This window comes from Bufo bufo, chromosome 11 (genome assembly GCF_905171765.1).
Source record: "Bufo bufo chromosome 11, aBufBuf1.1, whole genome shotgun sequence".
Classification (NCBI taxonomy): Eukaryota; Metazoa; Chordata; class Amphibia; order Anura; family Bufonidae; genus Bufo; species Bufo bufo.
The window spans coordinates 18238047-18359942 of record NC_053399.1 but is presented as its reverse complement, the minus strand read 5'-3'; the positions used below and the strand labels follow the sequence as shown (position 1 = coordinate 18359942).

General features: G+C 44.8%; 2 protein-coding genes and 1 non-coding gene across 11 annotated transcripts; 1 reads left to right on the top strand and 2 right to left on the bottom strand.

Annotated features, from left to right (window-relative positions):
- Window positions 1–2252: 2252 nt before the first annotated feature.
- On the bottom strand, window positions 2253–76161 carry SYNE3 (spectrin repeat containing nuclear envelope family member 3). Of its 8 annotated transcripts, XM_040412872.1 has the most exons (32): window positions 76059–76161; window positions 54328–54484; window positions 47629–47801; window positions 47128–47437; window positions 45621–45779; window positions 43476–43820; window positions 42477–42613; window positions 33339–33516; window positions 32965–33147; window positions 32076–32219; window positions 31805–31939; window positions 31560–31709; window positions 29033–29205; window positions 28523–28603; window positions 27830–27904; window positions 27374–27478; window positions 27037–27150; window positions 25100–25195; window positions 24933–25001; window positions 22954–23049; window positions 22787–22855; window positions 21490–21558; window positions 17506–17589; window positions 17089–17193; window positions 16847–16921; window positions 16614–16697; window positions 12602–12682; window positions 10690–10834; window positions 9133–9267; window positions 5033–5188; window positions 4697–4735; window positions 2253–2723 (listed from the first exon to the last, which is right to left on the bottom strand). In XM_040412872.1, the coding sequence occupies exons 2-32, from the start codon at window positions 54469–54471 to the stop codon at window positions 2529–2531; spliced, it is 4104 nt and encodes a 1367-aa protein (XP_040268806.1). In that variant the 5' UTR covers window positions 54472–54484; window positions 76059–76161; the 3' UTR covers window positions 2253–2528. The 8 variants fall into 8 exon arrangements, with proteins under 8 accessions (XP_040268806.1, XP_040268808.1, XP_040268807.1 ...); XM_040412874.1 differs by lacking the exon at window positions 17506–17589; XM_040412873.1 differs by lacking the exon at window positions 22787–22855.
- Window positions 76162–99329: 23168 nt separating this feature from the next.
- On the bottom strand, window positions 99330–99594 carry LOC120982626. The gene has a single exon (XR_005774957.1).
- A 375-nt stretch (window positions 99595–99969) lies between these two features.
- GLRX5 (glutaredoxin 5) lies at window positions 99970–105546 on the top strand. 2 transcript variants are annotated; one of them, XM_040411633.1, is made up of 3 exons: window positions 99970–100286; window positions 105138–105356; window positions 105391–105546. In XM_040411633.1, exons 1-2 carry the CDS (start codon window positions 100034–100036, stop codon window positions 105314–105316), a joined length of 432 nt encoding a protein of 143 aa, XP_040267567.1. In that variant the 5' UTR covers window positions 99970–100033; the 3' UTR covers window positions 105317–105356; window positions 105391–105546. The 2 variants fall into 2 exon arrangements, with proteins under 2 accessions (XP_040267567.1, XP_040267566.1); XM_040411632.1 differs by having other exon boundaries at window positions 105138–105546.
- The last annotated feature ends 16350 nt before the right edge of the window (window positions 105547–121896 follow it).

The window sequence follows — 121896 nt, the reverse complement described above, 5'->3', positions numbered from 1 at the left end:
AATAAAGTGAAGTTCGGGTCCCCATTGACTTTAATGTGGTCCGGGTTCGGGGTCAAGTTCGAATTCCGAACTTTGACCTGAAGTTCCCCGGGTTTGTTCAACCCTAGAAGTAACCCTACAAGCGGATGGGGGTGCACCGTGCTGGAATTTGTAGAGCATATAAAAAAAATATAAATCTAAACGACGAGAGGAGCCAAAGCCCCAGAATCCGTTGAGATTACAGTCCCCATCATTTCTATCACCTGAACGACCAGCAGGTGGCGATCTAAGGGCTCATGCACACACACTTATTTTTTGTCCGTGTCCGTGTACGGCCCTTAGGGCTCATGCAGACGACTGTATGTATTTTGCGGTTCGCAAAACACGGATCCACAAAAATAAAAACGGATGACGGAACAGCTGGCCCCTATTAGAACAGTCCTATCCTTGTCACTTATGTGGACAACTATAGGACATGTTCAATTTATTTGGGGAAAGGACATGCGGAAACGCAATGCACACGTGTAACTTGTTTTTTTTTTTTGCAGACCCATTGAAATGAATGGTGCCGTATACGGTCCGAAAAAAAAATGGAACGGACACGTAAAGGAAATACGTTCGTTTGCATGGTTCCGCTTAAGGGCTCATTCATTTCAATGGGGTTTGAAAAAAACAAAAAAAAAAAACGGAAATGACTTCATGGGCATTCCGTATCCGTATGTTCACAAGTCTGTTCTGCAAAAAATTAGAACATGTCCTATTCTTGTCCGTTTGGCGGACAAGGACAGGCATTGTTACAATGGAGCCACAAAAAATACACATGTCATCCGTATTTTTTATTGCGGATCTGTGTTTTGCAGACCGCGGTCATGTGCATGAGCCCTAAGGGTGCAGTGAACTATGACAATGGCATAGCTGGCAGTCGATGCTCCAAGGTAATAGGATCCCTGAATGCAAAATTACAAATCTTTGCCAGAAAAGGCAACAATGTATTCCTCCTCCTCCTCCTCCCGGCATAGTCCTGCCAGTGGGATTATTTCCTGCGTCTCTAGTATAGAGCGCAAACTGGCTGCAAAAATATCTGCTTCCTAAAGAAAAACTAAAAAAACATACCATATAAAAAAAAATCCCATGTTTGCTCATTTCCATAAGAAGGTGGAGCTATAGTGTAAAAGAATATCAAGTACTAAGCAGGGGCAGGCCTTAAAATGGCTTAAAGGGAAACACCACCTAAAATATAAACTATACAATTATTTATTTATTTTTTATTATTGGCAGTGTGAAAAAACAAGAGAAGATTTAAAGGGGTTGTCCCATGAAAAATATTCTAAAAGTTATTCAGTGAAATCTATCTGTATAGCGCCACCTGCTGTTTGCTCTTTTTCTAATTTCTCTGTCCAGCTCACTGTCACGGAAGCACATTCTCAGTTCCGTCCTTCAGCTGTCACCAGCTGCAGCAGAAAGGACACGCCCTCTGAGCAAGGACACGCCCCTTAAGCTGCCAGCTTGAAATAAATCTAGCAGAACAATTGTAGGAATGAATGGGAACATCTCTGGACCCGTGTGAGGTACCGGGCTGGTTCTAGTTTTATTAGAAAGAGGTTGTCTTGCACTATATGATGTCTGATTTTTATTTTTTACATTAAAGGGGATGTCTAATCTCTGACAATGGGGGCATATCGCTAGGGTATGCCCCCATTGTCTGATAGGTGCGGGTCCCAGCACCTATCTCGAGAACGGAGCTCTGCAAAGTGATGGCTGGAGGACTCCGGTCCGCCCACCACCACCACCAAGTACTCCTATCAGACAATGGGGGCATATCCTTGCAATATGCTCCAATTGTCTCAGATGAGACATCCCCTTTAATCATGGGATAACCCCTTTAATGCAAATCCGCAATGTAGAGTCCATAAAAAAAATCCCTAATTTCACTTCCACGTTCCGGGTTTTGCTGTGAGAGGTAGGTGGGATTCCCCTTTAAGCTTGTGGTTTGCACTGCCCAGCATATGCACTTCTATGTGAACCTTTTAAAGGGGTTGTCCAACATTAGAAAAACATGGCTGCCTTCTGTCAGAAACAGCGCCGCACCTGCCCCCAGGTGGTGTCCGGTATTGCAGCTCCATTAAAGTGAATGGGGCTGGGCTGCAATACCATACATGTCCTGAGGACAGGAGTGGCGCTGTTGTGTGGAAGCAGGCAGGCATGGACAACCTCCTTCGCGTCAGCCTTCCCCACAGTCATTTGTGATTGTCCATAGCAAAACATAAAAATAATAATAATCCAATATATACATTTACATAAAAAAGAGCGTTTACCGGTCCTAAAAGCCATAAATAGTGCGACAATGTATAAAATATAGAACGCGCTACGCTGTCATTTTATATAAATATATCACAGTTATATACAGGGAGTGGTTAACCCTATCATTGCTGGCAGTGCTAGGGTTTACCGGCCGGTCAGCATTTTTCAGTATGACTATATACAAGATGAAGGTACAGCTGCCATATTAGAGTGATTACAGTATATCCAGGATTCTCGGGGTCGGGTCCTTAGGTGGGAGGGGGCCCGTCGTACTTAAGCATCAGGTTAAAGGAACGTGCAAAGTTGTTGGACAGGGCGCAGTTCTTGGAGTCATAAAGAAGAGGAAGAAGAAACGCCAAGAGGAGGAGGAGGAGCAGCAACAACTGCAGAGGCAGCGCAGCGCAACACACCCGGTGCAGGAAGGAGCAGATCCCTCCCGATCCCTGCAAGAAACCAGGACACGCATTAGTTATACAGAGCAATAATACACAGAACATGGATAGGCTGCATTCTCAGTGATGTCACCGCTGATCTCTAGTGAATGGATAGGCTGCATTCTCAGTGATGTCACCGCTGATCTCTAGTGAATGGACAGGCTGCATTCTCAGTGATGTCACCGCTGATCTCTAGTGAATGGATAGGCTGTATTCTCAGTGATGTCACCGCTGATCTCTAGTGAATGGATAGGCTGCATTCTCAGTGATGTCACCGCTGATCTCTAGTGAATGGATAGGCTGCATTCTCAGTGATGTCACCGCTGATCTCTAGTGAATGGATAGGCTGCATTCTCAGTGATGTCACTGCTGATCTCTAGTGAATGGATAGGCTGTATTCTCAGTGATGTCACTGCTGATCTCTAGTGAATGGATAGGCTGCATTCTCAGTGATGTCACTGCTGATCTCTAGTGACTAGATAGGCTGCATTCTCAGTGATGTCACCGCTGATCTCTAGTGAATGGATAGGCTGTATTTTCAGTGATGTCACCGCTGATCTCTAGTGAATATATAGGCTGCATTCTCAATGATGTCACTGCTGATCTCTAGTGAATGGATAGGCTGTATTCTCAGTGATGTCACCGCCGATCTCTAGTGAATGGATAGGCTGCATTCTCAGTGATGTCACCGCTGATCTCTAGTGAATGGATAGGCTGCATTCTCAGTGATGTTACCGCTGATCTCTAGTGAATGGATAGGCTGCATTCTCAGTGATGTTACCGCTGATCTCTAGTGAATGGATAGGCTTTATTCTCAGTGATGTCACCGCTGCTCTCTAGTGAATGGATAGGCTGCATACTCAGTGATGTCACTGCTGATCTCTAGTGAATGGATAGGCTGCATTCTCAGTGATGTCACCGCTGCTCTCTAGTGAATGGATAGGCTGCATTCTCAGTGATGTCACCGCTGCTCTCTAGTGAATGGATAGGCTGTATTCTCAGTGATGTCACCGCTGCTCTCTAGTGAATGGATAGGCTGCATTCTCAGTGATGTCACCGCTGCTCTCTAGTGAATGGATAGGCTGTATTCTCAGTGATGTCACCGCTGCTCTCTAGTGAATGGATAGGCTGTATTCTCAGTGATGTCACCGCTGCTCTCTAGGGAATGGACAGGCTGCATTCTCAGTGATGTCACCGCTGCTCTCTAGTGAATGGATAGGCTGTATTTTCAGTGATGTCACCGCTGATCTCTAGTGAATATATAGGCTGCATTCTCAATGATGTCACTGCTGATCTCTAGTGAATGGATAGGCTGTATTCTCAGTGATGTCACCGCCGATCTCTAGTGAATGGATAGGCTGCATTCTCAGTGATGTCACCGCTGATCTCTAGTGAATGGATAGGCTGCATTCTCAGTGATGTTACCGCTGATCTCTAGTGAATGGATAGGCTGCATTCTCAGTGATGTTACCGCTGATCTCTAGTGAATGGATAGGCTTTATTCTCAGTGATGTCACCGCTGCTCTCTAGTGAATGGATAGGCGGCATACTCAGTGATGTCACTGCTGATCTCTAGTGAATGGATAGGCTGCATTCTCAGTGATGTCACCGCTGCTCTCTAGTGAATGGATAGGCTGCACTCTCAGTGATGTCACCGCTGCTCTCTAGTGAATGGATAGGCTGCATTCTCAGTGATGTCACCGCTGCTCTCTAGTGAATGGATAGGCTGTATTCTCAGTGATGTCACCGCTGCTCTCTAGTGAATGGATAGGCTGCATTCTCAGTGATGTCACCGCTGCTCTCTAGTGAATGGATAGGCTGTATTCTCAGTGATGTCACCGCTGCTCTCTAGTGAATGGACAGGCTGCATTCTCAGTGATGTCACCGCTGCTCTCTAGTGAATGGATAGGCTGTATTCTCAGTGATGTCACCGCTGCTCTCTAGTGAATGGATAGGCTGCATTCTCAGTGATAGGCTCTTACCTTGATTACGCCTCTTGGCTCTTCTGATATTTTCAGATTCTGTAAAGAAAATACATTTAAAATTAACATCAGCAGAAAGAACATCTGTATGTCCTAATAATGGTCTTCCCCTTGAAGGTATCCATGACAACATTCCATTACGAATCCAGTACAAACCAGTCCATTCTTCTTTCACTGCAGCTCCACCCATTCACACCAAATTCCTGCCCTTTAGTGGCCAATGGATGCCGAATTTATTGTAGAGTCTGAAAATTGAACACTACAGATCCCAGAATGTCCTCATGAGACACTGACCCCTCGTCTGACCTATCAGCAGAGGACAGTGAGAACTCTTACCGTATGTTTCCCAGAATCACGGAGCTTGGATTTGTAGAGCATCCAGAGGTAGCGGAGCTCTTCCAGTTTCAGGTCCTCAGTCACCGTCATGGACGATCTGCTGCGCAGGAGGGACTCAAAGAGTTTTTGTCCTTGAGGGACCCGTGACTGCAACTTCTTCAGGAAGAGAAAGTATAATGAATAGGAATGATTTCCAGACAGCGTGTCCTTGTACTGCACCCCAAGAATCAGCGTGTCCTTGAACTGCACCCCAAGAATCAGCGTGTCCTTGTACTGCACCCCAAGAATCAGCGTGTCCTTGTACGGCACCCCAAGAATCAGTGTGTCCTTGTACTGCACCACAAGAATCAGCGTGTCCTTGTACTGTACCCCAAGAATCAGCGTGTCCTTGTACTGTACTGCAAGAATCAACGTGTCCTTGTACTGTACCCCAAGAATCAGCGTGTCCTTGCACTGTACCCCAAGAATCAGCGTGTCCTTGTACTGTACCCCAAGAATCAGCGTGTCCTTGTACTGTACTGCAAGAATCAACGTGTCCTTGTACTGTACCCCAAGAATCAGCGTGTCCTTGCACTGTACCCCAAGAATCAGCGTGTCCTTGTACTGTACCCCAAGAATCAGCGTGTCCTTGTACTGTACCTGAAGAATCAGCGTGTCCTTGTACTGTACCCCAAGAATCAGCGTGTCCTTGTACTGTACCCCAAGAATCAGCGTGTCCTTGGACTGTACCCCAAGAATCAGCGTGTGCTTATACTGTACCCCAAGAATCAGTGTCCTTATACTGTACCCCACAATGACTGCACCAGCAGAATAGTGAGTGCAGCTCTGGAGTATTAATAAAGTGGCTGGCGTCCTGAACTCTGCCCGTACCCCTGAAGAAGCCAGGTTACTGGCGAAACATGTCGTGGGGCAGATACAGTTTTTAATGTCTGTTTGCTCACTCCATTGGTGTCTGTTAGTTAGACAGACAGTGTACATTTAATAATAGACAGTGCAATTGAACAATCGTCACAGTATTAGTCAGGCAGCCCAGCGCAGTTAAGAATCAGTCAGCTAGCATAGCGAGTAGCTGTGCATGAGAGTGTTTGCAGTGTGATTGACTCTGAGCGACCGTTAACCTGACAACTAGTGACATAGTGTCAGATAGTATCGGTTACGACTCAGTTCTATATGGTTATCAGTAAATAAACTGTCTCACAAGACAATACTGTAAAGATCACTGCAGTGTGGGAGGAGAAGGTGCACATCTCCACCACTCCTAAGGCAGTCACCTCAACCCTACACTGGAGAGGCAAACAGTGTTTTTTAAATGTGTGTTTAGGCTCAAAGCCGTTTTAATATCAATAAGTGACATTTTAAATTCACTTCAAACCTGGGTCAAGTTATCAGCCCTTGAGGCTTTAATAAATAATGCAGCTCTGGAGTATAATACAGGATGTAACTCAGGATCAGTACAGGATAGGTAATGTAATGTATGTACACAGTGACTGCACCAGCAGAATAGTGAGTGCAGCTCTGGAGTATAATACAGGATGTAACTCAGGATCAGTACAGGATAAGTAATGTAATGTATGTACACAGTGACTGCACCAGCAGAATAGTGAGTGCAGCTCTGGAGTATAATACAGGATGTAACTCAGGATCAGTACAGGATAAGTAATGTAATGTATGTACACAGTGACTGCACCAGCAGAATAGTGAGTGCAGCTCTGGAGTATAATACAGGATGTAACTCAGGATCAGTACAGGATAAGTAATGTAATGTATGTACACAGTGACTGCACCAGCAGAATAGTGAGTGCAGCTCTGGAGTATAATACAGGATGTAACTCAGGATCAGTACAGGATAAGTAATGTAATGTATGTACACAGTGACTCCACCAGCAGAATAGTGAGTGCAGCTCTGGAGTATAATACAGGATGTATCTCAGGATCAGTACAGGATAAGTAATGTAATGTATGTACACAGTGACTGCACCAGCAGAATAGTGAGTGCAGCTCTGGAGTATAATACAGGATGTAACTCAGGATCAGTACAGGATAAGTAATGTATGTACACAGTGACTGCACCAGCAGAATAGTGAGTGCAGCTCTGGAGTATAATACAGGATGTAACTCAGGATCAGTACAGGATAAGTAATGTAATGTATGTACACAGTGACTGCACCAGCAGAATAGTGAGTGCAGCTCTGGAGTATAATACAGGATGTAACTCAGGATCAGTACAGGATAAGTAATGTAATGTATGTACACAGTGACTGCACCAGCAGAATAGTGAGTGCAGCTCTGGAGTATAATACAGGATGTAACTCAGGATCAGTACAGGATAAGTAATGTAATGTATGTACACAGTGACTGCACCAGCAGAATAGTGAGTGCAGCTCTGGAGTATAATACAGGATGTAACTCAGGATCAGTACAGGATAAGTAATGTAATGTATGTACACAGTGACTCCACCAGCAGAATAGTGAGTGCAGCTCTGGAGTATAATACAGGATGTATCTCAGGATCAGTACAGGATAAGTAATGTAATGTATGTACACAGTGACTGCACCAGCAGAATAGTGAGTGCAGCTCTGGAGTATAATACAGGATGTAACTCAGGATCAGTACAGGATAAGTAATGTAATGTATGTACACAGTGACTGCACCAGCAGAATAGTGAGTGCAGCTCTGGAGTATAATACAGGATGTAACTCAGGATCAGTACAGGATAAGTAATGTATGTACACAGTGACTGCACCAGCAGAATAGTGAGTGCAGCTCTGGAGTATAATACAGGATGTAACTCAGGATCAGTACAGGATAAGTAATGTAATGTATGTACACAGTGACTCCACCAGCAGAATAGTGAGTGCTGCTCTGGAGTAAAATACAGGATGTAACTCAGGATCAGTACAGGATAAGTAATGTAATGTATGTACACAGTGACTGCACCAGCAGAATAGTGAGTGCAGCTCTGGAGTATAATACAGGATGTAACTCAGGATCAGTACCGGATAAGTAATGTATGTACACGGTGACTGCACCAGCAGAATAGTGAGTGCAGCTCTGGAGTATAATACATGATGTAACTCAGGATCAGTACAGGATGAGTAATGTAATGTATGTACACGGTGACTGCACCAGCAGAATAGTGAGTGCTGCTCTGGAGTATAATACAGGATGTAACTCAGGATCAGTACAGGATAAGTAATGTACTGTATATACACAGTGACTCCAACAGCAGAATAGTGAGTGCAGCTCTGGGGTGTAATACAGGATGTAACTCAGGATCAGTACAGGATAAGTAATGTGTGTACACAGTGACTGCACCAGCAGAATAGTGAGTGCAGCTCTGGAGTATAATACAGGATGTAACTCAGGATCAGTACAGGATAAGTAATGTATGTATGTACACAGTGACTGCACCAGCAGAATAGTGAGTGCAGCTCTGGAGTATAATACAGGATGTACCTCAGGATCAGTACAGGATAAGTAATGTATGTACACAGTGACTGCACCAGCAGAATAGTGAGTGCTGCTCTGGAGTATAATACAGGATGTAACTCAGGATCAGCACGGGATAAGTAATGTATGTACACAGTGACTCCACCAGCAGAATAGTGAGTGCAGCTCTGGAGTATAATACAGGATGTAACTCAGGATCAGTACAGGATAAGTAATGTATATACACAGTGACTGCACCAGCAGAATAGTGAGTGCAGCTCTGGAGTATAATACAGGATGTAACTCAGGATCAGTACAGGATAAGTAATGTATGTATGTACACAGTGACTGCACCAGCAGAATAGTGAGTGCAGCTCTGGAGTATAATACAGGATGTACCTCAGGATCAGTACAGGATAAGTAATGTATGTACACAGTGACTGCACCAGCAGAATAGTGAGTGCTGCTCTGGAGTATAATACAGGATGTAACTCAGGATCAGCACGGGATAAGTAATGTATGTACACAGTGACTCCACCAGCAGAATAGTGAGTGCAGCTCTGGAGTATAATACAGGATGTAACTCAGGATCAGTACAGGATAAGTAATGTATATACACAGTGACTGCACCAGCAGAATAGTGAGATATTAGACATTAGGTACATTATACCTGTAGATGACTTTGCCGTGTTTTTATTTCGCTGTTGCTGGAGATATGGGACGCACACATCCGGTTCAGTTTTGAGCTTTCTGCCTGAAGCCACTGCTCGAACTCCAACAGCAGCTTCATGTGATCGTCACTTGCCTGTAGACAAGACAAGAAGACAAAGTTAATCCATGATATGTAAATAGAATCCCAAGAACCAGAGTGTCCTTGTACTGTACCCCAAGTATCAGAGTGTCCTTGTACTGTACCCCAAGTATCAGAATGTCCTTGTACTGTACCCCAAGTATCAGAGTGTCCTTGTACTGTACCCCAAGTATCAGAGTGTCCTTGTACTGTACCCCAAGTATCAGAGTGTCCTTGTACTGTACCCCAAGTATCAGAGTGTCCTTGTACTGTACCCCAAGTATCAGAGTGTCCTTATACTGTACCCCAAGTATCAGAGTGTCCTTATACTGTACCCCAAGTATCAGAATGTCCTTATACTGTACCCCAAGTATCAGTGTCCTTGTACTGTACCCCAAGTATCAGAATGTCCTTATACTGTACCCCAAGTATCAGTGTCCTTGTACTGTACCCCAAGTATCAGAATGTCCTTATACTGTACCCCAAGTATCAGTGTCCTTGTACTGTACCCCAAGTATCAGAGTGTCCTTGTACTGTACCCCAAGTATCAGAGTGTCCTTGTACTGTACCCCAAGTATCAGTGTCCTTGTACTGTACCCCAAGTATCAGAGTGTCCTTGTACTGTACCCCAAGTATCAGAGTGTCCTTGTACTGTACCCCAAGTATCAGAGTGTCCTTGTACTGTACCCCAAGTATCAGAGTGTCCTTGTACTGTACCCCAAGTATCAGAATGTCCTTATACTGTACCCCAAGTATCAGTGTCCTTGTACTGTACCCCAAGTATCAGAGTGTCCTTATACTGTACCCCAAGTATCAGAGTGTCCTTATACTGTACCCCAAGTATCAGAGTGTCCTGATACTGTACCCCAAGTATCAGTGTCCTTGTACTGTACCCCAAGTATCAGAGTGTCCTTGTACTGTACCCCAAGTATCAGAGTGTCCTTATACTGTACCCCAAGTATCAGTGTCCTTGTACTGTACCCCAAGTATCAGAGTGTCCTTATACTGTACCCCAAGTATCAGAGTGTCCTTATACTGTACCCCAAGTATCAGAGTGTCCTGATACTGTACCCCAAGTATCAGTGTCCTTGTACTGTACCCCAAGTATCAGAGTGTCCTTGTACTGTACCCCAAGTATCAGAGTGTCCTTATACTGTACCCCAAGTATCAGAATGTCCTTATACTGTACCCCAAGTATCAGTGTCCTTGTACTGTACCCCAAGTATCAGAGTGTCCTTATACTGTACCCCAAGTATCAGAGTCCTTATACTGTACCCCAAGTATAAGTGTCCTTGTACTGTACCCCAAGTATCAGAGTGTCCTTATACTGTACCCCAAGTATCAGTGTGTCCTTGTACTGTACCCCAAGCTCAATGTCATTATCTTATACCCCAAGTGTCAGTGTCGGTCCATTATACATGTTATACCAGTACTTACCTCATTCCCTCCAGTTCTCTGTGCACCAGGAGCATCCACCATGTCCACAGACTCGGCCAGGGTCACAAGCTTCTGGTTCCTCCTGGATGCGCCCGGATTATTGGGAGATTTTCCTGTCCAGTTCATATTCTCTTCTGCAACAAAACTTTCCAGCAGAGAAGAGCATTAATTCTCGATGTACAGGGAGTGCAGAATTATTAGGCAAATGAGTATTTTGACCACATCATCCTCTTTATGCATGTTGTCTTACTCCAAGCTGTATAGGCTCGAAAGCCTACTACCAATTAAGCATATTAGGTGATGTGCATCTCTGTAATGAGAAGGGGTGTGGTCTAATGACATCAACACCCTATATTAGGTGTGCATAATTATTAGGCAACTTCCTTTCCTTTGGCAAAATGGGTCAAAAGAAGGACTTGACAGGCTCAGAAAAGTCAAAAATAGTGAGATATCTTGCAGAGGGATGCAGAACTCTTAAAATTGCAAAGCTTCTGAAGCGTGATCATCGAACAATCAAGCGTTTCATTCAAAATAGTCAACAGGGTCGCAAGAAGCGTGCGGAAAAACCAAGGCGCAAAATAACTGCCCATGAACTGAGAAAAGTCAAGCGTGCAGCTGCCAAGATGCCACTTGCCACCAGTTTGGCCATATTTCAGAGCTGCAACATCACTGGAGTGCCCAAAAGCACAAGGTGTGCAATACTCACAGACATGGCCAAGGTAAGAAAGGCTGAAAGACGACCACCACTGAACAAGACACACAAGCTGAAACGTCAAGACTGGGCCAAGAAATAGCTCAAGACTGATTTTTCTAAGGTTTTATGGACTGATGAAATGAGAGTGAGTCTTGATGGGCCAGATGGATGGGCCCGTGGCTGGATTGGTAAAGGGCAGAGAGCTCCAGTCCGACTCAGACGCCAGCAAGGTGGAGGTGGAGTACTGGTTTGGGCTGGTATCATCAAAGATGAGCTTGTGGGGCCTTTTCGGGTTGAGGATGGAGTCAAGCTCAACTCCCAGTCCTACTGCCAGTTTCTGGAAGACACCTTCTTCAAGCAGTGGTACAGGAAGAAGTCTGCATCCTTCAAGAAAAACATGATTTTCATGCAGGACAATGCTCCATCACACGCGTCCAGTACTCCACAGCGTGGCTGGCAAGAAAGGGTATAAAAGAAGAAAATCTAATGACATGGCCTCCTTGTTCACCTGATCTGAACCCCATTGAGAACCTGTGGTCCATCATCAAATGTGAGATTTACAAGGAGGGAAAACAGTACACCTCTCTGAACAGTGTCTGGGAGGCTGTGGTTGCTGCTGCACGCAATGTTGATGGTGAACAGATCAAAACACTGACAGAATCCATGGATGGCAGGCTTTTGAGTGTCCTTGCAAAGAAAGGTGGCTATATTGGTCACTGATTTGTTTTTGTTTTGTTTTTAAATGTCAGAAATGTATATTTGTGAATGTTGAGATGTTATATTGGTTTCACTGGTAAAAATAAATAATTGAAATGGGTATATATTTGTTTTTTGTTAAGTTGCCTAATAATTATGCACAGTAATAGTCACCTGCACACACAGATATCCCCCTAAAATAGCTAAAACTAAAAACAAACTAAAAACTACTTCCAAAAATATTCAGCTTTGATATTAATGAGTTTTTTGGGTTCATTGAGAACATGGTTGTTGTTCAATAATAAAATGAATCCTCAAAAATACAACTTGCCTAATAATTCTGCACTCCCTGTATGAGTAATGTAAGGTGGTGTTCACACACGACAGATTTGTACATTTCTACAACTGTAAATCTGCTCCATACTTGTGGGATTTCTGCAAGCTCAATTTATATTAGTCAGTCAGTCACATAAATTTCTGCTTCACGTGGATTTACCTCCGCAGGATACATTCTTTACTTACCCAGAGGTGATCTGTAGGTTTCCCGGAGAAATCCGATATCCAGCTCTGCGGTGAAGATCGCCATCTTGCAGGAGGCTGGTCCTGTGCAAAATATCGGATCATGACTGCATGCTACTATACAGGAAGCACTGAATGTGTGCCGTATGCTATATAGACCATGGATGTCATGTAGACCATTACAGACCAGTATACTATATAGACCATGGATGTTATGTAGACCATTACAGACCAGTATACTATGTAGACCATTACAGACCAGTATACTATATAGACCATGGATGTTATGTAGACCATTACAGACCAGTATACTATATAGACCATGGATGTTATGTAGACCATTACAGACCAGTATACTATATAGACCAGTACAGATATATAATATGCAGACCAGCAAAGGTCAATATACTATGTTGATCAGTATAAACCAGTATACTACCTAGACCATTTGTTACCAGTATACTATATAGACAAGTGTAGACCAATATACTCTATAGACCAGTATATTATGTAAACCAGTATAAACCAGTATACTATATATACACATATGGATCAGTTTACTATGTAGACCAGTATAGACCAGTTTACTATATGGACCAACAGAAGCCAGTACTATGCAGACCAGTACAATATATAGACCACTATACCATGTAGACCAGGGCACTGTGTGGACCAGTAGAAGCCAGTATACTATGCAGACTATTATGTAGACCAGTATACTATATGTATATCATTCAAGTATAACGGCAGCTCTCACCTGCTCCTCGGCCGGATGAGCCCGGATGCCGCACCTCAGAGCGCTAATCTCATGACAAAGAAAGAGGAAAATCCAGCTCCATATCACAGCAGGAAAAAATTCTTTATTCACGGGTAAAATCTTCATGTACAGGACAATCTGTCAACGCGTTTCAGACCATATAACAATTGCGGTCCTTCCTCATGACATGTAAAACCTTCAAATGACTGCAACTTATAGGTTCCCCACTCAGCTGGCCGTGCAATCAGTCGCGCGCACCGCCCGGAAAAACATACAAGGTGCAATCAGTAACAACTGTCACCATCTGAAAAGTTGCAAATCGTGCAAAACTAACTATCACAAAACAGTGGAAAAAAAAAAACTAATAATGAGAAAAACATACATAAAGTCTCAATAAAATGCATATAAAAATAGCAAGTCATGAATCCCCTTAGTATTGTATTTATAAAGCTTCCCTGCTTTCTGCATTTTTCAGTTGGATTCCCGTCAACCCATTGGCTTAAACAAAAGGCACGATCTTATACTACAATACTAAGGGGAATCATGACTTGCTATTTTTATATGCTTTTTATTGAGACTTTATGTATCTTTTTCTCATTATTATATATATTTTTTCCACTGTTTTGTGATAGTTAGTCTTGCACGATTTGTAACTTTTCAGATGGTGACAGTTGTTACTGATTAAGGTTCAGATAGCCAAACGGCTAATGGGTTCCCGTTTAAGGTCTATTTTAAAATATAACATTTATTTAGTATTCTTTAAAATTAACGGGAAAAAGAAAAGAAAATATTTAAATATTTTCTTTTCTTTTTCCCGTTAATTTTAAAGAATACTAAATAAATGTTATATTTTAAAATAGACCTTAAACGGGAACCCATTAGCCGTTTGGCTATCTGAACCTTAATTACTCATATCCCGGGTCCGAAGGGTCCCTGAAAGGAAAAGTTGTTACTGATTGCACCTTGTATGTTTTTCCGGGCGGTGCGCCCGACTGATTGCACGGCCAGCTGAGTGGGGAACCTATAAGTTGCAGGTTTTGCACATGTCATGAGGAAGGACCGCAATTGTTATATGGTCTGAAACGCGTTGACAGATTGTCCTGTACATGAAGATTTTACCCGTGAATAAAGAATTTTTTCCTGCTGTGATATGGAGCTGGATTTTCCTCTTTCTTTGTTATGATATACAGTGCTGCCCATAATTATTCATACCCCTGGCAAATTTGGACTTAAAGGGAGTCTGTCACCTCCATATGGCCATATACAGCGCTTACATGGCTCTGTAGCACACCTATACAGGGTTGTAACGGTACCTTTGTTCTTTTCTTTAGACTTGCACCAGCAGGAAAAACTAAGTTTAATTCATATGCAAATGAGCCCTCGCAAGTGCCCAGGGGCGGCGTTCACTGTGTAGGTGCCCAGGCTGCTCTGCCTTTCTTTCACTTTACTCCTCCCCAGTCTCTGCCTTTGACCGCCCTCCAAGTCTCTTGCCTCATCGATAGGTCCGGATTTGGAGGGCGGGCAAAGGAAGAGGGTGGGGAGGAGTAAAGTGAAAAGAAGGCAGAGCAGCCTGGGCACCTACACAGTGAACGCCGCCCCTGGGCACTTGCGAGGGCTCATTTGCATATGAATTAAACTTAGTTTTTCCTGCTGGTGCAAGTCTAAAGAAAAGAACAAAGGTACCGTTACAACCCTGTATAGGTGTGCTACAGAGCCATGTAAGCGCTGTATATGGCCATATGGAGGTGACAGACTCCCTTTAAAGTTACTTTTATTCAACCAGCAAGTAATTTTTTTGACGGGATATAAGATAATAAGACGATGTACAAGAGGCATTATTGTGGAAAAAAACATTTCTCAGCTTTTATTTACATTTGAGCAAAAAGTCTCCAGTCCAAAATGATTCATACCCTTCTCAATAATCAATAGAAAAGCCGTTATTGGCTATTACAGCAATAAACGCTTCCTATAATTGCAGACCAGCTTTTTGCATGTCTCCACAGGTATTTTTGCCCATTCATCTTTAGCAATGAGCTCCAAATCTTTCAGGTTGGAGGGTCTTCTTGCCATCACCCTGATCTTTAGATCCCTCCACAAATTCTCAGTTGGATTCAAGTCTGGACTCTGGCTGGGCCTCTCCAAAACGTTAATGTTGTTGTCTGCTAACCATTTCTTCACCACTTTTGCTGTGTGTTTTGGGTCATTGTCATGCTGAAATGTCCACTGGTGCCCAAGGCCAAGTTTCTCTGCAGACTGCCTGATGTTGTCGTTGAGAATCCTCATGTATTGCTCTTTTTTCAAGGTGCCGTTTACTGTGATTAGGTTCCCTGGTCCATTGGCTGAAAAACACCCCCAAAGCATTAGGTTCCCACCACCATGTTTGACAGTGGGGATGGTGTTCTTTGCGTTGAAGGCTTCTCCTTTTTTACGCCAAATGAAGGAAACATCATTGTGACCAAACAATTAAATTTTTGTTTCATCTGACCATAACACAAAACACCAGAAGTCTTCTTCTTTGTCCAGATGAGCTTTTGCAAAGGCCAAGCGAGCTTTTGTGTGCCTTATCTGGAGAAGTGGCGTCCTCCTTGGTCTGCAGTGTGCAGTGTCCGTTGGATTGTTTGCCTTGAGACATTGTCACCAGCAGAGCCCAGATTCACCAGGACGGCCTTGGTGGTGATCATTAGATTCTTCTTCACCTCTCTAACTGTCCTCCTGGCCAACACAGGTGTCACTTTTGGCTTCCGACCACGTCCTCTGAGATTTTCCACAGTTCGGAACATCTTGTATTTTTTGCTCAAATGTAAATAAAAGCTGAGAAATGTTTTTTTTCCACAATAATGCCTCTTGTACATCGTCTTATTATCTTTTGGGAGACACCTATGTCATTTCCTGTCAAAAAAATACTTGCTGGTTGAATAAAAGTAACTTGAAGTCAAAATTTGCCAGGGGTATAAATAATTATGGGCAGCACTGTATATATCAGTGTACTATGTGGACCAGTACAGACCACTATACCATGTAGACCAGGGTAATGTTTGGACCAGTAGAAGCCAGTATACTAAGTAGACTATTATGTAGACCAGTATACAGAAGTGTACTATGCAGACCAGTATACTATGTAGACTATTGTGTAGACCAGTATACTATGTAGACCAATGTACTATGTAGACCAGTATACAGAAGTGTACTATGTGGACCAGTATACTATGTGGACCAGTAGAGGCCAGTATGTAGACCAGTATACACTAGTGAACTAACCTGGCCGTCAGTCCTCCACTGGCCACTGCTGGGCTCTTTGGCGGTGGATGAGAAGGACTTGTTCTACGGTCCGGACTGGAAAACCTAAATAAGAGCAGAATGTGAGGGGTCGTGTTCCAGTCTAACCATGCACATAAAAGAGAAGTCAGTCCAAAAGTTCTCTGAGCCCCATGACCCCAGATCAGATCCCCGGTCACTGGAGTCAGGGGGTCACAACGACTGATGCAGCGTACCTCACGGAGACAAAGTTCGATCCATATCCTTGAGCGTCGCCTTCCCCAGAATCACCATTCGCTTCTCGGCCACCACTGACATAAAAGATGGATATGAATCAGAACATATAACGTAGGAGCTTTACAGCCACAGCCTGACATTGAGCTCACCGGCCATATCTCTTAAAGGGGAAATCCACCTTATATTCTGAAACTCTATTTTAAAAAGTCTTTTGCTTTATATAAGAAATGTTAACACTTACGTTCCACGTTTCTCAATCTGTCCAAACCCATGGTCGATGGAAATATTCTTCTTGCCGTTGTCAGTGTTTCTTGTGCTCCTGATTGAATGCCCATCAGTGTCAGCACTGGAAAACATAGACAGCCATATAGACTGACTCATTACTTACCCAAAACATCTCAAACTCATGAATGTGCTGGCTTTATTGGCAGCTGCCTGACACAAGGGCTCTTTGCTTTGATATATGATATTTCCTGCTCATGTGCCACATGTTAGAGGACATTTTAGGACACTTTTGGCACCAGGGTTGGGCACAATGGAATCTTCTACACCTCCTATTGTTAGACCTCTACATCTCTACTGGTGTGAATGTTTCTGGAGGACCTGAGCTCTGGAGATGGCCGATGTACAGCAGTGAAAAGTATTTTCTGTATATTACCTGCCCGGGCTCTCAGATTTTTCATCTTCTTGGCTTCTGTCTCTTTGGTCGATCACTCTGAATTCATAGCTGCTGCAGTCAATGCTGAAGGACACAAGGAAGTTCAATGTGAAAGTGGATATTTACAGATGTCCTATGGTGTTATTATACCTATATCACAAAGTATACAAGATTATAGTATATTACATTATAGTGTATTGTATTATTTTTCATTACTTTTCTTATCATTATATCCTATTACCTTAAATTACACCATATGACAATACACAGTCCAGTCCCATTATTCTGACCAGCAGCTAATATCCCGACTAACCGCCGTGAAAAGGTCCTGGTAGGTGGTCACAGGTATCTAGATCCATGCTGACTGCAGTGCATCCCACAGCTGCTGGAGGGGGGTGGGGGGTCTACTGTATAGAGCGAACACGACCATTCAGATGGTCCCACAGATGCTCAATTGGGTTCAAGTCTGGGGAATCAGGGGGTCAGGGTAGTACTTGGCTTGGTGGAAGATCCCATCAGCATGTAGGGGTGTACATGATCTGCAGGGAAGGGTTCATACCCAATTAGGTTAGCGTTCCTTCCACATGGATGAGTGGCCCAGAGAATGCCACGAAAACCTCCCCCAGACCATAATGCTGCCTCCACCGGCTTGTGTTCTTCCAGCAATGGCTGCAGGGTGTTCCCTCTCTGATGTTTCTCTTCTGACCTTCAACCTCCATCCGGTCCATGAAGTAGAAAACGAGACTCATTGGAGAAGACAACCCTTTACCAACCAGCAGAGGTCCGATTCTGGTACTGCCACGGAAATTGAAGTCTTTTCTGCCGATGCAACTTCATTATCAGAGGAGCAGTGACCGTCCGTCTGCTCCGGGGCCTCATACCCAGTAGGTTCTCTGAACTGTTGTGTTAGACTCACGTCCGGTCGCCCCTGGTTTATTTTGATGGTGAGCTGCTCCACTGTAGGGTGTCCTCCGCCCTCGGGCACCTCTGTAGCCGACGTTCCCCTCTCACATTGACGCGTGGTGCTCCGCAGTTTCCACGTCGCTTATTCACAATGCTGCCCTTTGTCCGCTCTCCATACACTTTTACCACAGCAGCAGAGAACAGTTCACACTGCGCAGGTTCAGAAATACTGACACCCGGGGCCCGAAAGCCCATAATCATCTATTTCTGCTACTCTGATAAATCCCCCTTTTACCCACAACAGCAATGAGGGATATGTGTGCAGACAGCCGATCACACACCTATATACCCCACTGAAGCCAGCTCACCACACCTTATATACCCACCGAGCCAGCTCACCACACCTTTATATACCCACCGAGCCAGCTCAACACACCTTATATACCCAGCGAGCCAGCTCACCACACCTTATATACCCAGCGAGCCAGCTCAACACACCTAATATTCCCAGCGAGCCACACCTTATATACCCAGAGAGCCAGCTCACCACACCTTATATACCCACAGAGCCAGCTCAACATACCTTATATACCCACCACACGCTATATACCGAGCGAGCCAGCTCACCACACCTTATATACCGAGCGAGCCAGCTCACCACACCTTATATACCCACCGAGCCAACTCACCACACCTTATATACCCACCGAGCCAGCTCACCACACCTTATATACCCACCTAGCCAGCTCACCACACCTTATATACCCACCGAGCCAGCTCAGCACACCTTATATACCCACCGAGCCAGCTCAGCACACCTTATATACCCACTGAGCCAGCTCACCACACCTTATATACCCACTGAGCCAGCTCACCACAATGGTTTCAATAAAAACGACAAAAAATTAACCCTACACAGCTTCATAGATGGAAATATGAAAAAGTTATGGGGGTCAAAATATGGGGATGAAAAAAATATATATTTTTTGCCAAACTTTTTATTTTTTTTCAGTATTAAAACTGCAGAAAAAACTATATAAATGTGGTATCGTTGTCACTGTACTGCGCCGGAGAATTAAAGGAACAGGTCAGTTTTACCACGTAGGGGACGTCGTAAAAACAAAACCCAGAAAACTAAGGTGCAATAAATATTTTTTTTTATTCCCCAAGAACAAGCAGGAGCTGAAGACCGTTGCAGTAGAGGCCTGGCAGAGCATCACCAGGGATGAAACCCAGCGTCTGGTGATGTCTATGCGTTCCAGACTTCAGGCTGTAATTGACTGCAAAGGATTTGTAACAAAGTATTAAAAAGTGAAAGTTTGATTTATGATTATTATTCTGTCCCATTACTTTTGGTCCCTTAACAAGTGGGAGGCAGATATGCAAACTGTTGTAATTCCTGCATTTATTGACTTGGCCATTGCAGAACATTCCACTTCTTTCCCTTAAAAAACTCTTTGGTTGCTTTTGCATTATGCTTTGGGTCATTGTCCATCTGCACTGTGAAGCGCCGTCCAATGAGTTCTGAAGCATTTGGCTGAATATAAGCAGATAATATTGCCCGAAACACTTCAGAATTCATCCTGCTGCTTTTGTCAGCAGTCACATCATCAATAAATACATGAGAACCAGTTCCATTGGCAGCCATACATGCCCACGCCATGACACTACCACCACCATGCTTCACTGATGAGGTGGTATGCTTAGGATCATGAGCAGTTCCTTTCCTTCTCCATACTCTTCTCTTCCCATCACTCTGGTACAAGTTGATCTTGGTCTCATCTGTCCATAGGATGTTGTTCCAGAACTGTGAAGGCTTTTTTAGATGTCGTTTGGCAAACTCTAATCTGGCCTTCCTGTTTTTGAGGCTCACCAATGGTTTACATCTTGTGGTGAACCCTCTGTATTCACTCTGGTGAAGTCTTCTCTTGATAGTTGACTTTGACACACATACACCTACCTCCTGGAGAGGGTTCTTGATCTGGCCAACTGTTGTGAAGGGTGTTTTCTTCACCAGGGAAAGAATTCTTCGGCCATCCACCACAGTTGTTTTCCATAGTCTTCCAGGTCTTTTGGTGTTGCTGAGCTCACCGGTGCGTTCCTTCTTTTTAAGAATGTTCCAAAACAGTTGTTTTGGCCGCGCCTAATGTTTTTGCTATCTCTCTGATGGGTTTGTTGTGTTTTTTCAGCCTAATGATGGCTTGCTTCACTGATAGTGACAGCTCTTTGGATCTCATCTTAAGAGTTGACAGCAACAGATTCAAATGCAATAGACTTGAAATGACCTCTGGACCTTTTATCTGCTCATTGTAATTGGGATAATGAGGGAATAAACACACACCTGGCCATGGAACAGCTGAGAAGCCAATTGTCCCATTACTTTTGGTCCCTTAACAAGTGGGAGGCACATATGCAAACTGCTGTAATTCCTGCACCGTTCACACTGATTTGGATGTAAATGCCCTCAAATTAAAGCTGACAGTCTGCAGGTAAAGCACATCTTGTTTGTTTCATTTCAAATCCATTGTGGTGGTGTATAGAGCCAAAAATGTTAGAATTGTGTCGATGTCCCAATATTTATGGACCTGACTGTAGGTGCAGGTCCCAGCGGTGGGACCTGCACCTATAAGGCAATCGGGGCATATCCTAGCGATATGCCCCAGTGTCTGAGATGAGAAAACCTCTTTAAGGACTGATTGGATCTGTCCCCTTTAATTATTATATTACTTTTGATATTCTTTGTAATGTAGTGAGTTAGGGATAGTTACATAACATATACAAAACCCCAATTGTGCTGTGAAGGCTACATTCCTGAGTCATTATCTTAGAGACATGCGTGCTGCACATGGTAGACCGTACTGGATGTTTTTGTAAAACGCAAAAACTGAAAATCGCAAGGTCATGAAGTGGGAAACGAAGCAATTATGTAAATTGTGTAAAATCAGTACAAATGGTCAGGAGATCTAGATCAGTGTTATATAATTATATAATGTTAAATACAGTCACTATATTACATGTGATTATGTTACATTACTTACAGTATATTACGTTACATGTCATATTTATGTTACATTATATTACCTGCCCGGGCTCTCCGATTTTTCATCTTCTTGGCCGATCACTCTGAATTCATAGCTGCTGCGGTCAATGCTGAAGGACACAAGGAAGTTCAATGTGAAAGTGGATATTTACAGATGTCCTATGGTGTTATTATACCTATATCACAAAGTATACAAGATTATAGTATATTACATTATAGTGTATTGTATTCTTTTTCATTACTTTTCTTATCATTATATCCTATTATACCCACCGAGCCAGCTCAACACACCTTATATACCCAGCGAGCCATCTCAACACACCATATATACCCAGCGAGCCATCTCAACACACCTTATATACCCACCGAGCCAGCTCACCACACCTTATATACCCAGCGAGCCAGCACCACACCTTATATACCCACCGAGCCAGCTCACACACCTTATATACCCAAGCTCACACACCTTATATACCCAGCGAGCACTCACCACACACTTATATACCCACCACCTATACCAGCTCACCACACCTTATATACCGAGCAGCTCAGCACACCTTATATACCCACCGGGCAGCTCACCACACCTTATATACCCACCGAGCCAGCTCACCACACCTTATATACCCACCGAGCCAGCTCACCACACCTTATATACCCACCGAGCCAGCTCAGCACACCTTATATACCCACCAAGCCAGCTCAGCACATCTCAGAACAGAAAATTGTACACAATCCAAAATGGTTTCAATAAAAACTACAAAAAATTAACCCTACACAGCTTCATAGATGGAAATATGAAAAAGTTATGGGGGTCAAAATTTGGGGATGAAAAAAATATATATTTTTTGCCAGACTTTTTTATTTTTTTTCAGTATTAAAACTGCAGAAAAAACTATATAAATGTGGTATCGTTGTCACTGTACTGACCCTGAGAATTAAAGGAACAGGTAAGTTTTACCACGTAGGGGACGTCGTAAAAACAAAACCCAGAAAACTAAGGTGCAATAAATATTTTTTTATTTATTCCACCGCATTTTGAATTGTTTTTCCAGCTTCCCACTACATCCTATGCAATATTAAAATTTGTCCTGAAAAAAATAAGCCTCATACGTGAACGGAAAAATAAAAAGTTATGACTCGAGAAGGAAGGAAGTAAAACGCAAAAACGCCAAATCGCAAGGTCCAGAAGTGAGAAACTAGCCAATTATGTAAATTGTGTAAAATCAGTACAAATGGTCAGGTCAGCATTAAGGAGATCTAGAACAGTGTTATATAATTATATAATGTAAAATACAGTCACTATATTACATGTCATATTATGTTACATTATATTACCTGCCCGGGCTCTCCGATTTTTCATCTTCTTGGCTGATCACTCTGAATTCATAGCTGCTGCGGTCAATGCTGAAGGACACAAGGAAGTTCAATGTGAAAGTGGATATTTACAGGTGTCCTATGGGGTTATACCTATATGACTGGTGACTATTACACCCGTCACTGACCTGCACGCCCCATCTATCCTCTTCTCTGCTGCGCTCTTGTTTCTTGAATTCTTGGATCTAGCTGGAGAACTGCTTCCATTACCAGAGCCGGAGATCCTGCCAAACACAAAGCATACAAGATTATAGCATATTACATTACAGTATATTGTATTATGTTACAATATATTATATTACTTTACTTATCATTACAGAATATCCTATTACATTAAATTACCACATTTCCTGCACCATAAGACGCACCTAGGTTTTAGAAGAGGGAAATAAGATTTTTTATTTTTTTTATCAGATCACAGATTAGACCCTCAATCATTATTAGACCACAAATAAGATCTACAATCCTCATCAGACCTCAGATCAGACTCTCCAATCTTCATCAGACCCTAGATAAGACCCCCAATCTTCATCAGACCTCAGATCAGTCCCCCTGATCCTTATCAGACCTCAGATCAAACCTCTAATCTTCATCAGACCTCAGATCAGACTCCCAGTCTTCATCAGACCTCAGATCAGACTCCTAATCTTCATCAGACCTCAGCTCAGACCCCCAGTCTTCATCAGACCTCAGATCAAACCTTCAATCTTCATCAGACCTCAGATCAGACCCCCAATCTTCATCAGACCTCAGATCAAACCTCCAATCTTTATCAGACTTCAGATCAGACCCGCAATATTCATCAGACCTCAGATCAGACCCCTAATCTTCATCAGAACTCAATCAGACTCCCAGTCTTCATCAGACCTCAGATCAGACCCACAATCTTCATCAGACCTCAGATCAGACCCCCAATCTTCATCAGACCTCAGACCAGACCCCCAATCTTCATCACACCTCAGATCAGACCCCCAGTCTTCATCAGACCTCAGATCAAACCTCCAATCTTCATCAGACATCAGATCAGACCTGCAATCTTCATCAGACCTCAGATCAGACTCCCAGTCTTCATCAGACCTCAGATAAAACCTCCAATCTTCAGTAGACCTCAGATCAAACCCCCAGTCTTCATCAGACCTCAGATTAAACCCCCAATCTTCATCAGACCTCAAATAAATAAATAAACTTGCCTCTCCTGCTAAAAATGGAACACTACAGACATGATGGTGTGTTGTAGGGGACATTTTACATACTTAATTAAAGGGGTATTCCGAGCTTAGACAATGGGGGCATATCGCTAGGATATGCCCCCATTGTCTGATAGGTCTGATAGGTATATCGAGAATGTAGCGTGGATCGCTGTGGCTGGAGGACCCCAGATCTCCCGGGGTCCATCCACCACCAAGTGCTAATCCCCACCTCTCCCATAGAAGTGAATGGGAGCGTGCCGCGGATGCGCGGCCCATGCTCCCATTCATTTATATAGGGCAAACGGCAATAGCCGAGCGCTCGGTTATTTTTAGCAGCCCCATAGAAATTAATGGAGGGCAGCTGCGCATGCACAGTGTGCTCTCCTTCACTTTCGGGGCTCCGTTCTCAATATAGGTGCAGGTCCCAGCGGTGGGACCTGCACCTATAAGGCAATCGGGGCATATCCTAGCGATATGCCCCCAGTGTCTGAGATGAGAAAACCCATTTAAGGACTGATTGGATCTGTCCCCTTTAATTATTATATTACTTTTGATATTCTTTGTACTGATATTCTTTGTAATGTAATGAGTTAGGGATAGTTACATAACATATACAAAACCCCAATTGTGCTGTGAAGGCTACATTCCTGAGTCATTATCTTAGAGACATGCGTGCTGCACATGGTAGACCGTACAGGATGTTTTTGTAAAACGCAAAAACAGAAAATCGCAAGGTCATGAAGTGGGAAACGAAGCAATTATGTAAATTGTGTAAAATCAGTACAAATGGTCAGGAGATCTAGATCAGTGTTATATAATTATATAATGTTAAATACAGTCACTATATTACATGTGATTATGTTACATTACATTACAGTATATTACGTTACATGTCATATTATGTTACATTATATTACCTGCCCGGGCTCTCCGATTTTTCATCTTCTTGGCCGATCACTCTGAATTCATAGCTGCTGCGGTCAATGCTGAAGGACACAAGGAAGTTCAATGTGAAAGTGGATATTTACAGGTGTCCTATGGGGTTATACCTATATGACTGGTGACTATTACACCCGTCACTGACCTGCACGCCCCATCTATCCTCTTCTCTGCTGCGCTCTTGTTTCTTGAATTCTTGGATCTAGCTGGAGAACTGCTTCCATTACCAGAGCCGGAGATCCTGCCAAACACAAAGCATAAAAGATTATAGCATATTACATTACAGTATATTGTATTATGTTACAATATATTATATTACTTTACTTATCATTACAGAATATCCTATTACATTAAATTACCACATTTCCTGCACCATAAGACGCACCTAGGTTTTAGAGGAGGGAAATAAGAAAACATTTTTTTTATCAGATCACAGATTAGACCCCCAATCATTACTAGACCTCAAATAAGATCTACAATCCTCATCAGACTTCAGATCAGACTCTCCAATCTTCATCAGACCCTAGATAAGACCCCCAATCTTCATCAGACTTCAGATCAGTCCCCCTGAGCTTCATCAGACCTCAGATCAAACCTCTAATCTTCATCAGACCTCAGATCAGACTCCCAGTCTTCATCAGACCTCAGATCAGACCCCTAATCTTCATCAGACCTCAGCTCAGACCCCCAGATCAAACCTTCAATCTTCATCAGACCTCAGATCAAACCTCCAATCTTTATCAGACTTCAGATCAGACCTGCAATCTTCATCAGACCTCAGATCAGACCCCTAATCTTCATCAAACCTCAGATCAGACTCCCAGTCTTCATCAGACCTCAGATTAGACCCCCAATCTTCATCAGACCTCAGACCAGACCCCCAATCTTCATCACACCTCAGATCAGACTCCTAGTCTTCATAAGACCTCAGATCAGACCCACAATCTTCATCAGACCTCAGATCAAACCTTCAATCTTCATCAGACCTCAAATCAAACCCCCAGTCTTCATCAGACCTCAGATCAGACCCCTAATTTTCATCAGACCTCAGATCAGACTCCCAGTCTTCATCAGACCTCAGATCAGACCCACAATCTTCATCAGACCTCAGATCAGACCCCCAATCTTCATCAGACCTCAGACCAGACCCACAATCTTCATCAGACCTCAGACCAGACCCCCAATCTTCATCACACCTCAGATCAGACTCCTAGTCTTCATCAGACCTCAGATCAGACCCACAATCTTCATCAGACCTCAGATCAGACCCCCAATCTTCATCAGACCTCAGACCAGACCCCCAATCTTCATCACACCTCAAATCAGACCCCCAGTCTTCATCAGACCTCAGATCAAACCTCCAATCTTCATCAGACCTCAGATCAAACCTCCAATCTTCATCAGACCTCAGATCAAACCCGCAATCTTCATCAGACCTCAGATCAGACTCCCAGTCTTCATCAGACCTCAGATCAAACCTCCAATCTTCATCAGACCTCAGATCAAACCCCCAATCTTCCTCAGACCTCAGATCAAACCCCCAATCTTCATCAGACCTCAGATCAAACCCCCAATCTTCATCAGACCTCAAATAAATAAATAAACTTGCCTCTCCTGCTCTGGACACATATTTATATTACATACTTATATTACATGTACAGTATATTACATATTTACCTAACTGAGCTACTTTTGTCCTGAATTCCTAGGGGTGAATCTCTCTTGGTGTCCTCATTAGCACTGATGTTACGAGTATCATAATAAATGCTGTAAATTATATCATTTAGGGTTAGTTAATCCAGTTCACCAAGATCTATAATAACCTATTACTACAGTGCAGTAGTCTCCACCAGTGGCTGCTGAGAAACTACAATTCCCATCAGAGCATGCCGGCAGTTATACCTTTCCGATAGCGGATTGCAGACCACAGGTACATAAAAGCTGGGTGACAACCCTATGGCCAATAATACAGCTCCAGTGCTTTCCCAGGGCCTGATACACGTAAATAAAGGGGAGAATAAACTGGTTCCCTGGGATTTTTTCCTCTATAATAGAAGCAGATTTTGGTTAGTGTGGAATTACCTGCGGGAGTTCTCCTTCTTTCCCGACACTTCAGGCGGTTTATTATATTTATTATAACCAGGGGCTCCGTCCGCCACTTCTGTAATACTGTTAGTCCTGAAATTAGAGCTGGTCCTAAAAATAAAAAATGCATCACCTTCCGCAAGGCTCATTTAAATGCCCCCCCATGCCCCATATTTCTTTATTCCCCCCCGCATGATCGTTGAGCAGGTGGTAGCCCCCCATCGTGCTGCCCCTTTTTCCAATTCAGTATTAATAACCATCTCCTTCCAAGAAGATTTTCTTTGGTTACATCTCAGGTTAATCATTAAATACGTTAATTTTTATTTTTTCTTACCCGGACGAGCCCCCAAATTCCTGAAATCCCGTGTTCCTCGGAGAGCCATTGACCCGGACGTCATCGAGAGAATTAATGTGAACGACTTGCCCTTCGTGGCTGATACTGTTCAATAAAGAGAAATCAGACACTGGATATCAATACATCTGTGCAGGTAATTAGTACATAATGGGGTGGGGAAGACACATAAGACAATTTAAAGGGGTATTCCAGACACTATAATGGAGTGACCACGGCTACCGTCAAGCTCCTTATAACTATGGCTGCACGGTATAGGGGGACAATCTAGATACCCCTGTGGGTCTGCTAGGATCGAGCTATTGTATCACCTATTCAGCTGTATGTGGCTAGAAGACCCCTTTAAGATTTTTACTGATTTAGGAGTCTTTTGTGGTGAAATGACTGCAATTTCTTTAGAGTAAAAACCTTGCAAAAATCAAAATGAAGGTCACGGACCTTGTGCCTGTCCTCTTGGAGGTCGGGGTCTTGTCCCTCTGCAGGAAGTTGTCTGTATCCATATGTGAGACGGGGCTAAGAGAAGACAAAATCTGTTACAGAGGGGGTGGCAAATGGCGCGACTACTGCCAGGCTGCCACTACTGGTCTCTGTTGTCAGCCCAATCCAACCTCTGTCACCTCTGACTGCCCCATCATGTCACTATCACCCCCAACATTCCCCGGAAATAGCCAAATCCGCTGTATTCTGCTGGGGTTGTTAAAGGGGAATTCTCAACTTGGACATTGGGGGCATATCGCAATGTCTGATAGGTGCTAAACTTAAAACGGAGCAGGAAAAGCGCCAGAGGGCGCACCGCGCATGCGCGGCTGCCTTCCATTAATTTCTATGAGAGCGTTGAAAATAGCCGAGCGTTGGTTTGGCTATTTCCGTAAACCCCATGCAAGTGAATGGAGGGCGGCCGCGCTTGGGCTGTGCGCTCCCCATTAATTTCCGAAAATAGCCAACCATGCCGCTCAGCTATTTTCGGCGCTCCCATAGGAATGAATGGGGGGAAGCTGCGCATGCTCCGTACTAAGTATAGGTGTGGGTACCAGAGGTGGGACCCGCACCTATCAGACATTGGGAGCACAATGTCCAAGGTGGGGCAACCCCTTCAAGGAAGAAGGTACAGCGAGAGAAAACAGCGTTTACCTGGATGTCCGATTTTTTGTGACGTCCGCGGGGTTCTGCACAGATTTGGGACTTGATTTTCGTGGTTTCTCTTTCACGCCCCTGTGAATTGTGACAAGCACATACTGGTTACCACTAGGATACTGCAACTGGTGTTGAGTGCAATATGGAGAATATTTGTAAAATACACAAAATCGCAATACACGATTAATTAAATCGCATATTATTCGCGATAAATAGCACAATGACGAATATTCGATTTCGACAAATATAATACGAATATTCGCGAAATATCGCGAAATGGAATATGGCACCTCCCGCTCATCACTAGCTGCAACCTGCGTCTCTCCAGCTGCGGAGAACAATGTACGGTGGGAGTTGTAGTTTCCGGACAGCTGAATAGTCACAGGTTACAGAAGACAGAGCTAAGCAATTATAGACTAAGCTAAGGTTGCGTCATTAGGACAGTTTCAGCCGAGAAAGGGTTTGTGGACACGGCCACCTCGTAGGGTCACATACAGGACTCCTCACCTGGAGATCTGCTCACACAGCTGCTGTAAAGATTTCCAGGATTCAATCAGCTGCTTGAGTTCTGCCTGGATGAGTGCGGCGCCTTCTGGCGAGGAGGTGTCCATCACCTTCTGTCCCTGAGCTTCCACCAGATGGCGCTGTATTTCCTTTTCTGACAACTCAGCCACCAGCGCCTGAGTACAGAAAGCAGAGGAGAAACCTTACACAAGGCAAGACCAGAAAGAATAAGGAAAGCTTAAATGCAGCAAACAATTACCAAATGGCAAACCATGCATTAAGTACTCCAGGGCTGCACTCAGAATTCTGCTGACTGGCATTGGAAATAGTCAAAAAGGTTGTCTTAACTGACACACAGTGCATGGTGAAAGGACAACCAGAACAGACTCTGTGCAGACAATGATCAAGGAGGGGATGCTGGGAGATTTCTGCTCTGAAGCCTACAGAATACAGCTTTGGAGCATAATAGGATAGCTAATTTAATGTACACAACACCTCTACCAGCAGAATAGTGAGTGCAGCTCTGGAGTATAATACAGGATGTAACTCAGGATCAGTACAGGATAACTAACGTAATGTATGTGCACAGTGACTGCACCAGCAGAATAGTGAGTGCAGCTCTGGAGTATAATACAGGATGTAACTCAGGATCAGTACAGGATAAGTAATGTATGTACACAGTGACTGCACCAGAAGAATAGTGAGTGCAGCTCTGGAGTATAATACAGGATGTAACTCAGGATCAGTACAGGATAAGTAATGTATGTACACAGTGACTGCACCAGCAGAATAGTGAGTGCAGCTCTGGAGTATCATACAGGATGTAACTCAGGATCAGTACAGGATAAGTAATGTATGTACACAGTGACTGCACCAGCAGAATAGTGAGTGCAGCTCTGGAGTATAATACAGGATGTAACTCAGGATCAGTGCAGGATAAGTAATGTAATGTATGTACACAGTGACTGCACCAGCAGAATAGTGAGTGCAGCTCTGGAGTATAATACAGGATGTAACTCAGGATCAGTACAGGATAAGTAATGTATGTACACCGTGACTGCACCAGCAGAATAGTGAGTGCTGCTCTGGAGTATAATACAGGATGTAACTCAGGATCAGTACAGGATAAGTAATGTATGTACACAGTGACTGCACCAGCAGAATAGTGAGTGCAGCTCTGGAGTATAATACAGGATGTAACTCAGGATCAGTACAGGATAAGTGATGTAATGTATGTACACAGTGACTGCACCAGCAGAATAGTGAGTGCAGCTCTGGAGTATAATACAGGATGTAACTCAGGATCAGTACAGAATAAGTAATGTATGTACACAGTGACTGCACCAGCAGAATAGTGAGTGCAGCTCTGGAGTATAATACAGGATGTAACTCAGGATCAGTACAGAATAAGTAATGTATGTACACAGTGACTGCACCAGCAGAATAGTGAGTGCAGCTCTGGAGTATAATACAGGATGTAACTCAGGATCAGTACAGAATAAGTAATGTATGTACACAGTGACTGCACCAGCAGAATAGTGAGTGCAGCTCTGGAGTATAATACAGGATGTAACTCAGGATCAGTACAGAATAAGTAATGTAATGTATGTACACAGTGACTGCACCAGCAGAATAGTGAGTGCAGCTCTGGAGTATAATACAGGATGTAACTCAGGATCAGTACAGAATAAGTAATGTATGTACACAGTGACTGCACCAGCAGAATAGTGAGTGCAGCTCTGGAGTATAATACAGGATGTAACTCAGGATCAGTACAGAATAAGTAATGTATGTACACAGTGACTGCACCAGCAGAATAGTGAGTGCAGCTCTGGAGTATAATACAGGATGTAACTCAGGATCAGTACAGAATAAGTAATGTATGTACACAGTGACTGCACCAGCAGAATAGTGAGTGCAGCTCTGGAGTATAATACAGGATGTAACTCAGGATCAGTACAGAATAAGTAATGTAATGTATGTACACAGTGACTCCACCAGCAGAATAGTGAGTGCAGCTCAGAACTGCATGTCAGCTCTCTTAGCTGAGCGGAGCAGGCAGAAGCAGGATCCCTCTCCGCTCAGCTAATCCTGGCATAGTACATGGGTACAGGGTACCATTGTGCTATGCCAAGAGTTAGTAATCATCCAGGGAGCACGGGCAGGGGCAGCAATGTGCGCTCCTGCCTGTCCTCACAGCGCTGCTGCGGCCCCATTGATAAAATATACTCCGTACACCGCCGAGCTGTCAGTGCTACACAGGGAACAGAGTTTTAAGGTAGGAAAAAGTGTAGTAAAAAGAGAAAATTCATTAATAAAGTATATTAGAGTTAGTTTTATTAGGGAGAACATATTAAAAGTTTATATAAAGTTTAGTTACTCTTTAATCATTTAGATTCTATATGTAAAATGAAATCTGAAGGTGGACGTGACATTTACCATAACAGAAGCTACAATAAAATAAGTGATCCCCTCCATCAACCGCCCAAGACCAAAAATGTACCCTACATTATACTGGCACCAGCTGTACCTCAACATCCCTCTCGCCCCAATTCTTGCCACCATTTTGGTAGGATTCCAGCTTCTGGCGGGTGATCGTGATCCAGTGCTGGAGATCTCGCAGATTATGGCTGAACAGCCGGTGGTTATTAATATTCTCTTTGCTTTTCCGTATCTTGGTCTAGAAGATGAGTAGCATTCATAACATCACTTACATAGCTTTATTTATACAGACATATGAACAGAGCAAAAAGATGGGATTAGCGGGACAGGTACCTCCAAAGACCTCTGCAGTGTTAGGTAATCTGAGTTAATCTGCTCGGCTCTGTGTGCGTGGGTCGAGTGCGATCTGGTTGCGGAAATTAACTCTTGGATGGGGGAACTGAGGATCATTAACTCTTCCAGCAGTGTCTGAAAAACACAAGATTGCATTATGTCCAGTGACTTTTGCTAGGTATGCACAAAATGTATTCCAAAATCACTGCAATATATTGGTCGTACAGCAGGGGGCAACGCTGCACCACGGTTAGGAGACAATAGAACTGACCTGCAGTCTTTGAATTTGCGCCTCCTTCCCAATAATATCCGGTTGCAGTTCATTTTCCTTCATGCTTTTTACTCGGATGGCAGATATCTTCTGGTGCAAGGCTTTAAATGCAGAATCAAACTCCTTTCTCTGCTCAGCCAAACTCTGATGGGGAAGAAAATAACTAAAAAAATTAAAGGAAATAGTAATAGAATAGTAATAAAAATAGTAACATTCAATAAAGAAAAGAAAATTTGATACAAATGTTTGATCCAAATTTTTTTACTAATATGATGCTAAACTTGTTCTTTTGGTAATTCCCCCTTGCCACCACCAGGTGTCGCTGTTGCACTGTTCAGACACAATACACACAGCACAGACCCTGCTCAGGATGAGTGAATTATTCAAAAGTTCGATTCGGCTGCTTTGCTGAATTTTGCAAAAAAATAAGCGCATTTCTTTGTAAGTAGTGGGTGCAATGACAGAAAGCGGCAATTGCGGCGCTCCCCGTCATTGTACCCCTCAGATGCCGCGTTCATACACGATCGCGGCATCTGATATAAATAACATTAGTGTAAAACTTTTGCAATAACAAAACAAAAAGAAAAATCATACTTACTTCACCCATTTGCTCCGCCATCTTGCTTGAAGATCTGTCGCGAAATCTTGCGCGGCCCGTGATGACGTCATACGTCACCGCACATGGGATTTCGGCCAAGATCTTCAAGCAAGATGGAGGCGGGCGGCCCGTCGCGAGCAAGTGGATCAGTCAAGTATTTTTTTTTTTTTTTACACTATTTCAGGTTAAATCAATTTCGGCTTTGTGGCGAATCAAATTTATCCTGAAATTCGGATTGAAGTTGACTTCGTGGACTTTTATTCGCTCAACACTGGTCTTGACGTTTGCTACCTGTAAACTACTCTTCCTTTGCAGGAGATCTTGGTGAAGGGCTTCTCTCTCTTTTTCGGCGGTAGCAACATCTTGCAGGAGCGTCCTGGTTTTCTCCTCGCCGAGGACGAGTAGTATGCGCTCCTTCTTCTTCTCCAGGGCCGCCAGCTTGTCTTTAATTGTGCCGCTTTCCTCAAGTAACTTCTGCATAAAAGAACACGACGTGTGCGGGTTATAGTCACTGTCAAGCAGAAGAGCACGGGAAGCATCTCCGACCTGTAGTCAAACTACAACTCCCAGCATGCCCTCAGAGACACAGGTTGGAGAGCACTGATAGATATATACATATATAAAGTAACCAGCATCCCAGGACACATCACTCCCCAATAGCTGACCTCAATATTGTCCAGGGCATCGTGATTCATGGCGCCATCATTCACGGGGACAGCGGTGGCGTCCAGGACACTCTCAGCGATCGGTTTCCAGTAGAGAAATTCCCGTAGAGGATTCTGAAACAACTGCCTCAGTTCAGACTCCGTGTCAGTGCTCAGCTTGAAGGCTTTACTTTTTGCTCTAAGGAAAACACACAACAAAACGTGTAAGAAAAAATAATAATCACCACTGTGCACCCCAAGACCCCCCCAAAAAACACATAGGAGCGGTATTATAGTAGTTATATTCTTGTACATAGGAGCAGTATTATAGTAGGTATATTCTTGTACATAGGAGCAGTATTATAGTAGTTATACTCTTGTACATAGGAGCAGTATTATAGCAGTTATATTCTTGTACATAGGAGCAGTATTATAGTAGTTATATTCCTGTACATAGGAGCAGTATTATAGTAGTTATATTCTTGTACATAGGAGCAGTATTATAGTAGGTATATTCTTGTACATAGGAGCAGTATTATAGTAGTTATATTCTTGTACATAGGAGCAGTATTATAGTAGTTATATTCCTGTACATAGGAGCAGTATTATAGTAGTTATATTCTTGTACATAGGAGCAGTATTATAGCAGTTATATTCTTGTACATAGGAGGCAGTATTATAGTAGTTATATTCTTGTACATAGGAGCAGTATTATAGTAGTTATATTCTAGTACATAGGAGGCAGTATTATAGTAGGTATATTCTTGTACATAGGAGCAGTATTATAGTAGTTATATTCCTGTACATAGGAGCAGTATTATAGTAGTTATATTCTTGTACATAGGAGCAGTATTATAGTAGTTATATTCTTGTACATAGGAGGCAGTATTATAGTAGTTATATTCCTGTACATAGGAGCAGTATTATAGTAGTTATATTCTTGTACATAGGAGCAGTATTATAGTAGGTATATTCTTGTACATAGGAGGCAGTATTATAGTAGTTATATTCTTGCACATAGGAGACAGTATTATAGTAGTTATATTCTTGTACATAGGAGGCAGTATTATAGTAGTTATATTCTTGTACATAGGAGCAGTATTATAGTAGATATATTCCTGTACATAGGAGGCAGTATTATAGTAGTTATATTCTTGTACATAGGAGGCAGTATTATAGTAGGTATATTCTTGTACATAGGAGGCAGTATTATAGCAGTTATATTCTTGTACATAGGAGGCAGTATTATAGTAGTTATATTCTTGTACATAGGAGCAGTATTATAGTAGTTATATTCTTGTACATAGGAGCAGTATTATAGTAGTTATATTCTTGTACATAGGAGGCAGTATTATAGTAGGTATATTCTTGTACATAGGAGGCAGTATTATAGCAGTTATATTCTTGTACATAGGAGGCAGTATTATAGTAGTTATATTCTTGTACATAGGAGGCAGTATTATAGTAGATATATTCCTGTACATAGGAGGCAGTATTATAGTAGTTATATTCTTTTACATAGGAGCAGTATTATAGTAGTTATATTCTTGTACATAGGAGCAGTATTATAGTAGTTATATTCTTCTACATAGGATCAGTATTATAGTAGTTATATTCTTGTACATAGGAGCAGTATTATAGTAGTTATATTCTTGTACATAGGCGGCAGTATTATAGCAGTTATATTCTTGTACATAGGAGCAGTATTATAGTAGTTATATTCTTGTACATAGGAGCAGTATTATAGTAGTTATATTCTTGTACATAGGAGCAGTATTATAGTAGTTATATTCTTGTACATAGGAGGCAGTATTATAGTAGTTATATTCTTGTATATAGGAGCAGTATTATAGTAGATATATTCTTGTACATAGGAGGCAGTATTATAGTAGTTATATTCTTGTACACAGAGGCAGTATTATAGTAGTTATATTCTTGTACATAGGAGCAGTATTATAGTAGTTATATTCTTGTACATAGGAGGCAGTATTATAGTAGTTATATTCTTGTACATAGGAGGCAGTATTATAGTAGTTATATTCTTGTACACAGAGGCAGTATTATAGTAGTTATATTCTTGTACATAGGAGCAGTATTATAGTAGTTATATTCTTGTACATAGGAGCAGTATTATAGTAGTTATATTCCTGTACATAGGAGCAGTATTATAGTAGTTATATTCTTGTACATAGGAGCAGTATTATAGTAGTTATATTCTTGTACATAGGAGCAGTATTATAGTAGTTATATTCTTGTACATAGGAGCAGTATTATAGTAGTTATATTCCTGTACATAGGAGCAGTATTATAGAAGTTATATTCTTGTACATAGGAGCAGTATTATAGTAGTTATATTCTTGTACATAGGAGGCAGTATTATAGTAGTTATATTCTTGTACGTAGGAGCAGTATTATAGTAGTTATATTCTTGTACATAGGAGGCAGTATTATAGTAGTTATATTCTTGTACATAGGAGGCAGTATTATAGTAGTTATATTCTTGTATATAGGAGCAGTATTATAGTAGTTATATTCTTGTACATAGGAGGCAGTATTATAGTAGTTATATTCTTGTACATAGGAGCAGTATTATAGTAGTTATATTCTTGTATATAGGAGCAGTATTATAGTAGTTATATTCTTGTACATAGGAGCAGTATTATAGTAGTTATATTCTTGTACATAGCAGCAGTATTATAGTAGTTATATTCTTGTACATAGGAGCAGTATTATAGTAGTTATATTCTTGTACATAGGAGGCAGTATTATAGTAGTTATATTCTTGTACATAGGAGCAGTATTATAGTAGTTATATTCTAGTACATAGGAGGCAGTATTATAGTAGGTATATTCTTGTACATAGGAGGCAGTATTATAGTAGTTATATTCCTGTACATAGGAGCAGTATTATAGTAGTTATATTCTTGTACATAGGAGCAGTATTATAGTAGTTATATTCTTGTACATAGGAGGCAGTATTATAGTAGTTATATTCCTGTACATAGGAGCAGTATTATAGTAGTTATATTCTTGTACATAGGAGCAGTATTATAGTAGGTATATTCTTGTACATAGGAGGCAGTATTATAGTAGTTATATTCTTGCACATAGGAGACAGTATTATAGTAGTTATATTCTTGTACATAGGAGGCAGTATTATAGTAGTTATATTCTTGTACATAGGAGCAGTATTATAGTAGATATATTCCTGTACATAGGAGGCAGTATTATAGTAGTTATATTCTTGTACATAGGAGGCAGTATTATAGTAGGTATATTCTTGTACATAGGAGGCAGTATTATAGCAGTTATATTCTTGTACATAGGAGGCAGTATTATAGTAGTTATATTCTTGTACATAGGAGCAGTATTATAGTAGTTATATTCTTGTACATAGGAGCAGTATTATAGTAGTTATATTCTTGTACATAGGAGGCAGTATTATAGTAGTTATATTCTTGTACATAGGAGCAGTATTATAGTAGTTATATTCTTGTATATAGGAGCAGTATTATAGTAGTTATATTCTTGTACATAGGAGCAGTATTATAGTAGTTATATTCTTGTACATAGGAGGCAGTATTATAGTAGTTATATTCTTGTACATAGGAGCAGTATTATAGTAGTTATATTCTTGTATATAGGAGCAGTATTATAGTAGTTATATTCTTGTACATAGGAGGCAGTATTATAGTAGTTATATTCTTGCACATAGGAGACAGTATTATAGTAGTTATATTCTTGTACATAGGAGGCAGTATTATAGTAGTTATATTCTTGTACATAGGAGCAGTATTATAGTAGATATATTCCTGTACATAGGAGGCAGTATTATAGTAGTTATATTCTTGTACATAGGAGGCAGTATTATAGTAGGTATATTCTTGTACATAGGAGGCAGTATTATAGCAGTTATATTCTTGTACATAGGAGGCAGTATTATAGTAGTTATATTCTTGTACATAGGAGCAGTATTATAGTAGTTATATTCTTGTACATAGGAGCAGTATTATAGTAGTTATATTCTTGTACATAGGAGGCAGTATTATAGTAGTTATATTCTTGTACATAGGAGCAGTATTATAGTAGTTATATTCTTGTATATAGGAGCAGTATTATAGTAGTTATATTCTTGTACATAGGAGCAGTATTATAGTAGTTATATTCTTGTACATAGCAGCAGTATTATAGTAGTTATATTCTTGTACATAGGAGCAGTATTATAGTAGTTATATTCTTGTACATAGGAGGCAGTATTATAGTAGTTATATTCTTGTACATAGGAGCAGTATTATAGTAGTTATATTCTAGTACATAGGAGGCAGTATTATAGTAGGTATATTCTTGTACATAGGAGGCAGTATTATAGTAGTTATATTCCTGTACATAGGAGCAGTATTATAGTAGTTATATTCTTGTACATAGGAGCAGTATTATAGTAGTTATATTCTTGTACATAGGAGGCAGTATTATAGTAGTTATATTCCTGTACATAGGAGCAGTATTATAGTAGTTATATTCTTGTACATAGGAGCAGTATTATAGTAGGTATATTCTTGTACATAGGAGGCAGTATTATAGTAGTTATATTCTTGCACATAGGAGACAGTATTATAGTAGTTATATTCTTGTACATAGGAGGCAGTATTATAGTAGTTATATTCTTGTACATAGGAGCAGTATTATAGTAGATATATTCCTGTACATAGGAGGCAGTATTATAGTAGTTATATTCTTGTACATAGGAGGCAGTATTATAGTAGGTATATTCTTGTACATAGGAGGCAGTATTATAGCAGTTATATTCTTGTACATAGGAGGCAGTATTATAGTAGTTATATTCTTGTACATAGGAGCAGTATTATAGTAGTTATATTCTTGTACATAGGAGCAGTATTATAGTAGTTATATTCTTGTACATAGGAGGCAGTATTATAGTAGGTATATTCTTGTACATAGGAGGCAGTATTATAGCAGTTATATTCTTGTACATAGGAGGCAGTATTATAGTAGTTATATTCTTGTACATAGGAGGCAGTATTATAGTAGATATATTCCTGTACATAGGAGGCAGTATTATAGTAGTTATATTCTTTTACATAGGAGCAGTATTATAGTAGTTATATTCTTGTACATAGGAGCAGTATTATAGTAGTTATATTCTTGTACATAGGAGGCAGTATTATAGCAGTTATATTCTTGTACATAGGAGGCAGTATTATAGTAGTTATATTCTTGTACATAGGAGGCAGTATTATAGTAGATATATTCCTGTACATAGGAGGCAGTATTATAGTAGTTATATTCTTCTACATAGGATCAGTATTATAGTAGTTATATTCTTGTACATAGGAGCAGTATTATAGTAGTTATATTCTTGTACATAGGCGGCAGTATTATAGCAGTTATATTCTTGTACATAGGAGCAGTATTATAGTAGTTATATTCTTGTACATAGGAGCAGTATTATAGTAGTTATATTCTTGTACATAGGAGCAGTATTATAGTAGTTATATTCTTGTACATAGGAGGCAGTATTATAGTAGTTATATTCTTGTATATAGGAGCAGTATTATAGTAGATATATTCTTGTACATAGGAGGCAGTATTATAGTAGTTATATTCTTGTACACAGAGGCAGTATTATAGTAGTTATATTCTTGTACATAGGAGCAGTATTATAGTAGTTATATTCTTGTACATAGGAGGCAGTATTATAGTAGTTATATTCTTGTACATAGGAGGCAGTATTATAGTAGTTATATTCTTGTACACAGAGGCAGTATTATAGTAGTTATATTCTTGTACATAGGAGCAGTATTATAGTAGTTATATTCTTGTACATAGGAGCAGTATTATAGTAGTTATATTCCTGTACATAGGAGCAGTATTATAGTAGTTATATTCTTGTACATAGGAGCAGTATTATAGTAGTTATATTCTTGTACATAGGAGCAGTATTATAGTAGTTATATTCTTGTACATAGGAGCAGTATTATAGTAGTTATATTCCTGTACATAGGAGCAGTATTATAGAAGTTATATTCTTGTACATAGGAGCAGTATTATAGTAGTTATATTCTTGTACATAGGAGGCAGTATTATAGTAGTTATATTCTTGTACGTAGGAGCAGTATTATAGTAGTTATATTCTTGTACATAGGAGGCAGTATTATAGTAGTTATATTCTTGTACATAGGAGGCAGTATTATAGTAGTTATATTCTTGTATATAGGAGCAGTATTATAGTAGTTATATTCTTGTACATAGGAGGCAGTATTATAGTAGTTATATTCTTGTACATAGGAGCAGTATTATAGTAGTTATATTCTTGTATATAGGAGCAGTATTATAGTAGTTATATTCTTGTACATAGGAGCAGTATTATAGTAGTTATATTCTTGTACATAGCAGCAGTATTATAGTAGTTATATTCTTGTACATAGGAGCAGTATTATAGTAGTTATATTCTTGTACATAGGAGGCAGTATTATAGTAGTTATATTCTTGTACATAGGAGCAGTATTATAGTAGTTATATTCTTGTACATAGGAGGCAGTATTATAGTAGTTATATTCTTGTACATAGGTGCAGTATTATAGTAGTTATATTCTTGTACTTAGGAGCAGTATTATAGTAGTTATATTCTTGTACATAGGAGCAGTATTATAGTAGTTATATTCTTGTACATAGGAGGCAGTATTATAGTAGTTATATTCTTGTATATAGGAGCAGTATTATAGTAGTTATATTCTTGTACATAGAAGCAGTATTATAGTAGTTATATTCTTGTACATAGGAGCAGTATTATAGCAGTTATATTCTTGTACATAGGAGCAGTATTATAGTAGTTATATTCCTGTACATAGGAGCAGTATTATAGTAGTTATATTCCTGTACATAGGAGCAGTATTATAGTAGTTATATTCTTATACATAGGAGCAGTATTATAGTAGTTATATTCTTGTACATATGAGCAGTATTATAGTAGTTATATTCTTGTACATAGGAGGCAGTATTATAGTAGTTATATTCTTGTACATAGGAGGCAGTATTATAGTAGTTATATTCTTGTATATAGGAGCAGTATTATAGTAGTTATATTCTTGTACATGGGAGCAGTATTATAGTAGTTATATTCTTGTACATAGGAGGCGGTATTATAGTAGTTATATTCTTGTACATAGGGAGCAGTATTATAGTAGTTATATTCTTGTACATAGGAGGCAGTATTATAGTAGTTATATTCTTGTACATAGGAGCAGTATTATAGTAGTTATATTCTTGTACATAGGAGGCAGTATTATAGTAGTTATATTCTTGTACATAGGAGCAGTATTACTGTAGTTATATTCTTGTACATAGGAGCAGTATTATAGTAGTTATATTCTTGTACATAGGAGGCAGTATTATAGTAGTTATATTCTTGTACATAGGAGCAGTATTATAGTAGTTATATTCTTGTACATAGGGGGCAGTATTATAGTAGTTATATTCTTGTACATAGGAGCAGTATTATAGTAGTTATATTCTTGTACATAGGAGGCAGTATTATAGTAGTTATATTCTTGTACATAGGAGGCAGTATTATAGTAGTTATATTCTTGTACATAGGAGCAGTATTATAGTAGTTATATTCTTGTACATAGGAGCAGTATTATAGTAGTTATATTCTTGTACATAGGAGCAGTATTATAGCAGTTATATTCTTGTACATAGGAGCAGTATTATAGTAGTTATATTCTTGTACATAGCAGCAGTATTATAGTAGTTATATTCTTGTACATAGGAGCAGTATTATAGTAGTTATATTCTTGTACATAGGAGGCAGTATTATAGTAGTTATATTCTTGTACATAGGAGCAGTATTATAGTAGTTATATTCTTGTACATAGGAGGCAGTATTATAGTAGTTATATTCTTGTACATAGGTGCAGTATTATAGTAGTTATATTCTTGTACTTAGGAGCAGTATTATAGTAGTTATATTCTTGTACATAGGAGCAGTATTATAGTAGTTATATTCTTGTACATAGGAGGCAGTATTATAGTAGTTATATTCTTGTATATAGGAGCAGTATTATAGTAGTTATATTCTTGTACATAGAAGCAGTATTATAGTAGTTATATTCTTGTACATAGGAGCAGTATTATAGCAGTTATATTCTTGTACATAGGAGCAGTATTATAGTAGTTATATTCCTGTACATAGGAGCAGTATTATAGTAGTTATATTCCTGTACATAGGAGCAGTATTATAGTAGTTATATTCTTATACATAGGAGCAGTATTATAGTAGTTATATTCTTGTACATATGAGCAGTATTATAGTAGTTATATTCTTGTACATAGGAGGCAGTATTATAGTAGTTATATTCTTGTACATAGGAGGCAGTATTATAGTAGTTATATTCTTGTATATAGGAGCAGTATTATAGTAGTTATATTCTTGTACATGGGAGCAGTATTATAGTAGTTATATTCTTGTACATAGGAGGCGGTATTATAGTAGTTATATTCTTGTACATAGGGAGCAGTATTATAGTAGTTATATTCTTGTACATAGGAGGCAGTATTATAGTAGTTATATTCTTGTACATAGGAGCAGTATTATAGTAGTTATATTCTTGTACATAGGAGGCAGTATTATAGTAGTTATATTCTTGTACATAGGAGCAGTATTACTGTAGTTATATTCTTGTACATAGGAGCAGTATTATAGTAGTTATATTCTTGTACATAGGAGGCAGTATTATAGTAGTTATATTCTTGTACATAGGAGCAGTATTATAGTAGTTATATTCTTGTACATAGGGGGCAGTATTATAGTAGTTATATTCTTGTACATAGGAGCAGTATTATAGTAGTTATATTCTTGTACATAGGAGGCAGTATTATAGTAGTTATATTCTTGTACATAGGAGGCAGTATTATAGTAGTTATATTCTTGTACATAGGAGCAGTATTATAGTAGTTATATTCTTGTACATAGGAGCAGTATTATAGTAGTTATATTCTTGTACATAGGAGCAGTATTATAGCAGTTATATTCTTGTACATAGGAGCAGTATTATAGTAGTTATATTCTTGTACATAGGAGGCAGTAGAACACGTTCATTTCTTTATACACATGTAGAAGAAGCAGAGGGTGATATGTACCTCTGATAGTCACGCATGGCTGAGATGACTCCATCAGACAGAGGCTGAACATCCTTGGAGAATTTGAAGAGATCTCTCAGCTGCACTTTCACCCGTTCTGCTTTGGCTTCTTCTGCTGCGAGTGCAGACTTTGTGGCCTAAATATTGACATTCATATTAGTTTTATATATTGGAAACAAAAGTAAATTCCACCCAATATTGAAGCCATCCTAACATTTCTTTTCATTTTCCCTTTTCTATATACTGCGGTATCTCTAAATTTGGACTTCTGGGTGGAATAGTGCTTTAATAATTGATGCATTGCTTGGACAGATCATACTAACTATTCAATGATGCTAGCAATGGGGTCGGGCCTGTGACAACCTCTAAGTGTTTCCAGAAGGTAATAGGATTCTGGGACATGTTGAAATTAATATTTGATCTATTGAATGTCATTTATATACACTCAATCCTAGTTTTTAGGACAGAATTGCCCGTATTCAGTCAGTTGCAAGAATGCCCACAGCAGCACAGAGCATTTCAGGTTATATGTTTTTTTTTTCAGATAAGAGGTTATATGGGTGAGTTCCTCCCAGTCACCGAGTTAGCCATTTAAGCCCCCCTCGAAGGAAACAGCATTGCCTTGCTGCTGGTTAAGGACTATGGACACCTTTGGGTCAATTTGTTATGATTGCATTGTACTCATTTTAAGCCAAAAAATACATTTTTTTTTTAATTGGTCTTTATTAAAAAATGTTCAGCCTTTTTTGAGGTATAAGAGTCTATGTGCAGGTTTTCACTTCTCAGTCCCATCAACTGATGGCTCATGTGACCTCATAAACACTTATTATAGTTCAATACTTATCAAACTAAGAATATAGCTTAAAAAAGTCATAATAAATAAATAAATGAGGTCAGGAGATCAGAGATAAGGCTTCACATGAGCCATCAGCTGATGGGACTGAGAAGTGAAACGCTGCAAACAGAGCCTTTACAGACAAATGCACACTTTTCGCTCACATTCAGGGTTTTCCACAGGTTTATGAGGTCGTCTTCGCTCTTCACCCTCTCCCCGGACTCCAGGCTCTCCTCCAGCCTCTGTGTGGCTTTACGGAATTCATTGATGTTGGCCTCGAGCTGCCGCGCCAGCAGAAGGAAGGCGTTCTCAGAGTTGTGCGTCTTCAGCAGAGTGTCCTCCTCTTCATCGTTCATCTGTTTTAACTCCTTCAGGGTTTTGCGCAGTTCTTCCAGTTCCTTGCAGATCTTCTCAGCTCCCATAGGAGACGTGTTCTTAATCACCTGCGCAGACTTCATCTCCAGGACTTCTAACTGTTTATGACCACTTTCCACATCTTTACTGATTTCCTGCAAGAAGAGAGGAGACTTCAAATAAGAGCAGCACCCCCCCCCCCCCACCCAGAGCAAGCAACACAACGAGTGGCAACCAATATGGCTGCTATAGTAGAGATACAGGATCTGACCATAATATTGTCCAGAATTGTAGACTTGAAGTCCGTGCAAATATATGAGCAAATATGGTGGTGGAGACAAAGAATCCCTCAGGGGCGGAGTTAGGAACGGTCCCACCCCTGCTCACAGCAGAACAATTAGATCAAATCACTAGAGGCACCTGAATATCCACTGCTCTCTACACCTCCTGCTCCACCTTTCTCAAAGACATGCTGGATGGTACCATTCTGTCAATTTTTGGGAGGGGTCACTTATTTCTATAGATTAATCATCCTTTCATCAGAGCATTTTTTTCAGTTCACTGACACTAAATCAAAAAGGGAAATGTCAACTCAGGTACGATCCACGATGGTCGGGCGTGAGCAGAGTTTACACAACAGTCACGTGTGTGAGAAACTGGGTGTGAGAGTGTGCGACCTGTCAGAACACATCCGTCACTGCGACGTGTTAGACTTCTCCTGTCTGGAGTTACATCTATCTCATATCTATCTATCTATTATCTATCTATTATCTATCTATTATCTATCTATCTATCTATCTATCTATCTATCTATCTATCTATCTATTATCTATCTCATATCTATCTATCTATTATCTATCTATTATCTATCTATCTCTCCCATATCTATCTATCTATCTATCTATCTATCTATCTATCTCATATCTATCTATCTGTCTATTATCTATCTATCTATCTATCTATCTATCTATCTATCTATCTATCTATTATCTATCTATCTATCTATCTCATATCTATCTATCTATCTATCTCATATCTATCTATCTATCTATCATCTATCTCATATCTATCTATCTATCTATTATCTATCTATCTATCTATCTATCATCTATCTATCTATTATCTATCTATTATCTATCTATCTCATATCTATCTATCTATTATCTATCTATTATCTATCTATTATCTATCTATCTATCTATCTATCTATCTATCTATCTATTATCTATCTATTATCTATCTATCTCTCCCATATCTATCTATCTATCTATCTATCTATCTATCTATCTATCTCATATCTATCTATCTATCTATCTATCTCATATCTATCTATCTATCTATCTATCTATTATCTATCAATCTATTATTAAATCAAATCAAATAAACTTTATTGGCAGGACTAAATACATTTTAGCATTGCCAAAGCACATGGAAAATAATTGGGTAGGGTTGGGGGATGGGGACACATCCAGGGTGGGGGTATAGGAGTCCATGGTATATCAGGCTCCTCTCAGTCTATGGCAGGCAGTAATATATTGTGCTGCTGTGGCCGCTGTGTTCTCCTCTTCCCCCAGCAGTCTCTCTTCCTCCTCCATGGAGGTGAAGTCTGGGCAGAGATCAGTCAGTCTCCCTCACTGCTGAGTATTTGGGGCACCGCAGCAGGAAATTAGTCTCATCCTCCACCAGTCTCCTGGTCACACTGCTGGTCTCATATCTATCTATCTTCTATCTATCTATCTATCTATCTATCTATCTATCTATCTATCTATCTATCTATCTATCTATCTATCTATCTATTATCTATCTATTATCTATCTATCTATCTATTATCTATCTATCTATCTATCTATCTATCTAATATCTATCTATCTATCTATCATCTGTCTAATTTTCTCATATCTGTCTATCCATCTATCTCATTACTATCTATCTCTCTATCTCTCTATCTCTTATACCTGCAGTATGTCCAGTCTGTTTTCCGTAGAATCAGAAGCTGCTCCGACATAAAGCTTCAGTTTTTCGATCACACCGTTCAGCCAGGTTTTGAAGCCATTGACGTCCCCCTCATAGGCCTCATGATCCTTCCAGATCTTCTCAAGTTGTTCTACCCGCTCCTAAAATCAGAGAAAAACTGTGTTTGTGCGAGTAACGTAAGAAGGGATACGAGAGTTGTGTTACAATCAATTGGCGGTGATGTGATGGGACTCGGGTGCTTTTCTGCAGGGTTCCCATGGCTTATATCATAATCATCGCTGGGAAGGGTTAACCTCGCCCTCGCCGTGTCGCCTGCGGTTTAGTGGAGGAAGCTGGGACAATGCCCTCAAGCGTCTCATACATTCGCTAAACTAAATCCAAACAGACATGAAAGTGAGCAAACAGCCCTGACAGGAGACTGAACTGGGGCCAAACCCCAGCAGCCGGCTGGCACCGACGCCAACCAGAGGTGTGATCAGGTCTCACGGGCTCGCGCATCACCAAGGACAGAAGAGATTCCGCCTGATCGCCTGCATCGGAAAACACAACCAGAAATGCAATCTGCTGATGGATCATCCGAGATCTCATTTATTTTTATAGAAAGGTGAAATATCCACTGTGAGACCAGCTTGATACAGTCAATTGATCACCAAATAATCAACTATAGGTCACCAGATCACGACCCATAGGTCACCGTATAATCAACTATAGATCACCACCCATAGGTCACGGTACAATAAACTATAGGTCACCAGATCACCTCCCAAATAACGAACTGTAAATCATCTGATCACCACCTATAGGTCACTATATAAGTAACTATAGATCACCAATAGATCACCAATAGATCACCAAAAAATCAACTACAGGTCATAAGATTACTAACTATATCTAATCATATAATCAACTATAACTCACCAGATCACCACCAATAGGTCACCAAATAATCAACTACAGGTCACCAGATCACTAACCATTTATCATCATATAATCAACTGGAGGTCACCAGATCACCGCCCATAGGTCACCAGGCCATTATACACTGGTCACCAGATCACTACTATGACGAACCTCCAGTCTCCAGAACATCCCCCACAAGTCACCATATTATCATCCATAAGTCATACAATTATTTTATAATAAACCTTCAAATCATCAAGATCCAAAGATCACCAGATCACCACCCATAGGTTATGACACGATCATCTATATTTCACCGGGTAGCCATATTATCATTTTGTTACATCCTGTCCTATACTCCAGTTACAGCTAGAGCTGCATATACATTGACCTTGGGTAGCTCAGCTCCTCTGTCAGAACAGCTTGGATCTTATATGGGTCATCTAGCAGAATTCTGAATGCAGCTCTGAAAGTAACTTGAGAAGAAACCTTCACATGAAGGTGCAAAATGATACAAGATTTTCGTCAGATTTAACAGTGGATTTTGTATTCGAGAGGAACCTGTGACCCCAGGCAGCCCCCACAGACCTGAGCCTTCTTCTTTATCCGGATGTACTCGGCCATTATCGCGCTCTGGACGCTCTCATCCACGCTGGGGTCCCCGATCCGGTTGTAGAGGGAGGCGGCTTCCTCCAGCAGTCGGTCCACCAGCAGCGAGTGGTGGAGGACGTCCTTCATCAGGACCCGGGCCTGTTCACATTGCCATCGCTTCTCCTTCCGGCCGAGCTGCAGCTCCACATCCGGCTCCAGGGTCAGGACGATGTTGTGAACCCAAAGCGTGAACTCGTCCCGCGCCCTCAGGTACTCGTTCCAGTGCAGCCAGACCCATTCGATGCGGCTGAGGAAGAACCGAGACATTGATGAGCGACCAAATACTTTGTAACGAGCCCCGCACCTGTGTGACCAGCCATTGGATGTAAACAAGAATGTTCTTACTCACTGACTGCAAGCAGAGATTTTGGAGATGGAGAGGAATTGATAACGGGTTCATTCACTCCAAGTGACTGGAGGTGACAGCAGATCTCTCACCTGTGACAGTGGATCATGTACGTAGTGGTTTCCTCGAACAAGCCTTTGATTTTCGCCAGCTTCAGGTGGATCTCGTGCGTCTCCTCCTCGCTGCTCTCACTCAGCAGAACCTCGGCTTTCATCAGGACTTTATCGACAAGCAGCTTCCCATCAGGTTCCAGGATGCAGATTTTCTGCAGAGAAAACATCCCTCAGATCTATCGTAGTGTAGAATAATCCATCATACTATGATACAATGTAATATGTCGTTTTATATAAGGCTACTTTCACAGCGGCGTTTTTCCTTTCCGGTATTAAGATCCGTCATAGGATCTCAATACCGGAAGAAAACGCTTCCGTTTTGTACCCATTTAGGCTCCATTCAGACGTCCGCAATACACCCGGCCGGCACCCCCCATAGAAATGCCTATTCTTGTACGCAATTGCGGACAAGAATAGGACATGTTCTATTTTTTTCCGGAGCCGCGGATCAGAAGGTCGGGGGCGCACTCCGGAAATGCGGATGCGGAGAGCACATAGTGTGCTCTCCGTATCCATTCCGTCCCCATGAATGGGTCCGCACCCGTCACGTAATTTGCAGAACGGATGCGGACCCATTCTACGGACGTGTGAATGGAGCCTTATTGTCAATAGGGACAAAACTGAACTGAACAGTAAGGCCTCTTTCACACGGGCGTTGCGGGAAAAGGTGCGGGTGCATTGCGGGAACATGCGTGATTTTTCAGCGCAAGTGCAAAACATTTTAATGCGTTTTGCACTCGCGTGAGAAAAATCGGCATGTTTGGTACCCAAACCCGAACTTCTTCTTCACAGAAGTTCGGGCTTGGGATCGGTGTTCTGTAGATTGTATTATTTTGCCTTATAACATGGTTATAAGGGAAAATAATAGCATTCTGAATACAGAATGTATAGTACAATAGCGCTGGAGGGGTTAAAAATAATAATAATAATTTAACTCACCTTAATCCACTTGCTCGCGCAGCCGGCATCTCTTCTGTCTTCTGCTTTGCTGTGTGCAGGAAAAGGACCTGTGGTGACGTCACTCCGGTCATCACATGGTCCGTCACATGATCTTTTACCATGGTGATGGATCATGTGATGACCGGAGTGACGTCACCACAGGTCCATTTCCTGCACACAGCAAAGATGAAGACAGAAGAGAAGTCGGGCTGCGCGAGCAAGTGGATTAAGGTGAGTTTAATTATTATTATTTTTTTACAAGGGAAAATAATAATGATCGGGTCTCCATCCCGATTGTCTCCTAGCACTTGCTTGCGGATGCTTGCAAATTTTCACGCAGCCCCATTCACTTCTATGGGGCCTGCGTTGTGTGGAAAACGCAGAATATAGAGCATGCTGTGATTTTCACGCAACGCACAAGTGATGAGTGAAAATCACCGCCCGTGTGCACAGCCCCATAGAAATGAATGGGTCGGGATTCAGTGCGGGTGCAATGCGTTCAACTCACGCATTGCACCCGCGCGGAATACTCGCCCGTGTGAAAGGGGCCTAAGGAGTGCACCTGAATGCATTCCGTTGCTTTTGGTTGCGTTCCCATGCCGGACAGAAAACCGTTTTTCAGTGCGTCATCGGATGCGCAGCGAGACGGATCCGGCATGGAACACAATCCAAGTCAGTGGTGCCAGATCCATTTACGTATCCATAACGGATGCAGCCGGTTGTATTATCCTAACGGAAGCGTTTTTGTTGATCCATGACAGATCCAGTAAAAACGCAGATGTGAAAGTAGCCTCATACGATACAGTGTAAGGTGCTGTCATTTAATGTAATATAATCTGATGCAATGTAATGATATACTGTAATCTAGTGGAATGTAGTATACTATAATATCATACCCTGCAATGTTATATAATGTATAATATAATACAATACAGTGCAATGTAATACAATGTAGTATATGATACAATGTAATGTGATGTAATATAGTAAAATATAGTCTGATACAATGTAATATAATATAGTGTAACATGACACAATGTGAACTGCTATAACGTAATATACTATAATGTGACACTGCAGTGTATTGTAGAATGATACAATATAATCTAATGTAATATAAGGTAGTGTAAAATGATACAATATAATGTGGTATACTATAGTGTGATACACTGCAATGTAGAATGTAATCTAATGAAATACAGTATAATATAATATGATACAATGTAATGCACAAATGTATAACAGAGTGTAATATAATGTAATATTAGTATATTCTACAATCATGTGGACAGCGCAGAGATACACTATAAGGGTACTTTCACACTAGGGTTTTTCTTTTCCGGCACTGATTTCCGTCCTAGGGGCTCTATACCGGAAAATAACTGATCGGTTTTATCCCCATGCATTCTGATTGGAGAGCGATCCGTTCAGGATGTCATCAGTTCAGCCACTGAACGGCGTTTTGGACGGTATTCTCTCCATCCAAAATTTCGGATCAGTTGAATGCCGTATCCGGCATTAATTTACATTGAAATGTATTAGTGCCGGATCCGGCATTAAAAATACCGCAATGCCGGATCCGTCCTTCCGGTCTGCGCATGCGCAGACCTTTAAAAATGTGGGGGGAAAAATATAGAAACGGACGCCGTTTGTCCGTATGACATCCGGAGAGACGGATCCGTTCTTGCAATGCATTTGTGAGATGGATCCGCTTCTGGATCCGTCTACAAATGCTGTCCGTTTGCATGCAGATCGCCGGGTCCGGCGATGGAACTGCTTGCCAGATCGCTCTGCCGCCAGTGTGAAAGTAGCCTTACCCGTCTTATTTCAGGCCCCTGACATGGTAGGTGCTGCTGCCCTGAGGTCTCATTGTGATATTTGGTGCAATTCCGGGCAAAATGTAAAATTGATATTTCGGACACTACACCATGGGGACGCTTCACTGTCAGCTGCTTTTGAGCAAAGTACGTAGCTGCGCTGTCTATTGGAGTTTGAGGTCGTCTGAAATCCACCTCCTCAGAGGCTGCTGCTGTCTGTCCCCTATGCTTTACATGACAGCAAACCTCCTGTCTCATCAGTCTTCCCCATGCTTTCCACTGCAGCTCCGCTTGTCCTGATTGGTTGCTGTGTATAATCACAAGCTCAATACATTGAGGGGAAGAGCCTCAGAAAAAGGGGAGGGGGGGGGGGGGGGGGGGGTGAAATCTAATTTATTATAATGTCTACTACTAAAAATTCAGCCAGGAACAGACTCTCTGTCCTGGAAGCCATGGATGGTCTGATGCTGGGTGAGTATTGCCCTGACCTTGGTCCCGGGACGTCTGTGCCCTGGGGTAACTAATGTAACCAATACAACCCCCAAAATGACAAGGGGAAGGGTATTAGGACACTCAGTGACAGGTCAGACAGAGGAAGATCGATCTCCAGCCCGCAGGCACGGAACGCACTGACGCTGCTCTGATCCTGTGTGACCAGGAATGTGAGGAATCTGCATCCCGGGGAACGGAGAGAAGTGAGCGCAGGAGCCGCGGTGGAGGCCGCCGTCCGTCCAAGCTGAGGCTTCATTCACACAACAGCCAGTGAATGGTGGCCGACAAAAAGGGGGACATGTCCTATTTTCACAGTGGGAACGGACCCCTCTGAAGGACCGATTTTACGTCACCATGCGCTCCCAGTGTGATGACGTCACCATGCGCTCCCAGTGTGATGACGTCACCATGCGCTCCCAGTGTGATGACGTCTCCATGCGCTCCCAGTGTGATGACGTCACCATGCGCTCCCAGTGTGATGACGTCACCATGCGCTCCCAGTGTGATGACGTCACCATGCGCTCCCAGTGTGATGACGTCGCCATGCGCTTCCAGTGTGATGACGTCGCCATGCGCTCCCAGTGTGATGACGTCACCATGCGCTCCCAGTGTGATGACGTCACCATGCGCTCCCAGTGTGATGACGTCACCATGCGCTCCCAGTGTGATGACGTCACCATGCGCTCCCAGTGTGATGACGTCACCATGCGCTCCCAGTGTGATGACGTCACCATGCGCTCCCAGTGTGATGACGTCACCATGCGCTCCTAGTGTGATGACGTCACCATGCGCTCCCAGTGTGATGACGTCACCATGCGCTCCCAGTGTGATGACGTCACCATGCGCTCCCAGTGTGATGACGTCTCCATGCGCTCCCAGTGTGATGAAGTCACCATGCGCTCCCAGTGTGATGACGTCACCATGCGCTCCTAGTGTGATGACGTCACCATGCGCTCCCAGTGTGATGACGTCACCATGCGCTCCCAGTGTGATGACGTCACCATGCGCTCCCAGTGTGATGACGTCACCATGCGCTCCCAGTGTGATGACGTCACCATGCGCTCCCAGTGTGATGACGTCACCATGCGCTCCCAGTGTGATGACGTCACCATGCGCTCCCAGTGTGATGACGTCACCATGCGCTCCCAGTGTGATGACGTCACCATGCGCTCCCAGTGTGATGACGTCACCATGCGCTCCCAGTGTGATGACGTCACCATGCGCTCCCAGTGTGATGACGTCACCATGCGCTCCCAGTGTGATGACGTCACCATGCGCTTCCAGTGTGATGACGTCACCATGCGCTTCCAGTGTGATGACGTCGCCATGCGCTCCCAGAACGATCGCACGCTGGGAGCGCGGGTCCTTCTGCATCAAGTGAAGGAGAACGGTCTCTGCACGTGCAAGTGGATGAGGGGAGTAATAAATCAAATACTGTACATTATTACTGCTGGGGGGCACTATGGGGGTCATTATTATGGCTAGGGCCTCTATGGGGGACATTATTACTGCTGGGGGGCACTATGGGGGCATTATTACTGCTGGGGGCCACTATGGGGGACATTATTATGGCTAGGGCCTCTATGGGGGACATTATTACTGCTGGGGGCCACTATCAAGGACATTTTGTATACAGCAGGGGTTGGGATTTAAATAAAAAAGAGCCAATGAAAATCATCCATTTTGAACGGCCATGAAGAACTGACCGCGTGTCTGTGTGAATCCCGCCTAAGAGCTCGAGCACACGATTGTATCCATTTTTGCAGTCCGCAAATTGCGGAACCGCTAAACACGGATACTGGCCAGGGGCCTGACGATTTTTTTGTTTTCTCCTGCAGAAATGTCCTATCGTTGTCCAAAAAAACGGACAAGAACAGGACATGACCTATTTTTTTGTGGGGCTACAGCTGCTGGCCCTTATTGAGATGAACAGGTCCTCGTCCAATCACATGCCGGCCAAATCTACAGCCGTGTGCATGATCTTTTTTTTCCAGCCCCCTGAGTTGAATGGTTCCGCATACGGGCTGCAATTATTATTTTTTTAAATAGAATGGACACAGAAAAAAAATACGTCTTTTGTTTTTGGCCGCATCTTTATGTCCATTCCGCAGCCCTGGATAAAAATAGAACAGGTCCTGTACTTGTCTATATCACGGACAAGGATAGGACAGTTCTATAGGGGCAGGACGTTCCATCCCGCAAAATATGGAACGCATACGGCCGGGATCCTTGTTTTGCGGACCAGAAAAATAACAACGGCCGTGTACATGAGCCCTAAGTCTGCTTCTGGGGGAGGGGGAGGTTAATTACTGCAGATCAGCCAATCAGGAGACTGGGAAAGCTGAGTGACAGGGGAGCTTTAATGACACAGACTCCAGGGCAATTATTTATTAACTTTTTCTTTTTTTTTTTGACATAAACATTTTCCACTTAAAGGGGTCGTCGTCTCATTTCAGCAAATGGCATTTACTATGCAGAGAAAGTTACTACGAGGCTGTGGCGCTATTGTTGCAGGAGGGCGCAGCCTACAGAAACTTTAAACGTCACAGCAATAAAAAAATAAAAAAATATTTTAAAAAGTTTTGCATGTGGCCATCATAGGTGGCGAAAAAAGAGAAACAAATATTTTACAGAAACTCAGATGCAGCATATAAATTTGTTGCCACAACAAAGTTGCATGACGGTTCCACACAGAGTAACTTAAAGGGGTCGTCGTCTCACTTCAGCAAATTGCATTGATCATGTAGAGAAAGTTACTACAAGGCACTTACTAATGTGCTGTGATTCTCCATGTTGCCTCCTTTGCTGGCTGGATACATTTTATCCATCACATTATACACTGCTCGTTTCCATGGTTATGACCACCGCTGCAATCCATCAGAGGTGGTCGTGCTTGCACACTATAGAAAAAAAGCGTCAGCCTATGTGCCTTTTCCTATAGTGTGCAAGCACGACCACCTCTGATGGATTGCAGCGGTGGTCATAACCATGGAAACGAGCAGTGTATAATGTGATGGATAAAATGAATCCAGCCAGGAAAGGAGGCAACATGGACAATCACATTACATTAGTAAGTGCCTTGTATTAACTTTCTCTACATGATCAATGCAATTTGCTGAAGTGAGACGACCCCTTTAAGTTACTTTGTGTGGAACCGTCATGCAACTTTGTTGTGGCAACAAAATTATATGCTGCATCTGAGTTTTTTGTAAAATGTTTTTTTCTCTTTTTTGCCACCTATGGTGGTCACGTGCAAAACTTTTTATTTATTTATTTTTATAGCCGTGACGCTCAAAGTTTCTGAAGGCTGCGCCCTCCTGCGACAATAGCGCCACAGCCCAAATATAGTGAGTGATACAGTGACCTGATCATTAGCCTTCCCTCTCTACCTCTCCTCCATCATGAAGGCTGCCGGTGGCCCTGGCCTCACCTCCGTCTCCCTGAGCCTGGATTCCAGCGCTGACCGGGGGCCCTGGGTGTTGTCATTTTCTTTCAGCCGCTCGTGGATCTCTTTCATCCAGGCTTCTGCCTTTTCCAAGGACGTCTCAAACTCATCATGTGGCGGCTGGTTCATCGCATGAGAGGAGCTGCAAGACAAGGACACAATGAATCCTCATGTCGTGGGACATTTGCACGCCCCATACGCATTCTGCCTAGGAACGCCCTTTATCGTGCACATTGCCCCTTTCATCGTCCGGTTCACAGGACAGTCCTTAGACAAATTGGACTGTTGGCAAAAATGGGCATTTCATTCCAAAATGAGGAGCTATGAGGGTTTTCGGCAAGGTTCCCCACTTAGAGGGTATGTAAACTTTTGCAAACACTCTTTACAAAGGCATCTAAAATAAAATAAAAAATTAAAATAAAGTAAAAAAAAAATCTCCGTTTTGTGTACGCAGCTTCAATGCAGACTTATGCGTCTCTGTAGTGCAATCTTGCAGTCTCACTCATTCTACAGGCAGTAGAGGAGGTAGACGACGGAGGAAAGGAACGCATGACTGCAAGATCAGACTACGCGGAGAGTTGTTTGTAGTCTGTAACCATGGAGACGGATGGCAGCTGTATTTAATAAAAAAAAAGTTGAGGATTTTTTTTAATCAACACTATTTGCAAAATGGCTTTTTCCCCCTTTATTTTAGAAGCATTGCGGCATTAAAATCATTAGTTGCAAAAGTATACACCCCCCAAAGCCTTTTCGCACTGGAGAGATTGGTTTGCTCTTTTTGGTACAGAAGAGGTTAAACCTTTCCCCTTGAAGGTTTGCAGCCCTCCGGGATGATTCTGCAAGCGGGATTTTTGAGTTCCATCCAAAAAGAAGTAAAGGGAATTTTTTTTTTTTCTCTGGCGAGTAAGCGCCGGGGAAGCCGCCAGTTTGGTAATTAATTTTTGCAGAGGTTGTCGCTGCTCCTTCTTGAGCCAAGAAATTCCCAAGTCTCTGCAGCGGCCCCCCCCACTCGGCTACTCTGTTAACCTTTAAGAATAGGAAGGTCATACCCGTTGCCAGTTTGGCGGGGGGGGGGGGGGGGGGGGGGGGGGGGGGCTGTCCCTGGCACGGTAAGTGTTTTGGAACAAAAAAATCCTGGCAGATGGCGCCCCCTCAGTGGGGCTTTGGACTGTGGCTGCCTCCCAGCAGCTTGTACCCTCCTCCGGCCCTTGCGTCTTGTGATTTTACTGTTATTATTTGTACGTTAATAACCTCAATTTTTCCATCTTGTGGTTGAATCGGGAATTTCTTGGAGCAAAAGAAATGCTGAAGACATTAAAATATTTCTTCCTTTAGTCATAGGGATGTATTAGGGGCGCTTTCCTGCAACTGTTTGTGTTATTTTTGTGATTGCTACAATGTATCCAATACAAAAAACAAACAGAAGGAAGTTTATCAATAGTCTTGGTTGTGTTCTGCCGTTTTCTGTACACAGCACCTCAGAGGGGAAATATTTAATCTATTGGGCGCCATGCCAAGGTCAAACCAATGTGCCCACTCCATTGCAAACGCTGCAAAATACTTTAGGGCTATATAAATAAAGATTAGTAGGGTGTGTATACTTTATCAAACAAATTATGATTGCTCTGATGCGTCTCAGATTAAAAAAAAAAATTAAGCAACGTGTGCAAATACCCGTGATTATAAATCTATGAATCTCTTCTGTGCATACGGCTTCTATGTGTCTCCATGGTTACAGACTACAAATAAACCCTGTGTAGTCTGATCCTGCAGTCCGGTATCGCTTTACTCCCTAACACAGAACTGCAGAATCTGACTGCACCTTTCGGGCTCATGCACACGACCTTATTTTCTTACCGCGTCCGTTTAGTTTTTTTTTGCAGCCCGTATGCGGAACCATTCACTTCAATGGGTCAGCAAGCAAAAAAAAAAAACGGTAATGACTCCGCGTGCATTCCATTTCTGTATGTCCGCAAGTCCGTTCCGCCAAAAAATGGAACATGTCCTATTCTTGTCTGTTTTGCAGACAAGGACAGGCATCGTTACAACGGATACACACAAAAAGAAAAAACGGATGCAACACAGACTCGTTTTGCGGACCGCAAAATACATACAGACGTGTGCATGAGCCCTTACTTTGTAGTCTATGGAGACATATAACTCTGCATAGGAGCTGTGGGCCCCTAACGGTAGGATAGCTTTAATGAAAAGCGTTTGCAGAGTTGTTTTCTTTTTCTTTTTTTTTTGTTTTCGATGTATTGGGGGCAATTAAAAAAGGTCACGGCAAAAGTTTACACCCCTTTTAGGGAACTTTCACACTTGCGTTAGAGGATTTCGTTGCCGGATCCGGAAATCTGTATGCAAATGGATAGCATTTTGTTTCCAGATCCGGATGCGGATCCGTCTGACAAATGCATTGAAATACCGGATCCGTCTCTCCGGTGTCATCCAGAAAAAACGGATCCGGTATTAATTTATTTTAGCATTTTTAACGGTCTGCGCATGCGGATCTATTTTTCCAGAACACTTGGTACCGGATCCGGCATTAATACATTTCAATGGAAATGCAAGTGTTCCGGAATTTTGGCCGGAGAAAATACCGCAGCATGCTGCGTTTATTTTCTCCGGTCAAATACCGTAAGAGGGACTGAACTGAAGACATCCTGATGCATACTGAACGGAATGCTCTCCATTCAGAATGCAGGGGGAAAAAACGGAAGCGTTTTTTTTTCCGGTATTGAGCCCATGTGATGGAACTCAATACCGGAAAATTTTAATGCTAGTGTGAAAGTACCCTTAAAGGGTTAAAATAAGCAGCTTCCATGTTTGTTTGTTTTTGTCTGGGATAGTTGGGAGAATTTCTCACTTCTACAGGACGCCATGATGCTGCAACGGTTTGCCGTTTTATAGAGAATTCTGCAAAATGGACTCATGCACATTTACAATGCACTGGCCAATATCGGGATCCGTCAATATGCACCATGGGACCTTAGCGTGTTCCAATGCAGGTTTTCCATCGGTTAACATGGTAATGTACAGGTACAATGGCGGTGACCTCTGCCATCGCTCAGCCCATCTACATGCAGCAGTTGCAGGATCTCAGTTTCCAAAGCATGCTGTCCTCAGAGATAGGGGGGATCCCTCCCTGCCAGGGCCGCTTCCTGTGACTCAGTTGTGCCGCGCGGCAGCGGTTTCCTCTCCTTAGTCACAGGCACCAGGAGGCCGTTATAAATATGTCCATCTGGAGGGAGGAGGAAAACATCTTCTATTCAGAAAGCGCTGTTTACCAGAATTTACACTCCAAAATCAAAAAATGCTGATTAAAGGGCATCTGTCAGCAGTTTTGTACCTAGGACACTGGCTGACCTGTTACATGTGCGCTTGGCAGCTGAAGGCGTCTGTGTTGGTCCCATGTTCCTAGGACCCCAGCGCTGATCGCTTTGTGTTCAGTAATTGTCCTTGGACCTGTCGTATAGGTAGGGATTGTCCGAAGTGGAAAACCCCTTTAAATTCGGGGACTTGAACCAGTGCTCCTGTATTGTCATGTATTACACCCCGTATAGGAAATACTGAGATAGCTGGCCCGAAATCTGAGGTGTTAAAGGGCATCTGTCAGCAGTTTTGTACCTAGGACACTGGTTGACCTGTTACATGTGCGCTTGGCAGCTGAAGGCATCTGTGTTGGTCCCATGTTCATATGTGTCCGCATTGCTGAGAAATATGGTGTTTTAAAATATGCAAATGAGCCTCTAGGAGCAACGGGGGCGTTACCATTACACCTAGAGGCTCTGCTCTCTCTGTAACTGCCGTGCCCTCTGCACTTTGACAACACCAGGCAGTGTAAACACCATCACACCTGGTCCTGTCAATCAAAGTGGAGAGGACGCGGCAGTTGCAGAGAGAGCAGATCCACTTGGTGTAATGGTAACGCCCCCGTTGCTCCTAGAGGCTCATTTGCATATATTATAACATCATATTTCTCAGCAATGCGGGCACATATGAACATGGGACCAACACAGATGCCTTCCGCTGCCAAGCGCACATGTAACAGGTCAGCCAGTGCCATAGGTACAAAACTGCTGACAGATGCTCTTTAACACCTCAGATTTCGAAGTCGACAGAAAGGAGGCTCCTTCTGCCCCCCGATCAGCAGTCATGGTAAGGCAGGTGGTTCTTCTAATGGAGGCCTCCGGGCCAGCTATCTCAGTATTCCCTATACGGGGTGTAATACATGACAATACAGGAGCACTGGTTCAAGTCCCCGAATTTAAAGGGGTTTTCCACTTTGGACGATCCCTACCTATACGACAGGTCCAAGGACGATTACTGAACACAAAGCGATCAGCGCTGGGGTCCTAGGGTCAAACCTAACCAAGGACAACACCTGCGTGGATTTCCTCTGCTTTCCTCCCACTCCAATGGCATACTGATAGGGACCTTACTGTAGAAATGATGATACTGCCTGTACGGCGCTGCGGAATATGTCACAGCTATAGAAATGAATGACATAAAGCGCTGGAACCCCCAGCGATCAGCTGTAAATCTGACTGTTCACCCTCCATGCAGCGCCACCACAGGAGAAATGAAGTATTACACAGGGTCCGTTCAAATCAAGGGTCGCTTATCGCAGGACAGGACGGGTCCTCCAGAGCAAGGAGACACTCTGTGTAACCACTGTGGCCAAGGGAGATGATCAGATATAAAATGTAGGAGGCAAGAGAACAATTCCTCTACAGCGCCCCTACAGGTGAAATGAGGCATTACATGGTTCTCAGTGAGCTGTCCATGGACTGTACAGATGTAGCTGAATGGACAACCTCTCCCCCCATTAGGTCTCTCAACCAGACCCCCCCTTTACGCAGCACCCCCCACCCCCCCTCTCCAGTGTTGCAGCGCCCCCTGCAGTATGATATGCAACGTGGGGCCCTTTACAAAAAACCATCCATGAGCCTGGACAGAGGAGTTGTCCATGTCATGTTGTTAGAAATCCCAATGCTTAGTTATATCTGATTCTGGAAAAGCTGGGTAGCAATCAATATGGCCGTGGCAAGGTTGTAACTCAGCTTTCCCAGAGCCCGGAATGGCAGCACGGTCTACGTATTTCAGTTGTGCCATCAGAGGAACAATTACTGGAGAAGAATCCTAATAAATGAAAGTCTGAGCACAGCAAATGGCTGGACAGCTGCAGGGGGGAGTCATCTCAGCTGTCGGGGGTCCGGCCTGTCAGTCACAGTCCTGCAGGATCCCACCATGCAGAAGTGTCACCGAGCAGGATCCAGACTGATGCGCTGCAGCAGCTGCAGACTGCCTGAGGACATGTGTTGTCACACGACAGTCACCCCCGGAGCAGCCTGTCACATGTGCCACCAGATACCACCACATTGCACAACAGCCACCGATGGCAGAGTCCTAGCAAGGCTTCCCTGCACCCCACTCCTGTATCATCGCACACTGGCTATTGGCATCCAGCACCCGGGCCAGAATCCCCACCAGTGCCCTCCTGGCTATAAACACTCAGGGATAGATCTGGATGATAGAGGGTTTCCATTAACTCACAGCAAGCAGAGACCTGGAAGATGTGAGGAGTTAAAACCCAAAGTAAAAGAGTGGATGGGACCTTTAAATTTGTAACCAGGTTCCTAAATGGTCCTTTGATTCAAAGCCCCTATAAGATGTCATCCAAACCTCACAGCCTTGATACACCCCTCACACACACAAAGAGCCTGGACCCACTTTCAATAGTCCACATACCCTCCCATAGCCTGGACCACCCACTTCCATAGCCTGGAACCTGTTCCTCTCATAGATTGGATCCCCCTATAGCCTGGATCCCCCCCCCCCATAGCCTGGACCACCCACTTCCATAGCCTGGAACCCGTTCCTCTCATAGATTTGATCCCCCCTATAGCATGGATCACACCTTTCCATATACCCCCTCCCATAGCCTGGACCCCCCCCCCCCCCATAGCCTGGATCCCCCCTCCTCCCATAGCCTGGATCCCCCCCTCCTCCCATAGCCTGGACCCCCCCCCCATAGCCTGGATCCCCCCTCCTCCCATAGCCTGGACCCCCCCCCCCCCATAGCCTGGATCCCCCCCTTCTCTCATAGCCTGGATCCCCCCCTCCTCCCATAGCCTGAACCCCCCCCCCCCCATAGCCTGGATCCCCCCCATAGCCTGGACCACCCACTTCCATAGCCTGGAACCCGTTCCTCTCATAGATTTGATCCCCCCTATAGCATGGATCACACCTTTCCATATACCCCCTCCCATAGCCTGGACCCCCCCCATAGCCTGGATCCCCCCTCCTCCCATAGCCTGGATCCCCCCCTCCTCCCATAGCCTGGACCCCCCCCCCCCCATAGCCTGGATCCCCCCCTCCTCCCATAGCCTGGATACCCCCTCCTCCCATAGCCTGGACCCCCCCCCCATAGCCTGGATCCCCCCCTCCTCTCATAGCCTGGATCCCCCCCTCCTCCCATAGCCTGAACCCCCCCCCATAGCCTGGATCCCCCCCATAGCCTGGACCACCCACTTCCATAGCCTGGAACCCGTTCTTCTCATAGATTTGATCCCCCCTATAGCATGGATCACACCTTTCCATATACCCCCTCCCATAGCCTGGATCCCCCCTCCTCCCATAGCCTGGATCCCCCCTCCTCCCATAGCCTGGACCCCCTCCCCCCATAGCCTGGATCCCCCCCTCCTCTCATAGCCTGGATCCCCCCCTCCTCCCATAGCCTGGACCCCCCCTCCTCCCATAGCCTGGACCCCCCCCCCCCCCCCATAGCCTGGATCCCCCCCTCCTCCCATAGCCTGGAACACCCCCTTCCATTGGCTAGACCTCCTTGCTCTCATAGTCTGGACCCCCCCTCTCATAGCCTGGACCACCCCCTTCCATAGCCTGGATCCCCCCCTCCTCCCATAGCCTGGACCACCCCCTTCCATAGCCTGGATCCCCCCCCTCCTCCCATAGCCTGGACCACCCCCTTCCATAGTCTGGACCCCCTTCCCTTCCATAGTCTGGATCTCCAACACAAACACGCACAAACAGCCTGGACCCCCCATGGCCTGGACCATCTCGCTTACATAGCCTGCCCCCCACCCTCTCAAAGCCTGGACCCCATCTGTTGCTCACACTATCCAAATATCCAATGCCATGGGTGAAGGGCAATGTGCCCGCCCTGTTTGCTCTGCCCGTGGTCTCCATGTGCATGTAACAATGTACATTGTCTCGCTGTACCGGAGACATTTCCTCCACACATTTCCCGCTCCCTCCTCCTCCTCCCACCATTTCTGCGCCATTTCTTATGACAGAATCAATTAAGGTTTTATGATAATCAGGGGGATTACAGCGGCTTTTTCTAGGATGGGGGCGAGACCAGACGGCTCAGGATTGTGAGACAAGTTAACACCGTGCGCGCCGCCCCTGGAGGAAGACGCCTGCATCTGTGTGCACAAAACAGAACAGATACTAAACAAATACACAACAGAAACAGAAACAGATACATATCACACACAACATACCCAACACGCAGGAGAATATACACAACAGAGACATATCACATGCAGAAAACATACACAAAAGATACACAAAAGACAAGACAGACATAACACATACAGAAAACACACACAAGATCTACTCAAGAAATATACAGTATAAGGCCTCCTGCACACGGCCGTTGTTCTGGTCCGCTTCCGAGCCGCAGTTTTTGCGGCTCGGATGCGGACCTATTCACTTCAATGGGGGCGCAAAGATGCGGACAGCACTCCGTGTGCTGTCCGCATCCGTTGCTCCGTTCCGTGGCCCCACAAGAAAAATATAACCTGTCCTATTCTTGTCCGTTTTGCGGACAAGAATAGGCAGTTATATCAATGGCTGTCCGTGCCGTTCCGCAAAACACATGAGGCCTAAGGCTACTTTCACATTAGAGTTTTTGCTGGATCGGGCAGGGTTCAGTAAAAACGCTTCCGTTACTGATAATACAACCATCTGTTTCTATTGTGGCAGAGAAAACGGATCCGTCCCCATTGACTTGCATTGGGGGTCATGCCGTCTCGCTCCACATTCCAGGACGGAAAGTAAAATACAACATGCTGCACTTTGTTCTCCAGTATGGGAACGCAACTAAACGGAACGGAATGCATTTTGGAGCGAGCGCTCCGTTCTGTTCTGTTCAGTTTTGTCCCCATTGACAATGAATGGAGACAAAACTGAAATGTTTTTTTCCGGTATTGAGCCCCTATGGCGGATCTCAATACCGGAAAACTAAAACGCTAGTGTGAAAGTAGCCTAAAACATACAAACAAAATATAGCGCACATAACGTACACAACAGATAAGTCTACTTTCACACTGGCGTTGCGGCTTTCCGTTTGTGAGATCCGTTCAGGGCTCTCACACGCGGTCCAAAACGGATCAGTTTTGCCTTAATGCGTTCTGAATGGATAAGGATCCGCTCAGATGCATCAGTTCCGTCTCCGATCAGTCTCCATTCCGCTCTGGAGGCTGCTTGCAGCGTTTTGGTGTCCGTCTGACAAAACTGAGCCAAACGGATCCGTCCTGGCACACAATGTAAGTCAATGGGGACGGATCCGTTTTCACTCACACAATCTGGCACAATAGAAAACGGATCCGTCCTCCATTGACTTTCAATGGTGTTTAAACCAGATCCGTTTTGGCTGTTAAAGATAATACAAACGGATCCGTTCTGAACAGATGCAGACAGTTGTATTATCTGAACGGATCCGTCTGTGCAGATCCATGACAGATCCGCACCAAACACGAGTGTAAAAGTAGCCTAACAACCGAGACACGCGGTACACAACAGCCGCTCCACTCTGCAATGTGGGTTCTTTGCACCCCCGATGCCTTTTCAGTTACATGTGACAGTGATTGGCGTTTACTACCATGGGGTACATGACCTGAGCATGCTGGGGGTTGTAGTTTTATAACATGTCGGTGACACATCAGGGCTGTAAAGGATAAATATTAATGACGGGGACACATATCTGAAATATCTGCAAGGTTAATAAGTTACTACAGACGGTGCAGTCTCCAGGCTGCCGCTCTCACCTGCTGCAGGCAGGAAACTTCTCTGAGGCGGCAGTCACACAAAAAGGATGTACACAATCACATGACTCGGGCTGCACAGCACTCTAATGTACACAATCACATGACTCTAGCTGCACAGCACTCTAATGTACACAATCACATGACTCCAGCTGCACAGCACTCTAATGTACACAATCACATGACTCTAGCTGCACAGCACTCTAATGTACACAATCACATGACTCTAGCTGCACAGCACTCTAATGTACACAATCACATGACTCCAGCTGCACAGCACTCTAATGTACACAATCACATGACTCCAGCTGCACAGCACTCTAATGTACACAATCACATGACTCCGGCTGCACAGCACTCTAATGTACACAATCACATGACTCCGGCTGCACAGCACTCTAATGTACACAATCACATGACTCCAGCTGCACAGCACTCTAATGTACACAATCACATGACTCCAGCTGCACAGCACTCTAATGTACACAATCACATGACTCCAGCTGCACAGCACTCTAATGTACACAATCACATGACTCCAGCTGCACAGCACTCTAATGTACACAATCACATGACTCCAGCTGCACAGCACTCTAATGTACACAATCACATGACTCCAGCTGCACAGCACTCTAGAGCCAGTAATCACATGACTCCGGCTGCACAGCACTCTAATGTACACAATCACATGACCCCAGCTGCACAGCACTCTAATGTACACAATCACATGACTCCAGCTGCAAAGCACTCTAATGTACACAATCACATGACTCCAGCTGCACAGCACTCTAATGTACACAATCACATGACTCCAGCTGCACAGCACTCTAATGTACACAATCACATGACTCTAGCTGCAAAGCACTCTAATGTACACAATCACATGACTCCAGCTGCACAGCACTCTAATGTACACAATCACTTGACTCCAGCTGCACAGCACTCTAATGTACACAATCACATGACTCCAGCTGCACAGCACTCTAATGTACACAATCACATGACTCCGGCTGCACAGCACTCTAATGTACACAATCACATGACTCCGGCTGCACAGCACTCTAATGTACACAATCACATGACTCCAGTTGCACAGCACTCTAATGTACACAATCACATGACTCCGGCTGCACAGCACTCTAATGTACACAATCACATGACTCCGGCTGCACAGCACTCTAATGTACACAATCACATGACTCCAGCTGCACAGCACTCTAATGTACACAATCACATGACTCCGGCTGCACAGCACTCTAATGTACACAATCACATGACTCCAGCTGCACAGCACTCTAATGTACACAATCACATGACTCCAGCTGCACAGCACTCTAATGTACACAATCACATGACTCCAGCTGCACAGCACTCTAATGTACACAATCACATGACTCCGGCTGCACAGCACTCTAATGTACACAATCACATGACTCCGGCTGCACAGCACTCTAATGTACACAATCACATGACTCCGGCTGCACAGCACTCTAATGTACACAATCACATGACTCCGGCTGCACAGCACTCTAATGTACACAATCACATGACTCCGGCTGCACAGCACTCTAGAGCCAGTAATCACAAGTCTCTTTCTAGATCTCATCAAACGTGCCCGCTGATGTTATGATAACTTGCCCAATCTATAGGGGACACGGTCTACCAAGGTTGCCGTCTGGCAGCTGTAAGCTTAATCTACCAACCACAGATATCACGTGTAACACCGCGCAGCATGTATCACGTGTAACACCGCGCAGCATGTGCTGGGGGCCCGAGCTCTCAGGCTTCCTACGAACCCGACCACTTCCTGTGTCATTTTTGATTCTGAGTGAAACAAACATTTTTCATCATGGAAACCGATGTAAACATCTGAAGCCGCGGCCGCTCAGACACAACGGAAATGACTTCACCGAATGTTCGAGATCCATAACACTGGACAGAAATGTAACATTGTTACATTATTTTTCATTCAAAACATTTTAAAAATTTTTTGGAGAAAGTTACCAAAAAATCAGCATCATAGAAACCTTACAGTACGTCCTCCTCCCCCCCGCCGCCAAAATAGAAATCACCCATTTCGCTTCCACGTCACACATACAAACACAGCAGCCGCAGCCCTTCTGCCCCCCACGCCCTTGTGTACCCGTCTCATGCTCGTCCCACGTTCGTTCCTCGCCTCAGAAATTTGTTTACATATTTTGTCTGTGTTTGAACAAGGTGTATGCAAATGGTAAGATACACGTAGAAAGAAGGTGGGGAGGAAAGGGAGGAAAGGGAGGAAAGGGAGGGGGGTGGGGGGGGCAGGTCCCAAAAATGTGGAAAAACAAGACCGAGCAATTTAAATGGCTCCACAATGAGAACAATGCACACCCGGCCGCTGCGCGACTTCCAGGCACGTCCCTTGTAAAATGACTAAAACAAGATTAAAAAAACGTGCAGAGAAGATTCACGGCGAAAATATTTCATGAGCAATTTATTATTTATTTTTTTGTTCTAATTTTTATGTTCTCTCTGCAGAACAATGAAGTGGCTGCAGCCAATAAACCCTCCCCGAGTTCCTGGCAAGTCGGGCATCGTAGAGGATGGCAGCGGACAAAATACCAAACCACCCACATTAAAAAGAAAGCCGTCAACAGCCCCCAGACAAAAACATCGCAGGCTGCCGGTTTTAAAGGGACAGTACAAAATATTAACTCATCCAAACCGATCTGAACCCGCCTTCTGTCCACCACCAGAAACTAGACACCAATGTGATGGGAAGGGAAAGGGGGTCCAGCGCTTCACAGTCAGACTCTTTCCATCCCAATGAAATCCTTGGGGGTGTGCAGTTAACAGATACCGCTAAGTAGCCACTCACAGGTATCCATGTTAAAAAATCGTATACCGCGCTGCGCACCATATACGTTTTTTTTTTTTTACAGGATACCTGCAAGCGCTATTACATGCAAATGGAAACCTGGCAGACAGCACCAAATGTAGACTAAAGGAAGACCCCCCCCCCCCCATCTGTATAACGGGGGCCTATGGGTCCCTTTCATATGTGCGTTGGGATCTTTCGCGGTGCATCCAGTAAACGCACATGTGAACAGAGCTTATTGGGTACATAATATTGCTATTTTCTTCCCAACCTTCCCCCTCCCAATTTTCATTTGGATTCACTAAGGAGGTAGAGCTTAACGTGCCTGGTTTACTATTGCAGTGGGGAAGGGCTCCTGCCGCAGCCAGTTGCCTTACAGCCAGACCGAGGTCTGAAATGAGGTCTTTACGAATAAACTAGGGGAGAAATTGCTGGAATTTTACTTCTTACAGTTCTTACTTTTTACTTCTTTCATTTTTATTTGGATTCACTAAAGAGGTAGAGCTTAGCGTGCCTGGTTTACTATTTCGGTGGGGAAGGGCTCCTGCCGCAGCCAGTTGCCTTACAGCCAGACCGAGGTCTGATATTAGGTTTGTAAGAATAAAGAAGTAGAAAAGAATTCTTAGATTTCTCACTTGACACAGTCAAAGGAAAGGAATTGCTGGAATTTCACTTCTTACGGCTCCTTTAATAACAGGCCGCGTCGCCAGCTTTACAGTCGAATAGATAATCATTTTCCGTCCACTGTTCGCACGCTACAATTATGTGACTCGTGAAAGCAGCTCAGACGGCGCTCGCTATGTTGTGACGGCCTCCGAGAGGTGACAGCTGCTCCCTACATGACTAATTAAACACACAATGAATTATTAATACACCTGCAGTCCGTACTGACACAAGAGGCATGACGAGGGCCGCCACACGGCTCGCCACTATCACGCTGATGTGGTGTGACTGGGACGACGGGCGAGAACAGACGGTGTATTTGGGATCTTAGGTCGACTCCAGCTGAACAGATATAAGGTGATAACGTACACGTGATATGTGCCGATCATATGTTCTCCCCGTGTTTCCTCCCACACTCCAAAGACAGACTGATCGGGACCTTAGATTATGAGCCCCACTGGGGACAGCTGGATGCTAATGTCTGTAAAGCGCCACGGAATATAGTAGAGCTATATAAATGCAAAAAATAAATAAATACTTCAGAGCTGCACTCACTATTCTGCTTCGACATATACTAGAGCTTTATAAATGCGTAAAATAAATAATAATCATATACATACAGGGCGGAAGGAGTTATCCGCTTTGGAGTCTTCCATACTCGGGGGGGGGGGGGGGGGGGGGGGCCGGATAGTCGTGGAGTTTTGTTGAAGGGAACCTCCAACGTGACGCCATCCAACCAGAAATCACTTTTTAACTCCTTCATGAAAATTTAGTAAAGACAGTGAGCTACTCAATTAAATCTATCTCTATAGTGCCACCTGCTGTTTGATTTTTATTTATCTGTCCACCTCACTGAGGTGGACATGCATGCTCAGTTCCACATTTCAACTGACTCCTGAGCTGTGATAGGGAGAGAGCTACAGCAGAAAGGACATGCCCCATGAGCTACGGCAGAAAGGACACGCCCCCTGAGCTACAGCAGAAAGTGCACGCCCCCCTGAGCTACAGCAGAAAGTGCACGCCCCCTGAGCTACCGCAGAAAGGACATGCCCCCTGAGCTACAGCGGAAAGTGCACGCCCCCTGAGCTACCGCAGAAAGGACATGCCCCCTGAGCTACAGCGGAAAGTGCACGCCCCCTGAGCTACCGCAGAAAGGACATGCCCCCTGAGCTACATGCGCAGACCGCAAACCCGGATCCGTTTTTCCGGAACACTTAGGGCCGGATCCGGCATTAATGCATTTCAATGTAAAATAATGCCGGCAAGTGTTCCGGAATTTTATACGGAGAAAATACTGCAGCATCCTGCGGTATTTTCTCCGTCCAAAAACCGTACAGTGACTGAACTGAAGACATCCTGATGCATCCTGAATGGATCGCTCTCCATTCAGAATGCATTAGGATAAAACTGATCAGTTCTTTTCCGGTATTGAGCCCCGAGGACGGAACTTAATACCGGAAAAGAAAAACGCTAGTGTGACAGTTCCCTTACAAAGTGTTGTCATGTACTATGTGATTTATCATGGGACACGCCCTTTAAGGTCAGCACTTGGATCAGCGATGGAGCGTTATAGGGAGTGGATAATATTAGCCACGTAATGGTGTCTGGAGGGTCTCTAAAATAGTGATTGCGGTGGGCAGGGAGGTCCCACTGAGGACCACCACAGTCTGCCTCGCCTTAGTTTATAATGGGAACAATAGATGGCATTTACACCTGTACAGCAAATGGAGATCAGTCATGTTGGGTCATTGTTACCAACCCCAGGGGGTGATACAAGGAAGGTTATCCTCCGTCTCAGGTATGCAGCACATCGGAGGTAAGTCAATCAGACCTGGCATGTCCTCCCCCGGAGGGTGACGCTCCTGCTCCGTGGTGGCTGCGGTCATATGGAGGATACAGCAGGAACCCAGCTGCCTGGCGTCCAAAGGGTTAAATATTTCCATCCAGGATCCTTTCCTTAATAAATGGTTATTCCTTTACTTATATAGAATACCTCTTATCCAGTGATAATTTGGGAACAAGTGAAATCTCTATCCCCCCCATAGCACTAATGGTTCAGTCCAAGGCGTCACTCGCTGTCAGAGATGAAAAGATCTTTGTTTCTGGGAAATCTTGTTCCCTTTTAGTAAAATTCGGTTTCTGTAGCAATTAATATGCAGCCTGGATGAATGGAGCATCTGATCCATGTACCAGAAGCCCCCCGCAGGAGGGGGAGAGGCGGCCGATAATAAAAAAAAATTAAAAAAATCCAAACTGGTGGATCGTTAGATAATTATCGCTATTTCAGAGGGATGAGTCAAAAGAAATACCCCAGTGTCATTGCCATCCAGAGCTGAATTCGGAATTCTGCTGGTGGTTGCCCTTGGAAACAGACTGCGGTTGTTCCCCTCCAATGCAGGACTCTGTGGTAGGAGGAAACCAGCAGAATTGTGAATGTAGCTTTGGAGGTGACTGGAGTATAAGTCAAGTTGTGACCCATTAAGTAAAGCAAGGCATGTACAACATTACACAGATCATAAGTGAACCTTTTTTTTAAGTTTATGGACTGTGTAGGAAGGCGCAAGGGACCGTCGTTGACGGAAGGTACGTGTTACCGAGGTTCCTGACCTCGGTGGAGTAAGAGACAGTTTTCAGGTGTCAGCAGCAGTTGCTGTTTGACACCTTGCTATTTAGTATAGCTGTAATAGCTGATCCGGGACGGCTCTTACTGGGAGTAGTCAAAGTGCTGGGTGGGTGACTACTCCCCACGTTCCAGGGTGGGTCTTGACTGGCCTATATAAAAAAAAAACCTGTCTAAATGTACGACCGATCCCCGAGGAACGAGCTAAACGCTCGCCTATCGTGTGATCCTGTCGCTCGTGCAGACCCATCAGTCATCGTTTCTGGGCAGCAGATCGTGTGGTCTAAACAGTGATCTGCTGCCCAGAAACAACGCAGCCGCAGGAGGAGGAGCGATTGCAATAGCGACCGCTCCTCCTCCTCATACTGTGGAGGAGATCGCTGTATGTAAATGCACTGCTTGACCTCCACTGAGCGAGCAGCCGACTCCTGGGAAGGAACGCTTCCCTCCCGACAATCTGCTGCTCGTCTGGGTGTGTAAATGCACCTTTAAGCCTGTTTTGGACCAAGCGATAGTCGGGGAGATGATCGCTAACAAGCGTTTGTAGGCATGCTCGTTAGCGATGATCTGCCAGTGTAATAGTGACGACGATTACCCGATCGCAATTTCTAAGCAGGTTAAAGTATCATTGTTTGCCAGCAGCAGATCGTGCCGTCTAATAACGGTCTGCTGCCGGCAATCAATGATTCTGTACGGGGACGAGCGATGGCATGAGCGATCACTGCTCCTCATACTGTGGAGGAGATCGCTGCATGTAATAGCAGGGCTTTCCTTCACTGATGAGCAGGCTTCCTTCCCGAACATTGTCTGTCTCATCTGCAGGTGTAATATCGGCGGCCGTTGACACAGATCAGCATATTTAATCTATAGACCCCCGCCTCCCCCTCCCCCTCCAACACACAATGGCGGCTGGGAACTGGTTCACCCGAAATAAATTTGGTCGGGTGTTGTGTTATGCAACACAAATTGGTACTGGACACATTTTTACCTAGATCTCCTGTGGAACTATAAGTCCCAGCATGTGTACCCTGGCTGGAACGGATACTAACAGACTACATCCGTTCTAGGTTGCTGGGTCTCCGTGGTATCATCTCACCAGATTAGATTGGACAGATATTGTGTGCCCGTCTGTAGTTACACTCGCTGCCCCCTCCACAACTCATAAACAACAACAGGAGTACAACTCTCAGGGGACAGGACGCTCAGGAATGCTGACAATTTAGCTTAAAGCAGAATCCCCCCCCCCCCCTTTCTATTTAGGGCAAAGCGGGTGTGAGCAGGCGCTGGATTCCTCCACATCACCACAAAGCCAGGCTACAACCACACACAGAGTACTCCTGTGCCCCCAGACGTGGCGCCCAATACTTCCCCCTGTAAAGTTACAAGACGATTAAATACTAAGGTGCAATGCACTGCGGATACCAGGGAGATGTAACACGGTAGTACTGGCTTCAGTCCGATGAAGAGGTTCTGCAGCAGCTTCAAATTGTAAAAGTCCCATCTTTTCTCATTGTGAATAAAAGTACACATAGAGGACACAGCACACCCCATACACCCTACATATACCTGTACTACAGTCAGCACACCCCATACACCCTACATATACCTGTACTACAGTCAGCTCACCCCATACACCCTACATATACCTGTACTACAGTCAGCACACCCCATACACCCTACATATACCTGTACTACAGTCAGCACACCCCATACACCCTACATATACCTGTACTACAGTCAGCTCACCCCATACACCCTACATATCCCAGTACTACAGTCAGCACACCCCATACACCCTACATATCCCAGTACTACAGTCAGCACACCCTATACACCCTACATATACCAGTACTACAGTCAGCACACCCCATACACCCTACATATCCCAGTACTACAGTCAGCTCACCCTATACACCCTACATATACCTGTACTACAGTCAGCACACCCCATACACCCTACATATACCAGTACTACAGTCAGCACACCCTATACACCCTACATATACCTGTACTACAGTCAGCACACCCCATACACCCTACATATACCTGTACTACAGTCAGCACACCCCATACACCCTACATATACCTGTATTACAGTCAGCACACCCCATACACCCTACATATCCCAGTACTACAGTCAGCTCACCCTATACACCCTACATATACCTGTACTACAGTCAGCACACCCCATACACCCTACATATACCAGTACTACAGTCAGCACACCCTATACACCCTACATATACCTGTACTACAGTCAGCACACCCCATACACCCTACATATCCCAGTACTACAGTCAGCACACCCCATACACCCTATATATACCAGTACTACAGTCAGCACACCCCATACACCCTACATATACCAGTACTACAGTCAGCACACCCCATACACCCTACATATCCCAGTACTACAGTCAGCACACCCCATACACCCTACACTTCCCAGTACGACAGTCAGCACACTCCATACACCCTACATATACCAGTACTACAGTCAGAACACCCCATACACCCTACATATACCAGTACTACAGTCAGCACACCCCATACACCCTACATATACCAGTACTACAGTCAGCACACCCCATACACCCTACATATATCAGTACTACAGTCAGCACACCCCATACACCCTACATATACCTGTACTACAGTCAGCACACCCCATACACTCTACATATACCAGTACTACAGTCAGCACACCCCATACACCCTACATATACCTGTACTACAGTCAGCACACCCCATACACCCTAAATATACCTGTACTACAGTCAGCACACCCCATACACCCTACATATACCTGTACTACAGTCAGCATACCCCATACACCCTACATATACCAGTACTACAGTCAGCACACCCCATACACCCTACATATACCTGTACTACAGTCAGCACACCCCACATATACCTGTACTACAGTCAGCACACCCCATACACCCTACATATACCAGTACTACAGTCAGCACACCCCATACACCCTACATATACCTGTACTACAGTCAGCACACCCCACATATACCTGTACTACAGTCAGCACACCCCATACACCCTACATATACCTGTACTACAGTCAGCACACCCCATACACCCTACATATCCCAGTACTACAGTCAGCACACCCCATACACCCTACATATACCTGTACTACAGTCAGCACACCCCATACACCCTACATATACCAGTACTACAGTCAGCACACCCCATACACCAGTACTACAGTCAGCACACCCCATACACCCTACATATCCCAGTACTACAGTCAGCACACCCCATACACCCTACATATCCCAGTACTACAGTCAGCACACCCCATACACCCTACATATACCTGTACTACAGTCAGCACACCCCATACACCCTACATATACCAGTACTACAGTCAGCACACCCCATACACCCTACATATCCCAGTACTACAGTCAGCACACCCTATACACCCTACATATACCAGTACTACAGTCAGCACACCCTATACACCCTACATATACCTGTATTACAGTCAGCACACCCCATACACCAGTACTACAGTCAGCACACCCTATACACCCTACATATACCTGTACTACAGTCAGCACACCCCATACACCCTACATATACCAGTACTACAGTCAGCACACCCTATACACCCTACATATACCTGTACTACAGTCAGCACACCCCACATATACCAGTACTACTGTCAGCACACCCCATACACCCTACATATACCTGTACTACAGTCAGCACACCCCATACACCCTATATATACCCTAAAGCCCCAGTACACCGCATAGATTACCTCAATTATATTCATTAACACAGTCAGACTACAACATGCTCATTATATCCGGCACCTCAGGCCCCGTACACCCCATATTTTACAACAGCTCGTGTAAGTATATTGTGAGTCACTGTGTCCTGTACATCACCTCTGTATATTCACCAGTACTGCCCCAGTATACCCTGTATTACACCTCATACATCACCCCATATACCCACCAGTACTGCCCCGGTATACTCTGTATTATACCTCATACATCACCCATATACCAACCAGTACTGCCCCAGTATACTCTGTATTATACCTCATACATCACCATATACCCAGCAGTACTGCCCCAGTATATTCTGTATTACACCTCATACATCACCCCATATACCCACCAGTACTGCCCCAGTATACTCTGTATTACGCCTCATACATCACCCATATACCCACCAGTACTGTCCCAGTATACTCTGTATTACACCTCATACATCACCCATATACCCACCAGTACTGCCCCAGTATACTCTGTATTACACCTCATACATCACCCATATACCCACCAGTACTGCCCCAGTATACTCTGTATTACACCTCATACATCACCCCATATACCCACCAGTACTGCCCCAGTATACTCTGTATTACACCTCATACATCACCCATATACCCACCAGTACTGTCCCAGTATACTCTGTATTACACCTCATACATCACCCCATATACCCACCAGTACTGCCCCAGTATACTCTGTATTACGCCTCATACATCACCCATATACCCCCCAGTACTGCCCCAGTATACCCAGTATACCCAGTATTACACCTCATACATCACCCATATACCCACCAGTACTGCCCCAGTATACTCTGTATTACACCTCATACATCACCCATATACCCACCAGTACTGTCCCAGTATACTCTGTATTACACCTCATACATCACCCATATACCCACCAGTACTGCCCCAGTATACTCTGTATTACACCTCATACATCACCCATATACCCACCAGTACTGCCCCAGTATACTCTGTATTACACCTCATACATCACCCATATACCAACCAGTACTGCCCCAGTATACTCTGTATTACACCTCATACATCACCCATATACCCACCAGTACTGCCCCAGTATACTCTGTATTACACCTCATACATCACCCATATACCCACCAGTACTGTCCCAGTATACTCTGTATTACGCCTCATACATCACCCATATACCCACCAGTACTGCCCCAGTATACTCTGTATTACACCTCATACATCACCCATATACCCACCAGTACTTCCCCAGTATACTCTGTATTACACCTCATACATCACCCATATACCCACCAGTACTGCCCCAGTATACTCTGTATTACACCTCATACATCACCCATATACCCACCAGTACTGCCCCAGTATACCCAGTATTACACCTCATACATCACCCATATACCCACCAGTACTGTCCCAGTATACTCTGTATTACGCCTCATACATCACCCATATACCCACCAGTACTGCCCCAGTATACTCTGTATTACACCTCATACATCACCCATATACCCACCAGTACTGCCCCAGTATACTCTGTATTACACCTCATACATCACCCATATACCCACCAGTACTGCCCCAGTATACTCTGTATTACACCTCATACATCACCCATATACCCACCAGTACTGCCCCAGTATACCCAGTATTACACCTCATACATCACCCATATACCCACCAGTACTGCCCCAGTATACTCTGTATTACACCTCATACATCACCCATATACCCACCAGTACTGCCCCGGTATACTCTGTATTACACCTCATACATCACCCATATACCAACCAGTACTGCCCCAGTATACTCTGTATTATACCTCATACATCACCATATACCCAGCAATACTGCCCCAGTATACTCTGTATTACACTTCATACATCACCCATATACCCACCAGTACTGCCCCAGTATACTCTGTATTACACTTCATACATCACCCATATACCCACCAGTACTGCCCCAGTATACTCTGTATTACACCTCATACATCACCCATATACCCACCAGTACTGTCCCAGTATACTCTGTATTACACCTCATACATCACCCATATACCCACCAGTACTGCCCCAGTATACTCTGTATTACACCTCATACATCACCCATATACCCACCAGTACTGCCCCAGTATACTCTGTATTACACCTCATACATCACCCATATACCCACCAGTACTGCCCCAGTATACTCTGTATTACACCTCATACATCACCCATATACCCACCAGTACTGTCCCAGTATACCCAGTATTACACTTCATACATCACCCATATACCCACCAGTACTGTCCCAGTATACTCTGTATTACGCCTCATACCTCACCCATATACCCACCAGTACTGCCCCAGTATACCCAGTATTACACCTCATACATCACCCATATACCCACCAGTACTGCCCCAGTATACTCTGTATTACACCTCATACATCACCCATATACCCACCAGTACTGCCCCAGTATACTCTGTATTACACCTCATACATCACCCATATACCCACCAGTACTGCCCCAGTAGAACCCATATAAATTAACGTCTCTATACAGTCAACACTACAGTGCACCCCTTAGATGACTCCCAGCACCCAATGTTACTGCCAGTGCCCCCCAGCCCCAGTGTAATCCCAGTCTCCGGTCCAGACCCGCACATTGTCCGCAGCACTGACCCCCAGTCCTGGGGCCCCCGGGGGATCACCTACCTGGAGACTCCGGACTTCTTGCAGCAGCGGGGACCGGATTTGAAATGCGGCGCAGACAGGAACCTCCCGTCCTCCTGACACTGAGCGGGGACTGGAGGCGGCGACTGAGAGGCTGCTGTATAAGGGCACGGCGCCAGCGGGCAGAGGAGCAGCGCCGGGGTCACGTGACCCCAGCCGAGCAGATATTGATACAAATGTATCATTTATGTAACGACTTGAGGCTGGGGGCCGATCTGCGCCTTTATTAGGAGGGGGTCTAGCGGGTATTTCTCGCACTCACAAAAGTCTCCTTATTGTCCCGGATCATTGCCTGCCCTGCTGTTACAGTTCACTGACAGCAAGCAGGAATCTTGATAAAGGGGGGGAATTTGAAACGGAAAGGATATTAGGAAGATGCAGAACTTTCCTTTGTCCAGGGAGTAGATGGGTGAGAACTAGTGACGTCACCCCTGCGGTCAGACATACAGCTTCCCATCACACACTGAAAAGAAATAAATACATATATTTTTATTTATTTATATATATTAAGGAAATGTCCACGTGATTGTTCCAGGTCTCTTTTATTTCCGATGTGGGGGGTGACACTGCTCCTAATGTCATTTGACAGGACTATCTGACCTATAGGTGGGCTGTCCTTAGGGTGGGAGCCCCACAGGGGGACCGCGCTGCGGAATATGGCAGGGCTACAGAAGCAAAAAGAAACAACATCACAAAGTGGTCGCCGGGTGTCATTGTATTTCCGCCCACTGTGTGAGGTGTTGGAGGCAGGGACATTTTCCGGGGGGCCGATGACAAGGGGGTCACTCAAGCTCTCCTGATGGTCACAGGCCAGGTACATAATGATCTGATGCTCAACAGCCGCAGGTGCCCTCCTGAACTCAACCGTATTACCGTCCTCATGACAGTGATACAGTTGAATACTGGGGTTCGGGCGGCAGTATTCTGTGTGCCCTGCAGTATTTGGTTCTGATGGGGCGGTATTCTGTGCTGCCCTGCGGTATTTCAGGCCTACTTGCTTTGTACCGTCGTCTGTCAATTTGGACCCACCTACAACATGGGGCCACTTTTAGTTTTTTTTCCAGGGCCAATCCGCCCCTGGTTGGAGGACAGGGCACACCGACCTGACACAACATCATCCCCTGGTTTAGCTTTTTCAATGTAGAAGTTGTAGAGCTGGCATAGAGGGGGCACAGACTGTGGTGACCCCCAGGCCTTGATGCCAAGCGGGCTGCTCTGTTACATCAGATCTCTAGAAGCATGGCACGGTTGGCATCCTGGTGGAGTCTGTCTAGAGACCCAAGTGACTCAATCTGTAGCCAATGGCAGTAATGGCCAGGACAGCAGATACAGGAGCTATAATGAGGCCCAACAAGTGAGGGGGCCCCAATGACTATGGACGTGTTACATTTATATTATCCTGTACTGTGACATCACTGTGTTTATTATCCTGTACTGTGACATCACTGTGTTTATTATCTCTGTACTGTGACATCAATGTGTGTATTATCCTGTACTGTGACATCACTGTGTTTATTATTCCTGCACTGTGACATCACTGTGTTTATTATCCCTGTACTGTGACATCACTGTGTTTATTATCCCTGTACTGTGACATCACTGTGTTTATTATCCCTGTACTGTGACATCACTGTGTTTATTATCCCTGTACTGTGACATCACTGTGTTTATTATCCTGTACTGTGACATCACTGTGTGTATTATCTCTGTACTGTGACATCACTATGTTTATTATCCCTGTACTGTGACATCACTGTGTTTATTATCCCTGTACTGTGACATCACTGTGTTTATTACCCCTGCACTGTGACATCGCTGTGTTTATTATCCCTGCACTGTGACATCACTGTGTTTATTATCCTGTACTGTGACATCACCGTGTTTATTACCCCTGCACTGAGACATCACTGTGTGTATTATCTCTGTACTGTGACATCACTGTGTTTATTATCCCTGTACTGTGACATCACTGTGTTTATTATCCCTGCACTGTGACATCACTGTGTTTATTATCCCTGCACTGTGACATCACTGTGTTTATTATCCTGTACTGTGACATCACCGTGTTTATTACCCCTGCACTGTGACATCACTGTGTGTATTATCCCTGCACTGTGACATCACTGTGTTTATTATCCCTGTACTGTGACATCACTGTGTTTATTATCCCTGTACTGTGACATCACTGTGTTTATTATCCCTGTACTGTGACATCACTGTGTGTATTATCCCTGTACTGTGACATCACTGTGTGTATTATCTCTGTATTGTGACATCACTGTGTTTATTATCCCTGTACTGTGACATCACTGTGTTTATTATCCCTGTACTGTGACATCACTGTGTTTATTATCCCTGTACTGTGACATCACTGTGTTTATTACCCCTGCACTGTGACATCACTGTGTTTATTATCCCTGTACTGTGACATCACTGTGTTTATTATCTCTGTACTGTGACATCACTGTGCTTATTACCCTGTACTGTGACATCACTGTGTTTATTATCCCTGTACTGTGACATCACTGTGTTTATTATCCCTGTACTGTGACATCACTGTGTTTATTATCCCTGCACTGTGACATCGCTGTGTTTATTATCCCTGCACTGTGACATCACTGTGTGTATTATCTCTGTACTGTGACATCACTATGTTTATTATCCCTGCACTGTGACATCACTGTGCTTATTACCCTGTACTGTGACATCACTGTGTTTATTATCCCTGTACTGTGACATCACTGTGTGTATTATCCCTGCACTGTGACATCACTGTGTTTATTATCCCTGTACTGTGACATCACTGTGTTTATTATCCTGTACTGTGACATCACTGGATTTATTATCTCTGTACTGTGACATCTCTGTTTATTATCCCTGTACTGTGACATCACTGTGTTTATTATCCCTGTACAGTGACATCACTGTGTTTATTATCCCTGTACTGTGACATCACTGTGTGTATTATCTCTGTACTGTGACATCCCTGTGTTTATTATTCTGTACTGTGACATCACTGTGTTTATTATCCCTGCACTGTGACATCACTGTGTTTATTATCTCTGTACTGTGACATCACTGTGTTTATTATCCCTGCACTGTGACATCACTGTGTTTATTATCTCTGTACTGTGACATCACTGTGTTTATTATCTCTGTACTGTGACATCACTGTGTTTATTATCCCTCCACTGTGACATCACTGTGTTTATTATCCTGTACTGTGACATCACTGTGTTTATTATCTCTGTACTGTGACATCACTGTGTGTATTATCTCTGCACTGTGACATCACTGTGTGTATTATCTCTGTACTGTGACTCCACTGTGTGTATTATCTCTGCACTGTGACATCACTGTGTGTATTATCTCTGTACTGTGATATCACTGTGTGTATTATCTCTGTACTGTGACATCACTGTGTTCACTACCCTGTACTGTGACATCACTGTGTGTATTATCTCTGTACCGTGACATCACTGTGTTTATTATCTCTGTACTGTGACATCACTGTGTTTATTATCCGTGTACTGTGACATCACTGTGTTCACTACCCTGTACTGTGACATCACTGTGTTTATTATCCCTGTACAGTGACATCACTGTGTTTATTGTCCCTGTACAGTGACATCACTGTGTTTATTATCTCTGTACTGTGACATCACTGTGTTTATTATCCCTGCACTGTGACATCACTGTGTTTATTATCCTGTACTGTGACATCACTGTGTTTATTATCCCTGTACTGTGACATAATTTTCTTCATTATCCCTGTATTGTGACATAACTGTGTTTATTATCCCTGTACTGTGACATCACTGTGTTTATTATCCCTGCACTGTGACATCACTGTGTTTATTATCCCTGTACTGTGACATCACTGTGTTTATTATCTCTGTACTGTGACATCACCGTGTTTATTATCCCTGCACTGTGATATCACTTTGTTTATTATCCCTGTACTGTGACATCACTGTGTTTATTATCCCTGTACTGTGACATCACTGTGTTTATTATCTCTGTACTGTGACATCACTGTGTGTATTATCTCTGTACTGTGACATCGCTGTGTTTATTATCCCTGCACTGTGACATCACTGTGTTTATTATCCTGTATTGTGACATCACCGTGTTTATTATCCCTGCACTGTGACATCACTGTTTATTATCCCTGTACTGTGACATCACCATGTTTATTACCCCTGCACTGTGACATCACTGTGTGTATTATCTCTGTACTGTGACATCACTGTGTTTACTATCCCTGTACTGTGACATCACTGTGTGTATTATCTCTGTACTGTGACATCACTATGTTTATTATCCCTGCACTGTGACATCACTGTGCTTATTACCCTGTACTGTGACATCACTGTGTTATTATCTCTGTACTGTGACATCACTGTGTGTATTATCCCTGTACTGTGACATCACTGTGTTTATTATCCCTGTACTGTGACATCACTGTGTTTATTATCCCTGTACTGTGACATCACTGTGTTTATTATCTCTGTACTGTGACATCACTGTGTTTATTATCTCTGTACTGTGACATCACTGTGTTTATTATCCCTGTACTGTGACATCACTGTGTTTATTATCCCTGTACTGTGACATCACTGTGTTTATTATCTCTGCACTGTGACATCACTGTGTGTATTATCTCTGTACTGTGACATCCCTGTGTTTATTATCCCTGTACTATGACATCACTGTGTTTATTATCCCTGTACTGTGACATGACTGTGTTTATTATCCTGTACTGTGACATCCCTGTGTGTATTATCTCTGTACTGTGACATCACTGTGTGTATTATCCCTGTACTATGACATCACTGTGTTTATTATCCCTGTACTGTGACATCACTGTGTTTATTATGCCTGCACTGTGACATCACTGTGTTTATTATCCTGTACTGTGACATCTCTGTGTTTTTTTTTATCTCTGCACTGTGACATCACTGTGTTATTATCTCTGTACTGTGACATCACTGTGTTTATTATCCCTGTACTGTGACATCACTGTGTGTATTATCCCTGTACTGTGACATCACTGTGTGTATTATCTCTGTACTGTGACATCCCTGTGTTTATTATCCCTGCACTGTGACATCACTGTGTTTATTATCTCTGTACTGTGACATCACTGTGTTTATTATCCCTGCACTGTGACATCACTGTGTTTATTATCTCTGTACTGTGACATCACTGTGTTTATTATCTCTGTACTGTGACATCACTGTGTTTATTATCCCTCCACTGTGACATCACTGTGTTTATTATCCTGTACTGTGACATCACTGTGTTTATTATCTCTGTACTGTGACATCACTGTGTGTATTATCTCTGCACTGTGACATCACTGTGTGTATTATCTCTGTACTGTGACATCACTGTGTGTATTATCTCTGCACTGTGACATCACTGTGTGTATTATCTCTGTACTGTGATATCACTGTGTGTATTATCTCTGTACTGTGACATCACTGTCTTCATTATCTCTATACTGTGACATCACTGTGTTCACTACCCTGTACTGTGACATCACTGTGTGTATTATCTCTGTACCGTGACATCACTGTGTTTATTATCTCTGTACTGTGACATCACTGTGTTTATTATCCGTGTACTGTGACATCACTGTGTTCACTACCCTGTACTGTGACATCACTGTGTTTATTATCCCTGTACAGTGACATCACTGTGTTTATTATCTCTGTACTGTGACATCACTGTGTTTATTATCTCTGTACTGTGACATCACTGTGTTTATTATCTCTGTACTGTGACATCACTGTGTTTATTATCCCTGCACTGTGACATCACTGTGTTTATTATCCCTGTACTGTGACATCACTGTGTTTATTATCCTGTACTGTGACATCACTGTGTTTATTATCCCTGTACTGTGACATAATTTTCTTCATTATCCCTGTATTGTGACATAACTGTGTTTATTATCCCTGTACTGTGACATCACTGTGTTTATTATCCCTGCACTGTGACATCACTGTGTTTATTATCTCTGTACTGTGACATCACTGTGTTTATTATCCCTGCACTGTGATATCACTTTGTTTATTATCCCTGTACTGTGACATCACTGTGTTTATTATCCCTGTACTGTGACATCACTGTGTTTATTATCTCTGTACTGTGACATCACTGTGTGTATTATCTCTGTACTGTGACATCGCTGTGTTTATTATCCCTGCACTGTGACATCACTGTGTTTATTATCCTGTATTGTGACATCACCGTGTTTATTATCCCTGCACTGTGACATCACTGTGTTTATTATCTCTGTACTGTGACATCACTGTTTATTATCCCTGTACTGTGACATCACCATGTTTATTACCCCTGCACTGTGACATCACTGTGTGTATTATCTCTGTACTGTGACATCACTGTGTTTACTATCCCTGTACTGTGACATCACTGTGTGTATTATCTCTGTACTGTGACATCACTATGTTTATTATCCCTGCACTGTGACATCACTGTGCTTATTACCCTGTACTGTGACATCACTGTGTTTATTATCCCTGTACTGTGACATCACTGTGTTTATTATCTCTGTACTGTGACATCACTGTGTTTATTATCTCTGTACTGTGACATCACTGTGTTTATTATCCCTGTACTGTGACATCACTGTGTTTATTATCCCTGTACTGTGACATCACTGTGTTTATTATCTCTGTACTGTGACATCCCTGTGTTTATTATCCCTGCACTGTGACATCACTGTGTTTATTATCTCTGCACTGTGACATCACTGTGTGTATTATCTCTGTACTGTGACATCCCTGTGTTTATTATCCCTGTACTGTGACATGACTGTGTTTATTATCCTGTACTGTGACATCCCTGTGTGTATTATCTCTGTACTGTGACATCACTGTGTGTATTATCCCTGTACTATGACATCACTGTGTTTATTATCCCTGTACTGTGACATCACTGTGTTTATTATGCCTGCACTGTGACATCACTGTGTTTATTATCCTGTACTGTGACATCTCTGTGTTTTTTTTTATCTCTGCACTGTGACATCACTGTGTTATTATCTCTGTACTGTGACATCACTGTGTTTATTATCCCTGTACTGTGACATCACTGTGTTATTATCCCTGTACTGTGACATCACTGTGTTATTATCTCTGTACTGTGACATCACTGTGTTTATTATCCCTGTACTGTGACATCACTGTGTTATTATCCCTGTACTGTGACATCACTGTGTTATTATCTCTGTACTGTGACATCACTGTGTTTATTATCCCTGTACTGTGACATCACTGTGTTTATTATCCCTGTACTGTGACATCACTGTGTGTATTATCCTGTACTGTGACATCACTGTGTTTATTATCCCTGTACTGTGACATCACTGTGTTTATTATCTCTGTACTGTGACATCACTGTGTTTATTATCCCTGTACTGTGACATCACTGTGTGTATTATCTCTGTACTGTGACATCACTGTGTGTATTATCCTGTACTGTGACATCACTGTGTTTATTATCCCTGTACTGTGACATCACTGTGTGTATTATCCTGTACTGTGACATCACTGTGTTTATTATCCCTGTACTGTGACATCACTGTGTTATTATCCCTGTACTGTGACATCACTGTGTTATTATCTCTGTACTGTGACATCACTGTGTTTATTATCCCTGTACTGTGACATCACTGTGTTATTATCTCTGTACTGTGACATCACTGTGTGTATTATCCTGTACTGTGACATCACTGTGTTTATTATCCCTGTACTGTGACATCACTGTGTGTATTATCCTGTACTGTGACATCACTGTGTTTATTATCCCTGTACTGTGACATCACTGTGTGTATTATCTCTGTACTGTGACATCACTGTGTGTATTATCCTGTACTGTGACATCACTGTGTGTATTATCCCTGTACTGTGACATCACTGTGTGTATTATCTCTGTACTGTGACATCACTGTGTTTATTATCCCTGCACTTTGACATCACTGTGTTTATCCCTGTACTGTGACATCACTGTGTTTATTATCCCTGTACTGTGACATCACTGTGTTTATTATCTCTGTACTGTGACATCACTGTGTTTATTATCCCTGTACTGTGACATCACTGTGTTTATTATCCCTGTACTGTGACATCACTGTGTTTATTATCCCTGTACTGTGACATCACTGTGTTTATTATCCCTGTACCGTGACATCACTGTGTTTATTATCCTGTACTGTGACATCACTGTGTTTATTATCCTGTACTGTGACATCACTGTGTGTATTATCTCTGTACTGTGACATCACTGTGTTTATTATCCTTGCACTGTGACATCACTGTGTTTATTATCTCTGTACTGTGACATCACTGTGTGTATTATCCCTGTACTGTGACATCACTGTGTTTATTATCTCTGTACTGTGACATCACTGTGTGTATTATCTCTGTACTGTGACATCACTGTGTTTATTATCCCTGTACTGTGACATCACTGTGTTTATTATCCCTGTACTGTGACATCACTGTGTTTATTACCCTTTACTGTGACATCACTGTGTTTATTATCCCTGTACTGTGACATCACTGTGTTTATTATCTCTGTACTGTGACATCACTGTGTGTATTATCCCTGCACTGTGACATCACTGAGTTTATTATCCCTGTACTGTGACATCACTGTGTGTATTATCTCTGTACTGTGACATCACTGTGTTTATTATCCCTGTACTGTGACATCACTGTGTTTATCCCTGTACTGTGACATCACTGTGTTTATTATCCTTGCACTGTGACATCACTGTGTTATTATCTCTGTACTGTGACATCACTGTGTTTATTATCCTTGCACTGTGACATCACTGTGTTTATTATCTCTGTACTGTGACATCACTGTGTATATTATCTCTGTACTGTGACATCACTGTGTGTATTATCCCTGTACTGTGACATCACTGGTTGTATTATCCCTGTACTGTGACATCACTGTGTGTATTATCTCTGTACTGTGACATCTGTGTTTATTATCCCTGTACTGTGACATCACTGTGTTTATTATCCCTGTACTGTGACATCACTGTGTTTATTATCCTGTACTGTGACATCACTGTGTTTATTATCCCTGTACTGTGACATCACTGTGTGTATTATCCTGTACTGTGACATCACTGTGTTTATTATCCCTGTACTGTGACATCACTGTGTGTATTATCCCTGTACTGTGACATCACTGTGTGTATTATCTCTGTACTGTGACATCACTGTGTGTATTATCCCTGTACTGTGACATCACTGTGTGTATTATCCCTGTACTGTGACATCACTGTGTTTATTATCCTTGCACTGTGATATCACTGTGTTTATTATCTCTGTACTGTGACATCACTGTGTTTATTATCCCTGTACTGTGACATCACTGTGTTTATTATCCCTGTACTGTGACATTACTGTGTTTATTATCCCTGTACTGTGACATCACTGTGTTTATTATCCTGTACTGTGACATCACTGTGTTTATTATCCTGTACTGTGACATCACTGTGTGTATTATCTCTGTACTGTGACATCACTGTGTTTATTATCCTTGCACTGTGACATCACTGTGTTTATTATCTCTGTACTGTGATATCACTGTGTGTATTATCCCTGTACTGTGACATCACTGTGTTTATTATCTCTGTACTGTGACATCACTGTGTGTATTATCTCTGTACTGTGACATCACTGTGTTTATTATCCCTGTACTGTGACATCACTGTGTTTATTACCCTTTACTGTGACATCACTGTGTTTATTATCCTGTACTGTGACATCACTGTGTGTATTATCTCTGTACTGTGACATCACTGGGTTTATTATCCCTGTACTGTGACATCACTGTGTTTATTATCCCTGTACTGTGACATCACTGTGTTTATTATCCCTGTACTGTGACATCACTGTGTTTATTACCCTTTACTGTGACATCACTGTGTTTATTATCCTGTACTGTGACATCACTGTGTTTATTATCCTGTACTGTGACTTCACTGTGTTTATTATCCCTGTACTGTGACATCACTGTGTGTATTATCTCTGTACTGTAACTTCGGTCTGTGTACTATTATTCTACATTTTGCTATGGGGGCCCCCTGGTTAATTGCGCTTTGCCCGGCCAGTGTCACCAGTGGTTTCATGTACAGTATGTGTTGCCCCCTATAAATAACAACGCAGTAAACACAAGCCGCACACCGGGCTCAGATTAAATGCCCTGATACAAGGCACTTTATATAGAGTCTGCTTTAACCCTTTAAAGGCCAGCAGGGACTACTACGGCACCGCGGCCCGCCGCCTGCACCTGTTACATCCCTCCGGCTCCTGCCATATAAAGAAAACTGGAGGCCTCTTCTGGTTTCCTCAAGGCACCCGTGCAGACTATCTGGGATACCTGTAAGTAAAACTCGGACATCCACACAAAAACTGATTCTGGCGCAGCAACGTGGACTTCGGAGACGCGGCAATAGACGAAAGACGAAAACAGACACAGATTTTATTATAATAATTATCTATGTAGTTGATGATTAATAAGCAGGTCTCCAGGCTCCTCCTCTTTATGGAGACATAGTATTCAGAATTCTCAGAAAGCTGGGTGATGACTTAAATTTCCAGGGGGTATTATACTTAAAATGGTTTTCCAGATTTTTTTTTACTGATTACCGATCTTGTGGATAGATCATCAGTATCTGATCGTCGGGGGTCCGACACCCAGGAACCACCACCGATCAGCTGTCTTGAGAAGGCACTGGCACTCCTGTATGCACCGCTGTCTTACCAAGCACAGCGCCACACGTTGTATAGTGGTTGTGCTTGGTATTGTGCTCACCTCCATTCAAGCTCAGCTGCTCCGCTTAGTCTCGGATGTCGGACCCCCACCGATCAGATACTGGTGACCTATCCAGAGGTCATCGGTATAAAAGTCTCAGAAAATCGCCTTTAACCAGAATTTCCGTACAATTGTAGATAGGTATGACAGGCACACTCTCATATGTTGCTGCATGGAATGAATACAGAGACGGTGATAGTATTTAAAATAGTGTGTTTATTTATATATCTAAATATTAAAAGTTGGTAAAATTGTTGGTAGGGGCGGGGAGTCTTCTTTCTTGGATGGCTGTGTTGGGAATTAGGACGGATATTCGGCTGGGATGTATGAGAATATAGTGTTTAGTTGTAATTGTATGTCATATTTATCTTCGCTGAATACATCAAATACATAAAGTGTCAAGTGTTCAATTTAGTGCTGGGTGCATGGATAGGCTGAGTACACAGATGTATGAAGGTAAACTTATGCTGGATACATAGAGTGCAGATTTGGCGTGTAGAGGCTGAATAAAGTGTCTGGTGCTTGTTATAGTGCTGAGTGATATACTTGTGCCGGATAAATCTTGGCTGGGTATCAATTGGATACTGAGTATAATTGAACTTCAGTGAGAATGTGTACATGTACAGTCGTGGCCAAAAGTTTTGAGAATGACACAAATATTAGTTTTCACAAAGTTTGCTGCTAAACTGCTTTTAGATCTTTGTTTCAGTTGTTTCTGTGATGTAGTGAAATATAATTACACGCACTTCATAAGTTTCAAAGGCTTTTATCGACAATTACATGACATTTATGCAAAGAGTCAGTATTTGCAGTGTTGGCCCTTCTTTTTCAGGACCTCTGCAATTCGACTGGGCATGCTCTCAATCAACTTCTGGGCCAATTCCTGACTGATAGCAACCCATTCTTTCATAATCACTTCTTGGAGTTTGTCAGAATTAGTGGGTTTTTGTTTGTCCACCCGCCTCTTGAGGATTGACCACAAGTTCTCAATGGGATTAAGATCTGGGGAGTTTCCAGGCCATGGACCCAAAATGTCAACGTTTTGGTCCCCGAGGCACTTAGTTATCACTTTTGCCTTATGGCACGGTGCTCCATCGTGCTGGAAAATGCATTGTTCTTCACCAAACTGTTGTTGGAAGAAGTTGCTGTTGGAGGGTGTTTTGGTACCATTCTTTATTCATGGCTGTGTTTTTGGGCAAAATTGTGAGTGAGCCCACTCCCTTGGATGAGAAGCAACCCCACACATGAATGGTCTCAGGATGCTTTACTGTTGGCATGACACAGGACTGATGGTAGCGCTCACCTTTCTTCTCCGGACAAGCCTTTTTCCAGATGCCCCAAACAATCGGAAAGAGGCTTCATCGGAGAATATGACTTTGCCCCAGTCCTCAGCAGTCCATTCACCATACTTTCTGCAGAAGATTAATCTGTCCCTGATGTTTTTTTTGGAGAGAAGTGGCTTCTTTGCTGCCCTTCTTGACACCAGGCCATCTTCCAAAAGTCTTGGCCTCACTGTGCGTGCAGATGCGCTCACGCCTGCCTGCTGCCATTCCTGAGCAAGCGCTGCACTGGTGGCACTCCGATCCCGCAGCTGAATCCTCTTTAGGAGACGATCCTGGCGCTTGCTGGACTTTCTTGGACGCCCTGAAGCCTTCTTAACAAGAATTGAACCTCTTTCCTTGAAGTTCTTGATGATCCTATAAATTGTTGATTGAGGTGCAATCTTAGTAGCCACAATATCCTTGCCTGTGAAGCCATTTTTATGCAACGCAATGATGGCTGCACGCGTTTCTTTGCAGATCACCATGGTTAACAATGGCAGAACAATGATTTCAAGCATCACCCTCCTTTTAACATGTCAAGTCTGCCATTTTAACCCAATCAGCCTGACAAAATGATCTCCAGCCTTGTGCTCGTCAACATTCTCACCTGAGTTAACAAGACGATTACTGAAATGATCTCAGCAGGTCCTTTAATGACAGCATTGAAATGCAGTGGAAAGGTTTTTTTGGGATTAAGTTAATTTTCATGGCAAAGAAGGACTATGCAATTCATCTGATCTCTCTTCATAACATTCTGGAGTATATGCAAATTGCTATTATAAAAACTTAAGCAGCAACTTTTCCAATTTCCAATATTTATGTAATTCTCAAAACTTTTGGCCATGACTGTATATAAAGAAAGGTTTGACTTCAAATATTTCCTCAGGATGGTTGGCCTGGTAGTAGAATTCGTATGTCAGTCTTTTGGTGATCAGCAATAATTCAAATGATTTCGAATAAATTTAACTTGTATGACCCTCGAGTTCCTTGGTAAAAGGAACTCGGGGGTCATATAAGTTAAATGTATTTAAAATCATTTGAATTATTGCTTTTCCGAAAGACCAAAGAGCTTAAAGCCAATCACAAAGAGCTACAAGTGAAAAGCCAATTGCACTGCCCTATAAAAAACACACACCAGTTCTGGGTTTGCTTTTCACAAGAAGCATTGCCTGATGTGAATGATGCCTCGCACAAAAGAGCTCTCAGAAGACATACAATTAAGAATTGTTGACTTGCATAAAGCTGGACTGGGTTATAAAAGTATCTCCAAAAGCCTTGCCGTTCATCAGTCCACGGTAAGACAAATTGTCTATAAATGGAGAAAGTTCAGCACTGCTGCTACTCTCCCTAGGAGTGGCCGTCCTGTAAAGATGACTGCAAGAGCACAGCACAGACTGCTCAATGAGGTGAAGAAGAATCCTAGAGTGTCAGCTAAAGACTTACAGAAGTCTCTGGCATATGCTAACATCCCTGTTACCGAATCTACGATACGCAAAACACTAAACAAGAATTGCTGCACGTTTACAGTTTGCACAAGAGCACCTGGATGTTCCACAGCAGTACTGGCAAAATATTCTGTGGACAGATGAAACCAAAGTTGAGTTGTTTGTGGAGAAAAAGAGGCACAGCACACCAACATCAAAACCTCATCCCATCTGTGAATTATGGTGGTGGGAGCCTGGACGGATTGCTATCATCGAAGGAAAAATGAATTCCCAAGTTTATCAAGACATTTTGCAGGAGAACTTAAAGCCATCTGTTCACCAGCTGAAGCTCAACAGAAGATGGGTGCTGCAACAGGACAACGACCCAAAGCATAGAAGTCAACAACAGAATGGCTTAAACAGAAGAAAATACGCCTTCTGGAGTGGCCCAGTCAGAGTCCTGACCTCAACCAAATTGAGATGCTGTGGCATGACCTCAAGAAAGCGATTCACACCAGACATCCCAAGAATATTGCTGAACTGAAACAGTTCTATAAAGAGGAATGGTGAAGAATTACTCCTGACCGTTGTGCACGTCTGATCGACAACTACAGGAAACGTTTGGTTGAAGTTATTGCTGCCAAAGGAGGTTCAACCAGTTATTAAATCCAAGGGTTCACATAAAAACATGGTAACATTTAATTCTTTGTGTGTTATTAGTTTAAAGGGATTCTGTCATCAGATTTAACCCCTCTAACCTAAACATATTCTCATGTCCAGACTAGCAAGAAGAATCCTAAGCTGGCTTTATTAAACCTCACTGTGGCTCTATTTGCCCAAAAAACTGGTTTTTATAACCTGTCAAATCACTTACTTAAGGTGCCCAAGGGGAGGTCCGTTAATACAGGATGCCCGGCCGCACCCCTCGCCGCCCGATGCCCAGCGCCGCCTTCTACAGCTCAGTGCCGCCTCCGCAAATCCTCCCCGTCCCTCTGCCAGATCCCACGCCTGTGCACTAGACTCTGCAGGTCATATCAGGGTTGAGCGAAGTGCGCATCAGGCCGGCGCATGTGCACTTCGAAGCCGCTTCCAGGAGTCCGCATCAGGCTGAGCCTAGTGTGCAGGCGCGGGATCTGGCAGAGGGACGGGGAGGATTACGGAGGCGGCGCTGGGCACCCTGTATTAACGGACCTCCCCCTTTTTTGGGTAAATAGAGCCACAGTGAGGTTTAATAAGGCCAGCTTAGGATTCTTCTTATTAGTCTGCACATGAGCATATGTTTAGGTTAGAGGGGTTAAATCTGATGACAGAATCCCATTAAGCAGACGGTGATTGTCTATTGTTGTGACTTAGATGAAGATCAGATCACATTTTATGACCAATTTGTGCAGAAATCCATATCATTCCAAAGGGTTCACATACTTTTTCTTGCAACTGTATACATCCATATACCCGGCATATCGATGCACAAGCACCAGACACTTTATTCAGCGTCTACACGCCAAATCTGCACTCTATGTATCCAGCATAAGTTACCTTCATACATCTGTGTACTCAGCCTATCCATGCACCCAGCACTAAATTGAACACTTGACACTTTATGTATTTGATGTATTCAGCGAAGATAAATATGACATACAATTACAACGAAACACTATATTCTCATACATCCCAGCCGAATATCCGTCCTAAATCCCAACACAGCCATCCGAGAAAGAAGACTCCCCGCCCCTACCAACAATTTTACCAACTTTTAATATTCTTAATCTATTTTTGACAAATTTCCGTACAGTGTTTCCTATGGATATTACTATAGGGTGGCCGGTGTATATCCGCCTGGTCGACGGAGCGATACCAGACATACGTTCCAGCTTTAAACATTAGAGAGTGAAAGTGACAAGTGTGACAGACGCCAGATGGATCCCGACACATTGTTTATCCTACTGATCCAGCTCTCTAATAATACGAGGAGACGTCCGTATGTCTAATGTGACTCATCCCACCGAACGCTCCCAGGATCAGAGGGGTTTCCTGTAAATGGTAATTAAAGGGGCATTCCTATCAGTGATGAGAAATCACTCGGACCTCCGGGACCCCCACCAATCCTGTAAATGAAGGGGATGCACTGCTGCCACGCCTTAGTTCTCAGGATCAGTGGGGGTCCACGGGCAGACCCCATTGTTCATAATGTGACGTCATAACTCTTTAATCACCGCCTAACGAAATGTTCTACCGCTTTTAAAAGACAGATGCTTGCTGCCATTGAATGGGAACATTCTTCCTGCCCTGCTCACAGTTAAAGGTGAACTCAGGAGGGGCCCATCCGGGAGTAGGTCTGATAGATTTTAGGGCCTCCTCAACAGTATTAGGCCTCTTGCACACATTACATTCCGTTTTTTTGCGTTCTGTATACGGAACCATTCATTTCAATGGATCTGCAAAAAATACGGAAGGTGCCTTCCGTTTCGGTATTTCTGTTCCGTCCTATTATTGTCCGCATAACGGACAAGGATAGGAGTGTTCTATCCGGGGCCAGCTGTTCCGTTCCGCAAAAAACAGAATGCACACGGACGTCATCTGTATTTTTTGCGGACCGTAAAAATGCGGAAAAAGCCATACGGTCGTGTGCAAGAGGCCTTAGGGCTCATGCACACGACTGTATTTATTTTGTGGTGTGCAAAAAACACAGATGACATCCGTATTGCATCCGTTTTTTTTGCAGATCAGCAAACGGAAAAGAATAGGACATGTATCTTTTTTGCGGAATGGCCATGCGGACATACGGAAACGGAATGCACACAGAGTAATTTCCCTTTTTTCCCGGACACATTGAAGTGAATGGTTCCGCATATGGGCCGCAAACCCCCCCCCCCCCCCCAAAAAACGGAACGGACACAGAAAGAAAATACGTTTGTGTGCATGAGCCCTTATACAATGACATTATAGTGACAGTATATCTGTGTAGGAAACGGATGGAGCGGCGGGGGGGAGTTGTTCAAAAAATTGTTGTGGGGCGCCGCCATTGATTGCATCCAATGTAGATAGGCATGTGTGTGCTAAACCCAGCACAAATCTCTCCTGTAATAGTAGTTGTTACAATGTATCAGTCATAGAACAGATTCTCCTTAAAGGGGTTGGAGATAAACCCCGAGTACCCAGTGTGAATGGGGCGACAGCGCATGTGCGGAAGTATCGCTCCATTGAGGTCTATGGGACAGTTATAGGCAAGGGCTGTACTTGCACAGATAGTGAATAGTGCGTTCTCACACATGACCCCCTTCCCCATAAGTGATCATACATTTATCATTAATACCCTGGTTCATTGTCCAACCCCTTTAAGAAGCAGATGTTCCCCTTGCACTAAGTCCATAGCAGATAATGAATTATAATGCATTACTCAAAGGACTTCACAAAAAATAAGACCCCCGACTAATAAACGCAGCGAGACCCAGAGGTCACCGCCATGTGCTCCTTCCTCCACTAATGCTCTTACAGTAGCCACACAGCACCACCTAGTGGTCAACGCACAGATTTGCATTATCTGACCACTGCAATCAGTCACTAGTAGCGCTGAGTATAGTGGACTCCGATCCGAATTTCATGGAAAATTCGATTCACTGCAAAGCTCATTTTCCTTGCGCTTTGTGGTAACGAATCAATTTTACCTAAATGGTGGCAAGAGACAAAACAAAAAAAATAAAATAAATCATACTTCCCTCATCCGTTTGAGCAAGAAGAGCCGGCCGTTGCAATCTTGATTAAAGATCGCGAACGAAATCCCATTCCCGGTGACGTATGAAGTCATCACTGGCCAAGCTAGATCTTCAATCAAGATAGCGGCGACCGGCTTTTAGCGGGACAAAAGTTTGTGTGGTCTGCATGTGAGTTCAAGTGTGGTGCTTGCTTGGAAGAGATGTATTCTGGGAAGGGTTTATCTTTACACCAGGCACCATAGTCATGGAAAGGAGGAAAAAGTAACTGATCCACAAGCTTACTAATTGCTTCCCACAACAACCAGCAGAATAGTGAGTGCAGCTCTGGAGTATAATACAGAATGTAACTCAGGATCAGTACAGGATAAGTAATGTATGTACACAGTGACTGCACCAGCAGAATAGTGAGTGCAGCTCTGGAGAATAATACAGGATGTAACTTAGGATCAGTACAGGATAAGTAATGTATGTACACAGTGACTGCACCAGCAGAATAGTGAGTGCAGCTCTGGAGTATAATACAGGATGTAACTCAGGATAAGTAATGTATGTACACAGTGACTCCACCAGCAGAATAGTGAGTACAGCTCTGGAGTATAATACAGGATAAGTAATGCAATGTGTAGACTAATTTTATAGGAATATTCTCATCTGGGTAATGGGGTCCCCTTTATGCAGCAAACGTAAACAGAAGACACTTACCAATTAGACTGCTCTATTGGAAGAGCTTCTTTTCATAGATGTGGCCCCCTCTTTATGTACTGCTCATTATTTGGGGGGGGGGGGGGGGGGGGTACAACCATGACTGCACTTGTGCATTGTAGTTAACTCCATTCCCGCTGTGGTGGTCGGGGTTGCACGGATTCACACATGTGCTGCAGCTCCTGGCCAACGCTGTGCGGCATAGCAGGTATCAATAGGACAGGCCGCAGTAGTCCGAGGGCTGTTCTACAGTTAGGGCCCTTGCTCACAACTGTATACCCTGCGAGATATACGGTCCGTGAGCGGTCCATATGTTCCGGAGCGGCATTGATCGTGCACGCAGGAGCACACAGCATCATAGATTACAATGAGGCTGTACACATCAGCCCGCCCGTGGGGCGATTGTCCCGCACTTATATGATCTTACGAGTGCGGAACAATAGCCCCGCGGGCGCCGCGACTTGCACAGCATCATTGTAATCTAGGATGCTGTGTGCTCCCGTGTGCACGATCAATGCCGCTCCGGGACATATGGACCGCTCACGGACCGTATGTCTGAGTATACGTTCGTGAGCAAGGGCCCTTATGCTGAATCCCCGACGATTGGCACAGATGCTACTAAGGAAAAAGTCTGCCAGCACCACTGGGAACGGACAAGGGCTGCAATGAGGTCATCACCAGGCCTCTTGCCTGGGCCATCTGTAAAACAGATGGTACTTGCCCACCGAAGTGGCACAAGGTGGTGAATAAGGGAGTGGGACAAGCTAACGACAGTGAAAGACATGTACAGTACATCATAGGTAGCTTCGTGTAGAGCATTAGGCTTGCCATCTTATTACTCCTATTACACCCTATCAGGGTGTACTAGGAGGTCGGTAAAAATCACTATACCCCGCAATACGAAAATACTGCAGCGTACAGTACAAATGATGAAACAATTGTTGCATGTGCCGTCAAATGGTACAAATAATACAGCACTACCCACAAAAGACGACTCACAGATGGAAGAAAAAAAAAAAAAAAAGTTACAGGTGTCAGAATACGACGACATAAACCAAGTTTTCAAAAAAATCGTTTTATTACAAAATTAAACCTAAGACAATACAGATTTCATATCGCTGTTTTTACTGGTGAAAGATCCTCTAAGCACCTCCAGTCAGCTTTACTGTTGCTGCCCATTCCAAAATTATTGGTGCCAAGTGGGTGGAGTCTGGCAAGCAGTGCTCAAGGGGGGAGTGATCTTCACTGCTCGCTGTTCATGTCCAATACGTGCAAAGACTCCCGATCCAATCCCCCCCCCCCCCCCCCCCCCCAAGACTGGACCTTTAGGCCTCCTGCACACGAACGTATTTTTTTGCGGTCCGCAAAAACGGGTCCGTGATCCGTGACCGTTTTTTCGTCCGTGGGTCATCCTTGATTTTTGGAGGATCCACGGACATGAAAAAAAAGTCGTTTTGGTGTCCGCCTGGCCGTGCGGAGCCAAACGGATCCGTCCTGAATTACAATGCAAGTCAATGGGGACGGATCCGTTTGACGTTGACACAATATGGTGCCATTTCAAACGGATCCGTCCCCCATTGACTTTCAATGTAAAGTCTGGAGTCCCATACCATCGGATCGGAGTTTTCTCCAATCCGATGGTATATTTTAACTTGAAGCGTCCCCATCACCATGGGAACGCCTCTATGTTAGAATATACTGTCGGATATGAGTTAGATCGTGAAACCTCATTTCCGACAGTATATTCTAACACAGAGGCGTTCCCATGGTGATGGGGACGCTTCTAGTTAGAATATACTACAAACTGTGTACATGACTGCCCCCTGCTGCCTAGCAGCATCCGATCTCTTACAGGGGGCTGTGATCAGCACAATTAACCCTTCAGGTGCCGCACCTGAAGGGGTTAATTGTGCTATCATATCCCCCTGTAAGAGATCAGGGCTGCCAGGCAGCAGGGGGCAGACCCCCCCCTCCCCAGTTTGAATATCATTGGTGGCCTGTGCGGCCCCCCCCCCCCCCCTTCCTCCCTCTATTGTAATAAATCGTTGGTGGCACAGTGTGCGCCCCCCCCCCCCTTCCTCCCTCTATTGTAATAATTCGTTGGTGGCACAGTGTGCGCCCCCCCCTTCCTCCCTCTATTGTAATAATTCGTTGGTGGCACAGTGTGCGCCCCCCCCTTCCTCCCTCTATTGTAATAATTCGTTGGTGGCACAGTGTGCGCCCCCCCCCTTCCTCCCTCTATTGTAATAATTCGTTGGTGGCACAGTGTGCGCCCCCCCCTTCCTCCCTCTATTGTAATAAATCGTTGGTGGCACAGTGTGCGCCCCCCCCCCCCTTCCTCCCTCTATTGTAATAATTCGTTGGTGGCACAGTGTGCGCCCCCCCCTTCCTCCCTCTATTGTAATAAATCGTTGGTGGCACAGTGTGCGCCCCCCCCCCCCCCTTCCTCCCTCTATTGTAATAAATCGTTGGTGGCACAGTGTGCGCCCCCCCGCTCTATTGTAATAAATCGTTGGTGGCACAGTGTGCGCCCCCCATGGCCCCCCCCCCCTCCCTCTATAGCATTAACAACATTGGTGGCCAGTGTGCGGCCTCCCATCTCCCCCCCCCCCGATCATTGGTGGCAGCGGGTTACTAGCAATAGTACAATGATTCATACTTACCTGGGATCTGCGATGTTCGTGTCCGGCCGGGAGCTCCTCCTACTGGTAAGTGACAGTTCATTTAGCAATGCGCCGCACAGACCTGAGGCTGTCACTTACCAGTAGGTGGAGCTCCCGGCCGGACACGAACATCGCAGCAGCCGGTAAGTATGAATCTTCTACTATTGTACTATTGCTATGTAACCATGGCAACCAGGACTGTAGTAGCGTCCTGGTTGCCATGGTTACCGATCGGAGCCCCAGCGATTAAACTGGGACTCCGATCGGAACTCCGCTGCCACCAATGATGATGGGGGGGGGGGGGGGGAGATGGGAGGCCGCACACTGGCCACCAATGTTGTTAATGCTATAGAGGGGGGGGGGGCCGATGGGGGGCGCACACTGTGCCACCAACAAATTATTACAATAGAGGGAGGGAGGGGGGGGGGGGGGGCGCACACTGTGCCACCAACGAATAATTACAATAGAGGGAGGGGGGGGGGCCGCACTGGCCATCAATGATATTCAAACTGGGGAGGGGGGGGGGTCTGCCCCCTGCTGCCTGGCAGCCCTGATCTCTTACAGGGGGATATGATAGTACAATTAACCCTTTCAGGTGCCGCACCTGAAGGGGTTAATTGTGCTGATCACGGCCCCCTGTAAGAGATCGGGTGCTGCCAGGCAGCAGGGGGCAGTCTTGTACACAGTTTGTAGTGTATTCTAACTAGAAGCGTCCCCATCACCATGGGAACGCTTCTGTGTTAGAATATACTGTCGGTTCTGAGTTTTCACGAAGTGAAAACTCAGCTTTGAAAAAGCTTTATGCAGACGGATCTTCGGATCCGTCTGTATAAAAACTAACCTACGGCCACGGATCACGGACACGGATGCCAATCTTGTGTGCATCCGTGTTCTTTCACGGACCCATTGACTTGAATGGGTCCGTGAACCGTTGGCCGTGAAAAAAATAGGACAGGTCATATTTTTTTCACGGCCATGAAACACGGATCACGGATGCGGCTGCAAAACAGTGCATTTTCCGTTTTTTCCACGGACCCATTGAAAGTCAATGGGTCCGCGAAAAAAAACGGAAAACGGCACAACGGCCACGGGTGCACACAACGGTCGTGTGCAGGAGGCCTTAAGGGCATCTGTCAGCAGTTTTGTACCTATGACACGTGTGCTTGGCAGCTGAAGGCATCTGTGTTGGTCCCATGTTTATATGTGCCCGCATTGCTGAGAAAAATGATGTTTTAATATATGCAAATGGACCTTTAGGAGCAACGGGGGCGTTACCATTACACCTAGAGGCTCTGCAACTGCTGTTCTCTCTGCTCTTTTATAGACAGGGCCAGACAGTGTAAACACCATCACACCTGGCCAATCAAAGTGTAGAGGGTGCGGTAGTTGCAGAGAGAGCAGAGGCTCTAGGTGTAATGGTAACGCCCCCGTTGCTCCTAGAGACTCATTTGCATATACTAAAACATCATATTTCTCCGCAATGCGGACACATATGAACATGGGACCAACACAGATGCCTTCAGCTGCCAAGCGCACATGTAACAGGTCAGACAGTGTCATAGGGACAAAACTGCTGACAGATGCCCTTAAAAGTCCAGTCGGGGGGTCTCTGCACGTATTGGACATCAACAGCGCGCAGTGAAGATCACTCCCCCCTTGAGCACTGCTTGCCAAACCCTATAAATGTATAAACTTCTAGCTGGCATTATAGAGAAGGGGACTAAAGACAAAACAAAAAAAAATATAATAACCCTGGTCCTTAAAGGGGTTGTCTCATCTTAGATAATGGGGGGGGGTATACCACTAGGATATGCCCCCACTGTCTGATAGGTGCTTGGACCCGCATCTATAATCGAGAATGAAGCCCAAAAAGTGGTGGAGAGCGCAGCTGTCCTCCATTCATTTTCTATAGGGCAGGCGCTGGCTCGGCTATTTCTACCGGACCAATAGAAGTGAATGGGAGCGCTCGCCGGTCATGTGCGGTGCGCTCCCAGTCCTCCAGCCACCACTTTGTGGGGCTCTCCGCTCTCAACATTGCTGGGACCCGCACCTATAAGACAATAGGGGCATATACTAGCACTATGCCCCCCATCGTCTGAGATGAGACAACCCCTTTAATAGGGTATTCCAGTTGTAACAATTTATATCTTATCCACAGGACAGAGGATATCTATTAGATCGGTGGGGGTCATACCCCCCCGATAACGAGGGCCCCAAAATGAACAGAGCAGCCGGTAGGGCACTGCTACTTCATCTCTGAAGGGAGATCCAGATGCAGCGAACCGCCATTTCCACAAAGAGATGAATGGAGCCCAAACGGCGGCTCTTTTCATTTTCAGGGTCCCCATTTTCATGATACTGGGGGTCCTCCTGCCGAGATCTAATAGTTACCTTGTCACGACCAGAATACCCCTTTAAGGGGTTAAGATACGGCTTCGGACGAGGACTTGTTCCCGAGCCTGCGGTTTCTCCTCCGTCTTGTCCTGAAGACGCTCCCGGGGTCCCTGTAATAGAAGACGAGAGTCAGCGGCGCCCTCCACATGGCGATCGCAGTCCGTGCTGGCGATATAGCAGGTCCAGTATTTAGCAGACGACTTCAGTCTGTAAACAATATCTCGCTGCGTTGCTCTATCTGTTGGCGGATAGATAATAACACGGGGAACGCCATTATCTCCGTGGCAACAGAACAAAGTGGTGTGTGAGGAACATAGCACATCAAGCTGCTGGTACTCAGGCAGGGAGGTCTCGGCTTCCTCACATGGATATTCTATGCAGCTCCGAAGACCCCAAGTACCTGCAACCGGGGGCCTGAGAGGAGACTGCAAATATAGGCCTAAGACTTCTCACAGCTGAGGGTTTGTTACAATAGTAATCCCATCAGCCGTACAAAGTATCAAGCTTAGATAACTAACCTCTACCAAGATGGCGGTCACAACCTCAGCCATACTCACCACTATCCGTCACCAACATGGCCGCCCAGGCGCCTTCCTCCGTCCTTACTGAACGTTCCAAGAAAAAAAAGCACTGGACAACGATACGTTAACCCCGCCCTATGAATGACGTAAACGCCGCTCATTGGTCTTCTGGGATAACTGACAAACGGCTTTCACTAATAGCTACGCAACATCCTTTTTTCCCGCCCAGTTAAGACTTTCAGCCAATGAGAGCCGCACAGTGGGCGGGGTATTGTAATTACGGATGCTCCTCAGGACCAAGAACGTTCTCAGTAAGGTCGTCGCGTTTGAGTGACGGCGGCGCCTGTCAGTCATGAGCTGGTGCGTGTCCCGTGTGTCCGCCGCTCTCCGGAGCCCGGTTGTCCGCCGTTTGCTCAGCCAGAGCAGTAGTTCCCGGGAGCACCTGGACGCGCTGGTGAAGAAGGACAAGGTGGTGGTGTTTATAAAGGGGACGCCGGCGCAGCCCCTGTGCGGCTTCAGTAACGCGGTGGTGCAGATCCTGCGGATGCACGGGGTGGACGAGTACGCGGCCTATAACGTGTTGGAGGACCAGGACCTCAGGCATGGTCAGTGCTGGCAGTCACCTGGGGGGCCTGGAGGACTACACCTCCCAGCATGCTCTCGGCAGGATAAGCTGTGGGTTGTAGTTTCCTATGGGATGTCTCTGTGCTGACCATATATACTGGTGACTATATGCTGTATACTATAGGACAGGGATAGCCAACCTGAGGCTCTCCAGCTGTTGCAAAACTACAACTCCCATCATGCCCGGGCAGTCTACAGCTATCAGCCTACAGCAGGGCATGGTGGGAGTTGTAGTTTTACAACAGCTGGAGAGCCGCAGGTTGGCCATGCCTGCTATAGGAGACCCTCCTCGAATACACACTGGGGTCTGAAAAGATAAGGGGCGACAGGAATATCAGGTGGGGACCCCCGACCAGGTGTAGTCAGGGGGGTTGGTATCGGGGCCATAAGTACTAAAATGTTATGGTGAGGAGACTTCCACAGGGGGCGCTAGACAAGTCCTTATGAAGGATTGTGGCCCCTTCAAGGCTCCAAGAACATGGTGGCAACATGTCCAGTGCCAAGGTCCTATGTGACCAGGGGTGACCCTGGAGTGGGAGAAAGGAGACCCCTGCTGTAACCCCCAATACTGACCCCAAATGGTAATACTAATCCCCAATAGTAATGTAAACCCTGAATAATAACCCCAAATACTAACCCCTGACCCCCAACAGTAATGTAAACCCCCAATACTAACCCCCCAACAATAATAACCCCCAATATTACCCTCTTACTCTTATACTAACCTCTAACATTAACCCTAACCTTTAACTCCTAACAGTTATATTAACCCCCAATACAAACGCCTTACCCCTGATACTAACCCCTAACACGCTATATCTGTACACACTGCGTGTATTATACAGTATAATAGATGCATTATGTACATATATAGATAGTATATACCGCAGTGTACTGTGATGTGTATACCGCATAAATCAGTACACTGCTGTATATATTATACACACTCTGCGTCTCTGCACCCCCTTCACCCGCTCCATTCTAGTTTCTACCGCGTGACCCGGATGCCTCATGGTGCGGTATTATCTGGCAGGATGCCACGGTCTGTGCGTGTTGTTGCTTGCCGGTAGGGCGGTATACGGATATTTTCATATCTGTATTATGACATCGCATCCACCGTTCACCCAACTGTTGCAGCCGATCGCTGTCCTTGCCGTACATGCAAACCTTACCAGCGATTGGCTACAGAGCTCGCGATTTGTGACGTCACCGCGGCAGAAGGAATTGCATAACGATTATTATGTTGCGCCATCTACGGCTTTTGGCTTTTTAAAATCTTGACAACCCTGGATGGTAATGATGATAGTGGTTGTAAATAACGGCGTCCGGCCTGCAGGTATGTGCCCTCGTTATTCGCTCCTAGGCACTTGCGGTTATTATGACGCTGAGTCAGGTGCCCAGAAATCCAACTCGCATGAAAGTCACGAGTGTCAACGGGGGAAATGCCTCTGGGGATTATAATAGTGCTGCTGGACGTTGGGACATAATGGGGAGGGGGGGCATGCTCCTCCTGTTCCTAAATAGAAAGCACCGCAGTCGGCTCCTCTGCAGCCTGAAGTGGCTGATAACGGGGAGCAATAGATTGTATTCACCTGTTCTGTGGTCGCTCTCTGCCTTTCATAAATGGCTGAAAACAAGGAGCAATAGATTATACAATAGTATTTTTCTGTCTAAAAGACGCCACTAAGATTTACAGGAGGAAAATGAAAAAAAATATATATTTTTCCTTAGACCCCATTCCTCCTCAGATCAGACCCCCAAGCTTAAAGGGGTTTTCTCATCTCTGACATTGGGGGCATATCGCTTGGATGTGCCCCCATTGTCTTATAGGTGCAGGTCCCAGCGAGAACGGAGCCCTGAAAGTCAAGGAGAGAGCACTGCGCATGCGCAGCCGCCCTCCATTCATTTCTATGGGGCCGCCGAAAATAGCCGAGCACTGGCTCGGCTATTGCCGTCTGCCCCATAGAAATGAATAGGAGCATGGGGCGCGTATGCGCGGCACGCTCCCATTCACTTCTATGGGGGAGGCGGGGATTAGTGCTTGGTGGTGGACGGACCCCGGGAAATCTGGGGTCCACCAGCCACAGCGCTCCCCGCTCCGTTCTCGATATAGGTGCGGGTCCCGGCAGTGGGAGCCGCACCTATCAGACAATGGGGGCGTATGCTAGCGATATGCACTCATTGTCTAAGATGAGAAAACCCCTTTAATCAGACAAAAAAACCAAAAAAACTTGCCTCTCCTGCTTCAGCCCACTCACTCTTCCTGCGCTCTCCGCTCTCTGATCTTCTTTTGGGCCCGGCACTGATGTCGCCCAGTGCCAGGTCCTAGAGCGCGCCTATGTGTGCTGCCTGCTGACACTGTACGCAGGAAGATGATCAGGGAGCGGTGAGTACAGACAGTGCAGTGCTTGCTCGCCGCTCCTCTTGCATGCTAATGACCGTCCATAATGGAAGCTCCCATTAGTATTCGCTTTATAAGACTCACTGCCATTCTACCCCAACTTTGTGGGGGGGGGGGGGGGGGGGGCATCTTGTAGTCCGGAAAATACGGCATATTCACCTGTCCTACAGTCAGACTTTCCCCGTCCTGAAATGGCTGATAACAGGGAGCAGTAGTTTGTATTCACCAGTCCTACAGTCGGCCTCTCGCCAGCTTTATATGGCTGATAACGGGGAGCGATTCAGGGCTGATCTGTGTCGGCACGTACTGCAGTGTCCGCTATTGATGCAGCAGAGCCGTGTGTGTGACATTGTGCAGTGCGGCCAGCCTGCCAATCTCTCCAGATCTGCACACGACCATCACGGTGACTGTGCACTTTTATCACTGACACAGCTGAAACTTCGTCCCTGTATCGTCGGGCGGTGCCAAGAGGCCAAAAGGCAGGTGTCCTGTTTCTGGACTGTCGGATGAAGGGATATGGTCCCTGTTAATCCGGAGGCTGTTACCAGTCATAGGATTCTAGTCCCTGCAATCCAGCAGCATGCGTTGGCCTATCTTTAGACTAGATAGCGGCCATGTTTCTGGATTAGCAGATGCGGGGTTAAAGGGGATTTGCCGTATTATCAGACTGTCAAGCTTTTACATGCACAGTGGCGGGCTGCTCTTAAAGGGGCCGTCATAAAAAAAAAAATCTTTTGAGAATGCGGTACCTTGTGCAGTCATCTGATCGTCCCCCGATCCTGCCGGCGGAGGTGTGGCCAGACGTTTGCAGGGTAAATGTAGTATCACATAGGTGATCATTCACATGAATGAGAGACGCATTCTGGTCCTGAGCAGAGGATGCCCATATAGACAGGGGTTGTCCAAAGATTTAAAGGGAGTCTGTCCCCTCCATATGGCCATATACAGAGCTTACATTGCCCTATAGCACACCTATACATGAATGTACCTTTGTCTTTAGACTTGCAAAAGCTGGAAAAACGAACTTTGATTGATATGCAAATGAGCCCTCGCAAGTGCCCAGGGGCGGCATTCACTGTGTTGGTGCCCAGGCTGCACTGCCTTCTTTCATTGTCCCCCAGGTTCTGCGCATGCCCGCCCTCCTATTCCCTTGCGTCATCCTAAGGTCCGGCCGAGATCCCGCGACTGTGCACTGTTCGCCGGGCCGGAGCATGCGCACTGCGATGCCCATTGTTGGTACGGCATCGCTTTAACTACTGCGCATGCTCCGGTGAACGGCTGGTTTTGCACGGTATCTCGGCCGGACCTTAGGATGACGCAAGGGAATAGGAGGGCGGGCATATGCAGAGGCTGGGGCGGGGGAACAATGAAAAAAGGCAGGGCAGCCTGGGCACCAACACAGTGAACGCCGCCCCTGGGCACTTGCGAGGGCTCATTTGCAAATCAATCAAAGTTCGTTTTTCCAGCTTCTGCAAGTCTAAAGACAAAGACAAAGGTACCATAACATTCATGTATAGGTGTGCGATAGGACAATGTAAGCTCTGTATATGAAGGTGACCGACTCCCTTTAAACCTATCCCTTATCTACAGGATAGGGGATAACTGACTGATCAGTCCCCCCCCCCCCCCCCCCAAGCTTAGGAATGGCGGTCAAGCATGCCCACTACAAGCATCCCTGGAATTCCCATAGACATTAATGGAGCGCCAGCAAGCATGCGTACACTTCAGGGGGTACGTGGCCCCAGTTCCCGTGATCGGTGGGGGTCCTAGCACTGTGGATAGGGGATCATTTAATGTAACAGGAATACCCCTTTAAGACACCTCCAGATATTATTTTTTTTTAGCTGTGGTTGCCAGGGCGAAGATGGGGGTCAACAGTCAAGGTCCTCCATTGTCTCCTGTCCATGTATCCTCCCCTCACAATGTATCAATTCTTATGTTGCAATGTAACAACACAGAAGATCCTTAAAGGGGACTGCACCCAAAATCCTCCCTCTAGGAAAACACAGGTTTTTTACAGCAGCTGGAAATGAGTTTAGGTGGTTATAAGGAGCAGATAATTTCCTGTAAACATAAAAAATTTTATTATAGTAATAATCGAATTTTAGCATTTCAATGGCCTTAATTTCAAGATCTCTGCTTGCTGACAGTGAAGGAAACCTTATTTTTTTTATTATTTTTTTATTATTATTTTATACACATCCAGACACCTGTTCTGACCGACGGATGGTGCACTTGGGCAGACCACTCCAGACATAATCCGGGTGGGGTGCAACACACCGCAGTTTTTTTGCCAGGCCACCCTGCACCTGACCGGAAGATGAGTGTTTCACTAGCCCCCCCCCATGGTTGATAACAGGGAAGAATTGGTGTAGCGCCCCTTTAATTTGGGACTTGTCATCTGATTACCTCTTCTTCTTTTGTCTCGCAGGGGTGAAGAATTACTCGAACTGGCCCACCATCCCGCAGGTGTACCTGAACGGGGAGTTTGTGGGGGGCTGCGACATCCTCCTTCAGATGCACCAAAACGGAGACCTGGTGGAGGAGCTGAAGAAGCTGGGCATCCGATCCGCCCTTCTAGACGCAGAGCCGAGCCAAGAGAAGAAGTAACGGGCGGCGGCTCCGCCTGCGCTGTGAACTGTTTCATAGCCCCCCCGAGGCGGTGACTCCCCCTCCCCACCGGAGAAGCCTTACGAACTGTCCTGTCGATCCTGCAGGAAGCAAATGTCGCCTTCCTACTGGGTGGGTCCTTCCTATAGCTGCACGGAGAAGGATTGTACGCGTGTCCGACACTGATCACACTAGAGCAGAAATAAAGTCTAATTCTATAGTATAATGGCCGCAGCGTCTGTCGCGACCTCCGGAGGAGACGTTAGCTACTTCACTGTGCAACTACACCTCCCATCATTGCCAGCTCCAGGAAGAGATTCCATCAAGCCCGTCGCTGCATGGTTAAGGGAGGATTGACTGCCAGGGAGAGCGTCCAAGGGACTAGGTGACAGGAAGAGCAACTCCCAAGCCAATATGGCCGACAGTGTTGAGCTTAAGAGAAGCAAGATTTCATTCATGGTTGTCCGGATTAAAAAAAAAACAGCTTTCTTCCAGAAACAGCGCCACAGCGGTTTGCAGGGTGTATATGGTATTGCAGCTCAACCTATTTACTTGAGGCAATACCAGAATACGTGTGGGGGTCCACGCTGAATATTCATGTGTAATGTCACTAATGAGAGATGAGCCGGGGTCCGAAAGTAACTACAGCTGGCACCAGGCGGATTGTATGAAGTAGGTTGTGGGAAATAGGCCGAGTCCGCAAGCCACTGTTATATGGTGGAGTGGGTGCAGGAGCTGTGTCGGCTGGGACACATCCCCTGGATAACTGATCAGCAGGGGTCCAACCGCTGGGGCCCCCGCCGCTCATGAGAACTGGGGCCCATTTGACTGGAGCAGTGGTCATGCATATGCTTCCACCGCTCCATTCAACTGTATGTGAAATAGGTGAGTACAAGCGCCCAGAAGTGTATGTGTGACTGACGCTCAATTTAAATGGGGGGAGGGGAGCGTGGGCCCCTATTGTGATCTCAGCGTCGATCAGACAAGTTTTTCCAAATGCCTGTCCCCCTGTTGTGCGTGCTATTACAGCTCAGACCCGTTCACTTCAAGGGAGCTGCAATACCAGATGCGACCCATGGACAGGGGCGGCGCTGTTCTGGGATAAAAGCACCTGTGTTCTTGTAATCCTGGACAGGAGGAAAGCCGCGGCAGGGCCGTCCCTAAATGTCCCCTGCAGAAATCAGTGGAGCTCGCAGCCTGGAGCAGTACGGGTCGGATACAAAGTTATTACCACCATTTTAAGGAACTATCCCTCTACAACAGGGATGCCCAGCCTGCAGCTGTTGCAAAACTACAACCCTCTGGACAGCCTACAGCTATTGGGGCAGGCTGGGAGTTGTAGTTTTGCAACAGCTGGAGGGCCCGCAGGGAGAGCGTCCCTGCTCTACAATTCCTTGCAGTTCTGCATGACCAGAGGGAGCACCTGTAGAGACAGACGGTCATCCTGAGCATCTTTGGGCATGAATGGAACACCAGAACTACAGTGAAAACTGACACGGCTTGAGCAGTAGGGGAGTATTATATCAAAGATGCTTTATATTTTATATACTGTTCTTATGGGATGCTGGGTGAAAACTGTAAAGGTCGCTGGTAATGGCTTCTGAAGACGTGCAGTAGCGCCCCCTCTTGTATCAAAATAATGTCATTTTTGGCGCTGCAGAGTGACCACCGTTAACCTCGTGTCCCCTCCTGCTGTGTAATCATCCGGCCGTACTCGTCTATAGCTCAGTGTAGGCGCTGAACCGTTTCATTAAAAAAGGATCGGGCGTCCACATTGGGCCTAATTCTACTCGGGTTTTCTCAGTAATAACCCAAAGTCTTAGGCCTCATGCACACGGCCGGTCCGGTCATTGGGGACCGCAATTTGCGGTTCCCAGCGCACGGGCAACACCCACGCGGCTGTCGCAGACAGATCCAGACCCCTTCAACTTAAATGGTTCCGTGATCCGTCCGCACCGCAAAAACATAGGACTCTGTAGAGCTTCCGTGCCTCCGTTCGGCACCGGACCTTCCGGATTGTGGACCCGTTCAAGTGAATGGGTCTGCATCCGTGATGCGGTGCAAAAACAGCCAGGCCCAGTATGGTGCGGACCCGGTTGGCACGCGGTTCGTGTGTATGAGTCTTTAGTTCTATCTGATGCTGGGAAAGCTGGGTGACAGATCAAATTGGCGCCATTAAACCAATAAAAACGTCCTCACCCAGCTTTCCTAGAAACAGAATTGTTAACAGCTTGACAGAAGAGGACGCCTCCAGGACTTACTGTTAGTAAATTTACTGACCATGAGGAATCCTGGATTTAGTTTCTTCTCCCGATTCTCACAGGAAATACTTTATCTTGTCCCCTGCACATTGCTGCTCGTCCTACACGCCCTGACTGCCGCCAGGAGATAGCGATCCTCCGCCGAGATAACGACAACCCCGAAGACGGTTGTCAGTTACAAAGCTCCCAGAGCAATCTGTTCTTAAAGGGGAATGACACCGGTGTACTTCTTGGCGTGTCGTATGGCCGCATTCCGAGCGGAACCCACAAGGGCGATCAAGTAGCGACTTACCGCGTGATCCAAAGCAGGGATCGGCAACCTTCAGCACTCCAGCTGTTGGGAAAACTACAACTCTCAGCATGCTTCATTCGCTTCTAGGGGAGTTCTGAGAACAGATAAGCAAGTTTGCATATTGGGAATTGTAGTTTCACAACAGCTGGAGGTTGCCGATCCCTGTTTTAGCCCTTTGCAGGGTCCACAGCAGATGGGCCACCACTAAACGGCATGTCCTAGTCCTATAGTAAAAGGGTTATCCAACCTCTATAATGCCCCCCAAAATGGCCGGGCCCCTCACACAGGTTATACTTACCTGGCACCTGTGTTGCTTCTGATGCGACATGGGTGTCGGGGAGCAAGGTAAGTATAACCTGTGTGAGGGGCCCGACCATTTTGGGGGGGGCATTATAGAGGTTGGATAACCCCTTTCCAAGCACCCCTACCCTCATAACAAAATTATTTATTAGTTTTTTTTGTTATTTCTCCTCTCAAAAAGTAGATTAAACATAGGGGGATTTTATCATGATTGGGGTTTTTGAAGTTTGTATTTTTATAATTTGGACAAAGGAAATAAAAATTGGCGCATCCTGGGGGCCAAAATAGGCCTCCTTTTCAAAGGGGTTAAAGGGATGTTTTGTTTTTTAGGTTAGAGTAATATTTTTTGCAATTGCCAATTCTGTTCTGCATCGCTCTCCCAGTAGGTGGCGCTGTTGTTGCATTAGTCTATGGGAGGGAGTTAACGCTAGCTGAATTAAAGTAGCCATAAAAGCCATGATCTCCAACCTGCAGGTTCCCAGCCTGTAAAACTACAACCCCCAGCCTGCCCTGTCATCGCAAGCTTGGAGTTGTAGTTGTCCAAAGGCTGAGGAGAGGTGCTTGCACACGATGCAGAATTTTCCGCAAGTGAAAATCCATTCTATTCACCTGAATCCAGGTGCTTGCCGCCCCATTGAAATGAATGGAACCGATTTTTCAGTCATGGAAAATTCCGCAGCGTGTGAAGGCGCCCTAAACTGTACATACATTTAACGAATGTGCTTTAAGAAAAGGTGACACTTCTCCTTTAAGACGACGATTGTGCCTGTGTGCAGTTCAGGAGTCTGGGAAAGCTGACCCATCTGGCTCCGCAGCTCCAGCCTGAGGTCTCCGGCGCGCCTCGCAGGGATTTACTTAGTGAGACGCTAATGGTAAGAGCGGGGGGGATCGATCCGGTGTCTCGCGGGTCCTGCTGGATTGATGGAATTGACTGAAAAATCTGATGGCGGTTTGAATATTTAAAGTGACAGCGTGATGGGAAAAGACAGCGGGAATGATGCAGGGTACATTAACCGCTTCCCTCCCGGCTGTTGACTCTGTATTATTACAGACATTTCATCTAACACTGAGTAACGAGCACCCCCCCGAGTTCTATCTGTTTCTCCGAAAGCTGGGTAACGCCACTCTTGATGCTCTATGACAGGGGTCAGCAACCTTATGAAACTACAACTCCCAGCAGGCAGACTTGCTCAGCCAGTCTCCGAATGGAGAATTCTGGGAGTTGTAGTCTCCCAACAGCTGGAGGTTGCTGACCTTTTACTCTACGAGACCTTGTCAGCGACAAAAAGACGATCAAAGAACGTCCAACTGACCATGCGTCTACCCATGTCTGCTTGCTGTCAGTGACTAGCAACATTCCTGTTAACATTCAGAGGCTTAAAGGGGTTGTATCGTCTCGTACATAGGATATTCCCCAATGTTTGACAGGTGCAGGTCCCACGCTCTGTCTTTAGAACGGATCCCGTAAAAATGAAGGAGGGTGCGTTGCGCATGCGCACCTGCTCTCCATTCATTTCTATGAGAGTGCCCAAAAAAAGCCAAGCAGAACATTTGGCAGCCCCATTGAAATGAATGGGAAGCAGACTGCGCAAGTGCGGCCACCGCTCCATTCAGTGGTTGATGGAAATAGCCAAGGCAGCGCTCTGTTATTTTCATCAGTCCCATAGAAATGAATGGAGGCCAGCTGCGCATGCGCAATGCGCTCTCCTACACTATACGGGCCTGCACCTATCTGACATTGGGGGGCATAGCCTAGTGATATGACCCCAATGTATGAAATGATACAACCCCTTTAAAACCTCTACAGACCTAATACTTCTCAAAGCTGGAGGTTTGTTACAGTTGTGTCCAGTCTACACAATCCTCTGTCTGTTTTGGGGCAGAAGGATTTTTTCTTCCATCTAAAATAATGAATCTCGGACAGAACTGACAAAAACGGATGCGAAATGAGACTGAGCATAAGGTTTTTTTTCTTCCCTGTTCTGACAAATCAGAAGAAGGCCTCATTTACATGATGGATGCGGACACCATTCACTTCAATGGGGCCGCAAACGATGCGAACAGCACTCCGCGTGCTGTCCGCATCCGGCGCTCCGTTCTGTGCCCCTGTTTTACGGACACGGTTAGGCATTTCTATTATGGGATGGCCCATTCCGTTCCACAAATTGCGGAATGCACGTGGGCGGCATCCGTCTTTTGCGGACCGTGTGCGTGTAGCCGAATGGAAAAAAGAAACGTGATGTGAGCCTACCCTTATCCACGCCGATCTCGGTAACTACCAGGACGGAAGGGAGGATTTGTGCTGCCGATGTGTTTAGGTCTGTCTGGACTGGATACAATAGTAACAAACCCTCAGCTGCAAAGAGTTTGGGGTCAGGGCGGGTTTCTCAGCCTCATGATGTCAACAAGAATAACCTCATTTACTCACAGCAAGCAGAGCTCTTGAAAATGGCAAGGAATTGAAGCATAAAAGTCTATTAGAAAGCTGAAGAACTTCACATTTTACGATCATGAAGCTTCATGGACATAAAACCAGATCTCCGATGTCCGGAAGGGCCGATCCGGGATGACTGATGGAAATGAGCGACAGGATGTAGCCTGCGGCTGACGGTATACACCCGGCCGCCACTGCCGCTAATTGTGCCCCGGTCTTCCCCCGACTCACGGAATATATTAATTTACTTTTAAACATTTTCTATTCAGCGCTGAGGATTTCCCCGCCACATAGATCCTGGTGATTAACAGAAGCTTCTCGCAATCTCTACGACTCCGTTCCAGCTCTGCGACACATTAGTCGCCGCGGCGATCCGCATTGTCCTTACTTACAATTTATTTACATTGTATCAATGTTTTGTTACTGGAGTGAAAATAATAAAAAATATTGATACATCGTCATATAGAGAGAGCGGAGCCGCGGGTATGTATTCGGCATAGTGCCGCCTGACCCGTTATTGGAACATTGCACCCCGTATTTGCCATTGACCAATCTGCATTAGATTTCGTCTTGCTCACATGTATAATATATGTTGGTGGGTTTTATCAACATCAGTCAGGGGCGGGCTGGCCATAGACCCTACAGGGAAATTTCCAATGGCCCGGGGGGCTGCCCAAGCCCTTCTCACGGCCGCCGGACGAGTACATAACGATCTGATGGTCTCTGCATTAAATGTTAGGATCATCAGATACTAATGCACCTGCCCGCTACTCATAGGTGCCCTCCTGAATTCAACTGTATTACCGTCCTCAGGACAATGATACAGTTGAACACTGTGGCGAGGGTGGCAGTATTTTGTTCTGCACCGAGGTTATTGGTACCGCTGGGGCGGTATTTTGTGCTGCACTATGGTATTGCTGGCCCCGCCTACTTGTATTGAGCTGCCTTCTGTCAATTTGGACCCACCAACAACGTGAAGCCACTTTTTAGTTTTTTTTCCAGGACCACTTTAGATTCCCAGTACCCACCTGACATCAGTTCTGTGCAATGGGTTTCTTTATGCACCCGACTGAGCCATGGCCACACGTCACATACAGTATGATGCCCAAGAAATAGTGCCACCACACACAGTGCCGAGCATTATGCCACCACCAGCATAGGGTTTAATACAGCAAAACGGATCCGTCCTGTTTCTGTTATGCTGGGGAGTCCTCTCCTGCATAACGGAAACGGGACGGATCCGTTTTGCAGCCCATAGACTACCATTATAGCGGAATGCCTCTAAAGGCATTCCGTCATAGAATTGCGTTATGGTCCGTGGTAACGGAATCCATAACGCAATTCACCTTTTACCACCAAACAAAGTGTGAACGAATTTCATAAGCGGAAATTCGCTCATCTCTAAATATCACCACCGCCGAGTGCGTGATAAGAGTGGCATACAGCGCTATAGATGAGAACCGCACTATATTCTGCCTAATGTAACAGGAACGCTCACAAAAATGGCAATTTTGACGCACATTGGCATAAGCTGTACACCTTGTGGTCCATTTTGTGGCACAGTCCCACGTATAAAGGGGAGGTGCGATATTATGATCTCACAGAGATCTGTAGGCCACCACCCCCATCATATACCGGCGCCATAGTATTTTCTACCTCCAGCTACTGGGGTGAACAGTACATCTCCTGACCCAGACACTGAACCAGCAGGTGCTGCAGTGACATGTGTCATCACACAGCCTATGAGAATTCAGGAAGTGAGCAGAATTCTGAATGCAGCTGTGGATGTGACTTGAGAAGAAGACGTCAAATAACATGGTGACCACTGCTCCATCTGGGGTGCCTCCCTGTGCCTATGGGCAGCCAGGGCGGTCTGGTCTCCAGTATCATGCATGGTCACAGTCTCTAGGTAAATGTGCCGTCTCAAGCGGTCTGATTGCTCCCTCGACGATACCCTATAAAGTAAATAAACAGTTAAGCCTCTGTATCGGGGCCCCTATACCTTTATTAGTCTGATTAGGGATGGAGCACAGCACTCGCTCTTACTGAAGCAGTTTGTTCAGCGGCAGAGCACGTATGGCGGTCTGCCACGTGAGTCAAGAAAAGATCTAACGACGAGACATTTACACAAACTGACGAGCTGAAAATGCTGCTTATTTATAACACACCGCGCAAAATAATTTTTTTTGCACATTTTCCTCTTGGGTCTGGGGACAGCCGATGCGTGGTTGTGTTATGTCTCTGGACCCCATCCTAGTCATTGCTGGGGGTCCCAGCAATCATACACTCCTGGGGTCAGGTAGGAAATATTCTTTGTAGACCTGTCCCTTTTTAAATCGTGCAACCTGCGGTATTATTTGAGCACTATTTTGGATTGTGTATAGCACTATATGGGCGGCATTATATGAGCACTGTGTGCTCCTGTGATCAGACCCTGCATGGTGATACAGTATTACTCTAGAGTCCACTGTGCGGTATTATTTCTGACAGCATTGTGGTGGAACTACTTGGGTGAGTTACTGATACGAGGTCTCTAAAGGAAGTGGCTCACCTTCTGTGCCAATCTGTACCATGGTCCTGAAACCGTGATGGTCCATTTATACTACTGCTGCCCTCTTACGGGGTAGAAAGGCCTATGGGTTTGGCGGTACATCTCGACGCTTCCTATAGGGCCAGAGAATAAGGCAGGAGGAAGAAGCTTCCCATCTGTGGGATAGAGAGGTAGGTACATCAGCATAGTACCAGCTGGAAAATGGGAACTGGGGGCAACGGCCAACCATATACCAGTGAGTGGGCACCAAGCCTCTGGGCACACATCAGGGAGAGGAGATGAGACTTTGCACATAGGGCCCCCAGGGTAACCCTAGGGTCATCGTCCGGCGCTGTGTGGGGTCATGTAATCAAGCTCTACATTCTATGGACCCTAAAATGTTGACTGGATGGGGCCCAGACATCTCTAATGGTGGCCCCCTACCAGCCAATGTATGGAGTCCTCCCAGCAGGATGAGGTTCTCATCTGCTCACTTAGGCCTACTGCATACGAACGTGTGCTTCCCGTTGCCGTTTTGCGGATCCGCAATACACGGGCGCCGTTCTGTGGCCATTCCGCATCACGGACGCGGACCCATTCACTTCAATGGGTCCGCAAATCCGGAGATGCGGAACGGAACCCTATGGGAGCACTACGGAGTGCTTCCGTGGGGTTTCATCCCTGACTATCGTCCCGCAAAAAGATAGAACACGTCCTATCTTTTTGCGGAACGGCCGGATCGCGGACCCATTCAAGTGAATGGGTCCGCGATCCCCTGCGGCTGCCCCACGGACGGTGTTCGTGCATTGTGGCCCGCATATTGCGGGCCGCAGCACGACCACAAAGCGCACAAGAAAGAAGTTTGCGGAGAGCGCGTTCACCTGATGGATTTCCCAGAGCTGACAGATCTCTTTAGACACGAAAGCTTCCACCGGAAGATGAAAAAATGATGAGGATTCCCCTCCTAGGTCTGCAAATGATTGTGTCAGGACTGACCCCAGAAGCCTCTACCAGGAAGGATTCATATTCATTAGTGCAGTCTGTTCGGAGTGATTGTCTGGAAGGAAGGGATTGGTGAAGTCAGCAGGGCAGAGTCTGTCGGGGATTGGAAGACATCATGGCCTCCTCACCTTCCCTTGCATCTGCGGCAGCGTCATTTAAAGCTGGGACTGCAATGATTCAAAAAAGCTCTGCCCCCTTATTAATTAAGGTCACCTATCTCCAGCAGGGGTGGGCGGTGCCACCATGCAAACCAAGTGAATGATTGGGGCCCCAGAGATCAGGGGGGCCCCTGCTGGCCACAAGTGGTAGGCTGAAAAAAGGACAAAAGGGGTGGACGTGCCACCTGTGCAGCCAAGGGTCCAGGGGAGTAGGGGGTCCTTCCGAGTTGTGGAATAGTAGCAGAAGTACCCAGGATGCATGAGAGTGGGCCGACAAGCGGGGAGCTTAGTGGTGTGATGGGGGCCCCCAGACATGACATAACATCCCCGATGCACAGCAGAACCCCCCATCTGTAGCCTGTATAAACAGCTACAATCCTCCTGTACTGCATCTATAAGGTGCAAGATGGCAGCAGTGACGTAACTCACCCACATCACCACTCTCTGTGCTGTCCCTGGGTGGATAAGTAATGTAATGTATGTGACTCCACCAGCGGAATAGTGAGTGCAGCTCTGGAGTATAATACAGGATGTAACTCAGGATCAGTACAGGATAAGTAATGTATGTACACAGTGACTCCACCAGCAGAATAGTGAGTGCAGCTCTGGAGTATAATACAGGATGTAACTCAAGATCAGTACAGGATAAGTAATGTATGTACACAGTGACTGCACCAGCAGAATAGTGAGCGCAGCTCTGGAGTATAATACAGGATGTAACTCAGGATCAGTACAGGATAAGTAATGTATGTACACAGTGACTGCACCAGCAGAATAGTGAGCACAGCTCTGGAGTATAATACAGGATGTAACTCAGGATCAGTACAGGATAAGTAATGTATGTACAGAGTGACTCCACCAGCAGAATAGTGAGTGCAGCTCTGCAGTATAATACAGGATGTAACTCACGATCAGTACAGGATAAGTAATGTATGTACACAGTGACTCCACCAGCAGAATAGTGAGCGCAGCTCTGGAGTATAATACAGGATGTAACTCAGGATCAGTACAGGATAAGTAATGTAATGTATGTACACAGTGACTGCACCAGCAGAATAGTGAGTGCAGCTCTGGAGTATAGTACAGGATGTAACTCAAGATCAGTCCTGGTAACTAATGCAATGTATTCACGCCATTCAGCTCATAAAAATGGCTGCACATCTACACAGACCTTCTTCTTCATGGTTGTGAAGGATTTCGACGCTTTCTTCAGTTACTCACATCATATTACTATAGGGGTCTCTTCTTGAAACCTGCAGAACAGAGAAAGAACAAGGAGGCTTTAAGTATGGCCAGAAGTGAAATCCCATCAGCTCGATAATGGGGGAGAAGGATGATATCTGCCAGTCCGTAAGAAGAAAATCCTTCTGCGCTGCGAGCAATGAGAACAAAGGAAAGCGAGCGGCCGTCCCTATGGTCTGAATACGGTGTAATACATGGCATCGATGCAGCAACAATAGTGTACAAAGTGTCAACTCAAAATTCCTTCTCCTGCCCCCATGGCCTCCTAGTGCTGGTTCATACCATTGTGTCCCCCCTTCAAGGAGGACCAACAGCCCCCCCCATTCCTCACCAAGGAGAGCAGGATCCTTAAAGTGCTTTTCTGCTACTTTCTATATACTTGGTGCTTTAATTTATCCCCCTTCTCAAGATCTTTGATTACTGTCAGTGAATGGGGACATTCCTGTTTATATTGAATTGCTACAATTTTGTCTTCTGTGAGCTTCAAACTGATACATTTTACCTGCGATGATACATTGTAGCAAACAGGAGATGAAAGCAGGAGGAGGATTAGGTCTGTAAGTGCTGGTCAGCCTGTGGATGTAAGCAAGAATCTTTCCATTCACTGACAGCAAGACAAAAATAATATGGATATGAATTGAGCACGTGAAACACACATTTTTTATTTATTTTTTTAAAAGAAAGTCTTAGAACTTTTCCTTATACGTTCACCATCCATGACCACAGGAACAGGAGTATACTATGTGAGACCCCCCAGGACCCTCAGCATACACCGAAAAAAGCGTCCGCTGCCGCTTATCTCTCCGCATCTTAGAGGATAGCTGACAATCTAACACATATGGCTCTTACATAACATTCACTGTGTCGTGAAATATGATATAATATAATATATATATATATACCGCTTCGGTATATTCCCCCCTCCCAATATCTCCCTTGTATTTTCCAGTGTCTTATTTCTGGAAGTTTCTGCTGTCAGTGAATTAGATATCAGAATTATTACGAGTCCGCACGTTCAGCGATTGCTTTTGTCATTATCAGGCAGATGAATGCCTTGCGCTCGGATTTGACAGAATTTAGAATTTGGGGGTGTGGGGGGGGGGGGGGGGGTTGAGATCCAAATGAAGCATCCAGCGAGCGGCTGCCAGCTCCATCCTGCAGAGGGAACCGAAATAGTTCTTACCTGCAGCAACAATGTTCTATTTCAGCTCTGCTCTGAGAGAACGGGAAATGCCTGAGGGGCGACCCGGGGGGGTCTCACTAAGTGTCAGTGACATGCAATGGAGAGGTATTGTGTCTCATGGTGCATAGAATAGAAATATAGCGCACATAGGATGGGGGGGAGGGGTACATGGCAGGGAAGCGGTTAAGTATCATATTAGGCTACATGCACACGACCATGCTTTGTTTTCTGGTTCCACAAACTCATCCGCGGAACTGAATGGGGCGCTCATAATAGAAATGCCTATTCTTGTCCTCAAAACAGACAAGAATAGGACATGTTCTATATATATATATTTTTTTTTTTTGCAGGGCCACGGAACGGAGCAACAGATGCGGACAGCACGCAGCGTGCTTTGCGACCCCATTGAAGTAAATGAGCTCAGATGCGGACCCGAACAGCGGTCATGTCCATGAGGCCATAAAGTGTTGATTTGTATCATTTTGTATCTATTCAGTCTGTTATTACCGACTATTTGGTCCCTATGAATGTAGTCAAGAAGAGATATTATTCTGGTTGGGGGGGGGAGCTGACACCCTTTAAAAAAAAGGAAATATCTAAATTCCATTCGTTTTGTCTTTCGACCTTATCACAAACCTTAGATCTCATTATCCAGTGGCTGCAAGAAAAACCTGAGCCTGCAGCAGGGCATGCTAAGCCACGCCCTTTTAGACAAACCCCACCCCCTCATTCACTCCCCTGCAGATCTAGTGGAGGAGGAGGAGAGGGACCCCCGTTTTCTCTGCCAGATTCCACAATCTTTTTTGCTCCAGGAACTTGTCTTTTCTCCAGACTCTTCAGTCAGGTGTAGTCTTTGCCTTCCTTTTATCTGTCCTATTTTATACAGGAATGGATTGTAAAATAAGTTCCTCAGGGGCGGGGCTTAGGCTAATGCAGTCTATAGTGGACATTTCTGAGACATTTTGTGAGTGGTCCTTGGATGATTGGGCATGGCTTAAAACATCCGGATCATTGTGATGAGAGATCTGTCAGGTTTGGGGCGCATGTGTCTGTCATTCACTGTCATATAAATTCTTTCGGCATCCCCTGCTTGTTCGGTGCCTGCACAAAGCCTGCTCTGCTGATTTGTATTCACTCCAAGCACTGTACAGTCATCTGATGTATTCAAAGTAAAATCCCCCATACACATTAGACAGTAGGATCGGCTGACAATCTAATGCATATGGGGGGCTCCCGACTGTCCTCCGACAGATGATGTCAGGGGAGAGAGGAATCAGGCGCATTGAATTTCAACACCTGATCCAGATTACCCATCGCCAGGGTGTATGGACACCCTGTATTTATAGGAGCTCAGCTGTTAGGAGTGTGTCTTATCGCAGAATTGTGAATGCAGCTCTGGAGTATATACTCAGCTCAATACAATGCCTTCTGCTGGTGAGGCAATCACTGCACGCAAGGTAAGTGTCCACTTGTTTATGTAATAGATTTTGTGATCTCAGTTGCCTGCGACCTGTGGATGGGCATCAGGATGAACCTCTGCTACTCACCATACAAAGTGCCCAGTGCCCTTTGCAAAATCCACACCTCGGCCCATCACCAATGACATCACCCGATACGGGATTCCTATATTCTTTATTGAAAGATGACATCATTGCACATTGCAGAATCAGACCAGTCATCTCGTATGGGGCCCATGGAGAGCAGGTGGTTGGTCCTACTAGAATCTGTACAGGAATCCCTTCTTATAGGGTTGGGAATTTGGCCCACGGTTTGGTGCACATTTTCTTTGCTGTAGGATACCCTCACTTTCATGAATGCCAATGTGGGTGCCACCACCGGATCCAACACCTTCATTCTCCAGCAGAACATATAGTGAGGACCCTCCCCCCTTGAGTTTCCCTCTAATGAAGGCTCTGTCTATGACTCCACTGTATAATAGGGGGGAGGTAGAGCTCCTACACATGACAGCACAATTCTGGTCATGGCCACCTAATAGTTGTCCCAGGGAGGCATGTCTTGCAGCTGCACTAGATGTCAGCCCTGCATGCTCCAGATGACAAGCACTTGACGGCCACTTGTTAAATCAATATGAAGGAGAACGCTATGGGATCTGAGGCTACGATGTAGGGTCATAGCAGTGCCGCTCATCCCGCTGAGACTGCAGGGAATAAGCGGGAGGTGATACCTGGGGGGGCATATTCTGGGTGTATCAATGAATTCAGTGGGCACCCTTATGAGCCCCAATTAGTCTACAGGGATACAATGTGTTACAATGTATCAGGTTAGAACTATTGTATTATGTTCCTGTGTATTAAGCTCTCACCTGCAGGGATACATTGCAAGAGCTCATTCACACGGCCGTTCCGTGCAATTTGTGGTCCCCAATGCACGGGCAACCTCCATACGGCCGCCGGGATGAATCCAGACCCATTCGACTTGAATGGGTCTGCCTTCGTCCGTTCCGCAAAAAGATAGAGCAAACGGAAGTACGGAACAGAAACCCGCGGAAGCACTACGTAGTGTTCGGTACCGGGATGCCGTTTCCGCACCGTGAAGTGAATGGGTCCGCCTCCGTGTTGCAGAATGCCCACGGAACGGTGCCCTTGCATTTGCGGATCCGCAAATGCGGCCCGCAATACGGCAACGGGCGCAGCACACGTTCGTGTGCATGAGCCCTAACATTGCAAATACACTAGCTCCATGTGCAGGACTAGATCTCCATGGACTCCAGTAAAGGAGAAAGTTCCCACTTGCTGACAGCAAGCAGAGATCTTGAAAGTGGCAAGCAATTGATACACAAAGTACATTGAAAGTTGCAGAACTTTCTATGATAGGATGAATACATTAGGGACTATAGAGATCACAGAGGGGACGCCCTGGTTGGGGGGGGGGGGAGCCGCTCTGTACAAGAAGTTCCTGTTAGGGCTCATTCAGACGGCCGCATGCTATCCGCAAAAATGCGGATCCGTTTTTTTGCGGATTAGATGCTGACCCATTCACTTCTAAGGGGCCCTTTTCTATTCCACGGTTCCGCAAAACAAATGAAACATGTCCTATACTTGTCCATAAAAAAAACAGGACATGGCCCCATTGAAGTCTATGGGTCCGCAAAAAATACTGAATGCTATCCGTTTTTTTGCGGATCCGCAAAAAAATGATAGCATTTAGTATTTGTGCGGACAGCCCTTATGGTGAACTGAAGATATCGAACCATCTGGCAGCATAGGGGATAAGTGTCTGATTGGCGGAGATCCCACTAATCCCAATCAACGGTGGCCCTGTGTTCCTCTGTTGCTGCCCCTCCATTCAACTCTATGGGACTGCCGTAGATAGGTAAGCGCTTGTACTAGGCCAGGGATCAGCAGCCTCCGGCACTACAGCTGTTGTGGGACTACAGCTCCCAGCATGCTCCATTCACTTCTATGGGGCAAGCAAGTGTGCACACTGGGAGTTGTAGTCTCACAACACTTGGAGTGCCAAAAGGTTGCTGATCCCTGTACTAGGCTATCCCCCATAGAACTGACCGCCACTCCATTCAAATGGGGAAATGCGTGGTCCGCGTTCTTGTGAGCGGCAGATAGAGGATACGCTTTTGTCATGGGACAACCCCTTTAAACATAAGACGGGTCTGGCTCCTGCTCACATCTCATCGTTCACCGGTCAGGATGAATGACCACCGTCAGGGGCCCTAGCTATAGGGGAAGCAGCTGCTTTGGGGCCTGAATTGAGAAGGGGCCACACAGGAGAAGGACTAAAGGATTTTATTGTCAGGGCCCCCTCCACAGTATTATAATATGACATTATGGATGGAGCGGCTGCCGGGTCTCGTCTGAGAGATACATCTTGACTAGTCGCAGGAGTGGGGGATGCACGGGATAAGGGGGTTGCGAGGAAGTTTTTGGGCAGGGGGGGGGGCCCATTTAAAAATTTGCTTTGGGGTCCAGTCATTTCTAGTTACGTCACTGTCCATTGTGTAATGTTTCCAGATGCAGCAGAGCTGAATTTGTCATTCAGTGCTTTCGTTAGTGCCACGTGAACTCCTATGGAAAAATCTATGATTTAGGCTCCATTCACGCATGCACATTTTGCGGAACGGAATTGCGGACCCATTCATTTCCGTTCCCGAAAAAAATAGAACATGCCCTATTCTTGTCCGCAATTGCGGACAAGAACAGGCATATTCTATTAGTGCCGGCAATGTGTGGTCCGCAAAATGCAGAAATGCACATTGCTGGTGTCCGTGTTTTGCGGATCCGCAAAACACACACAGATGTGTGAATGGAGCCTAAAGGTTATGGATGGGTTAAGTAGCATTCTCAGCTCTGCTGCATCTAGGTACTCCATCCTTCTAGTCTTAGAAGCAGTCAGCCAGGTTGCAGGCTCCTAGTATTTGGCCGCACGCATGTATCGGCAGTGTTGCTGACGCCGTTTGTAGCGCGATCTCTTTGAATCACTATGTCTCCTGGACGCCCGTTATAGGCCCGGACTGCTTTTCAGGCAGAATTACAAGCGTTGCCTCCGCGTGTTATCATTGTCTGTCTGAAGCGATTCATAGAAAAGTCAGGAAGGATTCACACCGCGGTGGAAACACGCAAACGCCGCGGCGACTTGTGCTAAAGACAGAAACCGTCGGTGGGTGATTCATACATGGCCCATGTCATTGAGCGGTGGCCCAAATAATGCGACAAGACCGACCAGCCATGAAGACCCCCGCCTGATCCTCGTGGTGTCTAAAGAGTTAAAGAGCAGCTCCCATAGCTATAGTCTGCACATGGGGTTGAATACTTTTGCAAGTCCTACACACAGATCTTCAGTCACATCTGCAGCACGCCAGACCTGCAGGGTATAGCGAAGCGAGGTCACGGTTTTGGGCAATCGAGGGTTGCTCACTGTATTGGAGAACCCTGGGCAGGCATGCGGCAGTGAAGGAGAGGTAGACACAGTTCCTCTGGGGGACACTCTGTATGTAGGGACCAGGCCGGATGGTGGATGAGGTGCCCTGGATGTTACAGGTATTTTGAGTGCCTTAGGTAAGGTCCCTTTTGGATTCGTGACGCCAGTGCCTGTGACGGTGGCACACCGATTTGTAGTTGGAATAACTGAGGTACACAGGTGGTATAGTGAACAGTGCAGTTTCTAGGTAAAATTTCTCTCAGGGCGAGTGTCAAAAAAACTCCC

Coding starts and splice junctions, on each gene's coding strand:
- SYNE3 (XM_040412872.1), bottom strand. CDS start 54,471: ATGAACCAGCCGCCACATGATGAGTTTGAGACGTCCTTGGAAAAGGCA. Junction 47,802..54,327: donor CCAGGCTCAGGGAGACGGAG/GTGAGGCCAGGG, acceptor TTTTCTCTGCAG/AAAATCTGCATCCTGGAACC. Junction 43,821..45,620: donor ACAGACTGGACATACTGCAG/GTATAAGAGATA, acceptor CTCTTCTTGCAG/GAAATCAGTAAAGATGTGGA.
- GLRX5 (XM_040411633.1), top strand. CDS start 100,034: ATGAGCTGGTGCGTGTCCCGTGTGTCCGCCGCTCTCCGGAGCCCGGTT. Junction 100,287..105,137: donor GGACCAGGACCTCAGGCATG/GTCAGTGCTGGC, acceptor TTTGTCTCGCAG/GGGTGAAGAATTACTCGAAC.